The sequence below is a fragment of the Dendrobates tinctorius genome, unplaced genomic scaffold (genome assembly GCF_039654945.1).
Source record: "Dendrobates tinctorius isolate UK_male_01 unplaced genomic scaffold, ASM3965494v1 ptg000094l, whole genome shotgun sequence".
In the NCBI taxonomy this organism is placed as follows: Eukaryota; Metazoa; Chordata; class Amphibia; order Anura; family Dendrobatidae; genus Dendrobates; species Dendrobates tinctorius.
This window is the reverse complement of record NW_027361762.1, coordinates 1,497,566-1,641,744: the sequence shown is the minus strand read 5'-3', so window position 1 is coordinate 1,641,744 and position 144,179 is coordinate 1,497,566.

The following is a 144,179-nucleotide window of genomic DNA, read 5'->3' as shown; positions in this document are numbered from 1 at the left end:
ACAAGAAGATGAGAGGCGCCAGACCTGTGACACCTATCGGACCGGACAGCATCGGAGCACCCCCCGGGTGAGTATAATAAAACTTATTTTTGTTATCTTTCAGGCCATTATAGAATGCTGTAGATAAGCCCTGAAAGGCAGTAGCCGCATCTTATAGCGGCCAAAACAGGTGACAGGTGCATTTTCTGCTGCGTATTAGATGACTGGTGCAGCTCAGATATGTGAGACCGGGCAACATCATGTTCCCCTTCCAGGGAGTCAATTCTGCCTGTCAGAAGCTGCAAATCCTGCCGTACACATGCAATTTCTGACCTGCATGTGTCTTTATTCCGTTATTAGTGCTTTGAAGTGTTCTTTTGAGGGAAAATGAGAGCATTCAACCATTGCAGAAGGAAGTGCTCATCCCAATGCTCTCCTTCCTCTTCAGAGGACCCCTATAAGTAATCATTCTCATTTTCCTCATGGGAGATACTAGGGGTTAATCTGGGGGGTCTTTATGGTAATTTAGTACCCCTTTTTTCTCCCATCCACTTTTCCTCTATATAAAGCCCCCATCTCACATAGCGAGATCGCTAGCGAGATCTCTGTTGCATCACCGATTTTGTGACGCAACAGCGATCTCACCTGCGATCTCGCTACGTGTGACACAGCGGCGATCGGGCCCCTGCTGCGATTTTTGGACTGCTGGTGTCCCGCTGGCCAGCATGCATCGCTGTGTTCGACAGGGACAAAGAAGAACGACGTCAGTACTACAGGTCTGAGAGACAGGGTCCCAAAGACCTTCGTATCGTTCAGTATTGTTGCTGCGACGCTGGTGAGATCTGACTGACATCTCACCAGCGACCACGTAGCGACGCACCAGCGATCCCTACTAGGTCATATCGTTGTCGGGATCGCTGGTGCGTCGCCAAGTGTGACGGTACCCTCAGAGTCATTGTCTGATTTTGATATAGCACATTCTCTGCAACCTGGTCTAGATCAGGGGAGGGGGAAGATGGCCTCTATCTCCTGTCGGCTGAGGGCAAGAATTAGTGTGACGACTCCTGGAGTGGACCCTCTGGGTCGTGACACCAACCCTCCCAGGGCGAGCTGACCTAGTGAAGACCACCCCCTATACAGGGAGTGTCAGGGGCAAGCCCCAGGGGGTGAGGCACCACGACTGCTGGCACCAGGCGGCCGGCTCACAGGAGACACGAGTGGGTGAGTGTGTCTGCAGGAACGTGTAAAGCGTGGACATGGGAACACGTGGTATACAGAGACTACGTTCGTCCGGGTGTGAGTGAAGCAGGATGCGTGCAAGGAGCACGTCAGAGCACTGAGTCTGGCAGCAGGTGTGCCAGGAGGTGTAACAGAGTACAGGAGCAGGGTGTGTGCCTGAGGGCACAACTGAGAATAAGACAGTGCACAGGATTGGTACGTGTGCCAGGAGGCACAACAGAGTAAGAGACTGAGTACAGGATCAGAGCATGTGCCAGGAGGCACAACTGAGTATGAGACAAAGCACAGGGTCCAAGTGTGTGCCAGGAGGCACAACTGAGTATAAGACAGAGCACAGAATCAGAGTGTGTGCCAGGAGGCAAAACAGAGTGCAAGGCAGAGGACCTGAATACAGCGCACAGCCAGGCAGGGACACGGCAGACCGCCAGGAAGCGCAACAATAATCAGGCACCTCCCCTAGGGGGAGGTCGTCTGATATAGCACATGACTACTACTGGTTCCGGGTCAGGACCTAGCCAGAAAGCACATGACCACTACAGGTTCCGGGTCAGGTCCTCCATTACCATAGAGAGGACTGAGCCCTATACAGCACTGACAGGAGCGCGCAAACGTGGCATGGAGGAGGAGACCCGGGGACGAGAGCTGCGCGTGCGCACTCGACGGGACCCCCGGAGTGACCGCGGCTCCGGAAGAGATGACGTCGGGACCGAGGTCCCGCCCCCAGGTGAGCGCGGCGTAACAGTACCCCCCCTTTACGCCCCCTCTCCCCCTCTTTCTAAAACTGGAGACTTGGACAAAATCTGGGGTGCGTGGATATTCTCCCTGGGTTCCCATGACCTCTCCTCGGGGCCAAAACCCTTCCAATTGACCAAGAACATGGTTCTCCCTCTTACCTTCTTCATGGACAAAATGTCATTCACCTCAAACTCATCCCCCAAGCCAACAGGCTGGGGTGTGTGGCCTGGAGAAGGATGAAATCGGTTAAGAACCACAGGTTTAAGGAGAGACACATGGAAGGAATTGGGAATACGGAGTGAAGGAGGCAGCTTCAATTTGTAAGCAACATCATTAATCCACCTGAGGACCTCAAAAGGACCAATGTAACGGGGACCCAGTTTGTAAGATGGTATCTTAAGTCGGACGTATTTGGTGGAGAGCAACACCTTGTCACCAGGGAGAAATGGAGGAACGTCCAAGCGCCTCTTGTCAGCGTGTAATTTCATTCTGTCCCGTGCTTTCTCAAGAGCGGTTTTGGTCTCCTGCCATACCCTGGAGAACTCCACAGACAGAGAATCGGCAGCAGGTACCCCCGAGTCAGGAAGTACCGGTAGAGGCACATTGGGATGCTGTCCAAAGACGATGAAGAAAGGAGACTTGGTAGACGATTCACTGGAGTGATTATTGTAGGCAAACTCAGCACAAGGAAGTAGACCGACCCAGTCATTCTGATGAGCATTAGAAAAATGCCGGAGGTAGGATGTAAGGATCTGGTTGGTACGCTCCACCTGCCCATTGGTTTGGGGGTGATAGGCGGAAGAGAAATCCAATGACACTTTCATAAGTCCGCATAGAGCTCTCCAGAACCGGGAGGTGAATTGGACCCCTCTGTCTGACACGATGTGCTGGGGGAAGCCGTGAATCCTGAAGATATGGGAAATGAAGATCTTCGCCAAGTCGGGAGCAGAGGGTAGTCCGGGAAGAGGAATGAAGTGGGCCATCTTTGAAAATCGGTCTACAACCACCAAGACCACAGTACAACTGGAAGAACAAGGCAGATCAGTAATGAAATCCATGGCTATGTGCTGCCATGGAGCCGACGGAACGGGAAGCGGGAACAGAAGACCGGAGGGTGGTTGTCTGGGTATCTTGTTCTGGGCACAGGACGGGCAAGATGCTATAAAGTCTTTAACATCCTGGGAGAGTGAAGGCCACCAATAATGGCGAGAGATTAAGTCCAAAGTCTTTTTGACACCAACGTGGCTGGCAATCTTGGACGAATGTCCCCAATTTAGCACTCGTTTTCGGTTATTCTCAGCCACAAAGGTTCTTCCCGGAGGTAACGTGGTTAACTTGACAGGAGCCACAGTAATTACTTTGGATATATCAATGATATGAGAGGGTTCTTCCTCTGCATCAGACGACAGGAATGATCTTGACAACGCATCCGCTCTAACGTTTTTATCGCCAGGCCGAAAATGTAGCTCAAAGTCAAAGCGGGCGAAGAATTGGAACCACCTGGCTTGCCGAGGATTGAGCCTCTGTGCGGACTGGATGTATGCCAGGTTCTTATGGTCCGTGAAGATCTTGAATGGATGTATAGCACCTCCAAGGCCAACTTAATGGCCAATAGCTCTTTGTCGCCAATGGAGTAGTTCTGCTCAGTGGAGGAAAATACTGTAGAAAAGAAGCCACAGGTGACAAAACATCCTGAAGAGGATTTCTGCAGAAGGACTGCACCAGCCCCGGTAGACGATGCGTCCACCTCGAGAGTGAAAGGTCTACTAACCTCAGGTCGGTGAAGCACCGGAGCATCTGCGAAGGCTTGTTTCAACGACTGGAAGGCCTCTTCAGCCTCAGAGGGCCAAGCCTTTGGGTTAGCTCCCTTGCAGATAAGGGACGAGATGGGGCGAACCAACGAGGAGAAATGAGGAATGAACTGTCGGTAGTAGTTCGCAAAACCAAGGAAGCGTTGGATTGCCTTCACCCCATGGGGCTGTGGCCAATCGAGGACGGTGGACACCTTTGCCGGATCCATGCGTAGACCTGAATCTGAGATAATGTACCCCAAGAATGGCAGGGACGTTTGCTCGAAGGCACATTTCTCGAGCTTGGCATAAAGGCGGTTCTCCCTCAGGCGCTGGAGGACTTGACGCACGTTCTTTCTGTGGGCGGAGAGGTCTGGAGAAAAAACGAGGATGTCATCCAGATAGACTACCACGCAGGAGTACAGCATATCCCGGAAGACGTCATTCACGAACTCCTGGAACACCGCTGGAGCATTGCAGAGGCCGAAGGGCATGACCAAGTACTCGTAGTGACCGTCTCTGGTGTTAAAGGCAGTCTTCCACTCATCCCCGGAACGAATGCGGATCAAGTTGTAGGCCCCACGAAGATCCAGTTTGGTGAAAATTCGAGCTCCTCTAAGTCGGTCAAAGAGCTCCAGGATCAATGGCAATGGGTGCTTGTTTTTGACGTGATATCGTTCAGGCCTCGGTAGTCTATGCAAGGACGGAGGGAGCCGTCCTTTTTTACAAAGAAAAATCCCGCTCCCGCGGGCGAGGAGGACTTACGGATAAAACCTCTCGCAAGGTTCTCCTGGATATACTCAGACATAGCTTGGGTCTCAGCAGGGGATAGCGGGTATATCCTACCCCTGGGTGGCGTAGAACTAGGAATGAGGTCAATCGGACAGTTATATGGCCGATGGAAGGGTAGAGTCTCGGCCTCCTTCTTGTCCAAGACATCTGCAAAGGACCAGTAAGCCGACGGCAGACCTGTAGGTGCCAGGGATGGACCGGCAGAGTTCATCGGACGGACGGGCAACAGGCACTTCTCCTGACAGAACGGTCCCCACCGGAGTATCTCTCCCGACTGCCAGTCCAGGGTTGGCTCATGAGTCTGTAGCCAAGGGAGGCCTAGAAGAAGTGTGTAAGACATGGTAGACAAGACAAGGAAGGAGTTCTTCTCCAGGTGCAGGGCTTCGATCTGTAGCTCGATCTCTTTGGTGGCTTGGGTAACGGTCTCCTGCACGGACGTACCATTGACCGAAACAATCGACCGAGGAGTCTCCAGGGATCTGACAGGAATCCGGTATTTTTTAACCGCCTCGAGTGTGATAAAATTCCCCTCTGTGCCAGAATCCAGAAAAGCCTCCAACGAATAACGCTTGGCACCGAGATTCAATAATACGGGCACGAGCAGGGGAGGAGAGGAATCACGTACACCTAGGGAGGCCTCTCCTATCAACCCTAGGCGGAGAAGTTTCCCGGCTTCTTGGAGCAGGAACGGAGGAGGTGAGAGGAGCTCCTCTCTCTGGCTAATTCACGGGCACGTTCCTAAAACCGCAGGTCAATGCGTGTCGCCAGAGAGATCAGATCCTCTAAAGAGGTGGGAGTATCCCGACCTGCCAGTTCGTCTTTGATCCGACCGGACAGGCCACGCCAAAAGATCCCTACGAGAGCCTTGTTGTTCCAACCGAGTACGGAGGACAAGGTACGAAAGCGGATGGCATACTGTCCCACCGGTAGCGTACCCTGATGGAGGTTAAAGAGGGACTCGGTGGTAGAAGCCAGACGACCCGGCTCGTCGAACACCTTGCGGAAGGTGTCCAAAAAGGTGGAAAGCTGAGAGACGAGTGGGTCATTGCGCTCCCAGAGGGGGTTCACCCATGCTAACGCCTCCCCCTCTAAGTGTGAAACAATAAAGGCAATTTGTGCGCGTTCAGTGGGATAGTGCTGCGGCAAAAGCTCAAAATGTAACCGGCATTGGTTCAGAAATCCTCGACAAAACTTAGGGTCCCCGCTATATCGGGGTGGCTTGCCGAGGCGCGGCATCGAGTGCAGAGCCGAGGACTGGGCAGAAACGGATTGTATGGAAAGAGGCCGACTGTCTACCGACGCCATATAGTTGAGGATATGGGCCTGGGTGTCGCGTTGCTGTGTGAGTTCTTGCTGGAGGCTGGCCAGCTGGGAAGCATTCCCAGGGTCAGAGGACTACATGGCCGACAAACGGGACTCCATGGATTTCAAAAAGGCCATAATCCTGGTCTGACTCTCCCGTAGGAACACCAGTTCCTTTTGGATGGAGGCGGTGGTACCAGCGGGGTCTATGGCCTGATTATACTGTGACGCACTGTCATGCAGTCTTGATTTAGTTTCAACTCCAGAACCTCCATCCTCCATATTTCCCAAGGGCATTATTGTTTCTATGCTATCCTCCTGTCATGGTCACACGTGTCTGGACGCAGGTGTTACCGCAAGGCGAACCCATAACACACGTGACCCTGGATACAGCGCCTCCTGTGGCGAATTTAAATAATAAGGGGGAACCTGGGAAACATTAACAATGGTGGGCCCTGCGATAGGGAATAGGGGAGTGGAGACCTCCTAAGCTCCCCTGAGCCAGTGTCCCTGCACTCCTTACGTTCCCTATACAGGCTCCGCACCTGTCGCCACACGCAAACCTTAAACCCTTGCTCGCTCTGACCCTAAACCCTCACTAGGGAATTGGTAGGTGCGGAGACTAATCCCACAACTGCACTAACAACACACATGAGGAAAGAAGACAATACAGGGGAAACACCACTTAGCTTTAGGCTCTGTGCTTATGCTCCTGCAACAGAGCCCCACCACCTGCGTGTGTCTTCTCCTCCACCCGGATCCATCACCATCCTGGATCCTACACCATAGTGCAGCCTTGGAGCAGAGTCCATCTCCAGTTGCAGCAGTCCAATAACAGAGTCCCAAGGATGAGTCAGCCTCTGCCAAAATTCTAAGCATGCTTGAGTCCAGCTCTCGGCCATCAAGTCGAGCATGCCGAGTGCAACTCTCTCCATAGTCACCACTCCACAAAGCCATGCACGCACTTCCCGCCGACACCATAAACTGCGACTCCTCCACTCCATGCCAGCAATTCCTGTAGACACCATTAGCTGCCACTCGTCTCCTCTGGCTGACTGCGCAGGACTCCTCTTCAGCTCCATGTTCAACCAGGCTTCACAAACTCAGAATGAATCAATCAGTGGCGTATAGGCTGTGCCTTCCACCCTCTTTCAAGATCCCTAACGTCTTCAACAAATCTCTACTGAAACCTTTTGAAGCAGTCCGGGGAGACTCCGAGTCTGCTGCTCCTCCTGTTTTGGTCGAGGGGCAGGTGGAGTACGAGGTTGGTCATATCGTAGATTCCAGGTTGGTACGGCGGTCGGTACAGTACCTGGTTCATTGGAAGGGGTATGGACAGGAAGACAGGTCCTTGGTACCGGCCCGGTTGATGCATGCTGATTGCCTGGTGTGGGCTTTCCATGCTAGGTACCCGGTCAAGCCTGGGGGTCCAGAGGCCCCCCGTTGAGAGGGGGGGTACTGTCATGATCTCAGTGCGGGTTTGACTCACACACGTGGGGTTAATGTCTGGAACCAGTGCTGATGACTGGCATTTCTGGGGTTAAAGGTTGTGATCCCGGTGCAGGCTTACCTGCACACCTGGGGCTATGATTGTGGCCTCTCCCTGGTTCTGGGGGAGGCTTCTTATAGCCTCAGGACGCTCCCATCCCTGTCAGTTATACTTTCGCCCTTGGCATTGTGTGATGACCCCTGAGTGTGTTAGTGCTGTGTTCTGGTTACTTGATTCTCTGTGTATGACTCGGTCTGTTCCCTGGATATCGCTTTGGATTCTGCCTGGTACCTCCTATGTCTGTTTGGTTTTGATCTCTGCTTGGCCCTGATTATCCGCTCTGTCTCCTCCCTGGTACTGTACTGATATCTTTTGTATGACCTTCTGCTTTGTCTGACCTCCCGTCTGTTTATCCCTCCTGTACCTCGCTGGTCTGTACTGTGCATGACTTCTGCTTTGCCATAATCTGAGTTCTCTGGCTTCTCTGACGCTAAGCCCCGCCCCCTTGCAGTCACATGACCATAGGTCCTGTACAAGCTTGCTCATTTTCAGTGTCCGCAGGTCCCGTGCCTCTTTACTTTCCAGCGCTGACTGGACCCTGACACTATCAGCTTGTAGCACGCTTTGTAACCTCTGCTGCCCTGCTCCCCAGGTAACTCTTAGCACTGCTTCTGTACTCAGGACACGTGCACTGGCTCTATGAGCAAGTGTAGTGCGGTGTCTCTGACACCTCCGAGTTGGAAGCGGAGATCTTTAAAACTCAGTCGTTGGCACCGTCCGCCACTCCAGGGTCCAAGCTATTTGTACCAGTATACTTAAGATTATGCCTGTTACAAGAGTTTTATAATTCCGTCTTGAGAGGTTATCCTGAGGTCACAGCTACGTAGAAAGCTTTCTTTTTAGCCACCATCCATTTGGCCTTAGAAGGGGTATCCCCAAGGGACAATACCTAAGGGTCAGGAGAAATTGCTCCTCAATATCAATGTTCCACACTGAAGCAAGACAACTAAGAAAGATTTTTATAGAGAGGCTATTCTGGAAGAATACTCAAGGAAACTTTTAGAAATGCTGAATCACAAGCTAGAACCAATTTGTTAAAACCAAAGAATAAAATCAATGATGACCCTCGCTTAAGATTGATAGGTAATTTTGATGATTGTGGATCGCCCGCCTGGTCAGTGGAGATACCCGATACCGGGCCGCTTCTTAAAGGGAAAGTGTCACAGCAACACTGATCACAAAAATTTGTCATACGTTGAGTCTGCTAAAAGATTAACGCCCAGACAGGCCCGTTGGTCACATTTTTTTTTCTCATTTCCAGTTTACTATTACATTCCGTCCAGGGTCAAAGAATGTCAAGGCTGATGCCTTATCTCATAGTTTTCACCCTGTGTCTGTCCCTGAGCCACCGTCCTCCATCCTGCACCCTGGGGTGGTGTTAGCAGGGATCTCGTCTGAATTGGAACGGGAAATTGAGGGGGCCCAGTCGCTGGCTCCTGCGGCCAAGCCAGGGGGCTAGTTGTTTGTCCCAGAGCAACTTCGCCTTAAACTCTTGCAAGAGTTCCACGAATCCAAGTTGTGTGCTCACCCTGGTATATCAGCCACACGACTGGCGGTGGCTAGGATTTTCTGGTGGCCTACTCTTGGTTTTGATATAAAGAAATTCATTTCTGGTTGTGGGGTCTGCGCTCGTTCTAAAAGCTCCCATAGCCGGCTGGCGGAGGAGCTGATGCCCTAGGAAGTTCCCGAATGACGGTGGACCCATCTGTCCATGGATTTTATTACCAATCTTCCCTCTTCCAGGGGTAATACGGTGGTATGGGTAGAGGTGGACAGATTTTCAAAGCAGGCTCATTTTGTACCCCTGTCCGCATTACTTTCTGCTGAGACCTTATCCAGATTGTTTGTGCAGCATGTGGTCCGCTTGCATGGGGTACCCCTGAATGTGGTGTCTGATCATGGTGTGCAGTTTGTGGCTAAGTTTTGGCGTGCTTTCTGCAAAAAATTAGGGATCTCTCTGTCCTTTTCGTCTGCATACCATCCTGAGAGTAATGGTCAGACGGAACGCACTAATCAGTCTCTGGAACAGATCCTCAGATGTCTGACTTCTGCTCTTCTGCTAGACAGAATGACTGGAGTGATATACTGCCGTTGGCTGAATTTACCTTCAATAGTCAGGTGAGTCAATCCACTGGTATGTCCCCTTTCTTGATCAACTATGGGTTCAGTCCTCATTTTGGCGATTTTTCTCGTCTGGATACAGGGTGCCCCGGGGCTGAGGACTCTGTTCAGCGGTTAAAAGATACATGGGCAGAAGTCCAGCAGCGTATATCTAGGTCTCAAGGCAGGTATAAGTTTTTCGCGGACAGGAAACGAACACCTGGTCCCATGTTTCAGGTTGAAGAGAACGTTTGTCTCTCCACGCGAAACATTAAGTTAAAGATTCTGTCAGCCAAGTTGGGCCCCAAATTCATTGGCCCGTACAAGATTGTGGAAAAAAATCAACCCAGTAGCATACAGGCTGTGCCTTCCACCCTCTTTCAAGATCCCTAACGTCTTCCATAGTTCTCTACTGAAACCGTTTGAAGCAGTCTGGGGAGAATCCGAGTCCGCTGCTCCTCCGGTTTCTGTTGAGGGACATGTGGAATATGAGATTGGTCACATTGTAGATTCTAGGTTGGTACGGCGGTCAGTACAGTACCTAGTTCTTTGGAAGGGGTATGGGCCGGAGGACAGGTCCTGGGTGCCGGCCCGGTTGATGCATGCGGATCGTCTGGTTCGGGCTTTCCATGCTAGATACCTGGGCAAGCCTGGGGGTCCAGAGACCCCCCGTTGAGAGGGGGGTACTGTCATGATACCAGTGCTGGGTGAACGGCACTGCTGGGATTAATGTTCTGACCTCAGTGCAGACTCTCACCTGCACACCTGGGACCTATTATGGTGGCCTCTCATTGGTTCTGGGGAGGCTTCTTATAGCCTCAGGAAGCTCCCATCCCCCGTCAGTTATACTTTTGAACTAGTGCTGTGTTCTGGTTGCTTGATAATCTGTGTATGACTCGGTCTGTTCTCTGGATATTGCTTTGGATTCTGCCTGGTACCTTCTACGTCTGTTTGGTTTTGATCTCTGCTTGGCCCTGACTATCCGTTCTGTCTCATCTCTGGTACTTTACTGATATCTTGTGTATGACCTTTGGCTTGTCTGACCTACCGTCTGTTTATCCCTCCTGTACCTTGCTTGTCTGTACTGTGCATGACCCCCGCTTTGCCCGACTTTGAGTTTTCTACCTTCTTTGAAAGCAGGACGCTAAGCCCCGCCCCTTGCAGTCACATGACCGTTCACATGACCGTAGGTCCTGTGCCGGCTTGCTAAACTTCTACATTCAGGTCCTGTGCATCTTTATTTTCCAGCTGTTCTTGTCCCCAGGGGTCCCTATGGTGCGGGTGAGTCCCTGCTTTGCGGAGGCTGTACGCCGGCACTGTCAGGACCCTGACAGATCTGCGTAGCATGGGTACTTCTAATGGCCTATTTAGGTTTAGTGGGCCTGTTACTGCTGTTGGTAAACTGGGTAGTAGCCGTCTACGAGCTCTTAGACTCACTGTGGGCATGACAGATTCACCACTGGCAGGGCGAGGATTCTCTGGCTCCACTGCTGGTGTGGCATCCGCTGCCTGAACTTCCTGATTTTCAGAGTTGTCTGGAGTCTCTGCTACTTCAGTTGCAGTAGGCTGGGGAAAGATTAGGACAGGAACTACGATGGCTTGATCCATTCTTGTCCAGTTTGCAGGAAATTTTCCGAGTACACTGTTGACCTTTTCTTCCTCTTATATGGGTTGAAGGTTGTTTTGTTCTCCCATCCTTTAGTTGGTCAGGGCACAGTTTCAGATGATCCCTCGACCCTGCTGATGAGGTTTCTCTTCCATCCTTACTGATAAAGCACACTTTGGTGTTGTCGAAGTTTGATGGTAAGACGGTGTAGGGTTCGGCTTTCCATAGGTCATCCAATTTATGCATCTTCTTTTTCCTCTTTAGGACCTGTTCTCCTGGTGACAAGGGGACAGCAGGTGCATGTTGATTGTAGTTCTTTTCCTGTTTTTGTCTCGCCTGAGCTAGACTCTTTTCTACACACTCTTGTACTCTTCAGTATTGCTGCTGCCATTCTGTATCCCAGTCAGCATCTGGGGATGTCACTTCAGGTGTCAGGACTCCCATATCCATATCAATAGGCAACTTGCCAGGCCTCGCTCTCATTAGGTAGGCTGGAGTGCAGTTCGTGGAATTCATAGGAATGTAATTGTAGAGGTCTACCAGATCTGGCAACTTCTCTGGCCACAGATTCCTTTCTTCCAAAGGCAAGGTCTTCAGTAGGTCGATCACCACCTGATTCATCTTTTCACACCATTGCCATTGGTCTGTGGATGGTACGGTGTTGTCCTGATCTTCTTGCAACCGTACAAGTTACAGAATTCCTGGAACACTTCCGCCTCAAAGGCTGGACCTTGATCTGTAAGCACTCGCTCGGGATATCTGTGTGGTCGACAAAAGTGCTGTTGGAATGCTCTGGCTGCTGTCCTATCTGTTTGATCCTTGACAGGCACGACTACGAGGAATCTCGAGTAGTGGTCAATGATGGTAAGAGCATAAACGTAGCCTGAACGACTTGGGACCAGCTTAACATGGTCCAGGGCGACCAACTCAAGTGGTTCTTTGGTTATTATTGGCTGCAAAGGAGCTCGCTGGCTGTTACGGTCCTTCCTGCGCAGGTTACATTGTCCACACTCCAGGCACCAATTTTCAATGGCCTTCCTCATACCAGCCCAGTAGAATCTCTCCCGGTGCAAGGCCTCCAACTTCTTCCATCCGAAGTGTCCAGCTCCATTGTGGTATGCTTCCAAGACCATTGATGCCTCCCTCTTTGGGACTACCACCTGCCAGACCAACTCATGAGTGCGGGCATTGATACTCCTCCGGCACAGCTTTCCCTCATAGAGGAACAGCCTGCCTCTTTCCTTCCACAACTGCTGGGTTTCTTCAGGAGCATCTGGACCTGGGCGTGAGTCAGCTTGTGACAGTAGCTCCTTTACCAGGCGGACTGTGGGGTCACTATCCTGCGTTTCTGCCCAGTCATGATGAGGCAATGGATTTAGGATGGCCTCTTTCACAATAGACCGTCTGCTTCTCACTCCTTGGGCACGTTGGGCCGCAATTGGCCGGTGGAAGGCAGGTAACTCTATTTCTTCGAGTGCCTCAGGGTCTTCTCCTGCATCTGGCAGATTAGGCATTCTGGACAGTGCATCAGCATTGGCATTCTTGTGCCCCGCTCGGTACTTGATGGTGAATTCATAGTTAGACAGCCGAGCCATCCATCTCTGCTCCAGTGCACCTAGTTTTGCAGTTTCCAAGTGAGTCAACGGGTTGTTGTCCGTGAAGATGGTAAACTTGGCTGAAGTTAGGTAATGCTTGAATCGTTCAGGCACAGCCCAGACTATGGCGAGGAACTCCAGTTTGAACGAACTGTAGTTGTCAGGGTTCCTTTCAGTGGGACGAAGCTTCCTGCTGGCGTGGGAGATCACTCTTTCTTTGCCATTCTGTACCTGTGACAGTACTTTTCCCAGTCCCACGTTGCTGGCATCAGTGTTCAACACAAATGGTTGGTCATAATCTGGGTAGGCCAGAACTTCATCTCCTGTGAGAGCCATTTTCAGTCGAGTGAAGGACCTCTCCAGTTCCTCATTCCATTCAAATGTAAAAAGAAAAATATTCAGAATTGAGAGTCCTCAGTGGTTGATACCTTTTAACTGAAAAGATGGTAACACATTGCAAGCTTTCGAGACTACTCAGGTCTCTTCTTCAGGCTAGACTAATACAAAATCTGAAGAGTCACATATTTATGCACAATACAACACAGAAAAAATGCAATGGATAAGACAAGTGACGTGAAGCAGAACCATCAATATGGGAGAGGGAGAAACATAAATATTGGATCAGTACATAGATAAGGAGTCCGGATGTTTTATAGTCCTCTGATTGGGGTCTCCTAATGTGTTGTGATGCCCCCACCAGGTCTTGAAAGCAAATTCCTTAATTGATGTAAAAAGACATAAATCCATGCGACACATTCATTCCAGCACTGAGAGTGTCAAAGGTCGTCATAAATTTATACTCCCAAACACGTCTCTCTCTCTGAGATGTGAAGTTACCTTTCAATACCAGTAATTTCATATCCATGTTGCTGTGATGAGCCGTAGTGATGGGTAGAGGGTATTCTTAAACCACTGTTGAAGGATACAACTAGCTACATTCAGGACACAACTGACCTATTGAATAAACTAGCAGCAATAGGTCCTCTACCAGAAGGAACCATCCTGGCCAGCATGGATGTGGAATCTTTGTACTCTAATATCCCCCACCAAGATGGAATAAATGCCTGCAAATTCTTCATGGAAAACACAGGGACTGATGCTGATGCTGTGGTGAAACTTATAAAATTCATCCTAACCCACAATTACTTTGAATTTGACAACAAGATCTATCTACAAGAGACTGGCACAGCTAAGCTATAGGAAGTAAAATGGCTCCACAGTATGCAAATCTTTTCATGGCCAAGCTTGAAAGCGACTTTTTGTCCACATGCCCCATCAGGCCCCTGGCCTACTACCACTTCATTGATGATATTTTAATCATCTGGACGGAGTCTGAGCAATAGCTAAAGATGTTCCACGAACAGTTTAATCAATTTCATCCCACCATCAATTTAACACTCAACTACTCCAGCACTGAGAATAACTTTTTGGACACCATCATTAAGCTAAAAAACAATGGAATAGAGACATCCCTGTATCAAAAGCCAATCGACCGTCCAACATACCTTAAATGGGACAGTTTCCATCCAAAACACATAAAGAACTCTATTATCTATAGCCAAGCCATCAGATACAATCGTATATGTTCCAACCCCATTGATAGAGACAAATACCTTGGTCGCCTCAAAAAGACCTTTTTGAATCAGGGCTACCATCCAAGAACAATTGAAAACCAAATTACAAGAGCCACCAGAATGTCAAGGAATCACCTGCTACATTACAAAGCTAAGGAAGAAAATAACCGGGTGCCTCTAGTAGTCACCTAAAACCCAAATCTAGAAGTGCTAAGGGGAGCTGCACGGAAATTACAACCTTTACTACAAAAAGATGCCCGATTACAATCCATTTTTCCAGACCCCCCACTGCTGTGTTTTAGGCAGCCCCCTAATTTAAGAAGCATCATTGTCAGAAGCTCCCTGTCCTCTCCAACAGCTGCAGGAACCTTTCCTTGCAACCAGAAAAATGTAAAACTTGTCCATTTATAATGACCACGGACAAGATAAAGATCCCCAACTCACATCAGGACTACAAGATCCCAGGTACTTTTAGCTGCATTACATCTAATGTGGTGTACTTAATTATTTGTACTAAATGTCCAACTGGGGGTCTGTATGTGGGGGAGACAGGGCAAAAGCTTAGAACAAGGATGAATGCTCATCGTCACACAATAAGAGAAAAAAGAATGGATCTACCTGTGGCAAAACATTTTTGTACGCCTCATCACAGCAACATGGATATGAAATTACTGGTATTGAAAGGTAACTTCACATCTCAGAGAGAGACATGTTTGGGAGTATAAATTTATGACGACCTTTGACACTCTCAGTGCTGGAATTAATGTGTCGCATGGATTTATGTCTTTTTACATCAATTAAGGAATTTGCTTTCAAGACCTGGTGGGAGCATCACAACACATTAGGAGACCCCAATCAGAAGACTATAAAACATCCGGACTCCTTATCTATGTACTGATCCAATATTTATGTTTCTCCCTCTCCCATATTGATAGTTCTGCTTCACGTCACTCGTCTTATCCATTGCATTTTTTCTGTGTTGTATTGTGCATAAATATGTGACTCTTCAGATTTTGTATTAGTCTAGCCTGAAGAAGAGACCTGAGTAGTCTCGAAAGCTTGCAATGTGTTACCATCTTTTCAGTTAGCCATTAAAAGGTATCAACCACTGAGGACTCTCAATTCTGAATATTTTTCTATCTACTGACTAACACGGTCCAAAGATATACATCTTTCCTGTATCCATTCAAATGTAGGACTCTTCCTCCTGGCTTTCTTGGGCTGGCCCACCAGAAGATTTTGCATAGGCGTGGCTATCTCAGTGAAGCCTTTGATGAACCTTCGGTAGTAGCCTACCAACCCGAGGAACTGACGTACTTCATGGAGGTTGCTGGGCTTCTGCCAGTCTCGGATGACAGTGACTTTGTTAGGATCAGGTGCCACACCTTCTGCACTCACTACATGACCGAGATACTGTACCTTGGGCTTCAGGAGGTGGCATTTGGATGGCTTCACTTTCAGGCCAAAGTTGGACAAGGCTTCAAACACCTCAGCCAGGTGCTTCAGATGGTCTTCATAAGTCTTGGAGAAAACAATGACATCATCAAGGTACAACAGGACTGTCTTGAAGTTCTTGTGTCCAAGACAGCACTCCATTAGCCGTTGAAATGTCCCAGGGGCGGTGCAGAGCCCGAACGGCATGTAGTTGAACTCGCAGAGACCCATTGGTGTAGTAAACGCTGTTTTCTCCTTGTCTGCCTCTGCCACGGGAACCTGCCAATACCCACTAGTGAGATCTAAGGTGGAAAAATAGTTAACAGTTTTAAGTGCAGTAATGACTCTTCAATTCTGGGTAATGGGTAGGCATCCTTATGTGTAATGCTGTTAATTTTTCGGTAATCAACACACATTCTCATGGTACCATCTTTCTTTTTCACAAAGACTATTGGGGCTGTCCAGGGGCTACAACTGTCTCTGATCACCCCAGCCTCCTTCATTTCCCGCAACATACTTTTGGCACATTGATATTGTGTTGGGGGTATAGGCCGGTACCTTTCTTTAATGGGTGGATGATCTCCAGTGGGGATATGGTGTTGAACCCCTTTTGCCTTCCCAAAGTCTAGGGGATGTTTACTGAATACCCGCTCATACTCCTGAGTCACTCGGTAAACCCCATTCTTTTGGTACGAAGGGGTGGAGTCAGTTCCCACCTGCAGCTGCTGACACCACTCCTCCAGCTGCTTTACAGAGCCATTGTCCTCTATCTGGTCAGATGAGACCAAGGGCTCTGCTGCCCGTATTGCATTGTTACTGACAGTAAGCAGCTTAGCAACTGTGGCATACCGAGGTTTTGTGGCCTTCTCTTCCCCACAATTCAAGAGGCATACAGGTACTCTCCCTTTGCGGACATCGACTACCCCTCTGGCTGTCAGGACAGTGGGCCGGCTATCAGAGTACACTGGCTCTACCAATGCTTGGTAATCTTTTCCTCTGTAGCCTATGGCTGCCTGACACCAAATTAACATTTCACATCTGGGGGGTATCGCAATGGGGAAAGCATCACTCACTCTGACACTGCCAATTTCTCCGCCAGACAGTTCTACCTGCTGTCTTTGCATCAGGGCCTTGATCTCCTTCTGCAGGACTCATTGTTCACTGTATCCAGCAGTCTCGGCTACCTGTTACAACAAAACAATAACCTCGGCAAGACAATTTTCAATCACATTAGTACCTAGGGTCATCATTGGGTTACATTCTCGTCGATCAATGTCTACAAATATCAGACCTTGAGATTTTAACTCTACTCGCCCCACTTTAATGGTAATCTCTTTACATCCTACTTGCGGCAAAGGCTGACCATTGCTGGCAACTACTGTGAGTTCATCACTTGGGCCGCGAGTAAGTTCAGAGTCAGCCCAATACCGCTTGTAAAGGATATATGGTATAGTTGTCACCTGAGAGCCAGTGCCCAGCAAATCGTTCATGGGGATGCCGTCTATCACCACTGGGAGGACCGGTCGCCCTCCAACATACTTGGCTCGCCAGTTCTTTGGGCCATGTGGTCCTACTCCTTTGGGTTGGCCCTCTGCCCCAGGGTGCAGAATCTTGTGATGTGGCCTGCCTTGCAGCAGCGATGACAGATGGGACGTCCATTCTGGTCACAGCGATCGTTGTTTCTCCCTCGGAGTGGCGGGATCCTCTTCTTCCGTAGCCACGGGACATCCTCTGGACTGGAGGCCAGCTGGATCTTCTCCTTTGAGGACACCTGCATGGACTGCGCAGTTTTGGCAAGTGCATCCATACTTTTGGCCAGCTCTTGGACCTGAAGGCGCAGTTCTGTAGATGGATCATTATCCAGAGTCTGTGCATCAGCCCCCACAGGGCTGGGAGAGAAAGATGCTGCTTCTTGGTGGTATGTGATCACTGGGCGCCTAGGGGGCGCTGGACGGCTGACATTTGGTTCATGCAGCACCCGGATAGCCCTGTCTTTGAAGTCTGCAAAGTCTAGGTCAGGGTTTTGTAGGGCTATGATGCGCAGCTGTGCTCTGTGGGTACTGGATAGGAGTCCCTCAATAAATTGCTCCTTTAACAGTCTGTCTCCATCTTTCACACTGTCTGGGTCAATCTGCTTTATGGCTCGCAGCGCCTCCTGCAGGTTAAGAGCATAGTCCCGTATACTGTCCTGCGCTCTTTGCTTACACCCAAAGAATCTCATTTTTATTTCAGCTGCAGTGCTAGTGTCAAAGGTGCTTCTTAGCTTAGCCAGGATCTTTTTAACAGTCTCTTTATCAGTGTCCTGCCAGGCTTTTACTTCCCTCTGTGCTGCACCAGTTAGCTGCCCAATAAGGATGTTCACTTTTTGGTTTTCAGACAGAGAATACACCTCAAACAAACTGCACAGTCTCTCTTTAAATTCACTCAGGGTATGTGACTCCCCTGAGTACTGCGGTAACCAGGCTGCTCCCGGTATATAGGGCATGGACAGCGGCATTATGGGCACTTGTTCCTGCTGCGCTCTGGAAGCGGCGCTGGCCGCTGGATTCTGCGGTGCCATTGGGGCCGCAGCTGCGCTGGCCCGTGCATCTTGCAGCGCTGTGGGGGGTGCTGTGGCGTTCACCACTGCATCTTCTCTTGCCTCTGACATTCTCCTCCCCCTACTAAATGTTGGCCAGGCCCTGGGTTGCGCTGGCTTACCGGTTGCCGCTCCACAGGCTGGATGATCGGGGGACACTGCGTTTGCAGGCCTCTGCGTCTCACTTCCTGCACGCTGGTCTCTTCCCACTCAGCACTTCTCTTTTCGCGCTCTCCGACTGGCTCCGCCCATGACAGCCCGCCCCTTTGGCTTCCTGTGCGCGCCAAGTGGCGGGGTAATGGCGGCAGTGGCGCAATAGGCCTATGGCACACACACAGTCTCTGGCACACAGGACCCGGGGACACCGGGCTTCTTAAATCCTGTTTGTGAAGCCAAAATGGATCGCCCGCCAGGGCAGTGGGGTACTCGATACCGGGCCGGTATCTCAGAGGGAAGTGTCACAGTAGCCGTGACCCGGTTCATGACCCTGGGCGTCCATGTAAAAGGGGTTAAGAGTGGCTGGTTAAAGTTTATAAGTGGATGATACGTGACGCCACCTGTGGTGCTCGGCAATGAAGGGGTTAAGCCGACGCTGCAGGCAGATCCTCTGGGACAGATGGAATAAGGCAGCAAGATGTAATAGCTCCCCACAGGTAGAGCTGTAGTCCCAGAGCAGTGAGAATAGGTGTTGAGGAAGAGGGTGTAGTGTCTGGCACAGAGATGTAGCAATGCTGGAGGGTTTGCAGGAAGAATGCAATGACACAACAGGGTGCAGTTTCTGTTACCTTTACTGTGCTTTGTAAGTGCAGTCCAGGGTCTAGATTACAGATAGAACAGAGGCTGGCCAGCTTGGAAGCAACTTAGGAATCTCTCTATGCAGATGGGTTGTGTAGTCTCCTTTCTAGCGCTTATCTGAGGTACTTGCAGTACTGTGTTACACTGACGTTCCACTTGCTTGTTCTCTTTTAGAACTCCCTCATATGGCAGACAGCTGTAGCCTTCTTCTTCTGGCTCACACGTTGCTGTTGTGCCTTCGAGTCTTATGTGGGAACAGAGCATTTACAGCTTCCTATTCCTCTGGTTTCTGCTGCAGGAACATCAGTATCCGTACAACCTTGGAGACTGGACTCCAGACCATGTGCTACAGCTAGAAGTGAGCCTGAACTCTGCTCAATTTTCAACTTTTTACAGGATTTTAACAACAGATACATAACTTCGGCGAAGTCCAGAAATGGGGTATCCTTTTCACCTTACAGAGTACAATATGAGGGAATCCATCTCAAACCCCCAATGTAGGCCCTGGGCGTGACTACAGGGCATTAGTGGTCACCAGGTTGACTACTTCTTCGGTCACGCAGACGGTTTTTGTTCTGTAGTCACCGGTGCTAACTATTTACAATCATTGTCCTGATCACTATGAGTCTAGTGACCCAATCGTCCATATAATCAAGAAAACAAGAATGGCTAAAAGTTCATAGAGTAAGTCTCTGTAGGCTCATATACTTAACAGTTGCAATTATGAACATTTTTAACTTATTTACATTAACATTACACTTATATTTTAGTCCTTATACCAGGCTGGGACCTGACTTTTAGTACTACGGGTCGATTTACACAGTACAGGTGCCTGTAAAGATCTAGCCTGGTCTAGCATGTTTGTTGGTAAGCTGGGCAGTAGCCGTCTGCGACTTCTTAGACTCACCGTGTGACTGACAGATTCACCGCTAGCAGGGGCAGATTTTCACATTCCACTGCAGATGTGGGCTTGTGGATCTTTAGGCTGGTCTTAAATCGCTTCTCTTTCTGGCACTTCCAGCTGGGGAAAGGTTAAGACGGGCAAGTCTATGGCTTGGTTCACTCTTGTCCAATTTGAAGGGAACTCGGCGAGTACAGTGCTGATCTTTTCCTCCACTTCTACTGGCTGAAGAATGTCTTGGTCTTCAATCTTTTCCTTCAGTTGGTCAGGGCACGGCTTTAGATGATCTCTTGACACTGCTGCTGAGGTTTCTCCTCCATCTTTGCTGATGAGGCACACCTTGGTGTTATTGAAATCTGAAGGTAAAACAACGTACGGCTCAGCCTCCCATTGGTTGTCTAGTTTGTGCACTCGTCTCTTCCTTTTGCGTACCCATTCTCCAGATGACAAGGGAACTGCGGGAGCGTGCTGATTAGTGTTGAGCGATGCCGTTCGATACCCAAAAATATCGTATCGGATGGTATCGCCCGATACGAAAAAAATATCGGGTATCGCCGATTCCGATACCTGAAGTCCCATTCAAGTCAATGGGACTTCCGGTATTGGAATTTAAAAAAGCCCTTTATTTCCTTGTTGGCAAATTCTACGTAATTGAAAACAAATAAGAGTCATGTAGAATGTATTGTGGGAGGTGGAGGAGACATTAAAGGCATAGTGGTTTATTCAAATCACATGGCATAGCATTCATTTCAATTTTTTTTTTAAAGACGTTCGGAGTTAAAAAGATATTGACTATGTTAACTTTTTTATATTTTGTCAGATATGTATGTTTCACAACTTCCATGCTCTTCACCTTCTTTTGTACTTCTCCCACACTTTCTCCTTCATGATCCGCAGCAGTAGCATTTTTTTCATCAACTTTTTCTTCACCTTATTCATCTTCTTCTTCTTCACCTTTTTCCCATTAATTTTTTTTTTCCATTCTTCATATTCAGCTATTATTAATTTTCATATGCTATTTCTTCATCATCTTCCTATTCTTCTTTGTCTTCATTTTCTTATGGTGACAGGCATTCCTGTAGTACTTATCTATAAAAGTTATAAGATTACACCTTACATTCTGCCTGTCACAAAAGATTTACAACAGGATTTGTCCGCGTTCAGTTTGGCCTGCAGCAGCAGGCATTTTCCAGGGGCACCACGAGGAGGAACGGACTCACCCCCATTTACTGCTTAGAATTTTGATTTCTTCTATGCTGATTTTTAGTCTTATGCTTAATGTTCTTCTGCTTTCTGTTCTTCTGCTTTTGCTTCTTCTGCTTCTTGTTCTGTCTTTTGTTCTGTATCTTGGTGGTTGTCTTCATGTTCTTTGTCCTCTTGGTCTTATTATTTAGGGTCATATTTCTGGTCTTCTTTGGTGTGGTCTTCAGGGTCGTCGTCATCAGGGTCGTCGTCATGGAGATCAATAAGGATTACCAAAGACAGTTTCAAAAAGCTTGATCTTGGAAATGTAGCAGAAGGTACAAGAAGGCTGAGAAACTGGCGAGAACCAGCTGACAGTACTGGAACCCGTAGTGGCAGCAGAAGGAACAATAGCCAATGGCACTACTGAGGAACAGCTGACGGTGCTCGACCCCGGTTACTATGCAGGAGGTACCTGTGCTAGAAACCACTACCAAGGACCAGCTGACGTTGCTGGACCTCGGATACCGAGATGGAGGCACCTAGGCCAAAGGCTCTGGCGAGAACCTGCAGACAGTGCTGGAACCCGGATGGGTAGCAGAAGGAACAAGAGCCAATGGCACTACCGAGGACCAACTGACGGTGATGGACCACGGTTACTAAGCAGAAGGTACCTGTGCTAAAAAGCACTACCAAGGACCAGCTGACGGTGCTGGACTTCGGATACCGAGATGGAGGCACCTAGGCCAAAGGCTCTGGCGAGAACCAGCTGACAGTGCTGGCACCCGGATGGGTTGCAGAAGAAACAAGAGCCAAGGTCACTACTGAGGACCAACTGACGGTGCTGGACCACGGTTACTAAGCAGAAGGTACCTGTGCTAAAAAGCACTACCAAGGACCAGCTGACGGTGCTGGACCTCGGATACCGAGATGGAGGCACCTAGGCCAAAGGCTCTGGCGAGAACCAGCAGACAGTGCTGGAACCCGGATGGGTAGCAGAAGGAACAAGAGCCAATGGCACTACCGAGGACCAACTGACGGTGCTGGACCACGATTACTAAGCAGAAGGTACCTGTGCTAAAAAGCACTACCAAGGACCAGCTGATGGTGCTGGACCTCGGATATCGAGATGGAGGCACCTAGGCCAAAGGCTCTGGCGAGAACCAGCTGACAGTGCTGGAACCCGGGTGGGTAGCAGAAGGTACCCATCCAAAGCAAAGTAGCCAGGCCGCAAGCCGGCCACAGTTACCGAAACCCACAGTCCTACAGGGGGTCCATGTCCCATTGGCACTACGGATCCAGCCTTCAGTGCCAGTTCCCGCAGCCCACATAGGAGTCACCTAAACTGCAGGCACCGTAGAGTCGGTTAACCCGGCCGCAAGACGACAGGACAATGGATTGGTGGCATAGTGACCTTGACACTACCCAGAAACAGCTGGCGTGCTGGAACCAGGCTGGGCAACAGGGAGTACCCGTGCCAAAGACACTTCCGAGAACCAGCTGACGGTGCTGGAACCCAGATGGGTAGCAAAAGCTACAAGAGCCAATGGCACTACCGAGGAACAGCTGACGTTGCTGGACCACGGTTACTAGGCAGGAGGTACCTGTGCTAGAAAGCACTACCAAGGACCAGCTGACGGTGCTGGACCTTCGGATACCGAGATGGAGGCACCTAGGCCAAAGGCTCTGGCGAGAACCAGCTGACAGTGCTGGAACCCGGGTGGGTAGCAGAAGGTATCCATCCAAAGCAAAGTAGCCAGGCCGCAAGCCGGCCGCAGTTACCGAAACCCACAGTCCTACAGGGGGTCCATGTCCCATTGGCACTACGGATCCAGCCTTCAGTGCCAGTTCCCGCAGTCCACATAGGAGTCACCTAAACTGCAGGCACCGTAGAGTCGGCTAACCCGGCCGCAAGACGACTGGACAACGGATTGGTGGCATAGTGACCTTGACACTACCCGGAAACAGCTGGCGTGCTGGAACCAGGCTGGGCATCAGGGAGTACCCGTGCCAAAGACACTGCCGAGAACCAACTGGCGTTGTTTGAACCCAGGGACAATCATGGTGAAGGCCGAGGCCTACTTGGTGGCAGTTTTAGATTGTTTGTAGGCTACAACAGACTGTCAACATGCTCCAATTAAGCATCTGTCTCCACTCTGTTTCCAGGATTTCACGTGACCACCAACACCGCCAGTTTATGCGTACAGTAGCCGTCTGCCCAATCCACATGTGTTCCTGCGTTACTGAGGTTCTGTAATGTCAGCAGATCCGCTGATGTGTGTCTGCCACTGTCTCCTGCTCTGTCCACGTTCCCACCGCTTGCAGTGGGAAGGTGGACAGCGCAGGAGACAGTGCCGGACACACATTGGGGGAACTGCTCACGTAACAGAACACCAGGAACACAGGAACAAGTGTGGAATGCGTGGACGGCAACTGTGAGCAGGAACTGGCAGTGTTGGAGGTCAGGGGAAATACTAGAGACAGAGTGGAGACAGAGGCCAAATCAGAGAATGTTTAAATCTGAAGTAGTTACAATTTGGAGGCAGCAGCAGTTTGCCCTCCACACAGTAGGGGATCAGCTGACGTTACCGACCCCCACTTTCACATGAACGAGTGTTTTTTTCTGTGTGGACAGCACTTCCAAGCACCAACTGGCGTTGTTGGAGCCCAGGGACAATCATGGTGCAGGCCGAGGCCTACTAGGAGCCAGGTGTAAATCGGAGGTATTTTGACTTTGGAGGGAGCAGGACACTTTGCCCTCCACACAGCAGGGGATCAGCTGACGTTACTGACCCCCACTTTCACATGAACAAGTGTTTTTTTCTGTGTGGACAGCACTTCTGAGCACCAACTGGCGTTGTTGGAGCCCAGGGACAATCATGGTGCAGGCCGAGGCCTACTAGGAGCCAGGTGTAAATCGGAGGTATTTTGACTTTGGAGGCAGCAGGAGAGTTTGCCGTACACACAGCAGGGGATCAGCAGATGTTACCGAACCCCACTTGCACATGAACAAGTGTTTTTTTCTGTGTGGACAGCACTTCCGAGCACCAACTGGCGTTGTTGGAGCCCAGGGACAATCATGGTGCAGGCCGAGGCCTACTAGGAGCCAGGTGTAAATCGGAGGTATTTTGACTTTGGAGGCAGCAGGAGAGTTTGCCGTACACACAGCAGGGGATCAGCAGACGTTACCGAACCCCACTTTCACATGAACGAGTGTTTTTTTCTGTGTGGACAGCACTTCCAAGCAACAACTGACGATGTTGGAGCCCAGGGATAGTCATTTTGTAGGCTGAGCCCTACTTGGAGACAGTTTAAGATAAGACGTTGTTTGAATTTGGAGGCAGCAGGAGAATTTGCCGTACACACAGCAGGGGATCAGCTGACGTTACCGAACCCCACTTACACATGAACAAGTGTGTTTTTCTGTGTGGACAGCACTTCCGAGTACCAACTGGCGTTGTTGGAGCCCAGGGACAATCATGGTGCAGGCCGATGCCTACTTGGTGGCAGTTTTAGATTGTTTGTAGGCTACAACAGACTGTCAACGTGCTCCAATTAGGCATCTGTCTCCACTCTGTTTCCAGGATTTCACGTGACCACCAACACTGCCAGTTTATGCGTACAGCAGCTGTCTGCCCAATCCACACTTGTTCCTGTGTTACTGGGGTTCTGTAATGTCAGCAGATCCCCTGATGTGTGTCTGCCACTGTCTCCTGCTCTGTCCACTTTCCCACCACTTGTAGTGGGAAGGTGGACAGCGCAGGAGACAGTGCCGGACACACATTGGGGGATCTGCTCACGTAACAGAACACCAGGAACACAGGAACAAGTGTGAAATGCGTGGACGGCAGCTGTGAGCAGGAACTGGCTGTGTTGGAGGTCAGGGGAAATACTAGAGACAGAGTGGAGACAGAGGCCAAATCAGAGAATGTTTAAATCAGAAGTAGTTACAATTTGGAGGCAGCAGCAGTTTGCCCTCCACACAGCAGGGGATCAGCTGACGTTACCGACCCCCACTTTCACATGAACAAGTGTTTTTTTCTGTGCGGACAGCACTTCTGAGCACCAACTGGCGGTGTCGGAGCCCAGGGAAAATCAAGTAGTAGGCCGAGGCCTACTTGGAGCCAGGTGTAAATCTGAGGTTGTTTGACTGTGGAGGGAGCAGGACACTTTGCCATACACACAGCAGGGGATCAGCTGACGTTACCGAACCCCACTTACACATGAGCGAGTGTTATGTCTGTGCGGACAGCACTTCTGAGCACCAACTGGCGGTGTCGGAGCCCAGGGAAAATAAGGTAGTAGGCCGAGGCCTACTTGGAGCCAGGTGTAAATCTGAGGTTGTTTGACTGTGGAGGGAGCAGGAAACTTTGCCATACACACAGCAGGGGATCAGCTGACGTTACCGAACCCCACTTACACATGAGCGAGTGTTTTGTCTGTGCGGACAGCACTTCTGAGCACCAACTGGCGGTGTCGGAGCCCAGGGAAAATCAGGTAGTAGGCCGAGGCCTACTTGGTGGCAGTTTTCGATTGTTTCTAGACTACTACTAACTGTCAACGTACTCCACTTAGGCCTCTGTCTTCACTCTGTTTCGAGTATTTCCTCTGGCTTTCAACCACGCCAGTAACTGCTCTGAAATGCCGTCTGCACAACCCACACTTGTTCCTGTGTTACTGGGGTTCTGTAACAGCAGCTTCTCCCTAGAGGTGAGTCAGGCAATGTCTCCTGATCTGTCCACATTTCCACTACAAGTAGTGGGAATGTAGACAAAGCAGGAGACATTGCCGGACTCACCTCTGGAGATGAGCAGATATTACAGGACCCCAGTAACACAGGAACAAGTGTGGATTGTGCAGACGGCACATGAGAGCAGAAACAGGCGGTGTTGTAGGCCGGAGGAAATACTCAAAACAGAGTGGAGACAGAGGGCAAATCAGAGAACATATTAAATCAGAGGTAGTCAGAAGTTGTAGGCAGAAGGAGAGTTTGCCGTACACACAGCAGGGGATCAGCTGACGTTACCGAACCCCACTTACACATGAGCGAGTGTTTTGTGTGTGTGGACAGCACTTCTGAGCACCAACTGGCGGTGTCGGAGCCCAGGGAAAATCAGGTAGTAGGCCGAGGCCTACTTGGAGCCAGGTGTAAATCTGAGGTTGTTTGACTGTGGAGGGAGCAGGACACTTTTCCATACACACAGCAGGGGATCAGCTGACATTACCGAACCCCACTTACACATGAGCGAGTGTTTTGTCTGTGTGGACAGCACTTCTGAGCAACAACGGGCGTTGCTGTAGCCCAGGAAATAAAGTTCAGGTCATAGAAACATGAACACAACAGGAGACCTGGATCCTGTTGCCAGCCAATTATTTATTCTGGAAGAGGACTGGTAAATTCAGGTGAGATCCAGGCCTTGTTCATTTTCAGAAAAGTAAGCCGGTCAACATTATCGGCGGATAGTCGCGTGCGACGGTCTGTTACCACACCACCTGCAGCACTAAAGGCACGTTCCGGTAATACACTGGCAGCAGGGCAAGCCAGCACCTCCAATGCATACTGGCTAAGCTCTGGCCATGTATCCAGCTTAGAGACCCAATACTTGAACGGGGAAGAGCCGTCTGGGAGTACACTAACAGGGCAAGACAAGTAGTCTGTCACCATCTGACGGAAACGTTGCCTCCTGCTGACTGGAGCCGTCTGTGATGGTGTAGCCGTTTGTGGCGGTCCCACAAAACTTTTCCACATTTGGGCTATACTGGCCTTGCCTTGTCCTGCGGCACTGCCTCTGCTACCTCTTTGTGCAGAGCTTCCTCCACTGCCTCTACCCACATGACTGCTTTGAAAAGCACTACCAGCAACACTTACGGGGGGAATGGAGAACATGATGGCCTGCACAAGTGTTTCTTGGTACTCCCGCATTTTTCGTTCCCGGTTCAACTGTGGTATGAGGCTTTGTGAGTTGTCCCGGTAGCAAGGATCTAGGAGGGTGTACACCCAATAATCAGCCGTGTGGAGAATGTTGGCGATGCGGCGGTCATTTAACAAGCACTGCAGCATGAAATCAACCATGTGCTGCAGACTGCCAACTGGACCGGAAACGCTGTCCCCAGCTTGAGGCAGCATCTCAGCCTGCTCAGCATCACCCCACCCTCGCTGTACACACTGACTACTAGAGCCTTGTGTACCTCCCTCCTCTGGAGAGATGTGTTCCTCCTCCTCCATTGACTCCGCGTCATCCTCCTCACTAAGTGTCCCCTGCCTGGGCCTTTGTGTGGAAGCACGTTGCGCAGACTTGCCAGAAGCAGATGGCATTTCTGACTCCTCATCCTCGACCTCTTCAAAAACCTCCTCACTTAGTGCTTGTAAGGTTTTTTGAAGCAGACAGATAAGGGGGACAGTCATGCTGACTAGTGCATCATCTGCACTGGCCATCCGCGTGGAGTCATCGAAGGCACGCAAAACTTGGCAGATGTCCCTCATAGTGGCCCACTTAGTGGTGGTGAAGTGTGTCCGGCGCACAGTGCGACTTGTTTGCGCCTGATGCAGCTGGAACTCCATTACTGCTGCCTGCTGCTCACACAACCGCTCCAACATATGTAACGTTGAATTCCACCGGGTGGGGAGGTCACATATGATGCGATGTTCTGGCAGGCGGAATCAGTGTTGCAGAGATGCAATGCGCGATCTTGCCATGCTGGAACGCCGCAAGTGAGCACACTCTAGGCGAACCTTGTGCAGCAGTGCATCAAGATCCGGATAGTCCCTCAGAAAGCTCTGCACGACCAAATTGAGCACGTGTGCCAGACATGGTATGTGAGTGAGGTTGCCTAGGCCCAGAGCTGCCACTAGATTTCGGCCATTGTCACTCACTACCAAACATGGCTGGAGATTCGCTGGCACAAACCACACATCGCTCTCCTGCTTGATTACATTCCAGAGCTCCTGTGCTGTGTGGCTCCGATTCCCCAAAGAAATTAATTTAAGGACAGCCTGTTGACATTTGGCCACACCTGTGCTCATATCTGGCCTAACAGGCTCATGCAGTGCTGATTCCGAGTAGGAGGAGGACTCAATATGTACAGACTGCATTCCTGCAATCCTTGGAGTTGGCAGAATACGTACAGAGCCACTCTCCAGATCTGTACCCGGCTCCACAACATTGACCCAATGGGCAGTGAGGGAAAGGTATCGTCCCTGTCCATGGCTACTGGTCCACGCATCGGTGGTCAGGTGGACCTTGCTACTGACGGCGTTTAGTAGCGCATTTTTAATTTTTCCCTCCACATGCTTTTGCAGGGCAGGGACGGCTTGCCTGCTGAAGTAAAAGCGGCTGGGCACATTGTATTGTGGAACTGCCAATCACATCAAGTTCCGGAAGGTGTCAGTCTCCACCAGCCTGAATGACAGCATCTCAAGGGCCAGTAGTTTGGCAATGCCGGCATTCAGAGCCAGTGCTCGGGGATGGTTTGCCGAGTATGGCCGCTTTGTCTCCCATGCCTGTGCTACCGATTGCTGGTGAGTGGCCTGGGAGTGTGCTGATGACTGAGAACGTGGTTCAGTGGGTGGAATTTCACTGGGTCTCTGGACAACAGTGGCAGTGGTTCTTCCATGGCGTTCCAGTGAGGAAGTCGAACCAGCTGTGTGTGAGCTGGAGGAAGAGGCCCCAACACGAGCTGAAGAGGTGGTAGGTGCTGCTGAAGGTTGGCCTACATCTTCAGTGTGTCTGTGTAACTCCACCTCGTGCTTGGTACGCACATGTTTCCACATATTTGTGGTATTGAGGTTGCTCACATTTTTCCCTCGTTTAACTTTCTGATGACACAGCTTGCATTTGACAAAGCAAATGTCATCTGCAACTGTGTCAAAAAAAGACCACGCACTGCAAGTCCTGGGAGCACCCGTTTTGTGTTTTGGAAGAGGATTGCTCCTCACGGGTGCCAAAGTGGAGGCTACAGGCAACCAAGTCTGCCCCCGCCCTCTCCCTCCTCTTTTGGCCGTTCAAGGAATCTCTTCCTCAGAGCTGCTCCCACCACCTTCCTGTGGCTGACGCCATGATGGGTCAAGGACCTCATCATCTCCACTCCCCTCTTCAAGCACCGGCTGGTCCTGGGTTGTCTCGCCAGCACAGTACGCACCAGAAATTGGCAACTGAGTCTCATCATCCTCAGATGAGCACTGAGGTGTGCTGACAATAGGCACTGGCCCACCCGCCTCTTCAGATTCAGAGGGACAAAGCAGTTGCGCATAACTGCATACTCCCTCTTCTTCACGCTCTAGAATGCTGCTTGGCTGGCTACCTCTTTCCAAGCCAACAGATTCTGAGAACAGAAGTAAAGATTGAGATGGCTCCTGTCCAGGGCTCTCAGACTGCCTGGGCAATTTAGCAGGTGGTGAAGTGACAGATGGTTGCTCTTCAGTGCTCTGGCCCTGGGAGGATGCGGAAGTCATTGAAGTGGATGTGTTAGCTGCCATCCATCCGACAATGGCTTCAATTTGTTCGTCACGCAGCAGTGGGATACGGCGAGGTCCTACAAAGCTGCGCATGAAGGACTGTTGGCTGGTAAAAGTGGGGGATGCCGGGTCACTGGTGGCCGCAGCAGACACTGAATCCCCACATCCTCTCCCTGCTGAATCCCCCTGTCCTCTCCCTGCTGAAACTCCACGGCCACGACCATGTGCCTTACTCCCTGCCTTCTTCATCTTGGCAGACTGATAAAGATAGGCAGAAAAGTAAAAAAGGGGTGGCTTAGTGTTCTTATTCCTGAACACCTGCTAACCAGTACAAGAAACACTAATTTGGCTAAGAGTGTGTGTGCTACACTTTAATATGATCTAATGTGGCCTACACAATTGTAAAGTGGAGTGTTTGGTGAACTTTATTTCCTTTTTTTTTTTTTGGGGAAAAAGAAAAGGATGTGACCAAAGTTTGAAAGCTATAGTATCACAAACTTTTTGGAGCGATTAGAATGCAGGAAGCTAACCTACAATGCAATTGATGAGGCTCCAAAAAATAGGGTGATACTAGTCTGGCTGGCCCTGAAGGGCACAAGCCAGCAAAAAGGCTCCTCTATCTAATCCTATATAGTGTTTGCAACCAACCAATGACAATGGATGCGGATGGAAGCACACTAATATAGGAGCAAAAATCTGGATAAATTAGCTGCAAAAAAAGGACTATGTATGAGGCAGTGACGCACGCTACTGCAGCTAGCGGTGGCTGTAGAACACACTGCAACGTGAGCTGCACTCACACACAGAGAGACCTATCAAACAGCCAAAAACAGTGCAGAGAAATGGGCTATAGCACTGAAAGGCTGCTGAAAGGCTCCGCTGTCCACTCCTTTAGTGTTTGCAACCAACGTATATGGATACGTATGGAAGCACACTATTCAGGAGAAAAAAAAAGCAGCAATAAAAGAAAAATGTGTATGAGGCAGAGACACACGCTGGGCGGCCTACAAGCAGACGTGCCTGCAGGACACACTAAACAGTGTGGGTCTGCACTCACACAGCCCTTGCAGACAGCTATTAAAACAGCGCTGCTGGGCTACAAAAATGCTACAGTGGTGGATTATGTAGCCTGGGTAGAGCAATAGATATGTTTGATGATCGCTATTTCTAACAGTCCCTCACAGTTTTCAACAGCAGCCTGTCCCTAACTGAATTCACAGCAGAGTGAACCCGAAATGGCGGCTGCTGCGGTTTTTATAGTGCATCATGACATCATTTCAGCAGACAATCACATCCATGCCAGTAGTTAACATGCCTACATGCCTAACAGGATGTGCCCACACTTCTGAGGATCCCCATTGGCTGAATCAAATCGAGCGGGCTCCTAGAATTATGGGAACTTCCGATTCCGGTATTCGATATGAAAAAAGTATCGGAACTAAGTATTGGAATTCCGATACAGCGAATATCGGCCGATACCCGATACTTGCGGTATCGGAATGCTCAACACTAATGCTGATTATAATTTCTTTCTTGCTTTTGTCTTGCCTGGGCCAGACTCTTCTCTACACATTCTTGCACTTTGCGGTACTGCTGCTGCCGCTCTGTATTCCAATCTGCATCTGGTAATGTTACTTCAGGTGTTAAGAGCCCCATGTCCAAGTCAATGGGTAACTTGCCAGGTCTTGCTCTCATCAAGTAGGCTGGAGTACAGTTGATGTAGTTTACAGGGATATGACTGTAGAGATCTACGAGATCTGGCAACTTCTCTGGCCACAGGTTTCTCTGTTCCAGGGGCAAGGTCTTCAATAGGTCAATTACTACTTGGTTCATTTTCTTACACATGCCATTTGTCTGTGGATGGTACAGCATTGTCCTGTTTTTCTTGCAGCCGTACACATTACAGAACTCCTAGAACACTTCTGCTTCAAAGGCTGGGCCTTGGTCGGTAAGCACTCGTTCAGGGTAACCGTGCGGTCGAAAAAAGTGTCATTGAAAAGCTTTGGCCGCTGTCTTTGCTGTTTGATCTTTCACTGGCACAACTACCAGGAACCTTGAGTAATGGTCAACGATGGTGAGGGAGTAGACATAGCCTGAACGCCTTGGGGTCAGCTTCACGTGGTCCAAGGCTACCAGTTCAAGTGGCTGTTTGGTGATTAATGGCTTAACAAGGCTCGCTGGCTGTTACGGTCCTTCCTGCGCAGGTTCCATGGTCCATACTCTCAGCACCACTCCTCAATGGCCTTCCTCATACCAACTCAGTAGAATCTCTTGCGAAGTAGGACCTCCAACTTCTTCCATCTGAAGTGAACTGCACCATCGTGGTATGCTTCCAGGACCATTGGTGCATCTCGCTTCGGGACTTCCACCTGCCAGACCAGTTCGTGAGTTCGGGCATTGACACTCCTCTGACACAGCTTTCCCTAGTTGATAAACAGCCTACCCTTTTCCTTCCACAACTGTTGGGTCTCTTGTGGAGCATCCGGCCTGCGGTGCCAGTCAGCTTGCGTCAGTAACTTCTTTACCAGGTGGACTGCTGGGTCGCTATCTTGCATCTCCGCCCACTCAAGGTGGGTCAACGGATTCATTGTGGCTTCCTGCTTAACATAGCGCTTCTCCCTCACTGAGTGGGAGCACTGGGCCGCTCCGGGGCGGTGGAAGACTGGTAACTCAAGTTCTTCTAGCTCTTCCTGATCTTCTTTCCCATCTGGTAAATTGGGCATTCTGGACAGCGCATCAGCATTGGTGCTCTTATGCCCCGCCTGGTACTTGATGGTAAACTCGTAGTTGGACAGCCGAGCCATCCATCGCTGCTCCATTGTACCTAGCTTTGTGGCTTCCAAGTGAGTCAGTGGATTGTTGTCCGTGAAAATAGTAAACTTCGCCGAAGCCAGGTAGTGTTTGAATCGCTCGGTCACAGCCCAGACTATGGTGAGAAACTTCAGTTTAAAGGAGCTGTATTTATCAGGGTTCCTTTCAGTGGGACGAAGCTTCCTGCTGGCATAGGTGATTACTCTTTCTCTGCCTTTCTGAACTTTGGACAGCACTGCTCCCAATCCCACGTTGCTGGTTTCGGTATACAGTGTAAATGGTTATTCATAGTCTGGGTAGGCCAGGACTTCATCTCCTGTAAGAACCAACTTCAACCGGGTGAAGGATCTTTCTAGTTCATCATTCCAGTCAAACATAGGATTCTTCTTCCTGGCCTTCTTGGGCTGGCCCACGAGAAGGTTTTGCAGGGGTGCGGCTATTTCAGTGAAGCCCTTGATGAACCTTCGGTAGTAGTCTACCAACCCGAGGAACTGACATATTTCATGAATGTTGCTGGGCCTCTGCCAGTCCCGGATAACAGTGACTTTGTCGGGGTCTGGATCTTCTGCGCTCACTATGTGGTACTGCACCTTGGGCTTCAGGAGGTGGCATTTGGACGGTTTCATTTTCAGGCCTAAGTTGGACAGGGCCTCAAACACCTTGGCCAGGTGCTCCAAATGGTCTTCGTAGGTCTTGGAGAAGACATTGACATCATCTAGGTACAACAGAACTGTCTCGAAGTTCTTGTGTCCGAGGCAACACTCCATCAACCTCTGGAATGTTCCTGGCACGTTGCAAAGCCTGAACGACATATAGTTGAATTCAGAGAGGCCCATTGGTGTTGCGAAGGCGGTGTCTTCTCTTTGTCTGCCTCTGCCATGGGAACCTTCCAATACCCACTGGTGAGATCCAAGGTAGAGAAATAGTTAGCGCTTCTCAGTGCAGCTAGTGATTCCTCTCTCCTAGGTAATGGATAGGCGTCATTGTGGGTAATGCTGTTAATTTTAATTCGCCTGTAGTCAACACACATACCCATTGTGCCATCTTTCTTTCTAACGAGGACTAACAGAGCTGCCCAGGGGCTACAACTCTCTCTGATCACCCCAGCCTCCTTCATCTCCCGTAACATACTCTTGGCACATTGATAGTGAGCTGGGGGTACAGGCCAGTACCTCTCTTTAATGGGCGGATGATTTCCAGTGGGGATATAGTGTTGGACCCCTTTTACCTGCCCAAAGTCTAAAAGGTGTTTGCTGAATACCCGTTCATACTCTTGAACCACCTGGTAAATGCCATTCCTTTTGTGTGAAGGGGTGGAGTCAGTGCCTACGTGCAGCTTCTGACACCAATCCTCTAGCTGTTCTGCAGAGCCATTGTCCTCCGCCTGGTCGGACGAGACCAAGGGTTCTACTGTCTGGATTGCAATGTTATTGACAGTGAACAGCTTAGCAACAGTGGCATACTGGGGTAGTTTGACCTCATGCTCTCCACAATTTAAGATGCGTACAGGTACTCTCCCCTTGCGGACATCGACTACCCCTCTGGCTGTCAGGACAGTGGGCCTTCTATCAGAGTACGTTGGTTCCACCAGGGCCTGGAACTCTTTTCCACTGAGGCCTATGGCTGCCTGACACCAAATTAACACTTCACTCCTTGGGGGTATTGCAATGGGGAATGAATCACTCACTCTGACACTGCCGACTTCTCCGCCAGATAGCTCTACCTGTTGTCTTTGCATCAGGGCCTTGATCTGCTTTGCAGGACCCGTTGCTCACTGGAACCAGCAGTTTCGGCTACCTGCGGCAACAAAACAATAACCTCGGCAAGACAATTTTCTATCACATTAGTACCTAAGGTCATTATTGGGTTACATTCTCATCGATCAATGTCTACAATTATCAGGCCTTGGGCTTTTAATTCTACTCACCCCACCTTAATGGTCATCTCCTTATACCCCACTTGTGGCAAAGGCTGACCATTGCTGGCAACTACTGTCAGCTCATTATCTGGGCCGCGAGTAATATCAGAGTCAGCCCAGTACCGTTTGTAAAGAATATATGGCATAGTCGTCACCTGAGAGCCGGTGTCCAGTAAAACGTCCATTGGGATGCCATCAATGACAACTGGGAGGACCGGCTGTCCTCCAATGTACTTGGCTCGCCAACTTTGTGGGCCTGGCTGTCCTACTCCTTGGGTTTGGCCCTCTGTCCCAGGGGTTGCTCATTTAAATTGCAGAATCTTGCAATGTGTCCCGCTTTGCTGCAGCGGCGGCAAATGGGTCATCCGTCCTGGTCATAGCAATCGTTGTCTCTCCCTCTGGTCGGTGGGATCCTTTTCCGCCATTGCCACGGGATGTCATCTGGACTGGAAGCCAACTGGATCTTCTCCTTCGGGGGCACTTGCATGGATTGCAGGGTTTTGGCTAGGGCAGCCACACTTTTGGTCAGCTCCTGGACCTGAAGACGTAGTTCTGCAGATGGATCATTATGGAAGGTCTGTGCATCGGCCTCAGCGAGGGCCTGAGGGAAGGATGCCGCCTGCTGGTGGTATGTAATTGCTGGGCACCTAGGGGCGCTGGACGGCTGACATTTGGTTCGTGCAGCACCCGGATGGCCCTATCTTTAAAATCTACAAAGTTCAGGTCAGGGTTTTGTAGGGCCATGATGCGCAGCTGTGTCCTGTGGGTGCTGGACAGGAGTCCCTCAATAAATTGCACCTTTAACAGTCTGTCTCCATCTTGCACGCTGTCTGGGTCAATCTGCTTCACGGCCCACAGTGCCTCCTTTGTTTGCACCCAAAGAACCTCATTTTTATTTCTGCTGCAGCACGGGTGTCAAAGGTGCCCCTCAGCTTAACCAGAATTTGCTTAACAGTCTCTTTATCAGTGTCCTGCCAGGACTTTACTTCTCTTTGAGCCGCACCAGTTAACTGTCCAATGAGAATGCTTACTTTTTGGCTTTCAGAAAGGGGGGAAACATCAAACAAACTACAAATCGCTCAGGGTATGGGACTCCCCTTTGTAATGCGATAGCCACGCAGCTACCGGTATACATGGCATTGATAGTGGCATTATAGGGACTGCAGCGGCGGTCGCCATATCATGCTGCACACTGGGGCTGCTGCTGCGTCGGCCGCCAGATTCTGCTGTACTATGGAGGATGCAGCTGCACCTGCCACTGAATCTTGCGACACTATGGGGGCTGCGTCCGCCGCTAGATCTCCCCTTTCCTGGACATTTTCTTTCCCCCTAGTGAGTCTTAGCCAGGCTCTGAGTTTCCACTGGCTTACCAGGCTGTTGCTCTGTCGGCGGGATGAACTGTGCACGCCGGGGTCCGAAGCCTCAGTTCCCTGTTCTCTGTCAGCTGATGTCTGAGCGCGCACAGCACTTCTCTTTTCACTCTCTCTCAGGCACCGCCCATGACAGCACGCCCCTTCTGCTTACCGTGCTCTGTGTGGTGCTGTAATGGTGGCAATTCACCCAGTTCCAACAAAGTCTATGGTACACAGTACCCGGCAATACCGGGGTACAGATCCTGTTCATGATGCCCAGAAATAGATCGCTCGCCAGGGCAGTGGGGATACTCGGTACCGGGCCACTTCTTAAAGGGGAAGTGTCACAGCAGCAGTGACCCGGTCTGTGGCCCTGGGCGTCCAAAAAAAGGGATAGTAAAAAAGGGATAATAAAGTTTGTAATAAAGTGTGTGTGATGCCACCCATGGTATTCGGTCAGGGGACCGATGCTGCAATGCAGATCCTCTGGGGTGATGATAGGGCAGCAAAGATGGTTAAGATCTCCATGGGGAGAGCTGTGTCCCAGGGCAGTTAGGATGATAAAGATGTTGGTGGTGGTGAGTGTGGTGCCGGGCAGGTGACGCAGGATTGATTCAGAAGACACAGCAGGGTGCACTTTCCTTTACCTTTTACTGAGCAGTGCAGTTACAGTCTGGGGCTCAGGTTACAGATGATCCTGGAGCCGGTCAGCCTGGAAGCAATTTGGGAATTTCCTTAGCGAGGTGGGTTGTGAGGCCTCCTGTTATGAGCTCATTTTCTGCTCCACCAGCTGGGAGTTCTCCTTCCGTTCTCCCTCTGGTGGTGACAGGAGGTGGTGAGGTTAGTTTAATTGGTAATGGTCTGCCACCTGACGAGGAGGATAATGATTGGATCTCTGGAGTATCAGACTGAATATAAGACAGCCGACGCCCTATCTTGTTGCTGGTGATTCAGTCTGCTTCTCAGGTCTTGGACTTCAGCTCTGCTCCATTTTTCTCAAGTTAAGTTTGTTTTTTGCTAATGTTTACACTCGCTCTTGTTGGTCAGCTCAGTTTTTGTGTGGTCAGCCAGCCTGGCTGGGCTGTGCTGAATCTCCACTCTTATTTATCTGTATTTGCCAATTTGCCTTTTATTAGATTGGCCTCTTTTTTGCTCTGTCTCAGAATATTTCAGAGTGCTGATATAGTGGGAGAAGTCTAGTGACTTCAGGATTAATTTTGTTATCAGAAGTGTTGGACATTATTTTGGATAGGGTTTCTTGGCAGATTGCAGACAGTATCTTTCCTTTCCTGTCCTTTCAAGTTAGTTTGGCCCCATTGTTTCCTCAGCCTATTTTTCTGCCTTTTTCTGTGTTTTCATCTTGCTTCACCGTCAATACATGTGGGGGGCTGTCTTTCCTTTGGGGTCTGCTCTGGGGGAGTTAGTTTTCCCTTTTCTTACTTTAGGCTTATTTAGTTCTCCAGTTGTGATGAGGCGTCCAGGACCATCGTAGGCACGCTCCACGACTGCTGCTAGTTGTGTATTAAGATCAGGGGATCTGCAATCTGCATAGTTACCAACCTCTCTGGTTTTCTGAGACTTAGCGTGTGTTGTTTTTCTCCTCGGAGACCCATTCATAACAGAATCACCAGCCATACCGTAGATTCTAGGGTACTCAAAAGCAGGAAAGAGTTGTTTAAAAAGAAAAAAAAAAGTGTCAGAATTTTTTTTTTTTAATATTTTTTCCTCTTTTTCTCTGGGGCCATAGGAGGATTTTTTTTTCTCCTAATGGAGATTAAGCAACTGTCTGATCATGTGGAGCAACTTGCTGCTGAAGTGCAGGGAATTTCTACCTTCCTCATTCAGTCACATGTTGCTGAACCCAAGATCCCTACTCCTGATGTGTTTTCTGGGGATCGGTCTAAATTTCTGAATTTTAAGAATAATTGTAAATTATTTCTTGCCTTGAAGCCTAACTCATCGGGGAGCTCTGTGCAGCAGGTTAAAATTGTCATCTCCTTGCTGTGCAGCGATCCCCAGGATTGGGCTTTTTCTCTGACACCTGAAAATCCTATTCTGACTAATGTGGATGCATTTTTTCAAGCCTTGGGGTTGTTGTATGATGAACCTAATGCCGTTGATCAAGCTGAGAGAACCCTGTTGGCATTAAACCAGGGTCAGGATCCTGCAGAGTTATACTGTCAAAAATTCCGAAAGTGGGCGGTCCTTACTACATGGAATGATAGTGCATTGGCAGCCCTCTTTCAGAAAGGTTTATCAGAGACCGTAAAAGATGTTATGGTGGGATTTCCTGTTCCCTCTGGTCTGGATGGCTCTATGTCATTAGCCATTCAAGTTGATCGGCGTCTACGTGAACGTAAAACTACAAGGGAGGCACTGCCACCTTTTGGACAAATGTCTGAACCTATGCAATGTGATGGGGTTTTGTCTAGGGCGCAACGTCAGGAGTTTAGAAGGCGTAATAAGCTGTATTTTTCTGTGGAGATGCCTCTCATACTATTTCTGTCTGCCCTAAACGAGAGAAACGTTTTGCACACACATTTGCTGTGGGCAGTGTACAACCTAAGTTCCTTTTGGCAATTACTTTGATCTGCTCCTTGTCCACGTTTTCCCCTAAGGCTTTTGTGGATTCAGGAGCAGCTCTGAATCTGATGGATTTGGACTTTGCTAAACGTTGTGGTTTGTCCATGACGCCTCTGCAGACGTCTATACCTTTGAGGGGTATTGATGCCACTCCTTTGGCAGAGAATAAACCTCAGTTTTGGACCCAGGTGATAATGCGAGTTGCCCCAGACCACCAAGAAAATTGTAAATTTTTGGTGCTGCATAATTTGCATTATACTATTGTTCTGGGTTTCCCCTGGTTGCAAACTTATAACCCAGTTTTGGATTGGAAATCTGTGTCTGTGGTGAGTTGGGGTTGTCAGTGTGTTCTTAGGGACGCTCCTGTTTTCTCCACCTCTCCTCAGTCTCATGATATTCCTGATTATCTGGCTGATTTCTCTGATCTATTTAGTGAGAGTAAGTCTGCGTCTTTGCCTCCTCATAGGAGTTATGACTGTGCAATTGAGTTGATGCCTGGGTGTAAATTTCCTAAGGGTCGGCTTTTCAACTTATCTGTACTGGAACATGATGCTATGCGATCCTATATTAAGGAGTAGTTGGAGAAGGGTCATATTAGACCATCCTTGTCACCTTTAGGCGCTTTTTTTTTTGTGGCCAAGAAAGATGGTTCATTAAGACCGTGTATTGATTATCGTTCCCTTAACAAGATGACGGTTAAATATCAGTACCCGTTACCTCTGATGTCTGATTTATTCTCCAAAGTTAAGAGTGCCTGCTGGTTTACTAAGCTTGACCTCAGGGGGGCGTATAATCTTATTCGCATCAAGCATGGGGATGAATGGAAGACGGCATTTAATACTCCGGAGGGACATTTTGAGTACCTGGTGATGCCTTTTGGGCCCTCTAATGCCCCTTCTGTCTTCCAGTCCTTTATGAATGATATTTTTCGAGACTTTGTAGATAAGTTTTTGATCATCTATCTGGATGATATTTTGATCTTTTCTAGTGATTAGGATTCCCATGTGGAACATGTCTGGACTGTGTTCCGGATTTTGAGGGAGAATTCCCTGTTTGTTAAGGGATCGAAATGCCTCTTTGGTGTACAGAGGATTTCATTTTTGGGATTTATCTTGTCTCCATCGACTATTGAAATGGACCCGGCCAAGGTACAGGCCATTTATGATTGGGTTCAGCCTACTTCTTTGAAGGCTCTCCAGAAGTTTTTGGGTTTTTCTAATTTCTATCGTAAATTTATAGGTAATTTTTCTAGTATTGTCAAACCACTGACTGATCTGACCAAGAAGGGAGCTGATGTGCTGAATTGGTTTCCTGAGGCTCCAGTTCTACGGCAACCTGATGTCTCACTTCCATTTCAAGTGGAGATAGACGCTTCTGAGATTGGTGCAGGAGCTGTTTTGTCCCAAAAAGACCCTGTGACTTCTAAGATGAATCCCTGTGCCTTCTTTTCTCGAAAGTTCTCCCCATCTGAACGCAACTATGACGTGGGGAATCGGGAATTGTTGGCCATGAAATGGGCATTTGAGGAGTGGAGACATTGGTTGGAGGGAGCTAGTCATCAATTTGTGGTCCTCACCGATCACAAGAATCTGATTTATCTGGAATCGGCTAAACGCTTGAATCCTAGACAGGCTAGATGGGCCTTGTTTTTCACGCGTTTTAATTTTGTGGTCTCTTTTCTTCCGGGCACTAAGAATGTTAAGGCAAGACGCCCTTTCTAGGAGTTTCTTTGCTGATTCTCTTAATGTGACTGAGCCTACTACTATCCTAGGTGAGGGGGTAGTTCTGTCTGCCATTTCGCCCGATTTGAGACGAGCCCTGGAGTAATTTCAGGAGGATAAACTTGAGCGTTGCCCTATGGGAAGATTGTATGTTCCTGACCAGTGGAGAAAGAGAGTGATGTCTGAAGTCCATTTCTCCGCATTGGCTGGTCATCCAGGTATTTTTGGTACCAGAGATTTGGCGAGTCGGTCGTTTTGGTGGCCTGCCTTATCTCATGATGTCAGGAATTTTGTACAATCCTGTGGGACTTGTTCTCGGTCTAAACCCTGTTCTCGTTCTAGTGGGTTGCTGATGCCCCTCCCGGTGCCCAAGAGGCCATGGACCCATATCTCAATGGATTTTATTTCTGATCTTCCTGTCTCTCAGAGAATGACTGTTATCTGGGTGATTTGTGATAGATTTTCGAAGATGTTCCATCTTGTACCACTTCCAAAGTTGCCATCTTCTGCTGAGTTGGTACCCTAGTTTTTACAACAGGTGGTTCGGTTACACGGGATTCCTGAGAACATTGTGTCTGATAGAGGGGTCCAGTTTGTTTCCAGATTTTGGAAAGCCTTTTGTTCCAATCTGAGAATTCAGTTATCCTTCTCCTCTGCGTTTCATCCCCAGACCAATGGGCAGACTGAGAGAACAAACCAGACCCTGGAGTCTTATTTAAGATGTTTTATATCTGCTGATCAAGATGATTGGGTCTCATTTTTGCCCTTGGCCGAATTTGCGCTGAACAATAGAGCTAGTTCTGCCACTTTGATGTCACCCTTTTTCTGTAATTTTGGGTTTCATCCTCGATTCTCTTCAGGACAAGTGGAATCTTTGTCCTGCCCAGGTGTGGACACTGTGGTTGTGAGAATGCAGCAGATATGGGACCAAGTGGTGGATAAGTTGTCACTCTCTCAGGAAAAGGCCCAGCGTTTTTCCAACCGGCATTTGACCATTGGTCCCCGGTTTAAAGTGGGTGATATGGTTTGGTTGTCGTCTAAGAATATTCCTATGAAAGTTGCATCTCCAAAATTTAAGCCAAGATTTATTGGACCTTATAAGATTTTGGAGATTCTTAATCCTGTTTCTTTTCTATTGGCTCTTCCAGTTACGTTCAAAATCCATAACGTATTTCACAAATCACTGTTGAAGAGGTTTGTTGAACCAGTAGTTCCTGTGGCGGCACCTCCTGACCTTGTTTTGGTAAAAGGCAATGTGGTATATGAGGTAGAGAAAATACTGGATTCTTGTTTGGTCAGACGGAGACTCCAGTATTTGGTCAAATGGAAGGGTTATGGCCAGGAGGATAATTCTTGGGTCTCTGCCTCGGATATTCATGCCAATAAATTGGTTCGTGCTTTTCACTGAGCCCATCCTGATCGGCCTGGTGGCATGGATGAGGGTTCGTTGACCCCTCCTCAAGGGGGGGGTACTGTTATGATCTCATTTTCTGCTCCACCAGCTGGGAGTTCTCCTTCCGTTTTCCCTCTGGTGGTGACAGGAGGTGGTGAGGTTAGTTTAATTGGTAATGGTCTGCCACCTGATGAGGAGGATAATGATTGGATCTCTGGAGTATCAGACTGGATATAAGACAGCCGACGCCCTATCCTGTTGCTGGTGATTCAGTCTGCTTCTCAGGTCTTGGACTTCAGCTCTGCTCCATTCTTCTCAAGTTAAGTTTGTTTTTTGCTAATGTTCACACTTGTTCTTGTTGGTCATCTCAGTTTTTGTGTGGTCAGCCAGCCTGGCTGGGCTGTGCTGAATCTCCACTCTTATTTATCTGTATTTGCCAATTTGCCTTTTATTAGATTGGCCTCTTTTTTGCTCTGTCTCAGAATATTTCAGAGTGCTGATATAGTGGGAGAAGTCTAGTGACTTCAGGGTTAATTTTGTTATCAGAAGTGTTGGACATTATTTTGGGTAGGGTTTTTTGGCAGATTGCAGACAGTATCTTTCCTTTCCTGTCCTTTCAAGTTAGTTTGGCCCCATCGTTTGCTCAGCCTATTTTTCTGCCTTTGTTTGTGTTTTCATCTTGCTTCACCGTCAATACATGTGGGGGGCTATCTTTCCTTTGGGGTCTGCTCTGGGGGAGTTAGTCTTCCCTTTTCTTACTTTAGGCTTATTTAGTTCTCCGGTTGTGATGAGGCATCCAGGACCATCGTAGGCATGCTCCACGACTGCTGCTAGTTGTGTGTTAAGATCAGGGGATCTGCAATCTGCATAGTAGCCAACCTCTCTGGTTTTCTGAGACGTGTGTTATTTTTCTCCTCGGTGACCCATTCATAACAGCCTCCTTTCTAGCGCTAATCTCTGAGGTACTTGCTGCGGTAAACTCTATTCAAGTTCCTCTTTCTGTCTGATGCTTAGGTAGAACTCCACTCGCATGGCAGGCAGCTGGAGCCTGCTTTAGGGGTTGCTCCTGTCTGGCATATCTGGCTCACACATGCTGATGTGTCATTGAGTATCAGTAGGGGACAGAGGATCTGCGGTCTTCTGCCCTCCGGATTCTGCTGCCGGGGATTTAGTACCCCCACAACCTCGGGCTCCGGTGCCCGGTCACTGGCGCTCAAGCCTGGGGTGAGCTCAGATGTAGCTCCTATCCCCAGCTCCTCTCCACACGTCCTCTCTCAAACTTATTCAGGCTCTAACTCTCTCCACTAACTTCCTCCTCCTGACCAGAGAGAGCAGCTCCCCTGAAGTTGGGTTTAGAGCTCCCACTGCTGGTCTGGAGCAGGAACTGTGTTGTATGCTGGAACTACCTGGTAAGGGGATTCCTTCTTTGCTTCCAGGCATGACATCACTCCCCCCTGGAGGAAGGCAAAGCCATTGTGGCAACCGCACTCCTGGGGTACCACAATTGCTCTTACGGGGTCAGAAAAATTATAAGTAAACCTTGGAATATCCTAAAGGCCAATACGGACATATGTGACTTTCTGTCTTTGACACCTGTCATTACCTTCAGGAAGGGGAGGTCCGTTGGGGACCAACTTGTACACGGTACCTACAACCCCTCCTAAATGTCATGATACCAGTGCTGGGTAACCGGCACTGCTGGGGTTAATGTTCTGACCTCAGTGCAGACTCTCACCTGCAAACCTGAGACCTATTATGGTGGCCTCTCATTGGTTCTGGGGAGGCTTCTTATATCCTCAGGAAGCTCTCATCCCCTGTCAGTTATACTTTCGCCCTTGGCATTATGTTTTAGTGCTGTGTTCTGGTTGCATGATTCTCTGTGTATGACTTGGTCTGTTCTCTGGATTCTGCTTTGGATTCTGCCTGGTACCTTCTATGTCTATTTGGTTTTGATCTCTGCTTGGCTCTGACTATCTGTTCTGTCTCATCCCTGGTACTTACTGAGATCTTGTGTATGACCTTTGGCTTTGTCTAACCTCCCGTCTGTTTATCACTCCTGTACCTCGCTTGCCTGTATTGTGCATGACCCCCGCTTTGCCCGACTTTGAGTTTTCTACCTTCTTTGAAAGCAGGATGCTAAGCCCCGCCCCCTTGTAATCACATGACCATAGGTCCTGTGCCTGCTTTCTAAACTTCTACATTCAGGTCCCGTGCATCTTTATTTTCCGGCTGTTCTTGTCCTCAGGAGTCCCTACGGTGCGGGTGAGTCCCTGCTTAGCGGAGGCTGTACGCCGGCGCTGTCAGGACCCTGACACTAAACATCTGGTACATGGCTGGTCAGAAGGCAACTTGGCACATTTAAATGTGGCAATTGTGCATTTTGTAAATTTGTTGAGGTCCGTAACCATTATGAGAGTGTTAGTACGGGCAAGAATTACAGTAGCAAGCACTTTGCTAACTGTAAGACAATGGGGGTCATTTACGTTTTTAAATGTTCCTGTCCGATAAACTACGATGTCAACATGAAGGGAGAGTTCATGAGATGCATAGATGACCATATAAGGTGACATGAAAATGCCAGGGAGACACCTATAGCCAGACACATTCAAGATAAACATCATGGCGATCTGAACTTCTTCTCCTAGTGTGTGGTGGAGTTAATAGCAAATGGGCAATTGAGATAAAAAATCCTCCAAAAGGAACTTAAAGCGAACCTTTCAGCAAAATTTTGCTCAGTAAACTATAGACACTGTTCAGGTTGGCATTGTTATTGAGTACTTATTAAAATGTTAAAATGGTACCTTGGTTGATGAAATCCGTCTTATGGATGTTGTTTAATCTGTATTTGTAGTTTCCAGTTAACGAGATTCTCATTCTTCAGTGCTTTATGAGGGTGGGGCTTTATGTGGTGCTGTGCTTACATATGCATCCTTATGGGCTTATGGCAGGTCACTGATCCATCACTGATCTGCCCCCTATTTTACATACTACATATTATATTGTGTGTTTCCAAAAAAAAAAAAATAACATTCATCAAAATGGCGATGGCAGGGTCTGTGGTGTAGCATGATACATGCCTAATATGCATATATGTGTTTATGCTTTTGTCCTATAATTTTGTGGGAAAAAAATTATCTTGCGCGCAAGCGTCACTGCCTCACTGGTGCTATTTTGCTGTAAAAATTTTTTTGGGGATCCATTAAAATTGCACCGGTGGCGCCTGTGCACTAACGTTTATCGGAACATGATAGATGCTAGCGCGCAGGCACCGGTGCCATAGCATCTGATGATAGATGCTACTGTGCAGACGACAACGGCGCCATTTTGATGATGCCAATTTTTTTTTCCCTCTAGGAAAATGGATGCACCGCAGCTGGCAGCATTTTTCCATTGCTATGTTGACTGTATATGTTTTATTTCTCTGAAATTTTATAAAAAAAATCAACCAACAATATACAGTACTTACAATACAGTGTTCAGAGAAACAAGAGCTCTCAAGCAATGAAAGTGATTTTATTTGCACAAATAACGCATGTTGTATCAAAAGAAAAAATATTTCTGCATGACATGGACTTTCATTGATCTTTATCATATACAGCCAGAATAGTGACAACATCTTGTTGACATTTCCTACCCTACATGAGTTAAGCACATGGCAGTTCCATCTATATATCTGAGATAATAAATATTAAGGAAAACAATACACACATACACTTGGCCATTGGTTGTTGCAGACATCTACAACTCTCATTCTTAAAAGTGGGGATGCTAGGTAAAATGTAAAGAAATCAAGAATGCAATGATTTGGGAAATCTCTTATCCTACATCAGACAAGAATGGCACTACAGTACATTCCTCTCTCAAAATGCCAGCAATTGGTCTCCTCACTTCTCACACTTTTACAGACTGACGTAAGGAGAAAAGGGTATGCTGCAAAACGGCCCTGTCCCAACCTTTGATAGATGTGTTGATGCCATCAATTTTTAAGTTACACATTTTTATATGAAATGAAAAAATGTCTAATGTTCATCTCCTGATATTTGTTTTCTTCACATTTTTCAGTGACCCAACTGTTTTGGAAATAGGGTTTTATTAACCCCTTTACCCCCAAGGGTGGTTTGCATGTTAATGACCAGGCCAATTTTTTCAATTCTGACCACTTTCCATTAATGAGGTAATAACTCTGGAATGCTTCCATGGATCCCATTGATTCTGACATTGTTTTCTCATGACATATTGTACTTCATGGTAGTGGTAAAATTATTTGATATGACTTGCGTTTATTTGTGAAAAATTTCGCAATTTTCCAAATTTTAATTTTCATGGCCTTAAAACAGAGAAACATGTCACACAAAATAGTTAATAAATAACATTTTCCACATGTTTACTTTATACCAGAGCAAAAAAGAAGATTTGTGGTTCCAGCTGCGTTAAAAACACTTCAATTTGCTTTATTCGTTTTCAATAAAAAACAGACTGTCAAATGACAAAATATCTCTACAGGAATGCTGCCAATACACATGGGACCAGCTTTACGTGTTTCGATCTGTGCGATCTTTGTCAAAAGCCATCAAAGATCGCACAGATCGAAAGATAGATTGATTGCTATTAATCCCACGTCTGTCTGGACGAAGTTCCGAGGTCTCTGCGGTGGTTGCTGGTGAGCTAGCTATATTGTATTTACTTTATACCAGAACAATTTTGCAACGAAAATTTTTTTTTGGTTCGGAAGTTATAAGGGTTAAAAGTAGTGATGAGCGAGTATACTCGTTGCTCGGGTTTTCCCAAGCATGCTAGGGTGTCCTCCAAGTATTTTGGCATGCTTGGAGATTTAGTTTTCATTGTCTTATCTGCATGATTTGCGACTTGTAGACAGCTTGAATACATGTGTGGAATGCCTGTTTGTTAGGGAATTCCCACATGTATTCATCCTGTCTGCAAGTCGCAAATCATGCAGAAAAGACAAGGAAAACTAAATCTCCAAGCATGCCAAAATATTCGGAGGACACCCGAGCATGCTCGGGAAAACCCGAGCAACGAGTATACTAGCACATCACTAGTTAAAAGTTGACCAGCAATTTCTCCTTTTTTGAACACCATTTTTTTTCAGGGATCACATCACATTTGAAGTCACTTTGAGGGGTCTCTTTGATAGAAAATACCCAAAAGTGACACCATTATAAAACCTGCACCCCTGAAGGTGCTAAAAACCACATTCAAGAAGCTTATTAACCCTTCAGGTGATTCACAGGAATTTTTGAAAAATGAAGATTTAACTTTTTTTCCACAAAAAAATTACTTCAGATCCAATTTGTTTTATTGTTAGTGAAGAGCGAGTATACTCTTGCTCGGGTTTTCCGAGCATGCTCGGGTGTCCTCCGAGTATTTTGGCGTGCTAGGAAATTTAGTTTGTGTCGACGTAGCTGCATGATTTACGGCTGCTGGACAGCCTGAATACATGTGGTGGTTGCCTGTTTGTTAGGGAATTCCCACATGTATTCAGGCTGTCTTGCAGCCACAAATCATTCAGCTGCATAGACAAAAAGTAAATCTCCGAGCACGCCAAAATACTTGGAGGACACCCGAGCATGCTCAGGAAAACCCGAGCAACGAGCATACTCGCTCATCACTATTTATTTTACCAAGGGTAACAGGAAAATTTGGACCCAAAAGTTGTTGTACAATTTGTCCTGAGTACACTGATACCCCATATATACAGGTAAGCCACTGTTTGAGCGCATGGCAGAGCTCGGAAGGGAAGGAGTGCCGATTGACTTTTCAATGCAAAATTGGCTGGAATTGAGATCGGACGCCATGTCGCGTTTGGAGAGCCCCTGATGTGCTTAAACAGTGGAAAGCCCCTAAAAGTGACACCATTTTTTTTAAAGTAGACCCCCTAAGGAACTTATCTAGATGTGTGGTGAGCACTTTGAACCCCCAAGTGCTTTACAGAAGTTTATAATTTAGAGCTGTAAAATAAAAAAAATCTTATTTTTTTCACAGAAATGATCTTTTCGCCCCCAATTTTTTATTTTCCCAAGGGTAACAGGAGAAATTGGACCCAAAAAGTTGTTGTGCAATTTGTCATGAGTATGCTGATACCCCAAATGTGGAGGTAAACCACTGTTTGGGTGCATGGCAGAGCTCAGAAGGGAAGGAGCAGCGTTTGACTTTTTCAATGCAAAATTGGCTGGAATTGAGATCAGACGCATTTCATGTTTGGAGAGCCCCTGCTGTGACTAAATAGTGGAAACCCCCTGTGATGGTGTGATAGGCTATGTGGATATCATTTTGTGTATATTTCTATTTCACTTATTTTCATAGTGTTTTTCTTGTATGTCTATAGCCTGACTATATCTGTCTCTTGATGACCCCCTGTAGTTCTTTAATTCCCAAGGCTCATTTGTTCTCCTCTGGGAGGCCTGGAAACCACCCCAACCTGTTTGACTACCACTGGACACAAGGAAGGGGGTGGGGAGGACAGGAGCTGGTCAAGTCAGTTCCTGTGAGGAGAGGATTGTGTAAATACTGCACTTCAGAGAGAAGCACCCATTTTATCCTCTGGTGCTAGAGTTTTGGACTCTCATCTCCCTGGACATTTTATCCTGTTACTGGACTACATTCTTGTTCTGGACTATTGTATCCTCAGTGTGGTGGATTGTTTATGGACCTTCTAATTTTGCCTGTAATAAAGGTCTTGGGATTGTTCACCCTTCCCACGCTCTGTTGATTGTGTGGTATCGGAGAAGGACCCCGTGACAACTGGTGGCAGCAGTGGGATCAACAGAGCGTAACCCAATGAAGAACCACCCACAGAGTGAGTACCCAAATTGGACTGTATCCAGTTTACAGGAGAGAGCCAGAGACCTGGGCCTGAACTACCAGGGACTTACTAAAGAGGCCTTAATCGATCTACTGGTGGGAGCTAGCCCGGCCACCTCCTCCCAGATGTCTGAAGGACGAGCACTGGAGACAGGGATCCTCATCCAGAAAAGCCAGTGGTTGGTGTGGTATGAAGAAGAGATGGCGGTTCTGGGCCCCGGCGTCTCTCAGGAGTACAAGGAGGAGGTTGCCCGCCGGGCACAGTGGAGACAGGAAGCAATGGAGCTTGAAAGAGGGAGTAACGCAATGTGGAGTGTAACCCCAACAATCCGGGAGCCTGTACGGATCACCCGGACAGAGTTTAAGCCATTTGATGAGGCTTCCGGAGATGTGGAGGGGTTCTTCAAAGACTTTGAGCAGCAGTGTGCTGTGATGGAGGTACCCCACTCTAGCTGGATGCGTTTGTTAGTGGGGCTCCTGAACGAAAGCATGGCGGAGGCTTACCGAACCATTGACACACCGCGGAATCGGGATTTTAACATTGTAAAGTGGACTATCCTGGATTACCATGCTATCACCCCAGACTCATATAGGGCCAAGTTCCAAGACCTCCCATGCATCACGGGGGGATCGTTTGGGATGTATGCACATAAGATGTCCCAGGCATGTCGGAGATGGCTGGAAGCAGAAAACGCCTTTATTGTGGAAGATCTTATACAGGCGTTCCTTATAGAACAATTTCTTGCCAAGTGCCCCGCAGAGGTATGGGAATGGGTCCGGGAGCACACGCCGTGTACCGTGGATAGAGCTGCAGCCCTGGTCGATGAAGCCCTTACTATCCGGCCGCAATGGAGGAGGCTTCTGGATAATGAACCACGGCCTGCTCCCGCACCCTGTCCCCCTCCAATTATATCTGCCCTTCCACCTAGTCGCAAGCCGATGACAATCACGCCTCACAATCCTAGGCCCCAACAGTTCCGACCACGACCTGGGGGTATCACAGAGAGGAGGTATTATGAGTGTGGGCAACCTGGACATTTGTAGTCTGGCTGTCCCTCCAGGATTCGGAGGGAGCCCCACGCAGCCCCACCTCGTCCAGTGAATCTTGTGCACTCCACCCCGCCTGAGGAAGAGTTACCACCACCCCCACCAGAGTGGACCACGGCACCATAGATACTCCTCCTGGAGTGTACGGACTCCGGCCTTTGTCCTTTAGCTACTCAGAGCAACGGCAACGCCAACTGCAGGATGTCTTTATTGATGGATACAAAGTGTCAGGATTTAGAGACACGGGGGCATTTTTGACTATCGCTGACCCCCGTGTGGTTCGACCCGAGGAAATTTACCAGGGTCCGGGAATTACCATTGTCCTGGCAGGGGGTGCCCGCAAATATATACAGCGAGCTTCTGTGCATTTGGATTATGGTTGTGGAGAAAAACTGTGTTGGATTGGAGTTATGGGAGGACTTCCTGCAGATATCCTCCTTGGTAACGACATTGGGGAGTTACAGTGCCAATTTGTGGGAGCAGTCACCCGACTACAGGTCCTTCAAGCACTACATCATCCGGACCTCACCGGGGAGCAACCACCACGAACCGCATCAGAGTCGGTAAGCAATATGTTCGCTGCTACTACATTGGGAGAGTCTTGGGACAGAGAGGAGTTTAGGAGAGAAATAGAGGGTGACACTACCTTAGCAGCCCTTAGGCGAAAGGCAGAAACTGGGCACATGGGAGATAATGGGGATGGCTTCACTCGAGAAAATGGACTGTATTATCGTGTAACAAAGGGCAGTGACTAGGGCAGCCATGACGCAACAACCAGGCAACTCATTGTCCCTCAGAAGTACAGGGCACAGCTACTCCAAATGGCCCATGACATCCCCTTGGCTGGACATCAAGGGAGAAAAAGGACTGAAAAGAAACTCACCCAAAGTTTTTACTGCCCTGGCATCTCGCAGTCGGTAGCCCATTATTGCCGCACCTGCGATGTGTGCCAGCGAATGCGGCATCCAGGAGCTTGACACAAGGTACCCCTGCAATCCCTGCCCATAATTGAGGAACCATTTCAACGTGTAGCTGTCGACATCGTAGGTCCTCTGGCCCACCCCAGCCGGTCGGGGAAAAAATATATCCTGACCGTGGTGGACTATGCCACTTGGTATCCTGAAGCTGTGACCCTGTCCAGTATTACAGCAGTAAAGGTAGCCGAGGCCCTTGTTACCATCTTTACCCGGGTAGGGTTTTCTAGTGAAATATTATCGGATCAAGGCACTCAGTTCATGTCAGATCTGGTCCAGTCCCTATGGCATACCTGTGGTGTTCGAGCCATTCGCACCACCCCATACCACCCGCAGACCAACGGACTATGTGAACGCTTTAATGGAACTCTAAAAAATATGCTGAGAGCTTTTGTTGACGTTGAAAAAGACTAGGAAAAGTACCTGCCACATCTCCTCTTCGCCTATTGGGAGGTTCCCCAAGAGTCCACAGGGTTCTCTCCCTTCGAACTGCTGTTTAGCTGGAAGGTCCGTGGGCCTCTCACTCTTCTGAAAGAACATTTGGAGGGATACATCTCAGATACCGGAATACCCATCATTCCCTATGTTCTAGAGCTCAGAGACCGTCTCGCTCAGCTAGCTACCTTCGCTAAAGAACATCAGCGAATGGCCCAGTTCAGACAAAAAACCTGGTATGACTGTAATGCCAGGACCCGGGAATTTATGGAAGGACAGCAAGTGCTCATGATTACTGCTTCCCCTGCCAACAAGCTTCAAGCAGTGTGTGGAAGGCCCTTATCTGGTTGTCAAGAAAATTAATGACACTATGTTATTGCCCTGGACTCTAGTGGTTGACGACAGAAAACCGTCCACATTAACATGCTGAAAGACTATCACGACCGATCTCTGCCTGTTCTAGCCGTCTGCCACCCCCCTAGTGATACCGCCGACAACGAGTATCTCCCCGATCTCCTCCAGGTTGCCGAAGCGGGAGGATCACTGGAACAAGTGCCCCTGGGCTCCCATTTATCGGATATACAAAAGGACGATATTGTCGCCGTACTAAGGCTGAGGGCTGCTGCTTTCTCCTCAAAGCCGGGGAAGACTACTCTCACCAGCCACCATGTGGAAACCCCCGGACAATGCCTCATCCAGCAGGCTGCCTACCGGGTTCCAGAGGCTGTTCAAGGCATGATAAAGAGCGAACTGGAGGAGATGAAATGACTGGGAGTTATTCAGCCATCTCACAGTTCTTGGGCCTCTCCTGTCGTCCTGGTCCCCAAGAAGGATCGTACAACACGATTCTGCGTTGATAACAGACGATTAAATGATGCCACCAAGAGTGATGCTTATCCCATGCCCAGGATTGATCATCTATTGGATCGTCTGGCCAGTGCCCAATTTGTGACCACGTTAGACTTGAGCAAGGGGTACTGGCAGATACCCCTAACGGAGGACGCTCAGGAGCGCTCGGCCTTCATTACTCCATTTGGGCTTTTTGAGTTCCTGGGAATGCCCTTTGGGATGAAAACTTCCCCCGCTACTTTCCAGAGACTGGTAGATCGACTGTTAGAACAATGTCAGGACTTTGCCTGTGATAACTTAGACGACATTGCCATTTTTAGCACAACCTGGGAGTAACATCTTAAACACTTGGGCATAGTGCTAGACTGTATCCTTACTGCAGGACTGACCATTCGCCCTGATAAGTGCCAAATAGGGATGGCTGAGGTGCAGTACCTCGGGCATAGAGTAAGGGGTGGGACCCTAAGGCCTGAGCCTGCCAAGGTGGAAGCGATTAGCAACTGGTGTAGACCCCAGACTAAAAAGCAGGTACTTTTATTTTTAGGAACTGCTGGTTACTATAGCAAATTTGTTTCTAACTTCAGCACCTTGGCCAAGCCCCTAACCGACCTGACCCGCAAGAACATGCCTAGGAATGTGACGTGGACGACTGCATGCGAGGATGCCTTTTCAGCGTTAAAGACCGCCATCGTCACTGCTCCTGTCTTGGCTGCCCCGGATTATAAGCTCAGGTTCCTCGTGCAGACAGATGCATCCACCTTTGGGATTGGGGCAGTACTTAGCCAAGTGAACGCCGCCGGAGAAGAACATCCTGTTGCTTTTGCCAGTCGGAAACTACTGGATCAGGAAGTTGCCTATGCCACTATTGAAAAGGAGTGCCTTGCCATCGCATGGGCGCTAAAAAAATTGCAGCCATACTTGTATGGCAGAGACTTTACAATTGTTACAGACCACAACCCCCTCACATGGCTGAACCGCGTATCAGGGGACAATGGAAGATTGCTGCGGTGGAGCTTGTCCTTACAACCCTACAGCTTCTCCATCCAATACAAGCGGGGAAGCCAACACCAGAACGCCGATGGATGGTCTGTCTCGACAAGAAGAACCATAGGCTCCCCAGGCCGACCTACCCCTGCCACTGTACAAGGAACTATAAATGGTTGAGCAATGTGGACTAAAGTGAGCAGACCAGAGGTCTATGTAGACCTCATAGCGTGCTCACTTATTATGGGGGGGAGAGGATGTAATGGTGTGATAGGCTATGTGGATATCATTTTGTGTATATTTCTATTTCACTTATTTTCATAGTGTTTTTCTAGTATGTCTATAGCCTGACTGTATCTGTCTCTTGATGACCCCCTGTAGTTCTTTAATCCCCAAGGCTCCTTTGTTCTCCTCTGGGAGGCCTGGAAACCGCCCCAACCTGTTTGACTACCCCTGGACACAAGGAAGGGGGTGGGAAGGACAGGAGCTGGTCAAGTCAGTTTCTGTGTGGAGTGGATTGTGTAAAGACTGCACTTCAGAGAGATGGACCCATTTTATCTTCTGGTGCTAGAGTTTTGGACTCTCATCTCCCTGGACATTTTATCCTGTTACTGGACTACATTCTTGTTCTGGACTATTGTATCCTCAGTGTGGTGGATTGTTTATGGACCTTCTAATTTTGCCTGTAATAAAGGTCTTGGGATTGTTCACCCTTCCCTCGCTCTGTTGATTGTGTGGTATCGGAGAAGGACCCCGTGACACCCCCGATTCTAACTCCAACTCTAACCCCAACACACCCCTAATCCCCACCCAAACTGTTATGAATGGGTCACCGAGGATAGCAGGCCCAGGCTAAGCCACAGAAAACCAGAGAGGTTGGTAACTAAGTGGATGGCAGACCCCTGATCCTATCCACACAACTAGCAGTAGCCGTGGAGCGTACCTACGATGATCCTAGACACCTCGACACAGCCGGAGAGCTAACTAAGCCTAAAGCAAGAAAGGGGAAATCTAAACTGCCCCAGAGCAGACTCCAAAGGAATAGATAGCCCCCAAACATATATTGTCGGTGAGACAAGATAAAAACACAAACGCAGGTATTAAAAATAGACTGAGCAAATGATGGGGCCCACAATGATTAGACAGGACGGGAAAGGAAAGACACTGTCTGAAATCACACAAAAAACCCTGCAAAAAGTCCAACACGTCTGATGCGCAAAAACACTGAAGTTGCACGACTTCGCCCCCACTATATCAGCACTCTGGTATATTCTGAAAGCAAAGCAAAAAGAGACCAATATAACAGGGGACAAAACAAACTGGCACAAGCAGTAACATATGGGCGGTGATTCAGCACAGCCCCAGCAGGAACTGGCTGACCCGCACAAAGCAAAGATAGACAAAACCAGATCAAATGCAAACAGAAAAGCAAATTAACCACTTAGCTGAACCATGCTGGGACAGAGCAGGAGACATCAGACCTCTGAAGGCACAGGAAGAAAATCACCAGCAGGGATAGAGGGAGTCGGCTGTCTTAAATCCCAATCTGAAACCCCAGATCTCCAATCGTCATCCTCATTATCAGGTGGCAAGCCTCTGTCAATCAGATCAGCTCCACTACCTCCAGTAAGCACCAGAGAGAGCCCAGAAAGAGAACTCTCAACCCCTCTGTCAATCTGACCAGCTCCACTACCTTCAGTAATAACCAGAGGGAGACCAGAAAGAGAATTCACAACACCAAACCATAACCCTAACCACAAACCTAACCCTAACACACCCCTAACCCTAATCCCAACCCTAACCCTAATCCCAACCCTAACCATAATAATAGCTCTAACACTAACCCTAGCCCTAACCCTAAAGGAAAAATGAAAATAAATACATTTTTTTAATTTTATTATTTTTGCCAAACTAAGCGGGTGATAAAGGGGGGTTTGATTTACTATTTATAGCGGGTTTTAATAGCGTGTTTTTATGTTTGGAAGCTGTGGAAAGAAAAAGGGGGAGACAGGGTGCTTCCAATGCGTAGGTCTGTATGGAAAGTAGATGAGTGCACTGCAAATGTTAGGCTCACCTGATAGGGTTGTGAGAGTCACAACACCTATAATCGCATAAAACAGCTGCAGCAGTCTGCACAAGGTCCAAGGACTTGGTACAAAGAGAAGGCTGGTAGTGCAATAAGAGACTGCGCAGCTGTGGTGGAATTCAAGATATCTTTATTGCCAATAAAGATATCTTGAATTCTACCACAGCAGCGCAGTCTCTTATTGCACTACCAGCCTTCTCTATGTTTGGAAGCTGTCACACACTAAAAGACGCTTTTTACTGCAAAAAATAGTTTTTGCATCACCAGATTCTGAGAGCTATAATTTTTCCATATTTTGGCCCACAGAGTTATGTGAGGTCTTGCTTTTTGCAGGATGAGTTGACGTTTTTATTGGTACCATTTTCGGACACGTGACTTTTTTATCGCTTTTTATTCCGATTTTGGGAGGCAGAATGAACAAAAAACAGCAATTGATGAATTTCTTTTGGGGGGGCGTTTATGCCGTTCTGAATGTGGTAAAATTGATAAAACAGTTTTATTCTTCGGGTCAGTACGATTACAGCGATACCTCATTTATAACTTTTTTTGTGTTTTGGCTCTTTTATGCAATAAAAACTATTTTTTGGAAAAAATTATCATGTTTTCAGTGGTACCACGTTTATTCATATCCGTCTTTTTGATCGCATGTTATTCCACTTTTTGTGGTATGATGATAAAGCATTGTTTTTTGCCCTGTTTTTTTTTCTTAATGGTTTTCACTAAAGGGGTTAACTAGTGGGACAGTTTTAAAGGTCGGGTTGTTACGGACGCGGCGATACTAAATATATGTACTTTTATTGTTTAGATTTTTTAATTCAAATATTGATGTAATGATAGAATAAATATTGATTTTTTTATTATTTTTTTTTTATATTTTTACAATTATTTAAACTTTTTTTTAATTTCATTCTTACTTTTAGGCCGGGGTCACACTAGAGAGGAATACGGACGAGTGAGAAGCGTTAAAAGCACGCATTACACACGGACAAATGATTCTCTATGGGGTAGCTCCCAACAGCTGTATATTTCCCGTCCGTATTCTACGGTCTGTGCCAATCGCAGCATGCTGTGATTGTAAGCGTACTACACCCGTAGTACGCCAATGAAAGTCTATGGGTGCGCTAAAAATACGCATTACACACGGACCACACATGTGACTTGCGAGAAATACGCACCCGGTGTCTTTTACAAAATCCAGCAATTCAGTGCGCTATACAGTAAACTCACACTGACAGGTTTAATAAAGAAATGAAAGAATAGATATATACACATAGAATACACATATATATATATATATCTATATATATATATATATATATACAGTACATGTCATTGAGACACACACATATACAGTCATGGCCAAAAGTTTTGAGAATGACACAAATATTAATTTTTACAAAGTCTACTGCTTCGTTTTTTCTAATGGCAATTTGCATATACTCCAGAATGTTATAAAGAGTGATCAGCTTAACAGCAATTACTTGCAAAGTCAATATTTGCCTAGAAAATGAACTTTATCCCCCAAAACACATTTCAACATCATTGCAGCCCTGCCTTAAAAGGACCAGCTAACATCGTTTCAGTGATTGCTCCATTAACACAGGTGTGGGTGTTGATGAGGACAGGGCTGGAGATCAATCTGTCATGATTAAGTAAGAATGACACCACTGGACACTTTAAAAGGAGGCTGGTGCTTGGCATCATTGTTTCTCTTCTGTTAACCATGGTCATCTCTAAAGAAACACGTGCAGTCATCATTGCACTGCACAAAAATGGCCTAACAGGGAAGAGTATCGCAGCTAGAAAGATTGCACCTCAGTCAACAATCTATCGCATCATCAAGAACTTCAAGGAGAGAGGTTCCCTTGTTGCCAAAAAGGCTCCAGGGCGCCCAAGAAAGACCAGCAAGCGCCAGGACCGTCTCTTAAAAGTGTTTCAGCTGCGGGATCGGGCTACCAGCAGTGCAGAGCTTGCTCAGGAATGGCAGCAGGCAGGTGTGAGTGCATCTGCACGCACTGTGAGGCGGAGACTCTTGGAGCAAGGCCTGGTCTCAAGGAGGGCAACAAAGAAGCTACTCCTGTTACACTCGGTGCTGCTTTTACTGTTCTGCTTTTACCTAATGTATTGTACTCCAGTTACAGCCAGAGCTGCAGTCACTGTTACCTAATGTATTGTACTCCATTTACACCAAGAGCTGCTGTCACTGTTCTGCTGTTATCTAATGTATTGTACTCCAGTTACTCCCAGAGCTGCAGTCACTGTTCTGCTTTTGCCTAATGTGTTGTAGTCCAGTTACACCCAGAGCTGCAGTCACCATTCTGCACTTACCTAATGTATTATACTCCTGTTACAGCCAGAGCTGCAGTCACTGTTCAGATCTTACCAAATGTATTGTACTCAAGTTACACCCAGAGCTGCAGTCACTGTTCTGCTCTTACCTAATGTATTGTATGCAAGTTACACCCAGAGCTGCAGTCACTGTTCTGCTGTTACCTAATGTATTGTACTCCAGTTTCACCCAGATCTGCAGTCACTGTTCTGCTGTTACCTATTGTAGTGTACTCCAGTTACACCCAGATCTGCAGTCACTGTTCTGCTGTTATCTAATGTATTGTACTACATTTACTCCCAGAGATGCAGTCACTGTTCTGCTTTTACCTAATGTATTGTAGTCCAGTTACACCCAGAGCTGCAGTTATTGTTCAGATCTTACCTAATGTATTGTACTCCAGTTACACCCAGAGCTGCAGTCACTTTTCTGCTGTTACCTAATGTATTGTACACAAGTTACACCCAGAGCTGCAGTCACTGTTCTACTGTTACTTAATGTATTGTACTCCAGTTGCCACCCAGAGCTGCAGTCACTGTTCTGCTGTTATCTAATGTAGTGTACTCCAGTTACACCCAGATCTGCTGTCACTGATCTGCTGTTACCTAATGTATTGTGCTCCAGTTACACCCAGAGCTGCAGTCACTGTTCTGCTCTTACCTAATGTATTGTACTCCAGTTATACCCAGAGCTGCAGTGACTGATCTGCTGTTACCTAATGTATTGTGCTCCAGTTACACCCAGAGCTGCAGAAAAGGTTCTGCTTTTACCTAATGTATTGTACTCCAGTTATACCCAGAGCTGCAGTCACTGTTCTGCTCTTACCTAATGTAATGTACTCCAGTTACACCCAGATCTGCTGTCACTGTTCTGCTGTTACCTAATGTAGTGAACTCCAGTTACACTCAGAGCTGCTGTCACTGTTCTGCTGTTACCTAATGTATTGTGCTCCAGTTACACCCAGAGCTGCAAAAAAGGTTCTGCTCTTACCTAATGTATTGTACTCCAGTTATACCCAGAGCAGCAGTCACTGTTCTGCTGTTACCTAATGTAGTGAACTCCAGTTACACCCAGATCTGCAGTCACTGTTCTGCTGTTACCTAATGTATTGTACTCCAGTTACACCCAGAGCTGCAGTCATTGTTCTGCTCTTACCTAATGTACTCCTGTTACACCCATAATATTAAAAAATAAAAAAAGGTTAAACTCACCTCCGATCTTCTTTCCACGCGCCCGACCTCGCGTAATGAGCGACGCAGCAGTGATGCCTTTAACAGCTGTAATGTGCCTGTACAATAAGCAATGCGGCCGTATTGCCGCGACGACTAAGCAACTGTCGCTGATTGGTCGCGGCTGTTAGGCCGCGACCAATCAGCGAGGCGGGATTTCCATTACAGACAGAAAGACAGACATCTTGGTAAAGATTATTATAAATGTTGAGTGGAGAGAATTGTGCACATGAGCAGCTTCCTCTCCATTACTTCTTCACCCAGATGCAATGACACGTGGCAATCTGATCAGGCGGGAAAGGGGTTCTTGTTCTGGAGATAGGTGTGGGTTCCAGAAATGGGACCCAAATCAATTAGACATTTTTGTCAATTGTCTAAAAGCAAATTTTATCTGCTAGTAGTAAGAACATGTAGCTTCAATACCCTGACCTACAATTGGGCATCATAATAAACTGTTTGACTTAAAACTGATCCTCAAATTATATTTTACTTTACTAAGCAATATTTACTATTTTGAAACTTACGATCATTCCCTGCTGGTTCAGTGACTGCAGAAAGACTGCTCGGATCATTTACATTGTAGCCAGAATCTATAATAAGTGGGATGGGAAAGACCAATAACTTTTCTGATGTGTTATAGGACCTCACTAACTTGGTAGTTTATTATCCGGTTAAAAACCTTTCCGTTGATTCTAAATTCTATAGTAATATGTAATCCTCATCTTTTAGCTGTCTTAACTGTCTTAAATTTTCTTTTAATAACAATATGGAAGGATACAGCATAGGCGTTGAAATTGAACTCTTTGGAATACTGTTAATATTTTTCAAAAGTTCTTGCATTACTGCTTTCTTAGCTGGCTCATTTGGAATATGTTTGTTCTGTAACTATAAAACAGAAGATAAAGCTACATATATGCAATGATATGCTGAATTAAATGTCCATAAAATGTAGATTTAACCATTTCACTATCAAGGATGTAAGTAATTTGTCATGACTTTAAATATTGCTCGACCCTAAATATATAATTATTTAGGAAACATTGGGCAACTAAGAACACATGGGCAACTAAGAGCTTGTTAACATCCAGTAGTGTAGCTACCGGGAGGGCAGGGGGGCCATCGCCCCGGGCCCCGTGCTCTGAGGGGGCACACCCAGAGCCACACTACTGTACCTGTATTGGCGCGCTCTGCACAATTACATTCTGTGACAGAGCAGGGAGTATCGAGCTCCCTTCTCTGCCCCCAGCCACTATGGGGCCCCTGAGCAGACAGAGGCCCGGTGCCAGCAGTGGGCCCCTTGTGTCAGCAGTGGGCCCCCGCCCGTCATCGCAGGTTCAGCTGTATTGGCTACATGCCGATACAGCTGACCGCATTGATGAGAGGAGCTCTACGCTCCCTCTCCCGTCTTCTCCCAGTCAGCGTCTGACGTCACTGATGCTGACACTGACAGGAGGTCGCAAAAAAGTCACTACATGGTGCTTGCGGGCCAGAGATGTGAGGGCCATCAGAGCAGTGGAGGAACCAGGAAGATGAGAGGTGAGCATTTATTGTTTATGAGTGCTGCCTTATACTACAGAGTCTGCCTATGGGGGGCTCCCTTATACTACATCGTCTGCCTATGGGGGGCTGCCTTATACTAAAGAGTCTGCCTATGGGGGCTGCCTTGTGCTATAGAGTCTGCCTATGGGGGCTGCCTTATATTTCAGAGTCTGCATAGGTGGGCTGCCATATACTAGAGTCTGCCTATGGGGGCTGCCTTATACTACAGAGTCTGCCTATGGGGGTGTCTTATACTACAGAGTCTGCCCATGGGGGCTGCCTTATATTTCAGAGTCTGCCTATGGTGGCTGCCTTATACTACAGAGTCTGCCTATGGGGGCTGCGTTATACTACAGAGTCTGCCTATGGGGGCTGCCTTATACTACAGAGTCTGCCTATGGGGGCTGCCTTTTACTATAGAGTCTGTCTATAGGGGCTGCCTTATGCTATTGAGTAGGTCAATGGAGGTGCATTATACAATGTAGAGTAGGCCTATGGGGAGTGCATTATACTATATTGAGGACTATTTGGTGCATTATACTATGTGGAGGCCTATTGGGAGTGAATTATACTATATGGAGAATATCTAGGGGGCCATCATACAGTGTGGAGATTACAGTTAGAGGGCCATCATACAGTGCAGCAGCCATCAGTTTCGGGGCTATAGTTAGAGTGATCAATAAGTGGAACAGGCAGCCATAAGAGGTGGTGAGTTCTCCTTCCATTGAAGTCTTCAAACAGGGGCTGCACAGACATCTGTCTAGGATGATTTAATGAATCCTGCTTTGAGCAGGGGGTTGGACCAGATGACCCAAGAGGTCCCTTCCAACTCTACCATTCTATGATTCTATGATAAGGGGTCAGTATACTGTGTGGGTGGTACTATAAAGTGAGGGGGCATTATACCGTGTATAAGAGAGCATCATACTGTGCATTGGGGAGCTGTACGGGGGGGACATTAAATGTAAAGTGGGCACTTATTGTTATAGGGGAACTCAGGTTACTGTGACTATCAAAAGGACACACAGAGGGCATTATTATCTTCTAGGGGGCAAAATATGGGCACTTTTTTCTAGGGCACTTGCACCCGGCATTATTATATTATAGAGGGTTGCTTTAAAATTTAGAAGGCACAGAGAACCACACAGTATTTGAAGTAATAGGGACACATATGGCAGCAGTGGCTCAGTATTGGGGTATCAGCACAGCAGAATGAGGAGTTTGTGCAGGTTGGGAATAGATGGTGATGAGGCTAGAATATGAGAAGTGAAATGTGTCTTTGTTGTAATCTCTGCAGCCAAATCCTGGCTGGAAGAAGGTGTCATGTTGTTCTGGGCCAGATGGAAAAGATGGGAAAAGTGAGCAATTCCATCAGAAAGAACTTCAGCAGTAAGTCACTATCTGTATCTGTGCTGTGATCTCTTATATGTTCTGTACGACTGGTATCTACCACTGACCATATGACGGTAATATCAATGTTGGTCTTTATATAGAGACTAGATGGAGGTCCGATGCTATCGCATCGGGAGGGCGGTAATGTCACAATGGGGGCAGGCTTTGCAGCATTGAGAATCTCTTCCCCCATGTGCTCACCCACCTATCCACTCTCTCTTTCCCCATGTGCTGACTTTTCCCATCTGTGCTCTTCTTTGGCCTATCTACCCCATGTGCTATCCCCCTTGTCTACTGTTTCTCTCCTTCCTGTGCTGTGTTCTCCCCTTGTCTTGATCCAGGTTGGATCTGACAGATTAAATGCACAAAGTAACCTTTTTTTTCCTTTGGCTATGTGCCAAAGGTGGTTTTGCCCCCGGTGGCCATTAGGGTCATTGCACTGTGGTGATTTCAGTTGTAGTTTTCCCCCTGGTGGCCATTAGGGTCATTGCACTCTGGTTACCTTAGTTTGTGCACGTGATTATATAACAGGTGTGATTGCTCTATAAAAGAGTATCAGGTGTGTTAATCACTGTTGGTGATAGTTCCTCATTTGCAAGCAAGCCTGGGTAAAGAATGGAGCTGAACAAGAGTCCCGGGCAGCCCAGTCAGAGTGCTGGAGTAGCAGCTATGTTGTCTGCAAGGAGGGCTGGCATGGATTGGTGGAGTGTCAGCTATGGTGTCCGCAAGGAGGGCTGGCATTGCTTGGTGGAGTGGCAGCTATGGTGTAGAGCTGCACTCAGGATGCTGGACTCAGTTGCTGGAAAGCTGGACTCAAAATGTTGGACTCTTTGGCAGAAAAGCTGGACTCATTTGCTGGACTCTGTTTCTGGACAGCTGCATGCAGGTGGTGGACTCTGTTTGCTCCAAGGCTGCACTATGGTGCTGAGAAGAGTCCAGGACAACTCAGTCAGAGTCCTGGAGTGGCAGCTATGGTGTCAGCGAGGAGTTAGTGTAAAGCATGGTGGAGTGGCAGCTATTGGTGCCAGTGAAGATTTCTTGCAAAGCTTGGTGGAGTGGCAGCTATGGTGTAGAGCTGCACTCAGTTGCTGGATTCTTTTGCTGGAAGCTGCACTCAGATGCTGGACTCCATTGCTGGACAGTGCACCCAGATGTTGGACACGGTGGAGGAAAAGATGCACGCAGGTGGTGGGCTCTGTTGCTGGGAGCGTAAGCGACAGAGCAAAGCTAAGTGGTGTTCCCCTGTTTTGTCGCTTTTCCTTATGTGTGTTTAGTGCAATGGTGGGATTAGTTTCCGCACCGACCAATTCCCTAGTGAGGGTTTAGGTGCAGGGCGAGTCAGGGTTTTTAGGTTCCTGATCGGCGCCCGGTGCGGAACCGGCCTAGGGATCGTTAGGATTGTAGAGACACTGACTCAGGGGAGGTCTCCACTTCCCCGTTCCCTATCGCAGGGCCACCATTGTTATTGTTACCCAGGTTTTCCCTATTCCCTTGTCTTATTGTATTAGTTACCGGCCTGCGGGCCGCGTCACATTGGACAATTACACATGCTGTGTCCTGTTGTATTAGTTACCAGCCTGCTGGCCGTGTCACTCAGGACGGGGCACGTGACACCCCTCATGTGCTGTTCCGTTTGAGCTGTCTCCCCCCTGTGCTTTGTCTGTCTCACCCTGTGTGCGTTCTCTCTCCCCCATCTGCTGTCTTCTCCTCTCGTGTCATCTCTTGTTTGACTTGTGTATCCCATCACTAAACAGTCAGTGCACAGCATGTCAGGAGGAATTTCTATTTAATGGGGTTTTCCCATGAACAAAAGTACATTTTAAAAATTGCCTGTGTCTAACCATGTTCAGAACATACCACAGCTCCTGGGCAGGGGAGGAAGCAAAAGACAATACTGACATTACAGCAGATCACAGAGGATACATTTTGTGAGGTAAAATATTGTTTAAAAACAGTCAGTGAAATATTTTACTTCACAAAATGAATCCTCTGTGATCCCCTGCTGTAATGTCAGTATTGTCTTTTGCTTCCTCTCCTGCCCAGGACATGTGGTATGCTCCGTACACGGTCAAACACAGACAATTTTTGAAATGAACTTTCGTTCGTGAGAAAACCCCTTTAATGTGACTGGCTTCCTCTGCCTGTAGACACGTCACGCATCTGCCGCCGGGATCAGCCAAATGATTAACTGCGCCTGAGTGGAATTCGTGCAGGCTCAGTGCGACGGTGTTCTACTGGTGGTACCGTGCAAGAGGCTGAGTGATTGTGTGAGTAAGTGTGAGTGTGTGTGAGTGTGAGTGTATGAGTGTGTGATTGTGAGAGTGTGAGTATGTTAGTATGACTGAGTGTGAGAGTGTGAATGTGTGTGAGTGTGTGAGGGTGAGTGTGTGAGAGTGTGAGTGTATGAGTGTGACTGAGTGTGAATGTGTGAGTGTGGAAGTGTGAGTGTGTGTGACGGTGAGACTGTGAATGTGAGTGTGTGAGCACCTGTAGACACGTTATGCACCTGCTGCCGGGATCAGCCGAATGATTCACTGCGCCTGTGTGGAATTCGCGCAGACGCAGTGCGACAATGTTCCACTGGTGGTATCGCGCAAGAGGCTGCGTGAATGTATGAGTGTATGAGTGTGACTGAGTGTGAGAGTGTGAATGTGAGTGTGAATGTGAGTGAGTGTGAGAGTGTGAATGTGAGAATGTGAGTGTGAGAGTGTGAATGTGAGTGTGTGAGAATGTGTGTGAGAGTATAAGTGTATGAGTGTGACTGAGTGCGTGAGAGTGTGTGTGAGTGTATGAGTGTGACTGAGTGTGTGAGTGTGAATGTGAGTGTGAAAGTGTGAGTGTGTGCGTGACTGTGAGAATGTGAATGTGAGTGTGTGTGTGACTGTGAGAGTGTGAATGTGAGTGTGTGAAAGCCTGTAGACACGTCGCGCCTCTGCCGCCGGGATCAGCCGAATGATTCACTGCGCCTGCATGGAATTTGCGCAGTCGCAGTGCGACCGCATTCCACTGGTGGTACCGCGCAAGAGGCTGCGTGAATGTGTGAGAGTGAGTGTGAGAGTGAGTGTGTGCGTGTGACTGTGAGTGTGTGTGAATGGGAGTGTGAGTGTGTATGAGTGTGTGAGTGTGAGAGTGTGAATGTGAGTGTGTGAGAGTGAGAGTGTGTGTGAGTGTGAATGTGATAGTGTGAGTGTGAGCATGTTAGTGTGACTGTGAGTGTGTCTGAGTGTGAGAGTGTGAATGTGAGTATGTGTGTGTGAGTGTGACTGAGTGTGAATGTGTGTATGTGTGTGAGTGTATGAGTGTGACTGAGTCATAAAAAGAGAAAGAAAAGCACTACTGCATAGATGCGCACACTGACCAAGGAATAGAATATAATATAACAATCTTTATTGATACACAAGGAATTTAAAACATAAGTAAAATCACATGACTATGACATACATGATCTCCATAATATAATCCAATGAAAAAAACATGTCAAATAAGGACATGCAGAGTATGATTATACATATATATACCAGGCTAGAAGTATGCAATAATTATATCCCACCTACTACTATGGCTCATGAGGACATGCTAAACCCTATAGAAATATAATAATAGGGAATGTAAGGTCATGAACGGGACCAGAAAAGAACCATAATGATCACAAAGGCCCCCTAACAGAGGCTGACCTGGATTACAATAAACCCTGGTCCCCAAAAAGCAAAAGCCTGGCCCATAATATATGCATAGCCCGACAGGTAGAGGCCACAGAAGGCAGAATTAGAAGATGAACAATATTACCGGGAAAGGATCAAATGCTGCAAGTGGAATGCAGACCCATGGATGCCAAGCCCTAGTACATAGCCCACTATTAGGGTGCGTCATCAAGTTGTAATCAAGGTTACCTGGTTAGGGGCTCACTCAGAAGTTTCGCCCCCCAAACTGAAACTGTAGCTATGCCAATAACATCACATTGCTTGCTTACATTTTATGTGTGCTTGGAATATTCCTGACAAACACAATAAACATGCTCCGCCTCCCTTGATATTTCAAACATGTCATCCACTGTGGGCCACTATTGAGGGGAGGAGAGTAATTCAGAGAAGACCTGCCCCCTACAAAGCCTACCTCACTTATAGCCATGCCCACTCAAACAGTGGGTGAGAAACCTGACAGACAAATTGGCCCTCAACTCTCATGGAGCAGGAATAGGGGAGGAAAAGAGAGCAGACCAAAAGAAAATGGCAGAGCAAGCCAGAAGTGGAGAAAGATGGCAAGCAGGGAAGCGGAGAAAGCAAGGTAGGTGGATCGGCAGGAAGACATGGATCAAGAAAAAGGAGCAAGAAGGATGAGCAGGAGACCTGGTGACCTAGAAGAGGAGATGAAAAATGTGTAGGTGGTACCCAAAATAATTACACCATGTTGCACGATTATCATATACACTGTTAAATGTTTGGCACTGTGTATTTGGGGGTGGTATTTCTTTTTTGGCTTAAACTGTACACTGGTGATATCATTTTTGTGATTGACACTCTATACATGGATACTGCTTTTGTGTCTGCTACTGTTCATTAAGTGGTTATTACCTTTGTGACTGGTTCTGTATATTTGGTGCTTCTGTATGTTAGTGTAACCCTGGTGGGTGTGGACCCACTATGCTAAAGGCTGGGTTTACCCTACAGGGGCATGAGCAAGCAACTACCTGGTTTTCACTACAGCCTCTGGTAGTGAGGGTAGGCATGGACATAGGTAGTTGCCAGGTACCACTCTAGAGCAATCCCTGGGACTGCAACAGCTGGCCGGAGGGTCAGAGCCTTGTTATGAGGTACAGAGGGGCAAAACAGAGGAATAGGTCAGATGGTCCAAGATCAGGGCAGCACAGGAACAAGGGACAGTTTATTTACTGCTGAGGGAGAGCCATTTAAAAGACAAAGCTACAATCACATGATTACAGCATGTGCTTGCATTAGCCACAAAATATTTTTTGCACAATGTTTACAAAATGATACACTTTAAAGCAAAATTCCATTAGATGCCTATAATTGTTAATTGCTATGTGTTAGCACCACGCCAGATCGCTGCTATGACAGGCAGGGTCTCCGGTGTTGTGAGTTCATTCTCTGGTTCACGAGTTGTGAGTTCTCCTTCCAGACTCCCTCTGGTGGTGACGGGAGGTAGTGAGGCTGATTTGATTGGTGGAGATCTGCCACCTGAGAATGAGGATGACGATTGGAACTCAGGAGTCTCAGATTGGATTTAAGACAGCCGACGCCCTATTCAGTTGCTGGTGATTCCTTCTGGCTTGTCAGCTCTTGGTTTTCAGCTCTGTTCCAGTCATCTAAAGCTAAGTTTTTCTGCTAATGTTCACACTTGATTTTGTTGGTCTATTCAGTTTTTTGTGTGGTTACCCAGCCCCGGTTGGGGGCTGTGCTGAATTTCCACTCTTGTTTATCAGTATTTTGCCAATTGGCTTTTTGTCCCTTACTAGTTCAGTGTCTTTTTGCTCTGTCTCAGAATATTTCAGAGTGCTGATATAGTGGGAGAAGCTAGTGACTTCAGGGTTAATTTTGCTATCAGAAGTGTTGGACTTTATTTTTGAAGGGTTTTTTGCAGGTTGCAGACAGTGTCTTTCCTTTCCTTTCCTGTCTAGTTAGTTTGGGCCCCATCATTTGCTCAGCCTATTTTCCTGCCTGTGTTTGTGCCTTCATCTTGTTTCACCATCAATACATGTGTGGGCTATCTATTCCTTTGGGGTCTGCTCTGAGGCAGTTAGTTTTCCGCTTTTCTTGCTTTAGGCTTATTTAGTCCTCCGGCCGTGACGAGGCGTCTAGGAACATGGTAGGCACGCTCCACGGCTACTGCTAGTTGTTTGGTGAGATCAGGGATCTGCATAGATACCAACCTCTCTGGTTTTCGGTGACTTAGCTTGTTTGCTTTTTTCTCCTCTGTGACCCATTCATAACAGAATCACCAGCCATACCGCAGATTCTAGGGTACTCAAAAGCAGGAAAAAGTTGTTAAAAAAGAAAAGAAAAAGTAAAAAAGAAAGTGTCAGATTTTTTTTTTTTTTTTAATATTTTTTCCTCTTTTTTCTCTGGGGCCGAAGGAGGATTTTTTTTCTTTTTCCTAATGGAGATTAAGCAATTGTCATCGTGTGGAGCAGCTGGCTGCTGAAGTGCAGGGAATTTCCACCTACCTCATTCAGTCACATGCTGCTGAACCTAAGATCCCTACTCCTGATGTGTTTTCTGGGGATTGGTCTAAATTTCTGAATTTTAAGAATAATTGTATATTATTTCTGGCCTTGAAGCCTAACTCATCGGGGAGCTCTGTGCAGCAGGTTAAAATTGTCATCTCCTTGCTGTGCGGCGATCCCCAGGATTGGGCTTTTTCTCTGACACCTGAAAATCCTATTCTGACTAATGTGGATGCATTTTTTCAAGCCTTGGGGTTGTTGTATGATGAACCTAATGCTGTTGATCAAGCTGAGAGAACCCTGTTGGCATTAAACCAGGGTCAGGATTCTGCAGAGTTATACTGTCAAAAATTCCAAAAGTCCTTACTACATGGAATGATAGTGCATTGGCAGCTCTCTTTCGGAAGGGTTTATCAGAGACCGTAAAAGATGTTATGGTGGGATTTCCTGTTCCCTCTGGTCTGGATGATTCCATGTCATTAGCCATTCAAGTTGATTGGCGTTTACGTGAACGTAAAACTACACGGGAGGCGCTGCCACCTTTTGATCAAACGTCTGAACCTATGCAATGTGATGGGGTTTTGTCTAGGGCGCAACGTCAGGAGTTTAGAAGGCGTAATAAGCTGTGTTTTTTCTGTGCAGACGCCTCTCATATTATTTCTGTCTGCCCAAAATGAGAGAAACATTTTGCACACACATTTGCTGTGGGCAGTATAAAACCTAAGTTTCTTTTGGCAATTACTCTGATCTGCTCCTTATCCACGCTTTCCACGAAGGCTTTTGTGGATTCAGGAGCAGCGTTGAATCTGATAGATTTGGACTTTGCTAAACGTTGTGGTTTTTCCATGACCCCTCTGCGGACGTCAATTCTTTTGACGGGTATTGATGCTACTCCTTTGGCGGAGAATAAACCTCAGTTTTAGACCCAGGTGACAATGCGAGTTGCCCCAGACCACCAAGAAAAATGTAAATTTTTGGTGCTGCATAATTTGCATGATACTATTGTTCTGGGTTTTCCTTGGTTGCAAACTCATAATCCAGTTTTGGATTGGAAATCTGGGTCTGTGGTTAGTTGGGGTTGTCAGTGTGTTCTTAGGGACGCTCCTGTTTTCTCCACCTCTCCTCAGTCTCATGATATTTCTGATTATCTAGCCGATTTTTCTGATGTATTTAGTGAGAGCAAGTGTGCGTCTTTGCCTCCTCATAGGAGTTATGACTGTGCAATTGAGTTGATGCCTGGGTGTAAATTTCCCAAGGGTCGGCTTTTCAACTTATCTGTACCCGAACATGATGCTATGCGATCCTATATTAAGGAGTCATTGGAGAAGGGCCATATTAGACCATCCTCGTCACCTTAAGGGTATGTGCACACGCTGCGGATTCTGCTGCGTTTCCGCAGCGTTTTTGGCTCTGCAGAAACGCTGCAGATTCTGCTGCATTGTACAGTACCTTTATTTCCTATGGAAATAAAAAAAAGCTGTGCACATGCTGCGGATTTTTCCGCGCGGTTTTGCTGCGGTTTACAATCCGCAGCATGTCAATTGTTTGGTGCAGAAACGCTGCGGTTTTACACCTCATCCATTATGAGGTGTAAAACCGCAGGGCAAAACCGCGGAAAAAACGCAGATAATCCGCAGATAAACCGCAGAAAAACCGCAGCACTTTGTCCTGCGGATTTCCTGCGGTTTTCTCTACAAAATCCGCAGAGACTAAAAACTACGTGTGCACATAGCCTTAGGTGCTGATTTTTTTTTTGTGGCCAAGAAAGATGGTTCATTAAGACCGTGTATTGATTATCGTTCCCTTAACAAGATGACGGTTAAATATCAGTACCCGTTACCTCTGATGTCTGATTTATTCTCCAGAGTTAAGAGTGCCTGCTGGTTTACTAAGCTTGACCTCAGGGGGGCGTATAATCTTATTCGCATCAAGCACGGGGATGAATGGAAGACGGCGTTTAATACTCCGGAGGGACATTTTGAGTACCTGGTGATGCCTTTTGGGCTCACTAATGCCCCTTCTGTCTTCCAGTCCTTTATGAATGATATTTTCCATGACTTTGTGGATAAGTTTTTGATCGTCTATCTGGATAATATTTTGATCTTTTCTAGTGATTGGGATTCTCATGTGGAACACGTCCGGACTGTGTTCCGGATTTTGAGGGAGAATTAGTTTTCCCCTTTTCTTGCTTTAGGCTTATTTAGTCCTCCGGCCATGACGAGGCATCTAGGAACATCGTAGGCACGCTCCACGGCTACTGCTAGTTGTGTGGTAAGATCAGGGATTTGCAATCTGCAGTTACCAACCTCTCTGGTTTTCTGTGACTTAGCTTGTTTTGCTTTTTTCTCCTCGGTGACCCATTCATAACACTCCGGCATGTCACTTCACTCACCCGTGCTGCAGTTGGTTTTTCCTTTCCTTTTTAATGACTGTGGGGCATTATGTATATATTGCTTCCTCCTCACTGGGGAGGTGCCTGAGCAACCTTCCCGTTCTCCAGGCTAAGTTGTGTAAGGTTGCATATCAGAGTCCTTGCTGCACTCTGGTGCAAAGCCTGCATGCCTGCTGAACTCTAGTGCAGAGCCTGTCTGCCTGCTGCACTCTTGTGCAGATCCTGCCTGCTGCACTCTTATTCAAACCCTGCCTGCTGCACCATCCAGTCTGTCCTTCTGGGTCCAGCTGCTGAGCATCAGTTGATCTGTCCTGGAATGGCACCTGGTGTTTATGGGGAGTCAAGTCTAACCTCACCATCAGAGGCTTTAGTGAACAGTCCAGTGCTTGCTTAGTCATGCCCCTCCAGGCTCTCTGTGGTCTGAGGCACAGTGATTCCACAATCCACATCCGTGACAGTTTATTCAGGCCATGGACCCTGCTGGATCCCGGATCCCGCCTGATCAGACCATGTACCAAGAACTCTACTGACAGAAAAACATGCAGGAGAAGTTGTCGATGTAGTTGCAGTCCCTGACTACCAAGTTGGAGGCCTTAAACATCTCTCCAGAGTCTCCTCACATTCAAGCAGCTGTGTCTTCTCTGGAAACCTCTCTGTCTGTTTGCTTAGTTCGAGCTTCAGGTCTCCAAATCACAGCTTCATCAATTTGTACCGGCTACATTTTCAACTTCTTCCTCATCACTTCCCGTTGGAAGGAACAAAGGTAGCATTCCTTATGTCGCACCTTGGAAGTGAGGCCCTGGCATGGTTGAACCCATTATGGGAGAGAGAGGACCCTCTCATCTCCAATTTTCCCATATTCTTGGAGGCTTTTCACAAAGTATTCGATGAACCCGGGTGAGCCATCTCTTCAGCTTCCGCTCTTCTCCATTTACGTCAGTCCAACTCATCTGTGGGACAATATGCGGGTATGCTTTCATACTCTGGCGTCTGAACTCGGATGGAATAATGAAGCTTTGGTGGCGACATTCTGAGAGGGGCTTTTCAGAAATATTAAGGATGAGCTAGCTGGTAGAGACCTACCAACTACCTACAATGACCTGGTCTCCCTCGCCATAGACTTTCATATCCAAGAATGCGTTCATGAGGTGGCACGTGAAAGAGGATTGTGGCGCCTGGCTCCTTCCTTTCAAAGACTGCTTGTTCCTGCACCCTCCCTTGTCGAGGCCTCTCTGGAACCCATGTAGGTTGACTGCTTTGCCCTCGCCAGTCAGTGACAGAGGGATCGCCGTGCTAAACACATGTATTGTGGAGACATAGGCCACTTTATTCGTGCCTGTTCGGTGAAGCTGGAAAACTCCAGCATCTAGGGTAGGTAGGAGAAGCCTCCCTAGACAGAAAAGACACCTCTCTACCCCTGATTCATACTGTGGCCATGACAACCAGTGAATCCCAGTTTATTGAGACAGCATATTTGGATTCCGGGGCAGCAGGAAATTTTATCCTCCAGGCTGTTGTGGATCGCTTCCAAATCCCAGATTGTCAACTTGAAAAACCTTCTGGCTATAACATCTGTCGATGGGAGAACTCTTCGGGTGACTGTTCGTCTGGCTACTGAGTCTCCTGAGGTCCGTATTGGAATGCTTCATACTGAGAAGATATTCTTTTATGTTCTTTCCCACATATCTCACGCCTTTCTCTTAGGTCTACCATGGCTATGACAACACAAACCTGTGTTGGACTGTGCATCTGGAGAGGTGCTCCACTGGGGACATTCCTGTCATGAGAAGTTTCGGGCTCCAGTACGTCCAGCTAAGGTACCATCTTCTCCAGCATCGCTGCCTGGTTTGCCATCTGCATAATGGTCCTTTGCCGATGTATTTGACAAAAAGGAAGCAGACACTTTGCCGCCCCACAGGCTGTATGACTGCCCTATCGACTTAATTCCCGGATCTACACTCCCTAGAGGTCGAATTTACCCTCTGTCCTCAGCTGAAACTCAAGCTATGTTAGACTACATTCAGGAGAATTTGGCCTGGAGGCTCATTCGGAAGTCCTCCTCTCCTGCTGGGGCCGGGTTTTTCTTCGTTAAAAAGAAAGACGGATCACTCTGACGATGTATCGATCTATCGGGGTCTCAATCAGATCACAGTGAAAAATAAATACCCTATCCCTTTGATCCCTGAGTTGTCTGACCGATTAAGAGGTGCCAGGATCTTCACCAAATTAGATTTAAGGGGCAATCTAATCCGCATTTGCCGGGGAGACGAATGGAAGATGGCTTTCAACACTAGAGACGGACATTATGAATAAAGAGTGATGCCCTTCGGTCTCAGTAATGCATCAGCAGTTTTTCAGGAGTTTGTCAATGATATCTTCTGGGACCTGTTTTACTCCTGCGTTGTTGTGTATCTGGACAATATTTTGGTATTTTCCCCGGATCTGGTCTCCTGGAGACCTCTATGGTTGTCAGTGCCTCCCGGTGGTCGGCGCTCATAGCAAGTGAGGTATTCTTCTACATACAAGTGATCTGATCATCGCCTGTATGGCGCAGAGATGATTGGTTTATGGCAGCTTCTAGTCTCCCATGGAGACTATTGAAGCATGCCAAAAGTGAAAACAAATGTTTTTAAAAATATAAAACAAATAAAATATATATAAAAGTTCAAATCACCCTCCTTTCGCCCTATTCAAAATAAAACAATAAAAAAATCAAACATATACATATTTGGTATTGCAGAGTTCAGAATCACATGATCTATCAATAAAAAAAAAGGATTAACCTGATCGTTAAACGGCGCAGCAAGAAAAAAGTAATGACATGGAGAGTCATAATGGCAGGTCAGTTTTAGCATTTTGGGAACCTAGTAAAAAGCAAAGCAAAAAACAAGTGTGGGATTGCACTTTTTTTGCAATTTCACCGCACTTGGAATATTTTTTCCCGTTTTCAAGTACACGACATAGTAAAACCAATGGTGTGGTTCAAAAGTACAACTTGTCCTGCAAAAATCAAGCCTTCACATGGCCATTTTGACCAAAAAAGAAAATGATATGGCTCTGGGAAGAAGAGGAGCAAAATATGAAAATGCAAAACCAAAAATACCTCTGGTCATTAAGGAATTAAGATCAGGAACAAAATGAAGAGGCAGTTGGGTAGTCAAAACACAAGCCAAGGTCAAAGAGAGGAATAAACAGCACAGAGTAGTAGATGTTAACCAGAGAAAGTATAACCTCTAACTGGCAGACAGAGATTAACTGCGGGTGGGTTTAAATAGTATGACTGATTGTCACCATCAGAGGTGTGACCTTGGGCCAGCAAACGGCTATCACAGGCGCAGGGGGCTTATCTTAGTTATGCCACCACTGCCACCTTGTTATGAAAAACAGCAAGCTAGTCTTGACCTAACAATTTACTGCAGGGGGGCTTATTTTAGTTATCCCACCGCTGCCAGAATGTGTTACAAACTGCTGGGATTTATGTATATCCCACTTTTGGTTCCGCTTTGGAACTCACAGCTCTCCGGCGCCCCCCTTACCCTCAGGTCAGTCAGGGAACTGCATCTAGGATAATTATTCGCCGGACGGGCTACTTGTTGTGCGCTGGCTATTAGGTACGCTACAGCGAGGGAATTATAAAGGCTCTGTCCGCAGCCAGACAATCAGCTTATAAAACCCATTCCATCACTGCCAGCTAGCCCACTTAGCCCAGAGCACACTTCACTGCCACGAGCTTCTGATTTCTCTATCAATATTTAAATTAATACAGGGGTACGAAGCCAACCCAAATTAGTAGCGTAATCAACTTCAGGCACGTATGAATGCGAGCAAGGATATACGGAACTAGTAGTTTCATATTTTACTTCCAAAAGATAGGCAGTGTTTACAGAAGATAGAAAAAGATTTTACAATATGAGACAATTAAATTATGTACACAGCAATTACCCAATGCATTGGGAGGTGTTGGAGCAAAAGCGTCCAGGCAGCAACTAACTGGGGGGGCCTTAGTTGCAGACTTATACGTCTGGGCTTGTGACATCACTAAAGAGGCTGGCTTGTGACAGTCCTCCCCTGCTTTCAGAGTTCCAATCTGGCTAAGAAAACTATTATAATCATATCTCGCAGAGGGCACCTCGTATAGAAATGCACTGTTATGTCCCATGAATGAGACATTTTACAGACTGTCTTTTACATGCTGTATTGCAGGCTCTCATATTGTTTTATTGTTGCTATGTGTTCCTGTGTTTTGCATTGCTGAAATCCTCCCTTTCCATCAAGTTTGTCTCTTCTGTCTCCCTGTCTCCCTCTTCTGGGTGTGATGTCACTTCCTTCTTCTTCCCCCTGTGTCTCAGTCTCCATCTTGGCTTCATTAGAGGCACATGTGCTTTCAGCCTGTCTGAAGAAAGTCTTTTTTTATCTGCTGCTGTTTTGTATGCATTCAACAAGATTTCTTAAAGAAATCAAAGTCTCTTCTGGATTCTTCATAACATGTGTGCCGGCAGCTGAGTTAAGCTATCTGCGACCGTCGCCAGTTGTAAGTAGGGTGAAGAGATCCAGCATCTCACAGAGCCATATTTGCAGCCACAGGCACCGGAGACAGAATATGCACATAGTATCATCTTATTCAGCTTGTCGCTGGCGTTCTTTCAAAAAGCATCGGGCTGCCCCGGCTGCACAGGAATCCACTTCTCGGATTTCGCTGAAGCTGGAACTGGGAAAAACACAGGCTAAATTGTCCTGTCGAAGGACATGCCGGATATGTAGCTTTTATTTTTCTATCACAACCTCACATCACTTTATGACTAAATGATTAGATTCTCATTATTGTCTATGAGAAGTCCTCACATGGTGGAAAGGCAAAGAAGCTCCCTGCTGTGAGGAGGGAAATTACTCACTGGTATCTCAAGTTACACTGAGTGTGTGTGCAGGCTGAGGGGGGGAGCAAGGGGGGTGGACAGTGTCAGGCTGTGAGTGAGCAGAAATTCACAGGCATGACAGGCAAAGGGAAAAGAACAGGGGGGTTCAAACCCTCACCACTGGCATAGCAGAGTTCAGTATGTGAATAGAAGAGTCTTGAATGCTCCAAAAAATGTCATAATCAGGGAAATCTTACGTCACGTTTTACATTTTCATTACACTGATACAGCAAATTGCTGAAATAATCTAGAATTCCACTAAATTAATGAAATATCACTGATAAAAGTGGAAAAAATAGAATGTCTATATACAGATATTATGTATAGTTTTGATTATAATGATTTTTGTCCCTATTTAAAATATTTGGTTCTAAAATATGCTAAAATATTGTATTATTGCACTTTATTGCAGTGTATTGTGACCCTATGAGGAAGCGAGAGAATGAATAGAGGTGAAAAAACATGCTACACAAAAGAGCTTTAAAGTCTTGAACACTCTCACTTTTGTACTGATTAAACAGCTGTCATGATAAATAGCTTAGGTCAACTAGACTATACTAATTGAGGGCAGTAATAAAAGTGCAATATTGTGCATTCTTGAATTCAGCACAATGTATTTCATTACATTTTATTTATTCATATTAAGTCAGAGCAGTGTGCTCATTTATTAAGTACTACAACATAATCAAAATAGTTTCAATGTGCGCCTGTCTCACCACACTGTTACTTTTAATTATGATTAGTGATGAGTGAGCACTAAAACGCTCGGGTGCTCGTTGCTCGGGTCGAGCAAATTGGAATGCTCTGGTGATCGACCCGAGGAGCGAGCCCAATGTAAATCTATAGGAAACTCAAGCATTTTTCCGGCCTCCCCACCGGCAGTCTGCAGAGGGACTAGAAATTGTGGAAATTGATGGCAACAGTGCTCAAATGACATGGGGAAGACCCCTGGAAGCATTTCTGACTCCCAGGTCACTGCTGTGAACAGTGTTGTCAGGGTCTTACGCCACTTTTACAGACTTACAATAAAACATACAAAAACAAAACCAAATTGGATTTTCCTGGGAAATATGCTAAGGAACATCCTTTCTAGGGTAATTACTTGTATATAAGGCAAAATAAATAACCAAAAACAAAAATGCTCCTCCACATCTTGGGTTATGTTCACACCTAGCGTTTTTCAACTTTAGCATTGCTTTCAATCAAGACAAATGCATTCACTGGGAAATGTCATTTTAACATTTTACAACCTTATCTGGCCATGTGGTGTGTGACACATCATCAGACACATCCTGTTTCATTTATGAAGGAGGGACTCTGAATGTCACAAAGCCTATTTTTCTAGGGCCATTGTCATGACTCTGGACAGGATGGTTCCGCCTCCATGCTGGTCAGGTCTGGGTTAATTTTAGTTCGCCTCTTTGGTTCTGGGGCGGCTATTTAATGTTGGCACTTCCTGGATTTGGTGTCGGTGATACTTCCGAATACTCGGTTTGTGGTTGCTGACCCAGGTTTAATTGTTCATAAATGTTGTGCCTCTGTGCTTTGCTGTGTATGAACCAGTTTGTCCCCTGACTTTTGCCTCTGCATCCTGCCTTGTACTGCCCTGTCCCTTCTGGTTATCTGACCCCTTGGCTTGTCTCCGTTTACTCTTTGTCTTATCCTTAGGTACTATGCTCTCATCTGGCTTTTGAACCTAGGCTCTCCTTGACAATGTTTACTGTCTGTGCCCTCCACTCTGCATGCTCAGTTTCATTCCCTGTACTCACACACGGTGACTACTCCCCCCTGGTCACGTGACTGCTTAGTGCCAGGTCCTGTGCTCACTGCTTAGTCTCAGGTCCTTGTGCCTTGTTCCTGCACTCCCTGCGCTCATTCACGTGCCCCCTGATAGCGCCCCCTAGGCAGCACCAGTGACACCATTGGTGTCATCACAGCCATCAGGTGGCCTTTACTATTCTTAAAGAGCCAGTAGTCGGCCCTCACTATTCTTAGCCATCAGGCGGCTATGCTTTGTTGTTCCCATGATTAAACAGTGGGTCTCCTATACTGTTAATGCATATGCAGTGAGTGGCATGACAGCCCAAAATTTGGATGCACCCCAATACCCCTTTGAAGAGATGTACAGGAGGGCCTCATGAAAAAATGTTCACATTATTAGGAAGTGAGCCTCCCATAGTGTTTGTCTATGCATTGAGTGCAATGGCTGCCAAAAATTTGGAGGCGATCCAATGCCCCTTTGAAGAGATGTAGATGAGGGCCTCATGAAAAAATGTTCCCATTAATAGGAAGTAGGTCTCCACTAGTGTTTGCCTATGCAGTAAATGCAAGGGCTGCCAAAAATCTGAAGGCACTACAGTGCCCCTTTGAAGAGACGTAGAGAAGGGCCTCATGAAAAAATGTTCCCATTAAAAAGAAGTGGGTCTCCCATAGTGTTTGCCTATGTGGTGAATGCAAGGGCTGCCAAAAATTTGAAGGCTCTCCAAAGCCCCTTCGAAGAGATGTGGAGGAGGGCCTCATAAAAAAATGTTTTCATTAGAAAGGAGCGGGTCTTCTATACTTGTAATGCCCATGCACTAAGCGTATTGGCTAACAAACATTTACCCCTGGAGGGTATACATGAACATACTGTATAACTATTTTTTTTACGGCCATCATAAACACCTTTTAAAAAAATTATGTGGGTGTTGCATCTCAGCATTTTCAGTTGAAAGGCAGATATGCTTATCAGTTATGATTCCACCAGTGGCACTAAAAACCAGCTCTGACAAAACGCTAGCGGCAGAGAAGGTCAGGACCTCCAAGGCGTAGAGAGCCAGTTCATGCCACGTGTCCAGCTTGGATACCCAATAATTATAAGGCACAGAGGAATCACGGAGGATGTTGGTACAGTCAGCAAGGTACTCCCTCAGCATCTTCTCAAACTTTGCACTCCTTGTGAGAGCACCCCGCGACTCAGGACCTGTGCGATGGGAGTGTCTGAGAAAACTGTCCCAGAACTTTGACAGTGTTCCCCTGCCTCTGCTGGATTGGTGTTGTGTCTCTCTTGCCTGTACTCCTTGGTTGTCCAACGAACTGTGACCTCTGCCTCCAGCGTTTGCAGATGGGAATTTTTTTAATAATTCCGCAACAAGGGCCTTCTGGTACTGCCCCATTTTAGTAGACCTCTCCACCTTGGGAAAAAGAGATAGAAAGTTTTCCTTGTAGCGTGGGTCTAGAAGTGTCACTAACCAGTAATGGCTGTCACCCAAAATTTTGAGAACGCGAGGGTCACGGAAAAGGCAGCGTAATATAAACTCAGCCATGAGTGCCAGACTGCTAACAGGCAAGATTTCCGTGTCCTCACCAAGAGGACGACTGACCATGCTCTCCTCCTCCTCCTCCCTACCCTCAGGCCATCCACACTGAACAGACATGACAGTTGTGCAGGTAGTACCATCTATAGCGCACGAAACTAGCTCCAGTTCTTCCTTGTCCTCCTCTACCTCATTGTCATCCAATCCACATTGGGATGAGATGAGGCTGGGCTGTGTGTAATCACTCTGTATGGTTCCTTGCTCTATCTCATCGTGCTCTACCTGCAATGCATCCTCTTTGATTGTGAGCAGAGACCATTTCAGAACACAAAGAAATGGGATGGTGATGCTAATTATGGCATCATCGTCGCTCACCATCTTGTTGGAGTCCTCAAAGTTTTAGCGGATGGTACATACAGTTGTGGCCAAAAGTATTGACACCCCTGCAATTCTGTCAGATAATACTCAGTTTCTTCCTGAAAATGATTGCAAACACAAATTCTTTGGTATTATTTTCTTCATTTAATTTGACTTAAATGAAAAAACACAAAAAGAATTGTCCTAAAGCCAAATTGGATATAATTCCACACCAAACATAAAAAAGAGGGTGGACAAAAGTATTGGCACTGTTCGAAAAATCATGTGATGATTCTCTAATTTGTGTAATTAACAGCACCTGTAACTTACCTGTGGCACCTAACAGGTGTTGGCAATAACTAAATCACACTTGCAGCCAGTTGACATGGATTAAAGTTGACTCAACCTCTGTCCTGTGTCCTTGTGTGTACCACATTGAGCATGGAGAAAAGAAAGAAGACCAAAGAACTGTCTGAGGACTTGAGAAACCAAATTGTGAGGAAGCATGAGCAATCTCAAGGCTACAAGAACATCTCCAAAGACCTGAATGTTCCTGTGTCTACCGTGCGCAGTGTCATCAAGAAGTTTAAAGCCCATGGCACTGTGGCTAACCTCCCTAGATGTGGACGGAAAATAAAAATTGACAAGAGATTTCAACGCAAGATTGTGCGGATGTTGGATAAAGAACCTCGACTAACATCCAAACAAGTTCAAGCTGCCCTGCAGTCCGAGGGTACAACAGTGTCAACCCGTACTATCCGTCGGCGTCTGAATGAAAAGGGACTGTATGGTAGGAGACCCAGGAAGACCCCACTTCTTACTCCGAGACATAAAAAAGTCAGGCTGGAGTTTGACAAAACTTACCTGAAAAAGCTTAAAACATTTTGGAAGAATGTTCTCTGGTCAGATGAGACAAAAGTAGAGCTTTTTGGGCAAAGGCATCAACATAGAGTTTACAGGAGAAAAAAGAGGCATTCAGAGAAAAAAACACGGTCCCTACAGTCAAACATGGCAGAGGTTCCCTGATGTTTTGGGGTTGCTTTGCTGCTTCTGGCACTGGACTGCTTGACCGTGTGCATGACATTATGAAGTCTGAAGACTACCAACAAATTGTGCAGCATAATGTAGGGCCCAGTGTGAGAAAGCTGGGTCTCCCTCAAAGGTCATGGGTCTTCCAGCAGGACAATGCCCCAAAACACACTTCAAAAAGCACTAGAAAATGGTTTGAGAGAAAGCACTGGAGACTTCTAAGGTGGCCAGCAATGAGTCCAGACCTGAATCCATAGAACACCGGTGGAGAGATCTAAAAATGGCAGTTTGGAGACGGCACCCTTCAAATATCAGGGACCTGGAGCAGTTTGCCAAAGAAGAATGGTCTAAAAATTCCAGCAGAGCATTGTAAGAAACTCATTGATAGCTACCGTAAGCGCTTGGTCGCAGTTATTTTGGCTAAAGGTTGTGCAACCAAGTATTAGGCTGAGGGTGCCAATACTTTTGTCTGGCCCATTTTTGGAGTTTTGTGTGAAATGATCAATGTTTTGCTTTTTGCTTCATTCTCTTTTGTGTTTTTTCATTTAAAACAAATTAAATGAAGATAATAATACCAAAGAATTTGTGATTGCAATCATTTTCAGGAAGAAACTGAGTATTATCTGACAGAATTGCAGGGGTGTCAATACTTTTGGCCACAACTGTATGTCTGACATCCATGTTCACTCCTGAGGTCTTTTAGGTGGAGTCTGAACTGAATACTGATGGCCTTGTTGATGCTGGTTGTCACGGTCACGTGTGTCTGGACGCAGCGAGTACCGCAAGGCGAACCCATATGACACATGTGACCCTGGATACACTGCCTCCAGTGGGGCGCATTTAAATAATAAACACGTGCAGCTGGATACACCGTCTCCAACTGGCGAATTTAGACATTACACATATATACAAGTCTGGAAACCCCGCCTCCAGTAAGGCGAATTTAAACAAAAAGGGAAACCTGGGAAACATTAACAATGGTGGGCCCTGCGATAGGGAATAGGGAAGTGGAGACCTCCTGAGCTCCCCTGAGCCAGTGTCCCTGCACTCCTAACGTTCCCTATGCCGGTTCCGCACCGGGCGCGCAACAGGAACCTAAAAACCCTAACTCGTCCTGACCTAAACCCTCACTAGGGAATTGGTAGGTGCGGAAACTAATCCCACCACTGCACTAAAACACACATGAGGAAAGATGACAAAACAGGGAAAACACCATTTAGCTTTGCTCTGTTGCAAACACTCCTAGCAACAGAGCCCACCACCTGTGTGCATCTTCTCCTCCACCTGGATCCATCACCATAACTGGATCCTTCACCATAGTGCAGCCTTGGAGCAGAGTCCACCACCAATTGCAGAAGTCCAGTAACAGAGTCCCAAAGATGAGTTCAGCTCCTGACCAAAAAGTCCAGCATGCTTGAGTCCAGCTGTCAGCAACCAAGTCCCGCATGCTGAGTGCAACTCTCTCCATAGTCGTCACTCCACCAAGCCATGCAAGCAGTTCCTGCCAACACCTTAAACTGTGACTCCACCACGCCATGCCAGCCCTTCTTGCAGACCACCTAGCTGCCACTCGTCCCCTCTGGCTGGGCTGGGCAGGACTCATGTTCAGCTCCTTCATTCACCCAGGCTTCCTTGTGAATGACTAACACACAATCTCACCCACTGTGAATGATACACCTGACACTCATTTATAGAGCATTCACACCTGTTACCTAATCACGTGCACTTAACCAAATAACTAAAGTGCAATACCACTCACCACCACCAGGGCAACTTAGAATGAACAACACCACGTGTAATAATTCTAATGGCCACCGGGGGCAATCAACCCACTTTGGCACCAAGCCAAAGGGAAAAAAGTTCAATTTGTGCATTTAAACTGTCAGATCCAGCCTGGATCATGACACTGGTAGTCAACAACTGCCCTCTTCTGCTCACAAATCCTTTCCAACATCTGCAGTGTAGAGTTTCAATGCATGGGGACATCACACACCAGTTGGTGAGCCGGACGCTGCAAATGCTGCTGAAGCACCGCAAAGGCATCAGAAGCTGTAGCTGACTTTCTGAAATGGGCACACAGGCGGTATACTTTGACAAGCATATCCGGCAGCTCTGGGTAGGTTTTGAGAAAATGCTGAACCACGAGGTTAAGCGCATAGGCCAGGCATGGTACGTGTGTGAGCTCGCCTCACCTCAAAGCTGCCACCAGGTTCCGACCAGTGTCACACACGACCATGCCTGGCTGTTGGTTCAGCTGTGTCAGCCACAGATCTGCCTGCTCTTTCAGAGCTGTCCACAACTCGTCAGCATTGTGCGGTTTGTCACCTAAACATATTAGCTTCAGCACAGGATGTTGCCTCTTGGCTGAGGCAGTGCTGCAGTGCTTCCAGCTTGTGACTGATGTGGTCATTTTGGAGATGGAGGCTTAAGAGGAGGAGGAGAAGGAAGATGAGGTGCAGGAACAGTCGACTGTGGAGGCAACCCTGATGGATCCAGGACTCGCAATCCTTAGCGTCAGGAGGACGTGTTCCATCCCAAGGTCTGACTGGGTCCCGGCTTCCACTATGTTAACCAAGTGTGCCGTCAGCAAGATATACCATTCCTGCCCACAAGTACTTGTCCACGTATCCATGGTTAGCTAGACTTTCCCAGTAACTGCATTGTTGAGGGCATGGCTAATGTTGTGGGACACATGCTTGTGTAAGGCGGGGACGGCACACCTGAAGATATAGAGGTGGCTGGGGACCGAGTACTGAGGAATGGCCGCCAACATCAAATTGTGGAAAGCTTCTGTCTCCACAAGCCTAAAAGGCAACATTTTGAGCGGAAGCTGTCGCGAAATATGGGAATTTTGTAGTGTGGCCTGTGGGGCATTGGCTGCATATTTGTGCTTGTGTGAGCTAATGAAGGGTATGCAGGTTGGACAAAATGCAGGGGACAATGACAGTAGCAATGTTGAAGATATAACTTATCCGTTCAGATGACTTCCAGACTGTAGAGTCCACAAAACAAGTGTTGGCGCTAACAACAGTCAGCGCGGGGGGTAGTCATGCAGACAACAATGAGCTGCGTTCTTCCGGCGGCGTTGAGTCTCTGGTGTCCCTTGCGGGATACTCAGTCCAGCGGGTGCTGTGGAGGGTAAAACACAGGCCACAGCAATGTCAGAGCCCAACGTGGCCTGACAAACATGCATCGGGGGGGTCAGGATTCAGTTCACAGTCACACACCTGGTATTTCTTAGGCGGCACGCATGTGGTACTCACGAGCCCGGAGCGTTTGGCACCTTGCTTTGCAGAGGCCAACGGGTACCCTGTATATCTCTGTTCACAGTCTCTCTGGGCGGCAGTGGAGGAGCTGGAGCGCGGGCCTGCACTGCTGTGGTGCTCAAGGGACGGAGCACTCATTTCCCCTTGCTGCGCACTGTCAGTTCCCACCAAGTCTTCCTGTTTCCACACGCGCTTCTGCCTTTTTGCCTCAGACACGCCCCCTGCTGCCACATGCAAAGGTTGGTCCAGTTCTTTAAGCTTTCTCCCGACAGTTCCTGACCCGGCACAAGAAAGGTACCCCCAGCCCGATCCTTCTGCTTATACTTGCGTTCAAAGGACTGGGGTATGTACAACTGAACGCTGCACTGGGACAAGGACCTGGACTTGCTTGCTGATGGTGCTAGTTGAGTGTGTGCAAAGACAGGTGCAGGGCAAGAGGCATCTTCACATGTACCATGGACAGGGGATTGACTTGCATGCACAACAGGAGAAAAAGCAGTGGTGTCACCCGGAGACACTGGTCCTGGACTCTGGGGTTCGACCCAAAAAGTCGGGTGCTTTGCTGCCATATGCCTGATCATGCTGGTGGTGGTTAACCTGGTAGTTCTGCTACACCTGCTGATGCTGGCTTGGCAGGGAGTGCAAATGTCCTTTCTGGGGTTATCAGCAGAGTCTTTAGCAAACAACCAGACTCGGGAAGACCTAACAGTTGGACTGGCATCTTCTGTTGTGTTGGTGTTACAGGGAACGGTTGCCCGCCTTCTGTCTGCAGCCACCACACTGCGTCTTCCTGCCTGTTGGGGTGCTACACTTCCCTCCCCCTGTGTGCTGCTGTCCTTGCTCTGCATGTCCTCCTTCTGGCTTGGTTCAGTTACTATATCATCTACCACCTTGGATTCCACTTCCGACTTTCTGGCAATTGTATCTCATCAACGTCCACCTCTTGTGACACTTCCCCACCATCACCTTCGTGTGACCATGGCTGTTGAAATATTTGGGTATCGCTACATGTGATCTCCTCTTGCCCCGCTTCAAGTGGACCAGGCGAGAGGCCCGACTCTATAATTCGAAAAGTGAACAGCTCTTCAGAGTGTCCAAGTGTGGGATCAGTTGTCTCCGGGAACTTGGCATGGTAGGAGGAAAGAGGATCAGGGTGAGGAATATGCGGTCCAGACTCACAGCTACTGAGACTTGACCATGTGGAAAACAGGATGGTGGTGGCAATGTGACTGGAAGCATTACCCGCTATCCAACCAACAACCTTTTTACACTGATCTGAGTTCAATAGTGATGTGCTGCGGTCCCCTAGTAATTGGTACAGGATGGTCGGGTGAGAAGATATGGGTGTTTGTTGTGGCATAATTTCATCTTGCCCACGGCCTCGTCCTCTGCATGCACCATCAGCATCCCATCCAGTTACCCGTCCCTTGGCACGCGCCCTGCCCATTTTAAATGCAAGACAATATTTTCCACGTTCACTACAAATGGCTGAATTTGGAGCACAGTTATATTTAATCCGTGTGATGGACAAACCACAGTTTTTAATTGCTGGCCTGTAGGTAAATATTTTTATCTGCAATCTGGTGTCAATAACTTCACTAACACACTGCAACAAAAATTAAATGGAGGGCAGAAATGGCAGAACGTTGAGTGCAGTTATATGTGATCGGTGTGACGGACAAACCACTGTTTGAAATAGCTGGCCTGTAGGTAACAATTTTAACCAGTAAACTGGTGTCATTAAATTCGATAACACTCTGCAACAAAATTTAAAGGGTGGCCAGAAACGGCAGAATTTTGAATGAACTTTTTATCTCTGATCCGTGTGACACAGAAATCACAGTTTGAAATAGCTGGCCTGTAGGTAACTATTTTTACCAGCAACCTGGTGTCAATAAATTCGATAACACCCTGCAACAAAATTTAAAGGGACACACGTGCGGCCAGTCACGTGTGTCCGCTCCATTGCGGTGGATAGTTGCCGGGGACGTGTTGCCCAGGGCGCACTGCGCTTGCGCCACTACTTCCTGTCGGCCTGTTCACGCGTGCCTGCTCATTTATTCTACTCTCTCTGCAAGGTACTGTGTCCTGGACACACTGCGCAGGCGCCACCATCCTTTCCTCCTACAGAGTCTTTTAGGTCATGTGACCGCAGGTCCTTTTATAATTAAGAGACTCAGCTATTTATTAGCCATACCCCCTGAAGAAGCTAATATCACCTGTGTGAAACGTACGTTGGGGTGGCCGGTGTTCCCTTACAGCCTTTACAATAGGTAATCTACTTTTCTGTTAATGTTAATTGTTTTTTCTGCGGGTGGTGTGGTTAAGCCTCTTTTCTACTAGGGAACCTTCTGATATTGGCTTATTGTACAGATGCTTTTTCTGTCCCACTTTGCGTTATTTTGTGTGCCCTCTTGGGGGTTATCAGCCTAGCATTAGGCCATGTGCACACGTTACGGAATTCCCGCGGAGATATCCGCGGGAATTCCTGAATTCCATTCTGCGGGAAATATGCGAGCAAATCGCATTTTAATTTCCGCCTATTTCCCGCAGAAAAACTAGCAACTTGCAAGTGTAATTAGCTTGCAGAATGCTAGCGTTTTCCAGCGATCTGTAGCATCGCTTGGCAAACTGATTGACAGGTTGGTCACACTCGTCAAACATAGTGTTTGACAAGAGTGACCAACTTTTTACTATTGAGGCTGCCTATGCAGCATCAGTAGTAAAAAGAACTAATGTTAAAAATAATAAAAAAAATAAAAAATCATGTTTTTCTTACCTTACGGCGTCCCGAGCAGCGTTCCCGATCATCACGATGCTCCCGGCAGGTATCGTGAGACCGCGACGTCATCAAAAGTCACTGGCGCAATACATCACTGGGGACAGGACCTGCCGGGAGCATTGCGGAGGCCTGGTGATGCTGTGAGGGACATCGGAAGGTGACAATATGACGATTTTTTTTATTTTAATTCTATTTTTTACAGGCATATGGTACCCAGGGCCTGGAGGAGAATCTCCTCTGCTCCACCCCCTGGGTACCATCCGCAAATGTTCTGCTTACTTTTCGCATGGTGGGCACAGTCACATGCGGAAAGTAAGCAAAACAATGCATTCCTATGTGGGCGGAATCGCCGCGATTCCGCAAAATTAATGAGCATGCTGCGTATTTTTCCGCAATGCGATTCCGCCGCGGAAAAATCTGCAGCATTACCACAGGATTGCAGAATCCCATAGGACTGCATGGATGCTTTTTTTTTGAATTTTCGCGGCAAAATCGCGCGTTTAAAAACGCTGCGAAAATGCAAAAAAAGCTACGTGTGAACACAGCCTCAGTGTGCTGAGCCTGGCCAGTTCCTGCCATTTGGAGGTGGATATATATTTGATGAGCAGGGTAACCATTCCCTATTACATGTGATTTACCACCTGTTGTTTGGGTTACATACCGCCCATCCGTCTGGCAGTCTGACCAGCCTCAGCACTTTTTACCCAGGGGTTTACTGATAACAGGGCTATACTGGTCTTTTTTCTCCAGGTAATGGTCATTATTTTTCCATCAGTTTGTACTCATTATGTTACTATTTTATGAAGTTTGTCTCGTCCTAATGCATGTCCTTTTGTATTTAATAAAATTGCATCTATTTTTGCAGCATTTTGTGACTCAGATTTCCTCCTTTATTCCTAATGTTCATGAGTCGTTTTTGCATTTACACTTATGGGTATACTCGGCACACTGGTGCTTTAAATTGAAGCATATATTTTTGGAGTTTCATTGTACTAATCTTTTCTGTGTCTTTCACAGTAACCCGCTCCAAATCCCAAATGGACTATAGGGCAAGGGAACAGACTTGGCTGACTCATATTGATGAGGTTTTTAATGACACACCTGGAGCATCAGTGTCTGGGACAGTAGAGATGTGCAGGAAATGACTACAAAACTCAAAAATCTTTTAAATAAACTAACAAAGGTTTGGTGGAATCGTGCTTTCTTAAGCAAATACATTGAGAAGGGACTCATACCCCAAGGGTTTAGGTGTTCCCCTCTTTCACGGTCGATGATGTTCTCATACGTGAGAAATGGGAGGATTTGGCTAGCTCCTGTCTTAGGCATCGAATTCCAACCTCAGGACAGGAGGAATCCCCAGCCTTGCCTTCTGTGGTCTCCCATTCAATCTCAACCGCAGAGAAGGCTGCTCAGCAAAGACTTCGTTCCCGGCATCTTGCTCAAGCTAGTGCGGTCAGGTTGGTTGCTGCTACCACCTCTGGTCTAGCTTTAGCAATCTGCACTAGCCAGCAGCAAGCAGCTTCAGAGGCTAAGTCCTTTTTGGAGCCTACTGAGCATGCCTGTGGGACGACGTCTCATTGGTGGTCGGAGGGCACATGCTCAGGTCCTCAAGCAGCTCGGATTGGACCTTTAGGAAGGTCCTGGAAGGACGCTGCTATAAAAGGTTTGCATGGCCGCTCGGCCATGCGCTAATATAGACTCTGATGGTTAGTTGTGTGTGTGATAACGGATGTATGAGACTGGTGACTGACTCATTGTGACACCCCTACCCTCGGTTGTGTATGAGTTAGGGTTTAGGAAGATAGAGTCAGCACCAATAGTGGCATAATCTATGTGCTACAGAGCATCCCACTCTCCACACGAGTGATAGCACCAGATAGCGCCAGTCACCACTGGACCGCATGTGCAGCAGCGATCCTTGCAGCGGTGCCGTGCATAAGTCAATGCTTACCTCCCCTCTCTGGGGTGGTTAGTGGCGTCAGCTGAACTGGTGCAGTGCGCACGTGGTGCGGTTATATTATTTAGTTCAGGCAACGCAGTTGCGGTGTCGAACGCTAGTGGGACTAGAGGGACTCTAACCCTGCGACCTTGGGGCAGAGTCCTGTGTCTCTTAACTAGTGTTCACCTTGCCAAGCCCTGTGAGGTTAACAGGCTCCGGCACTTGTGTTCTGCGGCTCTGTGCAGTAACAGAGTTCGCTCCTTTACACACCGGGTCAGCGGTTACCCGCCGGTGTTCAGTTTGTGTTCGCCGTTACCGAGCAGCAGTATACCATCTTTTGCACGGTGGACTCCGGGTTGCGAATGCACCTTATTATTATATTTTAATTGGTGCCTTCCGCCAACCCTAACAGTCTGTTCCAGTAGATTTATGGACTTATTGATTTAAATGAATAAAAACACTTTGACAAGCCTGGATGGCGAAATAGACAAGATTCAGTATAAATTGAGAAAGGACATGTTGGGTGATGATTTGGCCTCCTTTAACCAACAACTGGATGTTGATCTCATGAAGTGGGAGAAAGAAATTTGTGAGATAAAAATGAGGAAGTTTCAGCGGGATCTCAGGGACCGACAATCTAACACTGTGTAACGATGGAATCAGGGATCTAGGAACCCTAGAGGGAGGTCAAGGGGTAGATCCACGTCCATTATATCCCATACATCTAGTGAGAGCTCCTTCATGTCCACTTCAATAAATTTTAAACAACGCAACAAATATTCTAAAAAAGATGCCAAAAACATTTCTCAGACAACCATACTGAGAAGTCCCCAGCCAAATACCAACAATAAAAAGGGTGCCAACGCCTTAGAGGTGATTAACTTGTCCAGCCATATGCTAACTCCCACACAAATAGAGGTGTTGTCGAGGGGACTTACTTTCTCACCTACTAACCCCTTTAATTTTTTCACAGCTGTAAAGGATTTACATCTTTTCTTAAGAAAGTTGGTTCTTAGAAAGTTACATGCTGGTGGCAAAAGGGACTTGTTCCCTGATAATCAGATGGAAGAGGAGGCTTTGTTGGCTTTGGAGGAGCCATTGGGAGAACAGGATAATACATCAGGTAGGTTCCCCCAATCTGCATATCGGTGGTCGGCCAGGTTCCCCCCTTTGTCCATTTGTCCTGCAGTGGATATCTTTGAGATTGGTTGCGGAGGACTTCCGCCGAATATCCACCAGACGGAAATGTGATAACCTCACAGCCAACTAATGTATTGCAATAAAGGAATTACAATCCTATCCGGACAAATTGATCAAACCTGCGGACAAAGGGGGGGAACATTGTGGTATGGCCGCAGGATATGTATGAGAAGGAGGCTTACCGCCAATTAAGGGACAAAAGTACCTATAAAAAATTGAACCATAATCCCCTGAGACTATTTTCGTCAGACCTGGAGGCTATCCTGGCTCAAGCTTTCGAGAGGTGTATTATCCCCCCAAAATTTTGGAGGGTCTGTTGACCAAATCTCCTAAGGTCCGCACCATATATTTTCTACCAAAGGTTCATAAGAAGCCCGGGGAGCCTCCAGGACTCCCCATTGTGTCCAGCCTTGACAGACTGTGTCAACATGTTTGCAGGTTCATAGATTTTTATCTCAAACCTTTGGTAGAAGCTTTACAGTCCTTTGCTTGTGATACCATGGACGTTTTGGCAAGGGTTGATGGCATGACACTTGATGACAATAGGATTCTGGCAACTTCAGACATTGAATCTCTGTATACCTTCCTCCGCCACCAGGACGGTCTGGAGGTGTGCAGATTTTTTCTGTCTGGCAGCAGCTGGGATGGCCCTACATGTGATTTGATTTTCAAATTGCTGGAATATGTACTCACACATAATTTCTTTGTTTTCCGGGATAATTTGTATTTATGGCAGTGCGGCACTGCAATGGGCATGGCCTGTGCCCCTTCTTTAGCGGGACTATTCCTTAGCCTGTGGGAGAGGGAGGTGTTTAGCGAGGATGGGGTGTGGGCCTCGACACATGTACAGTGCTGGATACGTTACATAGATGACGTGCTTATCATTTGGCAGGGATCACAATATCAGTTTCATACATTTATGAGTGAGCTCAACAACAACAGATTTAACATCAAACTGACTCACTCATCTAGCATTCTGAGGTGGACTTCCTGGACATTAAGGTCATGATGGACGTCCACAGGCATTTGTAGATGGATCTTTTCAGGAAGCCCACCTTGGTAACTGCTTTACTACATGCAGATTCCTGACACCCATATGAAACAATTAGGGCTATCCCGGCTGGGCAATTCTAAAACGAATTTGCTCTACTGAAGATAGATTTTTGGAGCAGGCTCGTGATCTGAGGAATCGTTTTACCAGTAGGGGCTATAGCAATAGGAGAGTAAAAAGGGGTTTGGACAAGGCACGAAAAAGCAACAGAACTGCCTTGTTATGCTCTATTAAGAAGTACAATAAGTCTCAGGATGAGATTAGGTTCATTTCTACCTTTAACAGGTAATGAACAACTATGAGAGGGTGTCTACGGAGACATTGGGGTATCCTAAAAACTGAACGCTACTTATCTAGATGTGTCCCCGACTACCCTTTAATGACCTACTGTAGGAGCCCTAATTTGGGTGACATCCTTGTCCATAGCCACTACACCTCGTCTTCCAAGAACCCCCTTGGGAGCCGCAGTCCACCCGTGGGCTGTTTTCCGTGTGGCAATTGTGTGGCATGCGCCAATATCTTGAGGTCTTCCTTCTTCAGCTCAAAAATCTTCCACATTAAGCAATAAATCACCTGCAATACCTCTCAAGTGGTGTATTATGCTACATGTGGGTGCCCAAAGGTATATATTGGGCTCACCTCCCGTAAACTTAAGACCCGAACTAGGGAACACGTGGGGGACATTTTGGCGGTTGCAGATGCCACGGAGGTGGCGCATTTAAAATCAATCCCATGCCACTATAAATTAGTCCACCAGTCCAATCCCAAGTCCTTCAAAGTTCGGGGGATGGAACATATCCACTGTTGCATTAGGGGAGGTGACATTTAGCGCCTCCTCGCACAATGTGAATGCAAGTGGATTAGCACTTTGGGGACAATAAACCCTCATGGCCTCAATGAGTCCCATGGATTTGCATCCTTTCATTAACATATGTACTTGGCGACTCCCCCTTCCTTTGTTCACCCCTATTTGTGGGGTTCCTGCATTTCTGCTGCCTCATGTGGTACACTTTATAGTTTAGTGTATTTTAAGCGATTTTATGCATGTTTTTTAATTATTAGTCACTAATAGAAGAATATTTAGAATTGAGAGTCCTCAGTGGTTGATACCTTTTAGGCTATGTGCACACGGTGCAGATTCTGCTGTGTTTCTGCAGCGGTATTGGCCCTGCGGAAACGCAGCAGTTCCGCAGACCAAGTACAGTACAATGAAACCCTATGGGTTTTCAAAAACGCTGTGCTGACGGTGCGGTTTTTTCCATGCGGTTTTGCTGCGGTTTACAAACCGCAGCATGTCAATTGTTTGGGCGGTTTCCACAGCGGTTTCACACCTTTAACATAGTAGAGGTGTGAGACCTCAGGGCAAAACTGCAGACCAAACCGCAGGAAAACCGCAGGTCACTTTACCTGCGGTTCCGCGCGGAAAAAAACGCAGGTGAATCTGCAGAGTGTGCACATAGCTTTAGGGTGTGTGCACACGCTGCGGATTCTGCTGTGGTTCCGCAGCGGTTTTGGCCGCTGCGGGTCCGCAGCAGTTTTTGCTGCGGTGTACAGTACCATTATTCCCTATGGGAATAAAAAACCGCAGTGCAGACGGTGCGGATTTTTCCGCGCGGTTTTTCTGCGGTTTTGAAACCACAGAAAGAATTGACATGTCAATTCTTTCTGCGGATTCCGCTGCGGTTTGCCATCTCCTCCATTGAGGAGATGAAAAACCGCAGGGCAAAAGAGCAATACGTAGGTAAAACCGCAGGTCTTTTGACCTGCAGATTTACCTGCGGATTTTACAATATCCGCGCGGCCAAATCCGCACTACAATCCGCAGCATGTGCACGTACCCTGAATGGCTAACTGAAAAGATGGTAACAAATTGCAAGCTTTCGAGACTACTCAGGTCCCTTCATCAGGCTAGACTAATGCAACATCTGAAGAATCACATATTTATACACAAGACAGCACAGAAATAATGCAATAGAAAAGACAAGTGATGTGAAGCAGAATTGTCATTATGGGAGAGGGTTAAACATAAATATTGGAGCAGTTCATAGATAAGGATGGTGAAAGTTTTATTGCCCTCTGATGGAGTCAAAGTCATAATGACAATTCAGTTAGCCATTAAAAGGTATCAACCGCTGAGGACTCTCAATTTTAAATATTCTTCTATCTACTGGCTAACACGGTACAAAGATATATATCTTTCCTGTAGTCACTAATAGTGTCTTCTTTTGTTGTCTCCATATATACAGATATTGATATTCATCTTAGTCACTTGCCATTCCAGGATCTGCGGCTCTTCTATGACCATATTGGACCTCTTTCTGGATGCTAACCATTTGTGACCTTCCTTCCTTGTCCTTTTCTTGTTGGACCACTAATCAGGATGACCTTCACATACTACTTTTTACGGGTCTATTTTTTATGGAACTTTGTTTATGTTATGTCTCATCCTTTATCATTAGTAGGTTTTCCTCTGATGGTCAATTTAGCATCAAAGAGTGGTTGCGCGCCCTTTGTACACACGCTGGGATTATGAACCACGCAATGGGGTGTAACCACGCACCAGATCCTGTCGGATTCAATTTTGACATAACTGTCAATGATAAATTGTTGCTTCAACTTCCCAGCATTTAAAAGGGGTTTAAACACATCACGAATGGCAAGCCTGTATGCATAGTACTGCAACAGGATGATTTTTTTCTTGTCGATCTTGTTCCACTGGTATGGATGGTAGATCAATGTCACCAATTCCTTGATGTTGCACACTTAGGGCAATTGGAGTTGTCAAATTTATTGTCCGTCCACTGTCCCCATATGGGAACGGAAGTGGATATGTCATTGCATCACACTTTCTGTGAAGAAAGCTGATTTTAACTGTTTGGTTTTCACTTTTCAGGTGAACTCTGATGTCCCTATTAAATGGGGTTTCACCCAATGCATTTTTATAAATTATAGCTACTTCATTGCACCTTGGTGCATTGTATCGCTGCTGGTCATCATTGTAGTCATTTATATTTGACATTGTTATTTTGAGTGGATCACGATTTTCTAATTCAGCAATCCTCTCTTCCTCTCTTTCAAATTCCCTCATCATTGTGAAGGCTCTTGCGAGTGGGTTAATTGCTTTCACTTTCTCTCCAAGAGATGACAGTAGTGCTGGGAGGCACTTTTTATTTGCTTGACTTCTTGCACTTAATGCTTCTTCACTGTCCAAGATATAAATCTGGGCAAACTTGGGAGTACTACCCACAGCAGGATGCAATGGGGCAGATTTGTGGTAAATTTGTACATGAACTAGAAAACCGTATGGAGCATGCCAGGGAGGTAGAGCTACTTGTGCTCCCATTGATGCCAAAGCAAAAGAACTTTTGTATTGCCTTATATTAGCCATAAAGTTGTTGGAGTGCTGATGCTCTCCTTTCATCAACTAGACTAATTGATCATCCATACGAATGGGACATAATTGTATGCGCCCTTTCTTGCAGCAAGAAGGGAATGTTTTGTCCTGCGCCATTTCGTCTTTGAAATTTTTAGATTGGCAGAACTGACATCGAAATGACAGTTCGCCAGCATAGTGCTCTTCAATACGTGTCTCATCAATTTGATTAGGAAGCCCTCTAGGGGCAAATGTAACTTGCCATCATCGAGTGGCTCTTGCATTTTGGACACGTCTTCTATCTTGTTCTCGTCTTTGTGAAATTTGTGTATCACTTTGTGCATTGCGTGTTGCTCATTGTCATGCAGCATTAGATTTTCTAGGTGATTCAGTTACTTCATTCATTTCTCTTGCTCTGGTCGCCCTCTGTTAGGCTGCATCAGCAGTTCTTTGACAATTTTGTTTGTCTTCTGTCTCATTAAGATGCAGGTTATGTATCCGTATACGATTCGCTTCTCTACGTGCAGCAGCGTGATCAATTTGATCCATCTTTGCAATGTTGCCTCACACTGTTGCCTGAGTGTTGCCTCCCAATATTGCCGAACAGTGTTGCCTCACAATGTTGCCTCACAGTGTTGCCTCACAGGCTAACATTCAAAAAAGGCTTATGCCTTAACTCGTCACCAGGGAGAGCTCCTCTCCTTATTAGATATGTCACTTATCTCCTATACAGGGCCTTACAGTACTTAGGTATCCATGGTTACGCCCACGCATATAGTCAGTTAGCTGTTAGTGGTGGTAACTATGGATACCTAAGTTACTGTTGATCTGTGGATGACTCATTGCGCCCAGGCAGACGGTAGGGCTGTGGATGACTCATTGTGCACAGACACACGGACACGTCCAAATTAGGTATATGGATTATGTATGTCGAAAATTGGTCCCTTGTACGGTTATGTACGTGTGATGTCAATATGATATTAATATGGATTTGATATATAATGTTTGTACTTGTGTATTCATTTATGTTTTTGGAGGGTGGCTTTCTGGGCATCTAATTGCTGGACATACGTGCAATCATCAGTGACATCTCCCATTTACCTGTCTTTGTGGTGGTTCTTCCCAGTAAGGGCACCTTTTTTGGCAGTGTGTTATGGTTCACTTTCCATTGTGGTTTGTGCAGCGCACCCTTCAGTTTTGATGCACCTTTTTGACACAAGTGGCCTTGTATGGCGCCTGCGCGTTGCGTTCTTTACCTGGGCTCCCTCCCCGTCCTCCTCCCTCCGCATGTGGGCGGACCGCGTTAACGGCTAGGCGCCGGCTAGTCACGTGTGTCTGCTCCATTGTGGTGGATGGTTGCCGGGGACGCGTTGCCCAGGGCGCACTGCGCATGTGCCGCTACCTCCTGTCAGCCTGTTCGCGCGTTCCTGCTCATTTATTCTCTTTCGGCACGACACTGTGCAGTGGACACACTGAGCAGGCACCACCATCCTTCCCTCTTACAGGGTCTTTTAGGTCATGTGACTGCAGGTCCTTTTTTTATACTTAAGAGACACTCAGCTATTTAGTAGCCACGCCCCCTGAAAAAGCTAACATCACCCGTGTGAAATGTACATCAGGGTGACCGGTGTTCCCTTACAGCCTCTACAATGGGTAATTTACTTTTCTCTTAATGCTATTTGATGTTTTTTCTGGGGGTGGTGCGGTTAAGCCTCTTCTACTATGGAACCTTCTGATATTGGCTTATTGTACAGAGGCCTTTTCTGCCCCACTTCACATGTTATTTTGTGTGCCCTCTTGGGGGTTATCAGCCTAGCATTTGTGTGCTGTGCCTAGCCAGTTTGTGCCGTTTGGAGGTGGATATGTATTTGACGAGCAGGGTAACCACTCCCTATTACATGTGATTTACCACCTGTTGTTTGGGTTACATACCGCCCGTCAATCTGGCAGTCTGACCAGCCTCAGCACTTTTTACCCAGGGTTTTACTGATAACAGGGCTATTCTGGTCTTTTTTCTCCAGGTAATAGTAATTATTTTTCCATCATCTTGTACTCATTATGTGACTGTTTTATGAAGTTTTTCTCATCTTAATACATGTCCTTTTAATAAAATTGTATCTATTTTTTCAGCATTTTGTGACTCAGTTTTCCTCCTTTATTCCTAAAATTTAAAGGGAGGCCAGAAATTGCAGAATTTTGAGCAAACTTTTTATCTCTAATCCATGTGACGGAGAAACCACAGTTTGAAATAGCTGGCCTGTAGGTAACTATTTTTGCCAGCAAACTGGTGTCAATAAATTCGATAACACACTGCAACAAAATTTAAAGGGAGGCCAGAAACGGCAGAATTTTTATCTCTGATCCGTGTGACAGACAAACCACTGTTTGAAATAGCTGGCCTGTAAAAAAATTATTCCTGGCCCCTGATACCTGGAGCTATGTCTATAAATATATGTAATAGCAGCAGCAGAAGCAGCAGACAGAACTGCAATGGACCCTCTTGCTATGTGCACTGCAGTCTGCCACATACCCTGCCTGCCTGCCTAGGACTGATATCTATGCAGCTTTATTAGTCCTCAGAAGGACTGTTAGTTGAGATGGATATGTGTATTGTATACCCACACTATGTAAAAACCAAGATAATCTCTCCCTAGCTCAGCAGCAACTCTCCCTACACTGCCTGATTCCAGAGCAGACTGTGAAGAGCATGGCGGCACCATGGCTGAGGCATTACAGTGTGTGGCAGACAATCCCTGCATGTTCATTGGCTCTCTAAAGACCAGCAAACATGCAGGGCGGGGACCCGAGCTCCCGCCGAGCAACCCTGGAAATACTCGGCGAGCTCCGAGCATCTCGAGCAGTGAGTTGCTCGAGTGAGCACCGAGTAGTGGCGAGCATGCTCGCTCATCACTAATTATGATTTATCAGTGTAGTATATGCATGTTATTTTGCCTCATACTTTTTTTTTGCCTCAATGCATTTCTCCTAGTATATGTACACTGGGCGCATCAGGAGGCTAAATACAGCTATTAAAGGGAACCTGTCACCTCTTTTTGCCGCTATAAGATGCAGCCACTGCCTTGCAAGGCTTATCTACAGCATTCTGTAATGCTGCAGATAAGCCCCCGGTCCAACCTGCAACATAAGAAAAATAAGTTTTATTATACTCACCCGGGGGGCGAACCGATGCGGTCCGGTCCGATGGGTATCACAGGTACGGGTCCGGCGCCTCCCATCTTTATGCGATGTCGTCCTCCTGCTTGCTTCGTGTCGCGCTCCAGCACAGGCGTACTTCTCTGCCCTGTTGAGGGCAGAGCAAAGTACTCCAGTGCGCAGGTACCGGGAAAGGTCAGAGAGGCCCAGCGCCTACGCACTGCAGTACTTTGCTCTGCCCTCAACAGGGAAGATCAGTACGCCTGCACAGGAGCGCGACACAACGCATGCAGGACGACATTGCATGAAGATGGGAGGCGCCGGACCCGGGCGTGTGACGCCCATCGGACTGGACCACATTGGACCGCCCCATGGGTGAGTATAATAAATGTTATTTTTCTTATCTTTCAAGTTGGGCCGGGGGCTTATCTACAGCATTATATAATGCTGTAGATAAGCCCTGAAAGGCAGTGGGCGCATCATATAGCGGCAAAAAGAGGTGACAGGTTCCCTTTAAAGTGCTCAAATCAGAGTAAAAAAATCAGATAGCTGTCTGAAAAAACTTATTACAGATCATAAAAAGGAGCCCAGATGATGGATTCTAACAATTATAAATCTAACATATAAAGCTCAATGTGTATGTGTGTGTGTGTGTGTATGTCCGGGATTGGCATCCGCACCGTCGCAGCTACAGCCACAAAATTTGGCACAGTCACACGTGTGGACCCCGAGAACGTCCTAAGCTATGTTGTGAGGCAAAATTTTAACCCCGCGCGTTCCAATTCACCAAACAATTTTGCCCCTATCTACATAATGGGGAAAAAATGTGTGCGTGTCAAGCCCCGCCCCTCATTATGTCATAATGTCCCTATCTACATAATGGGGAAAAAGTGTGTGCGTATCAAGCCCCGCCCCTCATTGTGATGTCATAATGATTGCCATGGCGACGCTAATTCATCATAGGCTGCAAGCCCCACCGCTTATTATGATGTCATAATGGTTGACTATGGAATGGAGGATGTGTGATGAGTATATGGGCACTGGACTATGGGATGGAGGATATGTATGATGGGTATATGGGCACGGGACTATGGGATGGCGGATATGTATGATGGGTATATGGGCATGGAACTATGGGATGGAGGATGTGTGATGGGTATATGGGCACTGGACGATGGGATGGCGGATATGTATGATGGGTATATGGGCACGGGACTATGGGATGGCGGATATGTATGATGGGTATATGGGCACGGGACTATGGGATGGAGGATGTGTGATGGGTATATGGGCACTCTACTATGGGATGGAGGGTATGTATGATGGGTATATGGGCAATCGACTATGGGATGGAGGATATGTATGATGGGTATATGGGCACGGGCCTATGGGATGGTGGATATGTATGATGGGTATATGGGCACGGGACTATGGGATGGAGGATATGTATTATGGCTATATGGGCACGGGACTATGGGATGGAGGATAATTATAATTTGTTATAACTAACCACAGTTAGTTACTATGCCTGGGCAGCGCCGGGCTCTTCAGCTAGTTGTAGATAAAATGCAAGATGATCTAAGTCAGAGACCTGATGATGGACTTCAAGGGCCCTGATGCTGGACTCTGGTAAACTAAAAAGTACTAAACAATTCTAATGTGGGACATGTGATGGTTGTCTCTAGCACACCAAAAAATAATGAAGTGCAATAATTTGTACAAAGACCAGAGTCCCAATGGTGGACTATACAGCCAAAGTCCACCATCGGGGTTCTGGTATCTGTACAATGGCTGGCAACCAAAATAGCATGATTAATCCCAGAGTGACCTGCAAGTACAGAATTATGGGATTCCTCAAGAACACACAGACAAAACTGTGGAGAGGAGGAAAAGTAATTTTTAGGTGGGAGTATTGTCACGTGGATGGAAATTAGATTCACCAATTAGAGGCCTCCTGATGAACCGTGACAGTGGTGAAATGTGTTGAGGCGCATCTTCTCTATGATAAGTCTCCTGAATGGTTATGTGAATTTGTACCATGTTGTATCTGTGTTTAACCCTCTGTCAGGAACAATGGATCTGACAGGCGCAGCTCTTCTACTTTCATAGAATCATAGAATCATAGAATCGTAGAGTTGGAAGGGACCTCCTGGGCCATCTGGTCCAACCCCCTGCTCAAAGCAGGATTCGCTAAATCATCCCAGTCAGATGTCTGTCCAGCCTCTGTTTGAAGACTTCCATTGAAGGAGAACTCACCACTTCTCGTGGCAGCCTGTTCCACTCATTGATCACTCTAACTGTCAAAAAGTTTTTTCTAATATCTAATCTGTGTCTCCTCCCATTCAGTTTCATCCCATTGCTTCTAGTCTTTCCTTGTGCAAATGAGAATAAAGTTGATCCCTCTACAATGTGACAGCCCTTTAGATATTTGTAGACAGCTATTAAGTCTCCTCTCAGTCTTCTCTTTTGCAAACTAAACATTCCCAAATCCTGCAACCTTTCCTCATAAGACAGGGTATCCAGACCGGTCACCATTCTGGTCGCTCTTTTCTGAACTTGCTCCAGTTTGTTGATGTCTTTTTTAAAATGTGGTGCCCAAAACTGGACACAATATTCCAGATGAGGTCTGACCAAAGAGGAGTAGAGGGAAATAATGACTTCACGTGATCTAGACTGTATGCTTCTGTTAATACATCCTAGAATTGCATTTGCCTTTTTTGCTGCTGCATCACACTGTTGACTCATATTCAGTCTGTGATCTATTAGTATACCCAAGTCTTTTTCACATGTGCTGTCACTTAGCCCTATTCCTCCCATTCTATATTTGCTTTTTTCATTTTTATTGCCCAGATGTAGTACTTTGCATTTCTCCCTGTTAAAAACCATTCTGTTAGTTGCTGCCCACTTCTCCAGTTTATTTAAATCTTTTTGAATCCTCTCTCTCTCTTCTCTAGTATTAGCTATCCCTCCTAGCTTTGTGTCATCAGCAAATTTAATCAGTTTACCCTCAATTCCTTCATCTAAATCGTTGATAAAGATGTTGAACAATACAGGGCCCAGGACAGAGCCCTGTGGTACCCCACTTGAGACATTCTTCCAACTGGATGTGCAGCCATTTACGACCACTCTTTGGGTCCGATCACTAAGCCAGTTATGAATCCACCTAACAGTTGCCTTGTCCATTCCATACTTAGTCATTTTTTCAATAAGGATTGTATGAGAGACTTTGTCAAATGCTTTGCTGAAGTCAAGATATACTATATCTACAGCATTTCCTTGATCCACCCAATCAGTGATACCATCATAGAAGGAAATTAAGTTAGTCTGACATGACTTATTAGTTACAAACCCATGCTGACTCTGTTTAATCACTTCATTCTTATCCAGGTATTGACATACATGTTGTTTAATAATTTGTTCAAAGATCTTTCCTGGTATAGAAGTCAGACTCACCGGCCTATAGTTGCCTGGGTCCACCTTCTTCCCCTTTTTGAAGATAGGAACAACATTTGCTCTTCTCCAGTCTTCTGACACTTCTCCTGTTCTCCAAGAATTTTCAAAGATTATGGAGAGGGGTTCAAAAATTTCTTCTGCTATCTCCTTCAGTACTCTGGGGTGTAATTCATCTGGACCTGGAGACTTGAATTCATTTAGGTTAGCTAAGTGTTTCCTCACTATCTTTCTGTTTATAGATATCCTGGATTCTTCTATTCCCTTAATAGGACAGTGAATAACAGTTGATGTTACATTTCCTTTCTGAGAGAAAACAGATGCAAAATAGGAATTTAAAAGTTCAGTCTTCTCAACATCCTGTCTTACCATTTCATTATTTTCATCCTGTAAAAATCCTATAGCATCTTTGACTTTTCTTTTACTTTTGACATATCCCCAAAATCCTTTATTATTTCTTTTGACATCTCTTGCAAGCCTCAATTCATTTTCAGCTTTAGCTAATCTGATTTGTGCCCTGCAGGTCCTGCAGACAGCATTATATTCTTCTTTAGATATGCCTCCCTCTTTCCATTTTATAAACATTTTTTTCTTCCTTTTTAGCATGTGCTTAAGTTCTGTGTTCATCCATCCTGGTTTCCTTAAATGCTTCCTATTCTTCCCTCTTTTCGGAATTGTTAACAACTGTGCTTTGAGAATTTCATTTTTCAAGATTTCCCATCCTTCCTGGACATTTTTGTCTTTAAGGATATCCAGCCATTGGATCCCTCCAATTCTCTCTGAATCCCTTAAAATCTGCATTTCTGAAATCTAACCTTGACGTCTGAGTCTTCACAGGTCTTCCGCCTCTAGTTATCCAAAATTCTAAAATAGCATGGTCGCTACCTCCTAGGGTCCCAGTCACTTTTACCTCCTCAACCATTTCCTCCCTGTTTATAAGGATTAGATCCAAGGTAGCAGTTCCCCTTGTTTTCTCCCTTACCTTTTGGAAGATAAAGTTGTCAGCAAGAGAGGATAAGAATTTCCTTGACCTGTTAGTTTTGCCTGAGAGAGATTCCCAGCAAATGTCTGAATAGTTGAAATCTCCCATGACAACTATGTCATATTTTTTGGAGAACTTGGCCATTTGATGCATAAAGAGTTTATCCATATCTTCAGCTTGCACAGGCGGCCTGTAGTAAATGCCTACAATGGTGTCCTTTCCATTGTTCTGTCCTTGTATTCTTACCCAAACAGTTTCCACAGAACTCCCAGTCTCTGAAGCTTCAATCTCTGTGCAGATATACGCGTTTCTAACATACAATGCGACACCCCCTCCTCGTTTATCAAGTCTGTTTCTTGCAAATAAGTTGTATCCTTCTAGTCTTGTATTCCAATCATGTGTGTTGTCCCACCAAGTTTCAGTGATTCCAATGACATCATATTTCTTTTCCTGTGTTAGTAGTTCCAATTCTCCTTGTTTGTTGCCCATGCTTTGTGCATTAGTATAGAAACATTTTAGTTTGTGATTGGTTTCTCTTTCTCCAATATTTTTCTTAATTAGATTCTTTCGTCTTTTTTCTTCCTTTCCAATTCTAATAGCAGAGTTCTCAATAGCATTTGTCAGGTGTATGGCTTTTTCTGGTCTTTTGCTTCCCTTCCCATGTTGCTCTAGTTTAAAGCTCTTCTTACAAGTGTAGCAAGGCGACTTCCAAATACATGCTTTCCAGTCTTCGTAAGGTGCACCCCATCTCTAGCAAGTAGTCCATCGTATAAGTAGTTCACTCCGTGATCCAGAAATCCAAATCGTTGCTGACGGCACCATCAACGTAGCCAGTTGTTCACTTGCAGAATCTTATTCCACCTCCTTGTTCCATGGCCATCCACTGGGAGGATGGAAGAGAAGACCACCTGCGCTCCCAGTTCTTTCACTTTCTTGCCTAAGTCTTCAAAGTCTCTGCAGATGGTTTCCAGGTCGTTTCTTGCGGTGTCATTTGTCCCCACATGTAGTAGCAGGAATGGGTAGTCATCTGTAGGTCTGAAGAGTCCTGATATCCTGTCAGACACATCTTTAATTTTTGCACCTGGAAGACAGCACATTTCTCTTGAAGTTATATCTGGTCTGCAGATAGCGGCCTCTGTTCCTCTCAACAGGGAATCCCCCATGACCACCACTCTCCGTTTCTTCTTCACAACATTTTTCTTTCTCCATCCAGGAGGACTCTGAGGGCGTACAAGGTTGCTGTTTGTTGGCAAAGTCTTATCCTGATGTATTTCTTCATCGTTTTCCTGCGTGAGAGCCTGGTACTGGTTCCTGAGAAGTATGGGTGCTGACTGCCTCCTGATCCTCCTGCTTCTCTGGGTCACATGTCTCCATTCCTCTGTTTCTTCAGGTGCACGTCGAATTTCTTCTCTTTCTGTAACATGAAGAGATAATTCTGCTCTGTCCAAGAACTCTTCACCTTCCTTAATGATCTTCAATGTAGCTAACCTCTCTTCGAGATTTTGCAACTTTTCCTCCAACAGGGACACAAGCTTGCATTTGTGGCATGTGAAGTTTGGCTTTTCCACTGGTAAATCTGTAAACATGTAGCAAGAAATGCAGCTCACCAAATGGCTCCTGGCCTCTTCCATCTTGAGATTTCTTAAAAACGATGAAAGATGAGCCAAAATTCGCGCGCGCGGCTTTTCCGATTTCCTCTTTTCAGCTGCAACGGCCAAAACCCAGTGATCGTTGAGCTCGCGGAGACTCTTCACTTATCCCAGAAGGCACTGGGAATATGCAAATGATCTCCTCAAGACTCTTCCCCTGGTTTTCCGATTTCCTCTTTTCAGCTGCAACGGCCAAAACCCAGTGATCGTTGAGCTCGCGGAGACTCTTCACTTATCCCAGAAGGCACTGGGAATATGCAAATGATCTCCTCAAGACTCTTCCCCTGGTTTTGAGAAATGGCTTTCATTTCTCCCTTCTCACCAGATTTTCAGGAAACCCCCTCCCTCTAGATAGTCTCCTGGCTCTAGCTGCTGTGTGAAACCTGATACCACAGTTGGTCTTCAGAGCTTCAGGAAGGAAGATATAGCTGTGCTGGCTTCTCAGGCTCATTGGTCCCGAACACATCACACTTTATAAGGATGTATGTAATGTTTTTAGTCATTACTATTGTTTATTTAGCTTGTTTTATGAATTGATAGAGAAAGGTTTGTGGATATTTCATATAAATAAGGCAGATTTTCTTACAAATGAAAGTGTACTTCTCAGGAGTTTTGAAATTTGTGTATATCAAAGTTATTACTTTTATGTTGAGTAAATGGGTTTGTTTTGCACCTGATAATGTGTAGTCTCTTTTATTACATCCCTATGAAGGTCTCTGATCACTTTTAGATCACTGAAATTGAGAAAATTAGATATTCTAGGCATTTTTCTAGCCTGCGCTTGACAGGCACATTGTTCCATTACGAGTTAGTGCGAATATTGTTCCTGACGGAGTGTTAATAACAATTGTATATGATGAATCTAATTTCTATCCCTGACCATACTATCCTGTTTTAGGCTAGGGAAAAGTAATATCAACAAAAAAATATTTTTTGTCCCATAGGAGTGGTCATAGATACAGATGTTTAATCTGTTTTCAGGTTAGCTATCATCATTGTATCTATGTAACCCACAGAGCACCTATAGGGGATTGTATCTTTATTTACTGTATATAAGCTAATTTTTTCCTGGGAATTTTTTCATTTTTTTCATCTCTTATCAATATGTTTTCCCACTTGTCTAGTAGTAGGGACATCTAAGGAAGTAAGGCATAGTCCTCGTTGAGTGGGAGCGCCAAAAAATCGTGTTCTTAGGGTGCCAACTTCTACTGCTAGGCAGGAGTCAATTAGGGCTACTTGTTGTGAATTCTCTCTCTGGCTTCCCTCTGTTGATTTCTGAAGGTAGTGGAGCTGGACAGATTGACAGAGGGGTTGCGAGTTCTCTTTCTGGGCTCCCTCTGGTGGTTACTGGAGGTAGTATGATTGACAGAGGCTTGCCACCTGATAATGAGGAAGACGATTGGAGATCTTGGGTTTCTGATTGGGATTTAAGACAGCTGACTCCCTCTATCCCTGCTGGTGATTTTCTTCCTGTGCCTTCTGAGGTCTAAAGTCTCCAGCTCTGTCCCTGCATGTTCAGCTAAGTGGTTCATTTGTTATTCTGTTTGCATTTGATCTGGTTTTGTCTCTCTCTGATTTGTGTGGGTCAGCCAGCTCCAGCTGGGGCTGTGCTGAATCACTGCCCATATGTTACTGCTTGTGCCAGTTTGTTTTGTCCCCTGTTATATTGGTCTCTTTTTGCTTTGCTATGGCAACCTGATGCCTCACTCCCATTTCAGGTGGAGGTAGATGCTTCTGAGATTGGTGCTGTGCCTTCTTTTCTCCCCATCTGAACGTAACTATGACGTGGGGAATCGGGAATTGCTGGCCATGAAATGGGCATTTGAAGAGTGGAGACATTGGTTGGAGGGAGCTAGACATCAAGTTGTGGTCCTCACCGACCACAAGAATTTGATTTATCTTGAATCAGCCAAACGCTTGATTCCTAGACAGACTAGGTGGGCCTTGTTTTTCATGCATTTTAATTTTGTGGTCTCTTTTCTTCCGGGCACTAAGAATGTTAAGGCGGACGCCCTTTCTAGAAGTTTCTTTGTGGATTCTCTTGATGTGACTGAGCCTACTACCATTCTAAATAAGGGTGTAGTTCTTTCCGCCATCTCACCCGATTTGAGACGTGCCCTGGAGGAATTTCAGGAGGACAAACCTGAACGTTGCCCTATGGGAAAATTGTATGTCCCTGACCAGTGGAGGAAAAGAGTAATGTCTGAAATTCATTGCTCCATGTTGGCTGGTCATCCAGGTATTTTTGGTACCAGAGATTTGGTGAGCCGGTCTTTTTGGTGGCCTACCTTATCTCGTGATGTCAGGAATTTTGTGCAGTCCTGTGGGACTTGTTCTCAGTCCAAGCCCTGTTCTCTTTCTAGTGGTTTGTTGATATCCCTGCCGGTGCCCAGGAGGCCATGGACCCATATCTCAATGAATTTATTTCTGATCTTCCTGTCTCTCAGAGAATGACTGATATCTGTGTGATCTGTGATAGATTTTATAACATGGTCCATCTTGTACCACTCCCAAAGTTGCCATCTTCTTCTGAGTTGGTGCCCTTGTTTTTTCAACAGGTGGTTCAGTTGCACGGGATTCCTGAGAACATTGTGTCGGACAGAGGAGTCCAGTTTGTTTCCAGATTTTGGAGAGCTTTTTGTTCCAAACTGGGAATTCAGTTATCTTTGTCCTCTGCATTTCATACTCAGACCAATGGGCAGACAGAGAACAAACTAGACTTTGGAATCCTATTTGAGATGTTTCATATCTGCTGATCAGGATGACTGGGTCTCATTTTTGCCCTTGGCCGAATTTGCGCTAAACAATAGAGCTAGTTCTGCCACTTTGATATCGCCCTTTTTCTGTAACTTTGGGTTTCATCCTCGATTTTCTTCAGGGCAGGTGGAATCTTCGGCCTGCCCAAGTGTGGATTCTGTGGTAGAGAGAATGTAGAAGATTTGGGACCAAGTGGTGGATAAGTTTTCCCACTAATAAAAGAAGAAATGATCCAGCTGAAGTGCTCTGGTGATTTATTGAGTGCTGTTCAGACAACAGAACATTGTTTACGCGTTTCTGGCTAGACGCCCTTAATCATAACAACTAGTGAATGTTGCCAGTTCCACTATATACCCCCCTCTTCAGTAGGGGAAATTAAGTGCAAGTGGTTACATATGTGTCAGCAGATAATGCTGGATTATACAAAAATGAATAAGTGAAAAAACAAAAACCATGAAAATAAAATAAAAAGTGTCTACTGGAACCACATATAATGCTCTTTCAGATTATATATAACAAAAAACTCAATTGAGATTTGTTCTAAATGAATATATATATATATATATAATGACAAGTATATTTTATGAGTCATTAAATTCATAATTTTTATAATTTTTATGGTTCATGTTATTAATCATTGTTAATCATTGATAAACAATGATACAAATAAAATATAGAGCAATTATAAGAGGTTTCACAAAAATAATATCAACATGATAAATGATACATAATGGTGGAAAACATACACTTATAGACAATCATTATATATGAAATCCTAAGAACTGGAAACAAAAGCGAAGACAAAAATGAAAAAGAAGAGAGAGGGGAAAAAAAAAATAAAAATTTTTTTTTCCAAGTTTTTTCTCCTTTCTCCTTATTTCTTCCCTCTCTTCTAGTCATCTTGGATGAGTATGAACAAAGTCCCATAGTGGTCAATCCCGATATTGAAGACATATTCCTTTCTCAAAAAGTTTTTCCAGATCAATCATTTTGGAAATGTCCAAACCACCGCAGGCAAATGTGAACAAAGTCCTGCAACAATTCGCTCCCAACATTAAAGACAAGATCTCCATAAAAGTCTTCCAAACCGAATGTGATCACAATGTCAAGTGATCATGGATAGACATAGATAAAATCCTATAGCACTTAATTTAAGGATCATTTCCATGATTAGAAAAAAACAATAATGTTTTCACGTGTATACCTATAAAATGCAAAAATAGTTGGTTATAAGCGAAGTCATATTAGTGAGCACTGCCATGAAATATAGTGCCAAAGTTGATCATAAAAAATAAAAAGGAAAAAATAATATTTTCTACAGTCACTGCACAACCACACATATTGTCGTAGTGATTGAAACTCTAGCACCTGAATATATCAATACATAATCAATTCACCAAAATAAGCTGCACGATAAACCCAGTTAGATGATCACAGAATTTAAATGGATTTATGTTAAAATCAAATAATGACAGTGCAAGGCTTAATATAGACATAATACCAAACAAATTGTTATTGCGATAACTAATAATGCAACATAATATCTCGTTAAGATTCAATCCTTGTGGGACTCTGGTGTCCAATTGAAAAATCCACCAAGCCTCCCTATTTCTCAAATCATTTAGATTGAAACCATGTCTAGATTTTTTATGAAGTTTTTCAATCGCATATGCAGAAAAAAATTCGATTGTTTTGTCATGTATTTGAACAAAATGTTTAGAAGCCTGTGATATATTTTTTACCGGGTTGTATTTAACAATATCATGGAGATGCTCCTTAATTCGAGTACAAACTGAACGTTTTGTACTACCAACATATTTAAGATTGCATTTGGTGCATTCTATAATATAGGTAACCCATCGAGTATTGCAATTCAAGAAGGAATTAATCTGATATTTGTTGTTATTAGTTGTATTGGTAAAAAACTTACATTTTTTGGCCACTGTGCACATTTTGCAGTTATGCAAACCGCACTTGTAAAAACCCCTCAATGATAACCAGTTACCTTTAGATTGAGAAGATCTGATAGCACTTGGTGAAAGAATATTGGCTAATGTTGTAGCCTTTTTATATACTACTTTGTAGTTATTTTGTAAAATATTATTTAAGATATTATCTTCTCTCAAAATGGAAATATTTTTGTGAAACATACGTTTGATGATATCAAATTGATTACTGTATTTCAAAACAAGTGTAAGTGAATTATTTTGTAATGTATGGTTCTTCTTCCACTCTTTAGATCTTTGTTTTGCTTCTAATCCCAGTGGATTTTTTGAATTTTTGAATTTTTTTGATTTTTTATTTGTATCTACTATTTTTTTGGCTCTATTGATCATCCAATTTTTATATCCTCTGGCTTGTAAGCGATTTTCAATGCTATTTATTTCTGCGTTATAAGAATCAGAGGTATTACAATTACGGTTTGCTCTAATAATCTCACCCAATGGAATCGCTTTAATTGTATGTGCTGGATGGTGGCTGGTAGCATGCAAAATAGTGTTACCAGCTATCTGCTTTCTATAAGTTTTAGTAAAAATCCGAGAGAACATTCTCCCCTCCAAAGTCAGGTGCAAAAATTGGGTGACATTATGATTGTGTTGAACTTTAAATTCAAGATTGAAAATATTATTTAAATAAAAAATGAAGTTCTGTACGGCAGACTCACAGCCCGTCCATATGATTAACATATCATCTATGAATCTACCGTACCAAATTATGTCCTTCAAAAAAGGATTCAATGGATCATAGATATACAATCCCTCCCACCAGCTCATAGTCAAGTTTGCCACAGAGGGCGAATATTTTGCTCCCATTGAAACTCCTGCACTCTGAATGAAATATTTGCCATTGAAATAGAAATAGTTATTAAGCATAAGAAATTGGACAACATCTACGATGTAAGTTATGATGTCCATAGTCATATCAGAATAAGTAATTAAATGGTGTTTTAGTGCAGATAATGCCACAGCTACGGGTATGGATTGATACAAAGACACCACATCTATAGTTAACCATGAATATTGTGGAGACCACCTTATTTGTTTCATATTTTGGATGACAGAAAAAGTGTCTTTAAGGTAACCGGGGACCCTGCGGACAAAAGGTTGTAATATTCTGTCTAGCCATTCCCCTAATTGTTCACTAATGGAACCAATCCCTGATATGATTGGATGCATGGGAGGAGGTAAAATTCCTTTATGTGTTTTGGGTAATGCGTGCATAATGGGGATAATGGCCTCTGTTTGCTTGAGAAATCTCGCTTCTCTATTATCAAAACAACCCAAAGAAAAACCTTCATCTATGAGTTTGTCAAAATGTATTTTTAACTTATTTGTTGGGTCCGATGGTAGCGGTGAATACGTACTAGTATCACTCAACATATTCATAATCCATTGGATATAATCCACGGTGTTCATCACAACCACCGAACCCCCCTTGTCTGAACATTTAATAGTTATGTCCAAATTATCTTTTAGTTGTTTTTATGCAGTTCATGCCTCAACAGACAAATTATTATTTGGTACAATTTTTTGACATTCATTATTACGAAGTGATAAATTTCTAAGATCCCGCTCCATAGTGGTTTGAAATTTATCCATAGCAGGACAACGGTCCTGCGTTGGATAAAATCTTTTGTTCTTGACCTTGGGATGATTTTTTTCAATGATATTACTGATTTCTGCACTTGATTCTCTTGCTAGATCTTTGAGACAAGAGAGAGCAACCTGATCCTTGAAATTAAATGACTCAAACGAATTATCAAGGTCTATATTTGTAGCACCATCTGCACTGACACCCATATTAGCCTCATTATAAAAATGCTTTCTCAAAACCAAATCTCTTACAAACTTATTAATATCACAAATTGTTGCAAATAAATCAAAATTACAAGTGGGAGCAAAATTCAATCCCAAAGAAAGAACCTTATTTTTTCGTCATTAAGATGAAAATTAGACAAACTAATAATGTCATACTTCCCTATATCTTGCGGCGCCGTAAATTGTGCTTGTGGAAAATTCCTGGATCGATGTTTCCTCCCTCCTCTTCTTCTGTTTTTCTTTTTGGAAAAGTTTTTTTCCTGAAATAATAGTTTTTTGAGCTCGAAGGTTGGGCTTGCTGATGGTTTCCTTGATCCAATTCTGAGTCATCGTTTTGACTTACTGATGTATCAAGCTCAGTTGAGCTGAATGAGACTCGAGTAGGTTGCAATTTATTCCAATTTCTATTTCTGTTTTTATTGGTGCGTGGAGTTCTCAATATCGATCTTTGAGGATTCTCCCAGCGACCCCATTCATATACTTGGTTATTGATGTAATCATACGAATCCCTGTTAAATTTCCTCTTCTTTATGTCCATAATTTTGTTTTCTGCTTTGTCAACGGATTTTTTAATATTTGTTTCCAGTTCATCAATTTGTATCTGTGTTGCGTCCTTTATATAATCTTGTTTTAGTGTGTCCAAATCTTCTTGGATTTTTTTAAGCTCTTCTTCTTCATGTTTAATAATTAAACTAATTAATTTAAAGGAGCAATCCGACAATATTGAGTTCCATTGTGTCACAAAGTCCTCTGAGTAAACATGATTGGGGACTTTTTTAAGTCTTAGACCTCTTGGAATAATCATTTTGTCAGAATAATTCTTTAATGATGTTAAATTCCACCAAAGGCGATTTTCTTTTTCTGCTGACTTAATAATCTTGGTTATTGCACTTTCATTATTAGGATTATTAGGGTTATCATTCAGTTTAGTGAATAGTTCCCTAGCTCGCTCACTTCTCTTCTGGCGATAATCCATTATAAGGTTTAAATTGTTACCTTAAGAAAGTGCTTGCTTCGCTGGAACCAAGAGGAGAATCTCTCCACAATGTTGTCCGAATGCAGTAAAGGATTAAAGAAATAGGGAGGCTTGGTGGATTTTTCAATTGGACACCAGAGTCCCACAAGGATTGAATCTTAGACGAGATATTATGTTGCATTATTAGTTATCGCAATAACAATTTGTTTGGTATTATGTCTATATTAAGCCTTGCACTGTCATTATTTGATTTTAACATAAATCCATTTAAATTCTGTGATCATCTAACTGGGTTTATCGTGCAGCTTATTTTGGTGAACTTGATTATGTATTGATATATTCAGGTGCTAGAGTTTCAATCACTACGACAATATGTGTGGTTGTGCAGTGACTGTAGAAAATATTTTTTTTTCCTTTTTTTTTTATGATCAACTTTGGCACTATATTTCATGGCAGTGCTCACTAATATGACTTCGCTTATAACCAACTATTTTTGCATTTTATAGGTATACACGTGAAAACATTATTGTTTTTTTCTAATCATGGAAATGATCCTTAAATTAAGTGCTATAGGATTTTATCTATGTCTATCCATGATCACTTGACATTGTGATCACATTCGGTTTGGAAGACTTTTATGGAGATCTTGTCTTTAATGTTGGGAGCGAATTGTTGCAGGACTTTGTTCACATTTGCCTGCGGTGGTTTGGACATTTCCAAAATGATTGATCTGGAAAAACTTTTTGAGAAAGGAATATGTCTTCAATATCGGGATTGACCACTATGGGACTTTGTTCATACTCATCCAAGATGACTAGAAGAGAGGGAAGAAATAAGGAGAAAGGAGAAAAAACTTGGAAAAAATAATTTTTTTTTTTTTTTTCCTCTCTCTTCTTTTTCATTTTTGTCTTCGCTTTTGCTTCCAGTTCTTAGGATTTCATATATAATGATTGTCTATAAGTGTATGTTTTCCACCATTATGTATCATTTATCATGTTGATATTATTTTTGTGAAACCTCTTATAATTGCTCTATATTTTATTTGTATCATTGTTTATCAATGATTAACAATGATTAATAACATGAACCATAAAAATTATAAAAATTATGAATTTAGTGACTCAAAATATACTTGTCATCATATATATATACAGTGGGGAAAAAAAGTATTTAGTCAGTCAGCAATAGTGCAAGTTCCACCACTTAAAAAGATGAGAGGCGTCTGTAATTTACATCATAGGTAGACCTCAACTATGGGAGACAAAACTGAGAAAAAAAAATCCAGAAAATCACATTGTCTGTTTTTTTTTCTTTTTATTTGCATATTATGGTGGAAAATAAGTATTTGGTCAGAAACAAAATTTCATCTCAATACTTTGTGATATATCCTTTGTTGGCAATGACAGAGGTCAAACGTTTTCTGTAAGTCTTCACAAGGTTGCCACACACTGTTGTTGGTATGTTGGCCCATTCCTCCATGCAGATCTCCTCTAGAGCAGTGATGTTTTTGGCTTTTCGCTTGGCAACACGGACTTTCAACTCCCTCCAAAGGTTTTCTATAGGGTTGAGATCTGGAGACTGGCTAGGCCACTCCAGGACCTTGAAATGCTTCTTACGAAGCCACTCCTTCGTTGCCCTGGCGGTGTGCTTTGGATCATTGTCATGTTGAAAGACCCAGCCACGTTTCATCTTCAATGCCCTTGCTGATGGAAGGAGGTTTGCACTCAAAATCTCACGATACATGGCCCCATTCATTCTTTCATGTACCCGGATCAGTCGCCCTGGCCCCTTTGCAGAGAAACAGCCCCAAAGCAGATGTTTCCACCACCATGCTTTACAGTAGGTATGGTGTTTGATGGATGCAACTCAGTATTCTTTTTCCTCCAAACACGACAAGTTGTGTTTCTACCAAACAGTTCCAGTTTGGTTTCATCAGACCATAGGACATTCTCCCAAAACTCCTCTGGATCATCCAAATGCTCTCTAGCAAACTTCAGACGGGCCCGGACATGTACAGGCTTAAGCAGTGGGACACGTCTGGCACTGCAGGATCTGAGTCCATGGTGGCGTAGTGTGTTACTTATGGTAGGCCTTGTTACATTGGTCCCAGCTCTCTGCAGTTCATTCACTAGGTCCCCCCACGTGGTTCTGGGATTTTTGCTCACCATTCTTGTGATCATTCTGACCCCACGGGGTGGGATTTTGCGTGGAGCACCAGATCGAGGGAGATTATCAGTGGTCTTGTATGTCTTCCATTTTCTAATTATTGCTCCCACAGTTGATTTCTTCACTTCAAGCTGGTTGGCTATTGCAGATTCAGTCTTCCCAGCCTGGTGCAGGGCTGCAATTTTGTTTCTGGTGTCCTTTGACAGCTCTTTGCTCTTCACCATAGTGGAGTTTGGAGTCAGACTGTTTGAGGGTGTGCACAGGTGTCTTTTTATACTGATAACAAGTTTAAACAGGTGCCATTACTACAGGTAATGAGTGGAGGAAAGAGGAGACTCTTAAAGAAGAAGTTACAGGTCTGTGAGAGCCAGAAATCTTGATTGCTTGTTTCTGACCAAATACTTATTTTCCACCATAATATGCAAATAAAATGAAAAAAAAACAGACAATGTGATTTTCTGGATTTTTTTTTCTCAGTTTGTCTCCCATAGTTGAGGTCTACCTATGATGTAAATTACAGACGCCTCTCATCTTTTTAAGTGGTGGAACTTGCACTATTGCTGACTGACTAAATACTTTTTTGCCCCACTGTATATATATATATATATATTCATTTAGAACAAATCTCAATTGAGTTTTTTGTTATATATAATTTGAAAGAGCATTATATGTGGTTCCAGTAGACACTTTTTATTTTATTTTCATGGTTTTTGTTTTTTCACTTATTCATTTTTGTATAATCCAGCATTATCTGCTGACACATATGTTCCCACTTGCACTTAATTTCCCCTACTGAAGAGGGGGGTATATAGTGGAACTGGCAACATTCACTAGTTGTTATGATTAAGGGCGTCTAGCCAGAAACGCGTAAACAATGTTCTGTTGTCTGAACAGCACTCAATAAATCACCAGAGCACTTCAGCTGGATCATTTCTTCTTTTATTACTGCTGTGCGGCCAGGGCAGGGCCGGATCCGAGTCTGAGGGGTTGTGAGGTCAGACGTGGGTGAGCTGGTCTTTCAAACCAAGTTTTCCCACTCTCAAGAAAAAACGGCATAGGACCATTGGTCCCCGGTTTAAAGTGGGTGATATGGTTTGGTTGTCTTCAAAGTATACTCCTATGAAGGTTGCATCTCCAAAATTCAAGCCAAGATTCATTGGACCTTATAAGATTTTGGAAATCCTTAATCCCGTTTGGCTCTTCCAGTTACGTTAAAGATTCATAACGTGTTCCATAAATCCTTGTTGAAGAGGTTTGTAGAGCCAGTAGTTCCCATGGTGGTGCCTCCTGACGCTGTATTGGTTAAAGGTAATTTGGAGTGTGAGGTAGAGAAAATATTGGATTCTCCTTTGGCTAGACAGAGACTCCAGTATTTGGTCAAATGGAAGGGTTATGGCCAGGAGGATAATTCTTGGGTCTCTGCTCCTGACATTCATGCCGAAAGATTGGTTCATGCTTTTCACCAGGCCCAACCTGACCGGCCTGGTGGCGTGGATGAGAGTTCGGTGACCCCTCCTCAAGGGGGGGTACTGTTGTGAATTCTCTCTCTGGCTTCCCTCTGGTGATCACTGAAGGTAGTGGAGCTGGACAGATTGACAGAGGGGTTGCGAGTTCTCTTTCTGGGCTCCCTCTGGTGGTTACTGGAGGTAGTGGAGCTGATCTGATTGACAGAGGCTTGCCACCTGATAATGAGGAAGACGATTGGAGATCTGGGGTTTCTGATTGGGATTTAAGACAGCTGACTCCCTCTATCTCTGCTGGTGATTTTCTTCCTCTGCTTTCTGAGGTCTAATGTCTCCAGCTCTGTCCCTGCATGTTCAGCTAAGTGGTTCATTTGTTATTCTGTTTGCATTTGATCTGGTTTTGTCTATCTCTGCTTTGTGCGGGTCAGCCAGCTCCGGCTGGGGCTGTGCTGAATCACCGCCCATATGTTACTGCTTGTGCCAGTTTGTTTTGTCCCCTGTTATATTGGTCTCTTTTTGCTTTGCTTTCAGAATATACCAGAGTGCTGATATAGTGGGGGTGAAGTCGTGCGACTTCAGTATTTTTTGTGCATCAGATGTGTTGGACTTTTTGCAGGGTTTTTTGCGTGATTGCAGACAGTGTCTTTCCTTTCCTGTCCTGTCTAGTTAGTGTGGGCCCCATCATTTGCTCAGTCTGTTTTCCTGCCTGCGTTTGTGTTTTCATTTTGTCTCACCAACAATATATGTTTGGGGGCTATCTATTCCTTTGGGGTCTGTTCCGGGGCAGTTTAGATTTCCCCTTTCTTGCTTTAGGATTAGTTAGCTCTCCGGTTGTGCTGAGGCGTCTAGGATCATCGTAGGCACGCTCCATGGCTACTGCTAGTTGTGTGGATAGGATCAGGGGGTCTGCAATCCGCTTAATTTCCAACCTCTCTGGTTTTCTGTGGCTTAGCCTGGGCCAGTTATCCTCCTCGGTGACCCATTCATAACAGCTTCTGTAGGGTATTTTGAATAACTTGTGTTATCAATTTGGTCTTTGCTCACATTGATTTGTTTTTTAACCAATTGTTTGTTACACTGGATATAAGTGTCTTTTAATAATTTAATTTAAATAAAATTGTTTTTAAGGGATTATTTGTTCACAATTTGTGGTTTACCCATAGTTATTACTACCTACCACCGATCATCTGCAAAAGTGCCGCTCACTAGCCCGGGATGAATGTGCAGGGGCTCCGTGATTTCTATACATGCCATAAATGCATCTCCTGGTAAGTGCATCCCGACCATAAGACACACCTCCATTTTCCCACAAATTTTTTTTGGGAAAAATGCGTGTCTTATGGTCCAAAAAATATGGTAGAAATTAACTGCATTCAAGGTAAACGGTAAAATGATAATTAATACAATTAGAAAAATCAATATAAATTTCTCTAGCTTCAAAAAAATCATGGAAGCCAAAGTTTTTTTACTGACAGGGGAAAACACTGCCCAATTTTTACTGACTGTCCTGAAATTTCTGGACTGTTGGCAACCCAGATGGGGATAGTGATGATGTCTGTAAAGCACTGTGGTATTTGATGGTGCTATATAAACAACAAAAAATGTAAAAACCACATCAATAGGGCAGTCAAAATTATTCAGACAGAATGACATCAGTAAAATGTCTAAAAATCTCAGGCAAATCACAGGACAAGGCTTTTGCCAAATTCACCAATAAGGTCATACATTTGTTATGACACTCAGGGTCACAACGTACTGTAGAATATCACCCTGGTGCCAGTCAGTAACCCAGTTATTTTTACATAACCAAGGCATGCCTAAGACCACAACTGTGAATAAGTTTACATGAACAAAAAAGAAATTGATTGAAAATGTAATGTGCAATAAGTACTGACATCTCCTTAATGATATATTTCACTACTACAGCTGGATTAGATGTGTATTATCAATAGCAGTGACTTTCATAGGAAAATTTAATTTTAGCAGGGGTAAACCAAGCTCTTTTTCCACTTTTTAATCAACAAAATTTGCTGTGGAACTGCAATTAAATAAAGGCTTTTGGCCACACATATTTTTCTAGATAAAAGATAAATGAACTGAACAGGAGAATCATAGGGAAATGCTTGTCTGTCCTGGATGTTAATTTACTTTTGGCTATACACAGGGACGGACTGGGGCTGAAATTCCGCCCTGGCATTTGAAAACTTACAGGCCCATGCTGTCCTCGCCCCCAAGCCCCAGATGGGGATATCTATTACTAATAGTACCCAGCCTAGAGGAAATCAAGATTTACTACAAGACCAATATTTCTAATAATAGCACTAATATTACTATATAAGATTAAATAATTATATCAAAATAATAATATTGCAATATTACAAACAAATACCAACAAACCCTAATATTACCAGCATATACAGTATTGATAATACCACCATACTGATCATTACAGGGGTTCAGGTTAAAGTCTATGTAACTTCAGACTTCTAAATCCTCATAGCTCACGCTGTGAGGAACCTCTGGTGCCAGTATTGGGAGCTGCCATAATGTGAGCATAAGTATGTGATTTTCATACCTCCAGCCACATTCAGACTAATTGTACTTGGCTTTGCTAATATCACTTGTATTGAGTGAGGCCGTGAACGTCTAGTTAGCAGGTGACCGCATGTATGCAAATTGCATGCTTGCGGTAACATGATCTGGGTGTGGAGCCTAGGAAGAGCCTAAAATCCCTTTTTTCCCCTAAATTAAAAGACCAATGCTATTAAAAAATTTAAATAATTGGTGGGCCCATTAGAGCTTTGCTTTGGGGCCTATGCTATTCAAGTTATGCCATTGCACATGATCTCCTCCTCCCATTGCCGGCACCGGAGAATTCTCACAGCGCGCAAGCTCTGTGAGGATTCAAAAGTCTACAAATAGTCACTGCAGATCTTAGCTTCAAGCTTGAACAACTACTTTAACCCAAAACACTGTACTAAGACTGATATTACCACCATACAGTGAACATATAAAGGTAATATCAGTTTTACATCAGTGCTCTGCAGACCTTATATGTGTTGTAAGGTAGCGCTTATTGTTCGGGTTGGGGGACACTCACTTGGCAGCAGATTAACAAGGTCCGGCACGGGTTTTTCACATAAACAGTCCATGTGGTTTATTATACAGCATAAACCATATACGGCAACAGTCTTATATTAGACAGATGAATGTTCAATGTAGAGCTCCGCTCTCTTAGCCCTGTGGTCACACAGGCTGTGCTATGTCCAGCAAACAGGCTCCATAGCCTAAACACAGTTATTTCCCCCTGTCCGGAGTTACCTCTTAGTTGCTTCTTATTCAGGACGTCCGTCCCCTCCTTGGGATTGTCCAACACACACTGGCCTCACCAGTTACAAAGTCTCGCCATGTGCTCTAGGGATACGATCCTCCTTCCAGGATCTCCCAACACAGAGACCTTCCAGGACCTTGCAGTTTGCACCATTCAGGTACACACACTCTCTCCATGTGACCCACCCTGGTCACATTATATGGTTCATAACCACACCCACAGGTGAGGTATGGATGACATGGTCATAACCTCACTAAAGGTCCTGTTCCACACAGCCACACACACATAGGCTTTACTTTGGGCGTTCAGACACACGCCCCTGGGTGGGTTTGTAGGTGACTGGTCCCACCCATCTCACCAAGTCACCTGGAAGCTTCCCTCATACACAGCAACAAACCCTCAGCAGTATATCTCTGCTGATCAATACATATTCCAGCTTCCATCACAGGGCACCCACCCCTGTGATACATATCGGTCATTTACAAACCTGCCGCTCATCATTTCCCCATCACAATAATGGAAACATCTGTATGCATGTCCTGGGAAGCCCATACAGCGCTCCCTAGCTGTCACAGGGGTCACTGCACCACAGTGTGTATTATACAGGTTCTCCAATGATGTTCTTGATGATTGGTGTCATTCATTTTCCCTTTCCATATGCATTTGGTCCAGACCACAATGCCTTTTTCTTCCATCCATAACTCGTCCCTGTAAAATCTAACACACAGACATCTTCACTTTACTGATTTTCCAGGACCCTCCTCATATTCTACCACCTCTACACAAACCACAACTTGTGATATCTTAGAATAATTCCCCAGTGCCTATTTTAACCCTAGAACGCATACCTGGGGCCTCGAAGGCCTGCCAGGTAACTTGATTTCTATTTTCTGTAAAAGTACTTTAGTTAGAATTTTGAAAATCTAGGTAATCCTCAGGTATATAGTTGTTAGTAATTTCCAGTTATTCATATATTTTTATGTTACAGACATTTCGGTATAACAACCTTTTTTTGGGCCTACCCCATATTTACGCACCTGGGGCCTTTTAGGCCTGTACTAGGTTTACATGTGATACTCAGTCTTTTTGTCTGTATTGTTGCTGGGGAAGAACTTTTATGACTCTGCTATTGCTGGGAAGAGCGTGGGTTCTGCATGAACACATGGTCATGTGATCTTGGAAGGGAGGCTCCCTCACAAAGTCATGTGTCTCTGACCTCATCGCAGGTCTTTTTGTCCTAATTGCTGGAGAAACTTTGGAGGAAGAAGTCAGCTTTCTTTAGTCTGGAAATAGAAACTTTCTGAGCTCCAAAACCAGAGTCTTCTACTGCACTACAAGAAAGTGATCTGTTGGCGGTAAGAGGAGGGGAGCTGCCCTTTACTTGCTTTATATCCCTTGGTGTGCTGGGACCCTAACAAAGAGTCTTATCACATACTGTTTACAGTGCACAAGCCTGATTGTAATCTTTTTTTTTTTTTCTTTTTAGTTTACTGACATCTAAAATTACAATGGCACAGTCTACTTCCAGGGGATTGACTGACCATGAAATCGAGGCGATTGTTTTCAATAGTGATGAAGAAAGTGAAATTTCTTTGTCTGATGAAGAGGACATGCCACCAGCTAATGTATCAACTTCATCGTCCAGCGATTCTTCAGATGATGAAGAAGTAGTGGATCCAGCAGAACGTTCAAATAGAACATCTAAAACGAATATTTTTTGGAACAGTACTGCTGCTGCTCCTGCACGCACCCCATCACATAACATTATTAGAGTTGCTCAAGGAGCTGTCGGAATTCCCCAATTCATGTCCAAAAGAGATGTTTTCTGTAAATTTGTTTCGGATGATATTGCAGATGAGGTAGTTTTGTGTACTAACGTAGAAGGAAAACGTATCGCGTCAGGAAGAAAAAATCCATGGAAAAATATAACTAGAGAGGAACTATATGCTTATATTGGCCTTACTCTTCTGGCAGGGTCGACAAAATCATACGATGTTCCTATCAGAGAGTTATTTCAGAACCCATTTGCAGATCCACACTACAAAGCTACTATGTCCATCAATAGATTTGAGGGTATTCGGAGATGCCTTCATTTTGATGAAAAGAGAACTCGCCCTGTGAGGTTGGCAACCGATAAATTAGCCCCTATTAGCTATATCTGGAATCTTTTTACCAAGAACTGTACAAAGCTTTACCATTCCAGTGATAATGTGACAGTGGACGAGCAACTTCTTGCCTTTAGGGGACGTTGCAAATTCATTCAGTATATGCCCAGTAAACCAGCTAAGTATGGCATAAAAATTTTCTGGATGTGCGATTCAGCTAGCTATTATGGGATGAATGGTCTGATTTACTGTGGCAAAGAAGCTGATGCTCCAGTCCAGAAAGACCTATGTTCCGACATAGTAAAAACACTTGCTCTACGGATTACGGATCCATTACGGATCACCTCCTGGCGGACCCCAGCGCTAGTGGGAATGCATCCTTACTTTGCAATTGTAAAATAAATTTTGAAAAGTATTTTTATTTGAGTTATTCCGTGTTATTTGCACACAGGCCTAAAAGGCCCCAGGTGCGTGAATATGGGGTAGTCCCAAAAAAAAGTTGTTATACCGAAATGCCTATAACATAAAAATATATGAACAACTGGAAATTACTAACAACTATATACCTGAGGAATACCTAGAGTTTCAAAATTCTAACTAAAGTAATTTTACAGAAAATAGAAAACAAGTCCGTGCTTCCTCAAAAATGATACCCTCCTTATAATACTGACCCTCAGGGCCTCCTTATTGTAATAATGCTCCTGAGCAGGGGCATATAGAGAAATAACAGGCGCCCCATAGAAAAAGTCTTATCACGTCACAGTGAAAGAAGAGCATGTCTCCTAACTTTTTAAGAAACGGAGAAGGAAATGTATTGCATCATTTAGACAGTTATTTTGCCCCTACTGAAGCCCCTTAGTTGTCTCACTCACTATGATGTCCCTTTCATGACCCCCGTAGAGTATTATGCCCCCACAAATTATGATGACCCAACACAGTATGATTACCCCACAAACCTTACATAAAGTATGATGTCCCACAGCACCCCACACAGTAATATTGTCATCACAGCCTCCCATACAGTATGGTATCCACCACAGACCCCAATATACAGTATAAGGGGCACCACAGACCCCCACGCAGTATAATGTCCACCATAGGCCCCTATATAAAGTCTGATATCCACAAAAGCCCCCCGTACAGTATGATGGCCTCACAGCCCCCATACGATATGATGTCCCACATAACCATCCCATACAGTATGATGGTCACCACAGCTCCCAACATAGTATAACATACCACATAAATCTACACACAGTATAATGTCCACTACAACCACCCCACACAGTATTATGTCCACAACCACTCTACACAGTATAATAGCTCCCCCATACACTATGAAGATCCTCCATAGCCCCATTACTATATGACAGCCCCCTATATAGTATGATTGTCCACATCACAGCCTCTATATACAGCTCTGGCAAAAATTAAGAGACTACTTTCAAATGTTCAGTTTGTCTGATTTTTCTCTTTATAGGTATATTTTTGAGTAAAATGTAAATTGTTCTTTTAGTCTAAAAACGTCTGACAACGTCTCCGAATTTCCAAACAATAAATTTTGTTTTTCTTTCTGAAAAGGAGAAATAGTTAAAATTAAAAAAACAACAACAACAGTGCTTTCAGACCTCAAATAATGCAAAGAAAACAAGTTCATAATAATTTAGAAACAACAATACTAATGTTTTAACTCAGGAAGAGTTCAGAAATCAATATTTTGTGGAATAACTATGATTTTTAATCACAGCTTTCATGCATCTTGGCATTCTTTCTACCAGCCTTGCACACTGATTCTGGCGCAAAAATTTAAGCAATTCTTCTCTGTTTGATGGCTTGTGACTATCCATCTTCCTCTTGATTACATTCCCAAGGTTTTGAATGGGGTTCAGGTCTGGAGAATGGGCTGCCCATGACAGGGTTTTGATGTGATGGTCTCTTAATTTTTGCCAGAGCTGTAGGATAATGGTCCCCTCAACACCCTCATACAGTATGATGGTCCACCAACAGCTCCTTATATACTATGATGGTACACCTCACAGCCCCCATATAGAATGCTGGTACCCCCAACAGCCCCCCATATAGTATGATGGTTCACCTCATAGTCACCTATATAGTATTACAGTCCACCTCACAGTCCCCCATACAGTATGATGGTCCCAACAATAGTACACTATATAGTATGGTTATGGTGGTCCACCCCACAACCCTTTATATACTATGATGGTCCAACTCACAGTGCTCTATATAGTGTGATGGTACCTCACAGCCCCAAAAGTAAAAAATCCCTATACTCACCTAATCCAGATTCCTCATCCTCTGCAGCATCTGTCTCCTCTTCTATCCATTCTCACAGTAGATGCTGGCAGCATGATGCAGTGTTGTCATTGCACCACTGACGTCCCCGGCTTTGTGCTGGCCTCCAGCAGGCTGCAGACAGAAGGGATGCCCGCTCCCTGCTGGGGTAAGTCACGGAGCCAGTACTGTTAACAGTATGGGCGTCTTGAGGACACCACTTCTGTTAACAGCGTAGCAGATAAGGCGGCCAACGACAAGATGGCCAGTCCGGCCCTGGCTATACAGCATGGTTGACATTAAAGAGCCTAACAGCCTGAAAGAAAAAGTATTGGAGGAGAGTTCTAGAGCAGGCCTGCACAACATACGGTTCGTGGGCGGCATACGGCTCGTGGTGCGGCCCGCAGAGAACATTGAGACTCCAGTTCCCATCTTCCTGTGTTCAGTTGTATTTGCGTCTTTTTAGATGCGAATAATAATAATAATAAATTTTATTTTTATAGCGCCGACATATTCCGCAGCACTTTACATTTCAGAGGGGATTTGTACAGACAATAGACATTACAGCATAACAATAATCACATACAGTAGATTATAACAAATACCAAGAGGAAAGAGGGCCCTGCTCGCAAGCTTACAGTCTATGAGGAAAGAGGTAGACACGAAAGGTGGGTGGTAACAGTTGCCCTGATTGTATGGACCAGCCATAATGTTAAGTGTGTAACAGTACAAACACAGAGGGCTAATGGATGCATAAAGCCTGTGGGAACATGATGCGGGAAATCTGGTTATGGTAAAACTTTTGGCTGTGCCACACAGGGATAGATTAGGTTAATGTGTTGAGGCGATAGGCCAGTCTGAATAAATGCGTTTTCAGGGCACGCTTAAAATTGTGGGGATTGGGGACTAATCGTATTGACCTGGGAAGTGCATTCCAAAGAATTGGCGCGGCACGTGTAAAGTCTTGGAGACGGGAGTGGGAGGTTCTGACTATTGAGGATGCTAACCTCAGGTCATCAGCAGAAAGGAGGGCGTGGGTAGGGTGGTATACTGAAACAAGGGAGGAGATGTAAGGTGGTGCTGAGCTATGGAGGGCTTTGTGGGTGAGGGTAATAAGTTTATACTGAATTCTGGAGTGGATGGGTAGCCAGTGTAATGACTGGCACAAGGTAGAGGCATCGGTGTAACGATTGGTGAGGAATATGATCCTGGCTGCAGCATTCAAGACAGATTGGAGAGGGGAGAGTTTGGTAAGAGGGAGACCGATTAGAAGAGAGTTACAATAGTCGAGACGAATACGTGTTAAACATTATAGGGCTGGAACAAGTGTAGAGCAGGGGAGGGCTAATCAGCCTCCACCCTAACGTGCAGCAGTGTGATGAGGTCATCATATTGTGATCTCATTACACTGCACAGAGGAGGCTGAGTGTGGGGTGAGAGAAATAAGATGGAGAGAAGCAGTGTGTGTAAGGGGGAAGCTGTGTTTGGGGAACGGAGAGAATCTGTGTTTGTGTGTGTGTGTGTGTGTGTGTAGGGGGGAGATGACAGAGAGGTGCTGTGTTTGAGTGTGGAATATGACGGAGAGGAGTGGTAGGGGTGAATGATAAGGAGGAGCTTTGTGGGATGGGAATATGACAGAGAGGAGCTGTGTTGGGAGGGATATGATGGAGAGGAGCTGTGTGGGAGGTATATGACAGAGAGGAGTTGTGAGTGTGTGTGTGGGGGAATATGATGGCGAGGAGCTATGTGTGGGGAATATGATGGAGAGGAGCTGTGTGAGGAGGAGAATATGATGAAGAGTAGGTGTGTGTGTCCAGGGAATATGACAGAGAAGAGTTGTATGTGTGGGTGAATATGACGGAGCGGAGCTGTGTTTAGGGTGGATATGATGAAGAGGAGCTGTGCGTGTGGAGAAATATGAAGGAGAGGAGCTGTGTTTTGTGTAGGGGATATAACAAAGAAGCTGTAGGGAGGGAATATGACGAAGAGGAGCTGTGAATATGAGGAAGGGAAAACAAGTCCCAACTATTCAAAAGTTAAACTGAAACATGCTATTGTTGCTCAGCAGCATCTACAGTATTAGAGTGATTTGAGTTCTTTGTGAAAAAAGCACATTACAAATGTTTGGTTGATGTGTTTGTAGTGTAGTGACAAAGGCAGAGATGGCAGTGCTGTACTCTGACAAGGAGGTCACAAAGTGTGAAAATGGGTCTGAAATCCTCTATTAGGAAAAGGTAAATAAATAACAAGGAATAATTATATAAAATTAATGTAAAATTCTAACCTGAAGCAAGAAAATTTGCAAATCCTGCAAAACAGTTTGTGGAAGATCCATAAGTTTTAAATCTGCTGCCTCATCAATAATTTGATCTATTTCATTTAGTGTAAGAATGTTCAAGCTCTCATATTTCATGAACTAATGGAAAAAATACAAACATTTTCAAATGGCAGTTCAAGTTTGATATTATGTAGTATTTGGCACAAAAGTAAGTCTATATACAGTATCCCCTCGTCAATTTATTCATTTATACAGAATCTATATATACATAGCTAGTCTCCTGCAACTACAGGCAAAAAAAAGCAAAGGTATTGCTTTAAAAACAATTAAAGGGGTATTCCCAGGTTCTTAAATTGCTTTAATTAGTTATACAGCATGAAAATAAGCAAGTTTGTGCAATAGCATTGCTTTTTCTATCTGCGATAATTCTCCTGCAATGAGAGCTTTTATCTTTTGTAGCGTACAGCTGGTTTCCATGGAGCTTGGCCTCCAGATCTTGTCCAAAAGTATGCAGTAATTACATTCCAGGAGAGGCATTTACTCTTAATATACCAGTCACGTCTCTCCAGCCCATTGATTTTGATATGGCAGTTAGCTATTCAGCCCCCCAACATTTTCTGAAGAGATAAGGTTATAAATCACTATCCCTGCAGCTTGTAGAGCAGGTCTAATCAGTGCCTTCTGCTTGTACTGTTTGGACCTGCGTGCTTGCTCTAATGCCTTGATATCTCTATGTGTAAATATAGAAACTACTGGAGCAACACATCCATCTTGAACTGTCCTCCCAACTCCCACTTCGACTGCTTACAATCTGGCTTCCGGCCGCATCACTCCACTGAAACTGCCCTAACTAAAGTCACCAATGACCTATTAACCACCAAAGCCAAGCAACACTACTCTGTCCTCCTTCTCCTGGACCTGTCCTCTGCCTTTGATACAGTGGACCATTCCCTATTACTGCAGACCCTCTCATCACTTGGCATCACTGACTTGGATCTCTTCATACCTAACAGACCGGACATTCAGAGTCTCCCACTCGCACACCACCTCCTCACCTCGCCCCCTATTTGTTGGAGTCCAGCAAGGTTCAACCCTTGGGCCCCGACTCTTCTCCTTCGGCCTCAGACAGCTCATAGAATCTCACTACTTTTAGTATCACCTCTATGCTGATGACACGCAGATCTACATCTCTGGACCAGATATCACCTCCCTACTAACCAGAATCCCACAATGTCTGTCTGCTATTTCATCCTTCTTGTCATGATCTATGCTTGATTGTGACAGATAAAAGCACTTGTAACCTTTTTTTCCTTTAAGCTGGTTGCTTAAAGTTAGTTTTGCCCCAGGTGGCCATTAGGGTCATTACACAGTGGTGTCTTTTGTTCTAGTTTGCCCCCGATGGTGGTTAGCGTTATTACACGGAAATCACTAGCAGGTGTTTTTGCTCTGGCTTTCCTATAAAGGAGTGTCAGGTGTGTTCACTCACTGTTGGTGATATTGGGTATTTCCAACCATCCTTGGTGGAGGAAGGAGCTAGAGAGAGTTCCTTGCAGCTCAGTCAGAGTCCTGGTGTGGAAGGAGCCACAGAGAGGAGTTCCTTGCAGCTCTGATAAAGCTTGGTGAAGCAGCAGCTATTCAGGAGGAAAGCTGAATTCTGGTGCTGGACTCTGTTTCTGGGAGCAAGAGCGACAGAGCAAAGCTAAGTGGTGTTATCCCTGTTTGTACCTTTCCTTTTGTGTGTTTCAGTGCAGTGGTGGGATTAGTTTCTGCACCGTCCATTTCACTAGAAAGGGCTAGGTGCAAGGCGAGCTTGGGTTTTTAGGTATCGTACTCGGCGCCAGGTGCGGAACCTGCATAGGGACTGTCAGGAGTGTAGAGACACCGACTCAGGGGAGTGCAGGAGGTCTCCACGTCCCTGTTCCCTATCGCAGGGCCCTCCATTGTATCGGTTTCCCTGGTGTTTCCCTTTATTATTTAAATTCACCCTGCTGGAGGCGGTGTATCCAGATACACGTGTAATTCTGAAATTCGCCTGCTGGAGGCAATGTATCCAGCTGCACGCTATATTATTTAAATTTGCCCTACTGGAGGCGGTGTATCCAGGGTCACGTGTGTCATAGAAATTCGCCCTGCTGGAGGCGGTGTGTCCAGTCACATGTGACCATCACACTTCTTCTCCTCTAGATTTCTGAAACTTAATATGGACAAAACAGAATTCATCATCTTTCCCCATCTCACTCGACCCCCCCCAATGGACCTATCCATTAAAGTAAATGGCTGCTCACTCTCCCTAGTTCCACAAGCACCCTGCCATGGAGTAATCCTTGACACGGATGTCTCCTTCAAACCAAATATGCAAGCCCTTTACACTTCCTGCTGACTTCAACTCAAAAATATTTCCAGGATCCATACATTCCTCAACCAAGAATCTGCAAAAACCCTAGTCCATGCACTCATCATCTCCCGCCTTGACTACTGCAACCTCCTGCTCTGTGGCCTCCCCTCTAACACTCTCACACTCCTCCATTCTATTCTAAACTCTGCTGCCCCACTAATCTACCTGTCCCCCTACTATTCTTCGGCCTTTCCCCTCTGTCAATCCCTGCACTGGCTCCCCATTACCCAAAGACTCCAGTTCAAAACCCTAACTATGGCATACAAAGCAATCCACAACCTGTGTCCTCCATACATCTGTGACCTCGTCTCCTGGTACTTACCTGCACGCAACTCTGATCCTCACAAGATCTCCTTCTCTACTCTCCTGTTATCTCCTCTTCCCACAATTGCATGCAAGATTTCTCCCGCAGATCACCCCTACTCTGGAACTCTCTACCACAACATATCAGTCTTTTGCCTACCATGGAAACCTTCAAAAAAGAACCCGAAGACCTTCCTCTTCTGACAAGCCTACAACCTGCAGTAACCACCGATCGACCAAACCACTGTACGACCAGCTCTACCCTCGCCTATTGTATCCTCACCCATCCATTGTAGATTGTGAGCCCTCGCTGGCAGGATCCTCTCTCCTCCTGTACAAGTCATGACTTGTATTGTTTAAGATTACTGCACTTGTTTTTATTATGTATACCCCTCCTCACATGTAAAGTGCTATGGAATAAATGGCGCTATAATAATAAATAATAATAATAATAGTCATAGCAGTGTACATTTCAGAAAAAATACTAATAGCTGAATGTGTTATAGCAGAACTTGTGCTGATCTATATTGTTCTACTGATACTACATTTCTATTCATCAGAGCTATCACACAAGGATGAGAGCCCCCTGACAGAAACCAGGAAGTGAGTTTATTTGTAAAAATATTGGAAATTTGACAAAAATGTCAAAAGTTTCACAATTTTCAAACTTTTAATTCTTACGCCTGTGGTACAGTAAAGGGTTTTTTACTGGATGGGAGATACATTTCTCCCAGCAGATTAATGTTTGGCCAGGTTTTTCCCTAAAGACACGACCTGCGATGATGTCCTAGTCACGTGATTAGCCCATGTGATGTCTACCTCACTTTGTGGGAGGGGTTATGGGCTATGAAATGGAGGTTGGTGTTTGGCACATGGTGAGAGTGTCTGGAAGTTACAGGAACTTGGCTGGACTTAGCCTGAACTTGTATACAGGATCCCCGTGCTGCAGTACTATACCAGCAATACTCTCAACAACCCTGGGTGGCACCTGGCGGATGCCGCGGACCTGGCAGCCGCTTAGTTAATCCCGTCCCGTGCAAGGGGTGAGTCTGGGACCAGTGGTTCTCCAAGCTGGAGTATATTTATGTTTTTCCTTACTTTCTGTTAACCTGCTGTTTGCAACGTGACATTAAACCACTGAAATTGGACTTTAAGCCTGTGTGTTGCCTTGTTACTGCAGCCCTGCCATTACCTACCAGAGTGAAACCCTACACACCCTTAAATCAGAAAGTTATGTCACACAAAATAGTTAATAAGTAACATTTCCCACATGTCTACTCTACATCTGCATCATTCGTTAAATATTTTTTTGTTAGGAAGTTAGAAGGGCTAAAATTTGATCAGCAATTTTTTACTTTTACAACAACATTTACAAAACCACTTTTTTAGGGACCACATCACATCACATTTAAAGTGACTTTGTGGGGCCTATATGACATAAGATACCCCAAAGTGACACCATTCTAAAAACTGCACCCCTTAACGTCCTCAAACCACATGCAAGAAGTTTATTAACCCTCCAATGCTTCACAGGAACTAAAAGATTTACTTGAGCTTCAAATGTATTAATTTCACAAGGGTAACATGAGAAACTAGACCTTAAAATTTGTTATGCATTTTCTCCTGAGTACACCTATACCCCAAACATGGGGGAAATCCCCTGTTTGGGCACACAGTAGATCTCAGAAGGGAAGTAGCACTGTTTGACATTTTGAACACAAAAATGGCTGGAACAGAGAGCGTACACCATGTCGCATTTGGAGAACCCCTGATGTGCCTAAACAGTGGAAATCCCCCACAAATTACCCTATTTTGGAAACTAAATAGATAAGAATAACACGTCACTCCTTGTTTTTTAAGGGGCTCAGATAAGGGTTACCACTCCCTTATAATGAAAAAGAAAAATGCACAAGGCACACGTACGCACAAGGTCAACTAACTCAGCCGAGGGCAGGAGTATAACTGACACCGGACCTAGGTCAAGTGAGCATTAAATAGCCGCCCTCTGGAACAGAGAGGCAGAAACAATTAACCCCTGTCTGACCAGGACGGGCCAAAGACAAACCCCATTCTGGATCATGACAGCATGTTTCCCTCAATATTTGCAAGAAAAAGGGTGTGTGTTTTTTTGTGGGAAGAAGGGCCATTTGTCAAGTCCCCCGTCCCGAGTGACACGGCCAGCAGGCCGGTAACTGATACAACAGGACGCGGCACGTGTAATTGTCCTATGTGATGCGGCCCGCAGGCCGGTAACTAATACAATAAGACAGGGGGAATAGGGAAAACCTGGGTAACAATGGTGGCCCTGCGATAGGGAATGGGGACGTAGAGACCTCCTGCACTCCCCTGAGTCAGTGTCTCTACACTCCTAGCGTTCACTAGGCCGGTTCCGCACCGGGCGCCACTCAGGATACCTTTAAACCCTAGCTTGCCCTGCACCTAAACCCTCACTAGGGAATTGGTCGGTGCGGAAACTAATCCCACCACTGCACTAAACACACATAAGGAAAAGTGACAAAACAGGGGAACACCACTTAGCTTTGCTCTGTTGCTTACGCTCCCAGCAACAGAGCCCACCACCTGCATGCATCTTTTCCTCCACCGTGTCCGACATCTGGGTGCGCTGTCCAGAAATGGAACTTCTCAGCATCATAGTGCAGCCTTGGAGTAGACAGAGTCCACTGTTATGAATGGGTCACCGAGGAGAAAAAAGCAAAACAAGCTAAATCACAGAAAACCAGAGAGGTTGGTAACTATGCAGATTGCAGATCCCTGATTTTACCACACAACTAGCAGTAGCCGTGGAGCGTGCCTACGATGTTCCTAGACGCCTCGTCATGGCCGGAGGACTAAATAAGCCTAAAACAAGAAAAGGGGAAAACTAACTGCCCCAGAGCACACCCCAAAGTAATAGATAGCCCCCACACATGTATTGACGGTGAAACAAGATGAAGGCACAAACACAGGCAGGAAAATAGGCTGAGCAAATGATGGGGCCCAAACTAACTAGACAGGAAAAGAAAGTAAAGATACTGTCTGCAACCTGCAAAAAACCCTACAAAAATAAAGTCCAACACTTCTGATAGCAAAATTAACCCTGAAGTCACTAGACTTCTCCCACTACATCAGCACTCTGAAATATGCTGAGAAAGAGCAAAAAGAGACCGAACTAGTAAGGGACAAAAGCCAATTGGCAAAATACTGATAAATAAGAGTGGAAATTCAGCACAGCCCCCAACCGGGGCTGGCTGACCACACAAAAAACTGAATAGACCAACAAAATCAAGTGTGAACATTAGCAGAAAAACTTAGCTTTAGATGACTGGAACAGAGCTGAAAACCAAGAGCTTACAAGCCAGAAGGAATCACCAGCAACTGAATAGGGCGTCGGCTGTCTTAAATCCAATCTGAGACTCCTGAGATCCAATCGTCATCCTCATTCTCAGGTGGCAGATCTCCACCGATCAAATCAGCCTCACTACCTCCCGTCACCACCAGAGGGAGTCTGGAAGGAGAACTCACAACTGGTGAACCAGAGAGTGAACTCACAACAGTCCACACCTGCGGGCAGCTGTCCAGAAACAGAGTCCCGCAAATGAGTCCAGCTTTTTTGCCAAAAAGTCCAGCATGCTTGAGTCCAGCTCTCAGCAACCAAGTCCAGCATTTTGAGTGCAGCTCTACACCACAGCTGCCACTCCACCAATCCATGCACGAACTCCTTGCTGACACCATAGCTGCGACTCCACCACGCCATGCCAGCACTCCTTGCCGCAAATGAGTCCAGCTTTTCTGCCAAAAAGTCCAGCATGCTTGAGTCCAGCTCCCAGCAACCAAGTCTAGCATTTTGAGTGCAGCTCTACACCACAGCTGCCACTCCACCAATCCATGCACAAACTCCTTGCTGACACCATAACTGCGACTCCACCACACCATGCCAGCACTCCTTGCAGACACCATAGCTGACACTCCTGGAATCTCACTGAGCTGCCCGTGACTCTCATTTTGCTCCATCCTTCAACCAGGCTTGCTTGCAAATGAATACTTTATCATCAACAGTGATCAACACACCTGATATTCTCTTATAGAGCTATCACACCTGATACATAATTAAGTGCACAAACTAAGGTAACCAAAGTGCAATGACCCTAATGGCCACCGGGGGGAAAACTACAACTGAAATCACCACAGTGCAATGACCCTAATGGCTACCGGGGGCAAAACCACCTTTGGCACACAGCCAAGGGAAAAAAAGGTTACTTTGTGCATTTACTCTGTCAGATCCAACCTGGATCATGACAACTTTTATTGGGGCACATCCTGCAATTCCAAAGCAAAAAGAGAGATTAACCCTTGGGAGCCTTAAGCTTGATAATCAAGGGTGTGTTCGTCTTCAACCTGCAATTCTGGTTTTGTCCTGACAGCAGATGTGGTGCTAGACAGCAGGTCTGAAAAAAATTCTGTGTTTGTAGACAGTGGTGCTGGAGTCAGTATGGTGGATACTAAGTTTGCTTGATCTCATGGTTTTGTCTGCTCTATCTTGGCTAAACCTATTCCTATTTGCGCCATCGACTCAGCACCACTTTCACAGAGAACACCGACGCAGATTGTTCATAATATAAGACTGAAAGTGGGGTCTTTTCATTATGAAGTGATCCCTTGATATGTCCTCAAGGGTCTCCACACTCCAATGGTTCTGGGTTTGCACTGGTTGATGAAGCATAATCCAACCGTGGATTGGCAATCTAGAGAGATTGTAAAGTGGAGAGATTACTGTCATGGTAACTGCCTAAACGTTTCACCTTCTGCTGTATCTACAGGGACCTTACCAACATTTTTGCCTGACTTGGAGGAACCTGTTGTGAACTTATTTCCTGGTTTACCTCTGGCTTCTGGTGAGGGTGGTGGAGCTGGCTGTGTTGACAGAGGAGTCGTGAGTTGAAGCTGATCTAAATGGCAGAGACCTTCCACCTGAGGAGGAGAACTGTGAGTGGACATCAGGAGTCTCTGACTGGATTTAAGACAACCGACTCCCTAATTTTGTGCTGGTGATTTTCCTGCCATGAGGTTCTGGTTTCCAGTTCTGTTCCTGCCTTCTCAAGCTAAGTGTGCTCTGCTATTTTTTCACATGAGATTTGGTCTGGTTTACTCAGTTTTTGTGGTCAGCCAGCCCCTGCTGGGGCTGTGCTGAATTTCCATTCTTATGTCTCTGTTTATGCCAGTTTGCTTTTTGTCCCTGATCAGATTGGTCTCTTTTTGCTCTGTCTTCAGAATATACCAGAGTGCTGATATAGGGAATTAAAGTCTAGCGACTTCAGGGTTTTTTTTTTATCAGAAAGTGTTGGACATTTTTTGGCAGGGTTTTGTGCGTGATGGCAGACAGCATCTTTCCTTTCCTGTCCTTTCTAGTTAGTTTGGGCCCCATCGTTTGCTCAGCCTATTTTTCTATCTGTGTTTGTGTTTTCATCTTGTCTCACCGACAATACATGTTTGGGGGCTGTCTATTGCTTTGGGGTCTGCTCTGGAGCAGTTTAGAGTTCCCCTTTTCTTGCTTTAGGTTTATTTAGTTCTCCGGCTGTGACGAGGGGTCTAGGATTATCGTAGCTACGCTCCACGGCTACTCCTAGTTGTGTGGATAGGATTAGGGGTCTGCAATCCGCTTAGCTACCAACCTCTCTGGTTTTCTGTGGCTTAGCTTGTTTTTGTTTTTCCTCCTCGGTGACTCATTCATAACAGGAACCTGCCCCAATTTTGCAGAATGGAGTAGGCATCTTGGCCTGGTACACTGACCTGAAGGGTAAGGTGTTAGAGGCTCATGGGGACGCCCTTGCCTCCTGCCCTTCAGGGAAGTTATTTGTGCCATCTAAATTGCAACGCAAGGTAACTAACTAGAGAATTCCTTAACTCTGTATTTGCTGGCCACCCTGGTGGTAAGGCAACCGCTGACCTCCTTTCTCATTGTTTTTGGTGGTCGGGATTGCATCGGGATGTGGTTGAACAAGTGTCTACCTGCAGTGTTTGTGCACATTCTAGGGTACTGCATACAAATCCATCTTGTCCTGTTTCACTACTACCTGTTCCTAAGAGTCAGAGGAGACAGATATAAATGTATGACTGTCAGTAAAGGAATGCCTGATCCGGACCTGAATGTGTATTACTTTGTGTGGTTGTCTACCAGGAATTTCAGGTTGAGGGTTCTTTCCTGGAAGTTGGGACCTAGCTTCATTAGTCCCTATAAGATAACCGCCGTCGTTGGTCCAGCAGCGTTTCGTCTTGAGCTACCTCAGGCTCTTAAAGTCTACAACATTTTCCCCGGGTCTTAGCTCAAGAGATATGTGGAACCACTTGAGCACCCACCTCTACCGCCTTCTCCAGTAATGGTTGATGGAAACCTAGAGTTTCAAATTGTGAGGATTATTGCCTCTGACGCCGTTACATACAGAACTTGGTGCATTGGTGAGGTTATGGTCCAGAGGAAAGGATGTGGGTATCTGCATCAGAGGTGAACGCCCCCAAGCTGGTTCATTTGTTCCACACCACTTATCTTAAGGAACTTGGGATAAGTGGGGTAGAACCAGGGATTGAAGCTTGAAGAGGACAATTTGCATATTGCAGGTTCCTTCTGGGAGAAGCGAAGAGTCTCCCTCAGCAAGAAGATCATTGGATACAGCCGGGACCAGCTGCTTGGAAAGCATTGTGAAACCAGGGAATGAAGCTTGTGGAGGACAATTTGCATATTCCAGGTGCCTTCTGGGAAAAATGAAATATCTCCCTCAGCAAGAAGATCGTTGGGTACAACCGGGACCAGCGGCTTAGAAAGCATCACCAAACCAGGGATTGAAGCTTGAGGAGAACAATTTGCATATTCCAGGTGCCTTCTGGGAAAAGCGAAGAGTGTCCCTCAGCAAGAAGATCGTTGGGTGCAGCCGGGACCAGCTGCTTGGAAAGCATCGCCAAACCGTGAGCCTTATGGCGCGCAAATTTTTCCCTCTAAGACATTATTGCAAGAAAGCTTGGCTGATTGAGTAGATTACACAAGAAAGAAAAAACACAGTTTGCTACACAAGAAGGTTACACACAGTAGATTACACAAGAAGGAAGACACACTGCAAGTCAGCAGGATCTAGGATCAACATGGCAGATGTGACAACCTACATGTTGAGCTGCAACATGTGCTACATGTTCACAGATCAACCAGAAGAAGAATCCAACTTCACCTGCCAAAAGTGTAGCCTACTGGTCCTTTTAGAAGAAATGGTGTGGGGTCTGGAAGAAAGAATTGCAACTTTGAAACTCATCAAAGAAAATGAAGGCTTCCTAGACAGAACAGAAGCATCTTTACTGGTCATAGAAGGTGAAGAAAGTGTCAGAGAACCTCTAAAAGCAGACAAGTGGAAGCATGTGACCAAAAGAAGCTAGAAGAGCATGGAGACATCACCAACCACACAACTGACAAACCAATACCAAGGCCTTGTGGAGGACCAAGATGGCACACCTAAGGATGAGGCACTATCAGTAAGCAAAGAAGAAAAGGGCACACAGCAACACCCAAAAGTGACATCAAAAAGTATAGCCAAGAAGCGAAGAAGAGTGGTTGTGGTGGGAGACACTACTGAGAGGCACAGAAGCAGCCATCTGCAGACCGGACATAACCGCAAGAGAGGTATGTTGCCTCCCAGGTGCAAAGATCAAGGATGTGACTGATAGAATACCAAAGCTCATCAGTTCCAAGGATGTCCAACCATTTCTTCTGATACATGTTGGCACCAATGACATGGCAAGGAAGGACCTACTGACAATCTGCAAGAGTTGGGGAAGAAAATAAAGGAACTGGATGCACAGGTAGTTTTTTCTTCTATCATTCCAGTAGACTGGCATGGCACTAAGAGATGGAACAGGATCCTTGATGTGAACAACTGGCTAAAACGTTGTTGCAGACAAGGATTCGGATTCCTGGACCACGGTGTGAATTACCTGTACGATTAACTCCTCGCCAGAGACGGACTACACCTCAACAAACCTGGGAAACATATTCGCCAGAAGACTCGATACACTCATCTGGAGGGCGTTAAACTAGAAGAAGAGGGAAGGGGAAGAAAAACATTAGACACGAACATGAATCCAGAAAATATACTGATTAAGGATATGAGGTGCGGCAAAGAAGACCCAAAACAACATACTCGCAAGGGAGGAATCCTGAGCCTTGCCTTCTGCGTTCTCTCATCCAGTCTCGACCGCTTAGGGGGCTGTTCAGCAGAGACGTCGATCCCTGCGTCTTGCTCAGGCTAGTGCTATCAGTTTCGTTGCTGCTGCCACCTCTGGTTCAGCTATAGCAACCCGCACTAGCCAGCAGCGAGCAGCTCTGGGGACTAAGTCCTTCATGCAGCCTACTGAACATGCCCGAGGGACAACCTCTCATTGAAGGTCGGAGGTCACATTCTTAGCTCCTCAAGCAGCTCAGATTGGGCCATCAGGAAGGTCCCGGAAGGCTGCGGTTATAAAAGGATCGCACGGCTGTGCGCGAGTATAGACCATCTGGAGTGAGTGTTGTATGCACGTATGTACAGTCATATGTTAAAGTTTGGGCGCCCCTATTAATGTTAACCTTTTTTCTTTATAACAATTTTGGTTTTTGCAACAGCTATTTCAGTTTCATATATCTAATAACTGATGGACTCAGTTATATTTCTGGATTCAAATGAGGTTTATTGTACTAACAGAAAATGTGCAATCTGCATGTAAACAAAATTTGACCGGTGCAAAACTATGGGCACCCTTAACATTTTCTTGATTTGAACACTCCTATCTACTTTTTACTGACTTCCTGAAGCACTAAATTGGTTTTGTAACCTCATTGAGCTTTGAACTTCATAGCCAGGTGTATCAAATCATGAGAAAAGGTATTTAAGGTGGCCACTTGCAAGTAGTTCTCCTATTTGATTCTCCTATGAAGAGTGGCATCATGGGCTCCTCAAAACAACTCTCAAATGATCTGAAAACAAAGATTATTCAAAATAGCTTTTCAGGGGAAGGATACAAAAAGTTGTCTCAGAGATTTAACCTGTCAGTTTCCACTGTGAGGAACATTGTAAGGAAATGGAAGAACACAGGTACAGTTCTTGTTAAGCCCAGAAGTGGCAGGCCAAGAAAAATATCAGAAAGGCAGAGAAGAAGAATGGTGAGAACAGTCAAGGACAATCCACAGACCACCTCCAAAGACCTGCAGCATCATCTTGCTGCAGATGGTGTCACTGTGCATCAGTCAACAATACAGCGCACATTGCACAAGGAGAAGCTGTATGGGAGAGTGATGCGAAAGAAGCCGTTTCTGCAAGCACGCCACAAACAGAGTTGCCTGAGGTATGCAAAAGCACATTTGGACAAGCCAGTTACATTTTGGAAGAAGGTCCTGTAGACTGATGAAACAAAGATTGAGTTGTTTGGTCATACAAAAAGGCGTTATGCATGGAGGCTAAAAAACACAGCATTCCAAGAAAAACACTTGCTACCCACAGTAAAATTTGGTGGAGGTTCCATCATGCTTTGGGGCTGTGTGGCCAATACCGGCACCGGGAATCTTGTTAAAGTTGAGGGTCTCATGGATTCAACTCAGTATCAGCAGATTCTTGACAATAATGTGCAAGAATCAGTGACGAAGTTGAAGTTACGCAGGGGATGGATATTTCAGCAAGACAATGATCCAAAACACTGCTCCAAATCTACTCAGGCATTCATGCAGAGGAACAATTACAATGTTCTGGAATGGCCATCCCAGTCCCCAGACCTGAATATCATTTAACATCTGTGGGATGATTTGAAGCGGGCTGTCCATGCTCGGCGACCATCAAACTTAACTGAACTGGAATTGTTTTGTAAACAGGAATGGTCACAAATACCTTCATCCAGGATCCAGGAACTCATTAATAGCTACAGGAAGTGACTAGAGGCTGTTATTTTTGCAAAAGGAGGATCTACTAAATATCAATGTCTCTTTAATGTTGAGATGCCCATACTTTTGCACCGGTCAATTTTTGTTTAAATGCAGATTGCACATTTTCTGTTAGTACAATAAACCTCATTTGAATCCAGAAATATAACTGAGTCCATCAGTTATTAGATATATGAAACTGAAATAGCTGTTGCAAAAACCAAAATTGCTATAAAGAAAAAAGGTTAACATTAATAGGGGTGCCCAAACTTTAACATATGACTGTATGTCTCAGGTGAATGACTCATTATGAAACCCCTACCCTTGGTACCCATGTGTTGTTCAGCTTTGCCAGTTAGTGCCTAGGCTGTTAGTGCAGGTAGGAGGCAGAGTCAGGGACTAGCATCAGCGCCAAGTATTGGCTTTGCCTGTACGCTACTGTGCACTTGACCTGCACTTCACGGTAACCAGCGTCTATTAGTGGTGTTCGCAGGTGTGACGCCGCGCGCTTAGTTGGTCTAGAGCGACTGTAACCCTGTGTCTTTTGGGGCAGAGTTCTGTGACCGTTCACTAGTGCTCAATTTGCTGAGCTCTGTGAGCTTTAACAGGCTACGACATTTATATTTAGTGGTATTGTGGTTCTGTGAGGCAACAGAGTCCGCCTCTGTACACACCGGGTGACATTAACCCGTGTGTGTTCTTCTATTATACCGCCATATAGCATCCGCCATTACCGAGCAGCAGTCAACATCTCTGCACGGTGGACCCCGGGCTGTGAACACACCTTTATACCATCACCTTATTATTTGGTGCGTTCCAAAGTCCTAACAGTTACAAACCCCCAAATATAACAGAAATCATGGAAAGTCTACTACTATGGCAGATAGATGAAGCTGCAACCCATAATGAGGTCCTTGTTATGGGGGACGTTAACTATCCGGATATTAACTGGGAAACAGAGACCTGCGAAACCCATAAAGGCAACAGGTTTCTGCTAATAACTAGGAAAAATTATCTTTCACAATTGGTGCAGAATCCAACCAGAGGAGTAGCACTTTTAGACCTAATACTATCTAATAGACCTGATAGAATAACAAATCTGCAGGTCGTCGGGCATTTAGGAAATAGCGACCACAATATTGTACTGTACAGTTTCACTTGTCTTTCGCTAGGGGGACTTGTCAGGGAGTCTCAAAAACACTGAACTTTAGGAAGGCAAAGTTTGACCAGCTTAGGGATGCCCTTAATCTGGTTGACTGGAGCAATGTCCTCAGAAATAAGAATACAGATAAAAAATGGGAAATGATTAAGAACATCCTAAATAGGCACTGTAAGTGGTTTATACCTTGTGGGAATAAAAGGACAAGAAATAGGAAAAACCCAATGTGGCTAAACAAAGAAGTAAGAGGTGCAGTTATCAGTAAAAAGAAAGAATTTAAACTATTAAAGTAGGATGTCACCTTTGAAGCTCTAAAAAACTATAGGGAGAAAAATACTTTATCTAAAAAACTAATTAAAGCTGCCAAAAAGGAAACAGAGCACATTAGTTTTGCAATCAACAGGCAGCCCTGGCTGACCAGCCAGACCAAAGAACTGAGATGGGTTTCCAGGGTTGCTGAACGGAAATGGAAGAAAACCTGCTCTGCTGAGCACTTAACCGCATACAAGCAGTCCATCACCAGCTTCAAGTCGATGCTCACTGCCGCAAAACAAACTTACTTCTCATCTCTCATATCCTCCCTGTCTCACAACCCTAAACAGCTTTTCAACACTTTCAATTCTCTACTCCGTCCCCCAGCACCTCCTCCCTCGCCTCTCATTGCCACTGAAGACTTTGCCTCTTTCTTTAAGCAGAAGATTGATACGATCAGAGAAAGCTTTGGCCCACAGCCCCCAATGCCCCTCATAGCTGCTCAGCCCTGTTCCTCCAAAACCAACTTCTCCACCATGACAGAAGATCAGCTCTCCACCCTCCTATCAAGATCACACATCACCACTTGCACGCTTGATCCGGTCCCGTCCCACCTCATCCCTAACCTCGCCACAGTCTTCATCCCTACTCTAACACACCTCTTCAACCTCTCACTTACAAATGGTATGTTCCCTTCATCCTTCAAACATGCCTCGATCACACCTATCCTCAAAAAGACCTCCCTTGACCCATCCTCTTTGTCTAGCTATCGCCCGATATCTCTTCTCCCTTATGCCTCAAAACTACTGGAACAGCATGTCAATCTTGAACTGTCCTCCCACCTATCCTCCTGCTCCATCTTTGACCACTTACAATCAAGCTTACGACTGCATCACTCAACTGAAACTGCCCTAACTAAAGTCACCAACGACCTACTAACCTCCAAGAGCAAGCGACACTTTTCTTCCCTCCTTGTCCTGGACCTGTCTTCTGCCTTCGACACTGTGGACCATTCCCTCCTGCTACAGATTCTCTCATCTCTTGGCATTACAGGCTTGGCCCTATCCTGGATCTCATCTTATCTAAAAGACTGAACATTCAGTGTCTCCCTCTCCCATACCACCTCCTCACCTTGCCCCTGTCTGTCAGTGTTCCTCAAGGCTCAGTTCTAGGACCCCAACTCTTCTCCATCTACACCTTCGGCCTGGGACAGCTCATAGAATCCCACGGTTTGCAGTATCATCTCTACGCCGATGACACGCAGATATACCTATCATTTGAATGGTATAAGTTGAACAGAGCAGGTCAGATATGACCTTGGTCAGATAAGACATCATTTGAAGTGACATATTTAAAGTGATACATGAGAAATATACCAGATTGATAAGCCATGGTATATTCTCTGTTATGAATGAGTCACCGTAGGAGGTAAAAACAGAAATGCTAGCTAAGTCCAGAAAACCAGAGAAGTTGGCAGCTATCGGATTGCAGACCCCTGAACCTATCAACAACAACTAACAGTAGCCGTGGGGGGTTCCTACGATGCCCTAGACCCCTCGATCACAGCCGAAGAACTGCCTAGCCTAAAGACAGAAAGGCAAATCTAAACTGCCCCAGAGCCGACCCCAAAGCAATAGGCAGCCCCCAACATATAATGACAGTGAAGCAAGATGAAAAAACACTAACACAGATAGAAAGATAGGCTGAGCAAATGATGGGGCCCTAGCTAACTAGATAGGACAGGATAGGAAAGCTGCTGTCTGCAATCCGCGAAAAACCCTATCAAAATAAGAGCCAACAGACTGACAGGGAAAAAGGCCCTGAAGACACTAGGCTTCAAAAAGACTATGTCAATACTCAGGTATTTTCTGAAGACAGAGCAAACAGACAAAAAAGGAATTCAGCTCACCCCAGCAGGGAATGGCAGAACCCAGAAAAGCAAGGCAAAACAAAACCAAAACACAAATGCAAAAAGGCAAAGCAGAAAACTTAGCTTTTGAGGAGCAGGAATCAGACTGGTCTCCTAGAATCCCTCAGAGAAATCACCAGCGAGGCAGAAGGGCGTCGGCTGCCTTATATCCAGTCAGAAATCCCCGTCGCCCAGTCATCCTCTCCCAGTTCAGGTGCTTGGCAATCAGCCTCACTACCTTCCTTCACCAGAAGAGGGAGTTCATCAGACCTCAATGGTGAAGGGGAAAATGAACTCATAACAGTACCTCCCCCTTGAGGAGGGGTCACCGAACCCTCATCCACGCCACCAGGGCGATCAGGGTGAGCCCGATGAAAGGCACGCACCAATCTTTTGGCATGAATATCAGAGGCAGAGACCCAGGAATTATCCTCCTGACCATAACCCTTCCACTTAACCAAATACTGGAGTCTCCATCTAGCCAGACGGGAATCCAGTATCTTCTCTACCTCATATTCCATGTTACCTTCAACCAATACAGGGTTCGGAGGTGCCACCCCAGGAACTACTGGTTCAATAAACCTCTTCAACAAGGACTTATGAAACACATTATGGATTTTAAATGTGACAGGAAGAGCCAACCGAAAAGAGACCGGATTAATGATCTCCAAAATCTTGTAAGGCCCAATAAATCTAGGCTTAAACTTAGGAGAAGCTACCTTCATAGCGATATATTTTGATGATAACCAAACCATATCACCCACTTTAAACTGGGGACCAACGGTCCTATGTCGGTTGGAAAACCGCTGGGCCTTTTCCTGGGAGAGAGATAACTTATCCACCACTTGGTCCCAGACCTGGTGCATTCTCTCCACCACAGTGTCAACACCTGGGCAGGCAGAAGGCTCCACCTGCCCTGAAGAAAATCGAGGATGAAACCCAAAGTTACAAAAAAAAGGTGACATCAAAGTGGCAGAACTAGCTCTATTATTTAAAGCAAATTCGGCCAAGGGCAAAAATGAAACCCAATCATGCTGATCAGCGGAAATAAAACATCTCAAATACGACTCCAAGGTCTGGTTTGTTCTCTCCGTCTGCCCATTGGTCTGAGGGTGAAACGCAGAGGAGAAGGACAACTGAATTCCCAGCTTGGAACAGAACGTCCTCCAAAATCTAGACACAAACTGAACTCCTCTGTCAGATGCAATGTTCTCAGGAATCCCGTGCAAGCAAACCACCTGTTGCAAAAACAGGGGCACCAACTCAGAAGAAGATGGCAACTTAGGGAGTGGTACAAGATGAACCATCTTAGAGAACCTATCACAAATCACCCAAATAACAGTCATTCTCTGAGAGACAGGCATATCAGAGATGAAATCCATTGAAATATGGGTCCATGGCCTCCTGGGAACCGGCAAAGGCATCAACAACCCACTAGAGCGAGAACAAGGTTTAGACCGGGAGCAAGTCCCACAGGACTGCACAAAATTCCTGACATCACGAGACAAGGCGGGCCACCAAAAAGACTGACTCACCAGATCTCTAGTACCAAAAATACCTGGATGACCAGCCAATGCAGAGCAATGAACTTCAGACATCACTCTCTTCTTCCACTGGTCAGGAACATACAACTTTCCACTGGGACAACGCTCAGGTTTGTCCTCCTGGAACTCTTCCAGAGCACGTCTCAAATCGGGCGAGATGGCAGAAAGAACTACCCCTTCGCCTAAGATGGTAGCAGGCTTGGTCACCACAGGAGAATCAGCAAAGAAGCTCCTAGAAAGAGCGTCAGCCTTGACATTCTTAGTGCCAGGAAGAAAAGAGAACACAAAATCAAAACGCGTAAAAAACAAGGCCCATCTAGCCTGTCTAGGGTTCAAGCGTTTGGCCGACTCCAGGTAAATCAAATTCTTGTGGTCAGTGAGGACCACGACTTGATGTTTAGCTCCCTCCAACCAATGTCTCCACTCCTCAAATGCCCATTTTATGGCCAACAGTTCCCGATTCCCCACATCATAGTTACGTTCAGATGGGGAGAACTTTCGGGAAAAGAAAGCACAGGGATTCATTTTAGATGTTACAGGATCCTTTTGGGACAAAACAGCTCCTGCACCAATCTCAGAAGCGTCCACCTCTACCTGGAACGGGAGTGAGACATCAGGTTGCCGCAAAACCGGGGCAGAAGTGAATCTTCGCTTCAGCTCCTGAAAGAAAGAAACAGCCTCCAGGGACAAATTCAACACATCAGCACCCTTCTTAGTCAGATCAGTCAATGGCTTGGCAATACTAGAAAATTTTGCTATAAATTTCCAATAAAAATTAGCAAAACCCAAAAACTTCTGGAGGGCCTTCAAAGAAGTGGGCTGAACCCAATCATAAATGGCCTGTACCTTGGCCGGATCCATTTCAATAGTTGACGGAGACAAAATAAATCCCAAAAATGAAATCCTCTACCCCAAAAAGGCATTTCGATCCTTTGACATACAGGGAATTCTCCCTCAAGATCCGGAACACCATCCGAACATGTTCCACATGAGAATCCCAATCCTTGGAGAAGATCAAAATATCATCCAGATAGATAATCAAAAATTTATCCACAAAGTCTCGGAAAATGTCGTTCATGAAGCACTGGAAGACAGAAGGGGCATTAGTGAGCCCAAAAGGCATCACCAGGTACTCAAAATGTCCCTCTGGAGTATTAAACGCCGTCTTCCATTCATCCCCATGCTTAATGCGGATAAGATTATACGCCCCCCTGAGGTCAAGCTTGGTAAACCAGCAAGCACCTTTAACTCTGGAGAATAGATCCGAAATCAGGGGTAACGGATACTAATATTTAATAGTAATTTTGTTGAGGGCACGATAATCAATACAAGGCCTTAATGAACCATCCTTTTTGGCCACGAAAAAACCCCCAGCACCTAATGGTGAAGAGGATGGTTTAATATGACCCTTCTCCAACGCCTCCTTAATATAGGATCGCATAGCCTCGTGCTCGGGTACAGATTAATTGAAGAGCCGACACTTGGGAAATTTACACCCCGGGCTCAGTTAAATTGCACAGTCATAACTCCTATGAGGAGGCAAGGACGCAGACTCATTCTCACTAAATACATCATAAAAGTCCGCCAAATAGTCAGGAACATCATGCGACTGAGGAGAGGTGGAAAAAACCGGAGCCTCACTAAGGGCACACCGACAACCCCAACTCACCACAGACATAGATTTCCAATCCAAAACTGGATTATGAATTTGCAACCAGGGAAACCCCAGAACAATGGTATCATGCAAGTTATGCAACACCAAAAATCTGCAATTTTCTTGATGGTCTGGGCGACCCACATTACCACCTGGGTCCAAAACTGAGGTTTATTTTTCGCCAAAGGAGTAGCATCAATCCCCCTCAAAGGGATAGGCGTCCGCAGAGGTGTCATAGGAAATCCACAACGTTTAGCAAAATCCAAGTCCATTAGGTTCAGGGATGCTCCCGAATCCACAAAAGCCTTGGTGGAAAATGTGGACAGGGAGCAGATCAGAGTAATTGCCAGAAGAAACTTAGGTTGAACACCACCCACAGAAAACGTGTGTGCAAAACGTTTCTCTCGTTTAGGACAGACAGAAATAATATGCGAGGCATCTCCACAAAAAAACACAGCTTATTACGCCTTCTGAACTCCTGACGTTGCTCCCTGGACAAAACTCCATCACATTGCATAGGTTCAGACACTTGTTCAACAGGTGGCAACACCTCTCGTGCAGTCCTGCGTTCACGTAAACGCCGATCAACCTGAATGGCTAATGACATAGAATCGTCCAGACCAGAGGGAACAGGAAATCCCACCATAGTATCTTTCACGGCTTCTGACAAACCCTTCCGAAAGAGAGCTGCCAAGGCATTATCATTCCAGGTAGTAAGGACCGCCCACTTTCAGAATTTTTGACAGTACAATTCTGCAGAATCTCGACCCTGGCTCAATGCCAACAGGGTCTTTTCAGCCTGATCAATAGCATTAGGTTCGTCATACAACAACCCCAAGGCTTGAAAAAATGCGTTCACATTAGTCAGCCTAGGATCATCAGGTTTCAAAGAAAACGCCCAATCCTGGGGATTGCCACGCAGCAAAGAGATGACAATTTTAACCTGCTGCGCGGAGCTCCCTGACGAGTTAGGCTTCAAGGCAAAAAATAATTTACAATTATTTTTGAAATTCAAAAATTTAGACCGATCCCCAAAAAACACATCAGGAGTAGGGATCTTTGGTTCAGCAGCATGTGAATGAGCAAGGTAGGCGGAAATTTCCCGCACTTCCGCAGCGAGCTGCTCCACACGATCAGACAATTACTTTATCTCCATCGAGAGAAAAAAGAATTCCCCCTACGGCCTCAGAGATATAGAGGAAAAATATACACACTTTTTTTTTTTTCAATTATTTCCTGCTATTGAGTACCCTAGGATCTGCGGTATGGCTGGTGATTCTGTTATGAATGAGTCACCGTAGGAGGCAAAGAAAATAGGTATTAGACGTACCGGTAATGATGTTTCCAGGAGTCCATCCTGACAGCACCATGGAGGACGTCCTCCTCCTCCTTACAGGGACAGGAAAGCACACGAGAGGTTAAAAGGCCCCATCCCACCCCTTTCCATCAGTGACTTGACAAGTACCACAGCGTGGATAATGCTATAACTCTTTTAATGGTATCATCATATTACATCATATGACATAACTTAACATAACCTATCCGGGATGGAACTACCCGTGCTGTCAGGATGGACTCTTGGAAACATCATTACCGGTAGGTCTAATACCTATTTTCCAGGACGTCCACCTGACAGCACCATGGAGAGTACCAAAGCACCTCCTCAGGGTGGGATCACCGCCTGGAGAACTTTTCTCCCAAATGCGGTATGTTGGCCTGATAGCACATCAAGTTTGTAGTGCCTGCAAAATGTATTCAGGCTGGCCCAG